The sequence below is a fragment of the Anser cygnoides genome, chromosome Z (genome assembly GCF_040182565.1).
Source record: "Anser cygnoides isolate HZ-2024a breed goose chromosome Z, Taihu_goose_T2T_genome, whole genome shotgun sequence".
Classification (NCBI taxonomy): Eukaryota; Metazoa; Chordata; class Aves; order Anseriformes; family Anatidae; genus Anser; species Anser cygnoides.
In genome coordinates, this window is record NC_089912.1 from 75,732,166 (window position 1) to 75,854,061 (window position 121,896).

Sequence of the window (121,896 nt, forward strand, 5' to 3'; positions counted from 1 at the left end):
AGATTGTAAATGCAGATTTACAGCTGCTTTGCTTTATATAAGTAGAAATGTGTGGCCTTCCCTTTCACCATGTTTGGAGGAACCACTAGGTGTTACAATGACTCTTGAGTAATATCTCAGTTTTGGGGAAGGGAGACTGTTTGTAGAATGTTAGAATTCTTCCATACACTCAGGAGTTTCAAATGGGCAACTCTAGGCATGAGGCACATTTCAGCCCAAGCTAATTGTATTACTAGACAGTAGAAAAATCCCTTTCAATGTGGGCTAACAGGGTGGGTGATCTATCTGTTTGTCATCTAGTAAGCAAAAAGGGAGTCTGTAAATCTTACAGCAGATGGTAGATTTATGCTACAGTCTGTGTTCTTTTCATGGGATTTATTACCATATGTGCTGCTTCTATTTTACCATCCTTCTGTTTTGATTACTGATACAACTCTATTTGAATGCAAGGAGGATTAGGGCTCTGTGTAATGAAGCCAAGTCAGGTTCCAAAAGAGCAATAAGCGGCACACTCATCTTTAATGTAAAGATGGTACTAGATCAAAAAATAAAATGATAGGAAAGAAATTGTCAGTTTGATGGTTAACCATTTTTTATATGCTGTATTCTGTGATTTAAACACTGTAAAGAAGGGGATGAAGGCCACCATTTGCTTTTAAGAACACCAATGCTTAATTAGTATTAATTTACACTATTATTAGCATTTGGCTAAGCATCCATAAGGCAGCTGGGAACTTCTGGAAGCCTCTTTGGGTGGACTGCTAGATAGGTGTCTACTTTCTGTTTCCTCATTCCAAGCTGCAGTACCATTTTTTGTATTCCTCCTCCATCCCCTCATTCCCTTTTTGTCTCTCTCTTGCAATGTTTCAGGTAGCTGACTTGAACAGATGGGAGAGGAGTCACAAAAAGGTAAAAACATTCAAAGATGAAGTCAAACGTACCTTTATAAGGAAGAGAATTAGTATCTCCTACTTAGAAGCCAGAAATATTTTCCCAATAAAAGTAGTCCAGAAGAGATCTGAGAGTCTAGCATCAATTCTAGAAGTTTTACAAGAGGATCTGTTTGACATCCTATGGCTCAGCGTTCTCCTGCATACCTTTATAATGAAGAAAAGGATGGCCAGCATATAGCGTTAAAAAACAGTTATAGTTGTGTTGTCCCCTGCGTTGAGCTATAAGGTGCCATAGGCCAACCTACAAAAATCTTTTTTTTTTTTTTAATTTGGTTTAGTTTCACTGAGAAGAAGAAGAACAGAATAACTATGTGTCAGTCCCTTTGACTGTTCTGTTATCTTAAACCTGATGCCCTTTCAACAAAAGAAAATATTGAATTTATGCTTTTGAGTGAATTTGCATTAGCTGTCTCTCCCACCATACATTATTTTCCATGGCGAAATGTCTCCAGAATACAAATAAAACCAGGTGAACTCAGTATTTTGGATATTTATTTTGAGGACAGTCTGATGATGAGAGAATGATGGGAGTTACTATACATGATTAAAGCATCATTGATAGATAACTGATCAAAAAAAAAAAAGGGAGAGATTTCATTAGATAATTACCTAAAAGGTTATTATCTTTGGTGCAGTCCATGTAGTATGTGCTTTTTATTGATCAAAGTCACAGAAAATTAGAAACACTGATGAAAATACTGCTGTGGGTGAGGATGAAGCAATTAAGTGTAACAACGTGTTTGAATAAAGTCTCTGTCTTGGTCTTGTAGAATTTAAACAATGTTTTTTAAACCAAAAAAGGGTAGATTTAGATTAGACAATAGGAGGAAATTCTTTACACAGAGTGTGGTAAGAGACTGGAACAAGTTGCCCAGAGAAGCTGTGGATATCCCATCCCTGGAAGTGTTCGAGGCCAAATACAGTGGGGCTTTGAGCAACACGATCTAGTGGGAGGTGTCCCTGCCCATGGCAAGGGGTTGGAATCAAAGAATCATAGAATCATTAAGGTTAGAAAAGACCTTCAAGAACATCTGGTCCAGTCATCCCCCTACTACCAATATCACACAGTAAAGCATGTCCCTATGTACCATATCCAACCTTTCCTTAAACACCCCCAGGGACAGTGACGCCACCACCTCCCTGGGCAACCCGTTCCAATGCCTGACTACTCTTTCTGAGAAGAAATTTCTCTTAATTTACAGTGTGAACCTTACCTGGCACAACTTGAGACCATTCCCTCTAGTCCTGTCACTAGTTACCTGTGAGAAGAGGACGACCCCCAGCTCCCCACACCTTCCTTTCAGGGAGTTGTAGAGAGCAATAAGGTCTCCCCTAAGCCTTCTCTTCTCCAGACTAAACAACTTCAGTACCCTCAGCTGCTCGCTATAGGACTTGTGTTCCAGGCCCTTCACCAGCTTCGTAGCCCTTCTCTGGAAACGCTCCAGGGCCTCGATGACCTTCTTGTAGTGAGGGGCCCAAAGATGAATGCAGTACTCAAGGTGTGGCCTCACCAGAGCAGAGCACAAGGGGAAGATCACCTCCCTGGTCCTGCTGGCTACACTATTCCTGATACAAGCCAGGATGCCGTTGGCCTTCTTGGCACCTGGGCACACTGCTGGCTCATGTTCAGGTGAGCATCGACCTACACCTCCAGATCCTTTTTCTCTGCAGAGCTTTCCAGCCACTCTGCCCCAAGCTTGTAGAATTGCAGATCAACACTTACCTCCAGCTTGATGTCATCTGCAAACTTACTGAGGGTGCATTCAATTCCCTTGTCCGAATCCTCAATAAAGATCTTAAAGAGGGTAGGCCCCAATATTGACCCCTGGGGAACACCATTCATGACCAGTCGCCGGCTGGATTTAAATCCATTCATTACCACTCTCTGGGCCCAGCCATCCAGTCAGTTTTTAATCCAGCATAGAGTGTACTTTCCAATCCATGGGCTGCCAGCTTCTCCAGAAGTCTGTGGGAAACCGTGTCAAAGGCTTTGCTGAAGTGTAGGTAGACTATGTCAACAGCTTTTTCCTCGTCCACCATGTGGGTCACCTGGTCATAGAAGGAAAAGAGGTTAGTCAGGCAGGACTTGCCTTTCATGAACCCATGCTGGCTGGGCCTGATCCCCTGGTTGTCTTGCACATGTTGTGTGACTGCATTCAAGATGACATGTTCCATATATTAGATGGTCTTTAAGGTCCCTTCCAACCCAAAACATTCTATGATTCTGTGATTGCTCTCACAAATGCTTAAGGCCATTTATATCATGACATTGCGATATTGTATGCCTTCTGAAACACTGCTTGCTTTTTTTTCAAATCCTGTCAGTCAACCATAAAACACTATCCCTCCCTAAAAGGATATTTCCCCAAAAGAGAAGAAACTGACTCAAAAAAAAAAATCCTAAAAATGACACTTCCTGGCAAAACATTTCTGAACACTCAGTCAGTCAGAAATACTCTTTCATAAATTTAATATCATAATATGTCTTTCAAACCCTTTATCTATATAAACTATTCACAAGAATTGACATCTCTAATTCTATATGAAAATAATGACAACAGCCAGAGCCAAAAATAGTTAGTAGGTCACTCCTCAATCATCTCCCTTCCGATGCTTAAGTTTCCTCTTGTGGATATCATGTTGACCAAATACAATATGTTGACATAATGTACAAATTTCTATGTTACTTTTAGTTTTCTTTTAATAGTGCCAATGTATACAGGTTTTGTCATCCCTTAACTCTTCAGTGTTATGTTCTTCACTGTCAAGAACTTAAATCTTATCTTCTGACATTTTCACTTTCTGTTAAGAACTGAATTACATGTATTCCAGTCAAGAAAATAAAATGTGATGAAAACATTACCTAGTGTCACCTCCCTTTTTGAGAATACAAATTTGGCTGATACTATCAAAGTGCAAATTCAGTGCCTGATTTTCAGACTGTAACAGACTGTTCAGATATATCACAAGTGTCCATCACTTTTGACAATAATGATTGATTCAAAGCTTCTGTTTTATTAGATGAGAATACCAGTAGGTTTTTATTCATTGTTGGTTCCCTGCTTGATATGGGATTTTTACAAGAAGCCATCTATCTCAGTATGGTACGTAGCACAATATTCCCCCCTCCCTCAGCTTCAGTTACTGTGAAATTAGCATAACATTTTGCAATTAATTTTGGTGAGGAAGATGTTTGTATAGTCTCCTTTTGGAAGTTATTACTAGATATTCTTAAAACAGTTCCTAATGACCAAAGCCATGCTGAGGCCTATTGTGGCAGATGCTGTACAAATTACAGTAAGTAATCAAGTAAAGTTTATAATTTTCAGATGGCTGCTGCATTTTTTCTGTCTTTCTATTGAATACTACATTGTATTAAATGTGCAGAGTCTATGTGTGCAGTTCATAGTATGGCTTCTATATATTTAGAAAATGCTATCATAACAAAACAACACAACCTTAACAAAAAAAAAGTAACCTTTCACTACCCATCCCAATAAAAACTTGTAAGGTAAACATTACAATTTACAAATTAAATTAAATTACAAAAAAAATGTAAACATTACTCTGATGTTTGTTATGGCCTAAAGATCAACAACAGTAAGCTTCCTTACTTTACCTAAATTTCAAACAAGCTTATTTATTCTACGTATTACAGATTGGATTAGTTGCCCAGAACTCCTCTGGGTGTCTTTTAAGCTGTGGTTTAGTCTTTCCGATTGCTAATAATTTTTATCACAGTATGCTTTCCGAAAACTACAAACTATTCTATAATTTCCCTTTATCTTGTGCTAAAAGGACATCCTAAAACCATGCCAATTCCTTAATTAAAATGTTACTTGAATCATTAACAAGGCACATTAACTGATACTGTCCCAAATACAGACTTTTTTGTTGAATCCTGACACTTACCTCCTCACAATTAGTTTGAACAATTATTCTTTAGCACATAATAACCAAGCCCATTAATTTTGTTTCAAATCTGAAAAGAAGAAGGCTGTTCCCCAACAGCGCTATTTTTAATGGAACTGAAAATTTCGGTAAATTATAGAAGAAAGGAGGTATACCAAACCTAACTACAAGTTGGGTTTTGGGTCAGTTTAATTCCTCCTGGACTGTTATTCAAGTCAGTCCACTTTGTCTATATCCCACCTCCTTTTCTGTTGTCAGTAAAAAAATTGAGAAACCAGTAGCTAAGTACTTCAACACAGTCCACACTCTTCTCAGGGCTTGTTATACCTAAAGATCAGTGACGGCCTGCAAAATGCTGATGGCTCTTGGGTAAGTCTACAAGCTTTCCCCATTCAATCCCAGGAATGTAATTCAGAAAAATCTTTAGAATAATTAAGAACAAACCTTTTGCAAGAATATAGAGATTTCTACCTTGTTACTTGCTCAGAACATAGTGATCGAAATTAGATTCTTAAAGTCCCAGACACAACCAGTGAATTAATTGCTCTTTACATAGGTCAGCCTTTATGAGCTGTTTGTTTTAATCATTTATTTACATATTTTCCATAGTTAGTGATGAAATTCATGTTAACCAGTAACCGTTTCAGCAAGATGTATCATTTCATTTTACTCTAATGAACAGATTTGAAAAATTACTTGTTCCAGTAATGAAATAAATTTCCCTGCTAAAGACTTAATCTCACTTCATCAATATTTTATTTGTAGCAATCTTGAAGATAAATGTCACCATCATTAATTAAAATGTTTCCCTAAAGTCTCACACCTAGTCATTCTAACCATTATTTCTGTATTTTTACTTCCTAAATTTCTCAAGCTTTTAACTAGTTAACTAAGAATTGCAACCATTTCAAGATAGAGCCTTCTGTTTAGATAGTTGACATATTCTGCACTAACTGCTTTAGCCATCTCGTTTTATTGCACATCTCCTCATAAACGTTATGCTTGTGCATCTGCTGGTACGCTGACACTTGCTCTTTGGGGCTGGAGTCAGGTCATCCCTAACAGAGGGGCATTGACTGTGGAAATCGCTCCCTCTACTGGTTTTTTGAGCCTTTTGCTTTTGCATTTCACAATATCAATTCAGCATTTACCAGACAGGTCTAACCTATGGTTTTATCTTCTCCTATCTGTTTGGTGTCCCACTGTCTAGAAGCACAGTCGGTACTTTTGCTTGACATAAAGCAGTCTCGTATGTACTTGTTGAACGTTCCTGTTGAAATCAGAAAATTGAGAGAGAGAGATTTAATGGAAAAATGCAATGTTTGATAAAAACACAAAAGAAGAAAAACAGTTCCACATGAAGAAATACTGAATGCAAATAAGGATAGACAAAAAACAAAACACAAGAAAACCAATACCTTAACAAGGTAGAGATAAAAGATTGAAAAGGAGACAAAGAACATTTTTTAAACTTAATATTGCAGAAAATTTACAGAGGCTAAGCAGGTACCAACAAGTATATAAACTATGCAGTTAGGAGAAATATGGAACATATTACAAATACAAATAAATACAAAGGTAGATACCTAGACCTGGACTCTGTAACTATCCCAATCATGCACTTTCTAGAAGATACAGTGACAAATGTACTCATCCTCTGTAGCATAGGATTGTTCCTGTGCAGGACCATCAGTTTAAATCAAGGCAATACTGTTCCTGATCACTGACAGTTTAACCTCTTGTGGGTAGTTGAAAATATAATTTTACTGACATTTCTACTTTATATTTAAAATGTCATGTTAAAAAGCTGGCAGAGCATGAATCTGATTTCTCGGGTTGGAAGACGGGAGAATACGGTTGTGGACATGAGTCTGCTAATGATGTCTAGTTGTTCCTTCTCTCAGAGGCAGAAGTAGTATCTTTATCTCATTTGGTCAGTGATGTGACACTTTAATGGCCCACCGCATGTAAGTTGCTCTGGCAGATTCCTGTGTCCATGGACCATAAAGAAACAGCCACAGCAGTGACAGCTGTACACACACTGTCTGACAAGAAGCAAAAAAATGAAGAGCAAGTGTGTTCCCAGGTGGGAGAACTCCAATCCATAGATGTCTCCAACTGTTCTCCCTGGAGTTCTCCAAACACTAACCTAGGTAGGCTCCCACCATCAACCATAGGCAATACTCCAGGTGTGGAATGTCATTCTGTGACCCACACATGCTTCTCCTTGGCACATTACCTGGCTGTGAGAACATGCTAAACACAAACACTTTCTGACATTATTGAGATTCCTTTAGCCATATATTTAGATGTTTTTACAGATGTATAATTTTTTTCTGGTATTGTAAATGAAATTCTGTTTGCAACCTAACACATAAATATTTCACTCCTCCTTTTTATTAATGAGAATTACACTTTTAAAAATTCAGCTTTAAAAGATAGTAAAATTTTACTACATACATTTCTGTAGCCCCACCAATGGGACAGAGATTCTTGAAGTAAACTAAATTTGCTTGCAAAATACTAATAGATCTTACCACTTCAACTTACCTTTGAATGGGTAATAAGAATTAAGTATTTTTGCAGAGGTATAGATGGAATTTACCACTCATTAAAATTAAAAAACAGCTTCTTATAATCTTTCATTATTTCTACTGTCTATAAATTTACAATGATTTTGCACTGCTGCACTTAGCATGAGGAGCCACAGGTTCTCCTGCAAAGTACAACAGTGCTAGCATAGAAATCAGCACAGTATTGTACTATTGTTTCTCATATGTCTTTAATATTAATGACATGGGGGGGGGGGGGGGGGGGGGGGAAGAGATGCATCAAAATAGAAGCCTGAAACGTATAAATTCACAGACCTTAGATTCCTGAAGAAGAGAACAACAGCTGCTGCGGCTAGTATTTCAGATATTCTGAAACTATGATATGGAACAAAGGACAAAGCATTGGCGGAAGACTGCTGCTTAATGTAAAATTTACAATTACATGCCAACTGTATGTTGCATTGTCACTGTTACACTGTGGCATCATTTAAGACTTCCAGTCACAGATCACAGATCCAGTCTCTTTCATGCTAATCCCTGAAGATACACAAAAATCCACTACACCTCCCTTAAGGATTTTCAGCTTGAGGAATGCAAGTGGATCATCTCAGTAGATGTGGGAAGTGGGAGGTGTTGTGTGTACTATCATGTTATAAAGATTGTAACAATTATGTTGATTGTAAAGGTTATGTTGCAAAGATGGTGTGTTTCACAGCCACCAGCCAAGCTTTGATGGATGCATAAAGGCTTCTAAAACCAATATGCTCTCTATAAATATGAAAATATAAATATCACATTTTTATCCTTTTTACTGATTGTACTTCAATTTACAGCTTTATATCTCTGTAAATCACCATCTTATCTTTGATCCCGTAACTCAGTGTACAAAGTACTCTTGACTTTGTAGAGCTTTAACAAGAATGTAGCTGTCCTTTATCCAACTGTAAACTGAATCACAACCTATAAATGTATATATACAATCATATATACTGCTCCTCATACTATTATAAAATCATAGAATATCCTGAGTTGGAAGGGACCCATAAGAATCACCGAGTCCAACTCCTAGCCTCCACATAAGTCTACCAAAAATTCAGACCATATGACTAAGAGCACAGTCCAAACACTTCTTAAACTCTGACAGTCTTGGTGCTGCAACTACATCCCTGGGGAATCTGTTCCAGTGCACAACCACCCTCTCGGTGAAGAACCTTTTCCTGATATCCAACCTGAACCTCCCCTGTTGCAGCTTGAATTATAATTTGTACTATCTATTTCTACCCATATATCCTTATTCCATTCCACTCAAGTTAAACTCTAAGTATCTTTCACCTGAATGACATCTTTACCATGAGTATAGATCAGCTCCACATCTTAACATGGTAATTCCATCCATCCTTCTCATGGAGTTTTCTCTTTATATATGGTGTTTTCCATAAAATGGCTCAGATTCAGTGTTCAATCGTCTAGAATTTCTCTCCAAGCCTTGTTCTTGTTCAGATTAAAATCTGCTCTGAAGTTATGCACTGTATGATTAAAACCTTTGGATATTCATAAACAATGAATTTAACATTCATATCATTCTTGTATCCCTTGTTTTAAACCACATAGGGAAGATAATAAAATGCTACACAAATCAAACATTTATAAACATGTATGAACGTCTTAGCATAATTATGAAAGTAAACACATGAACCTAATTGGACATATGAACAACTATAGCAAACGAGTAATTAAGAACATAATTCTAGATCAGATGCAATGCGTTAAGCATTACACTGTCTTTGGCATCAGAATTTGAAGGCCTTTAAAACTGAAATACTTTTTTTTGGGGGGGAGGGGGGGGAACAGCTACTTTGGGGGGCATCTTGGATACATTTTGATGGACTGTTATGACTCAGTTCAGCTGTGAGTAACAAAGTTTGTAGTGCCATTTGAGGTGCTCTCAGGTATTTAACCTGGTCTGCTGCTGTTGCTCTGGAAGGCCATGTGATACTTACCATTATTATAAATATGTGAGCATTTTAAGTAGCACTGGAGTCATATGTGTGGGTATCTAAACCAAGCTTTGTGCCAAAATCATAAAAAACACTCAGAATACCAGTTTTTGATGGCCAACTAGTCCTTTAAGTGCCTGCAGTTTATATATGTCCACATTATGAACCACACGGTTGTCTAAACATTTAAGCCTAGCGTCTTGCTCAGAAGTCATGCGTCCATAGCCTTGTCCTTAAGTCCACTGCACCTTGAGCATGAGGTGGGGATGTGACTAAACCATATCAAAGGCCATAAAAGTGACTGCTCTGTTAGCATCAGTGCTTTGACCTGAAGAGAGCTGAGCATCATGACTGCATGGGCGTGAGTTCTTACTCACTAGCTCTGGCAGCATCCTACTCAGTACTGGAACAGAAAATCGCCCTTTGGGGATCTCACCCTTCACTGCCTCTGTGAGGCACGCAGCTGCCCTGAATCACCTCACTAAACCAGGGAGTCTCCTTTCAGCGAATCAGTATTTAGTTCTGGTATCTGAAATGGTTGCTTTAGCAGGTACTTTTGTTGGGATAAACCAAAGTTTACATTTAAGGATTACAGATTGGCTTCTACAGCAAAAGCAGCACAGTAACTCTCAATTGAGATAAAGACTGGTAACAGATACATAACTAAAGTGAAAACATTGTTTAATGTAGTGACTTATTATATTACACATTTTAGATGATTATATGACAAGAAGAGAATTTTGGATCTCTGTAAGAACTGGCAGCAGAATTCACAGGCATCATATTTCAGTAATAGTGAAAATATTATGCATAATCAGGCATGAGAGTAGGTGGTTCTTTTGACAACAAAAGAATATTTGAACACAGTATCATGTTAGAAAGATAAAGCTTCAAAGTCCTATATTTTATTACACCTTCAAATTGCATATCCCAAGCACAAAATAGCATACATCAGACCACAATTCTTGATTCAGAAACCATGAAATATAAATAATCAACAACATTTTCAAAAAAGGAAAGACAGAAAATATCTTAGAATGATTTATGTCAATTAAAATTGGTATCTGAATGAGAATATCATCCTCTGAGTGTAAAACAAAGAAGTTTTTCATAACTAAACCTGTTAATTATGGAACATAACTGGAACACGTATGTAAACAAGCTAACTCTGAAGTAATGTGTAGATGAATTTATTGCTCAGTGATTATTTGCAATATACCATGCTTTTTCAGTTGATAAATTCCAGCAATTTAATAGGCTAAAAACAGAGATGAGAAATACATTAATAGAAAAGGAAAAGGAATATAAAACAACCGCAAAATCATTGTAAATCATTATTTATGCAAAAATGTCTTGTTCACAGTATATGTCCATTTAAAAAATCCTATAAAATTAAGACTTTAAACTACTTTCAAGGAGAATGAGATATTTTAACCTAGTCTGACTTCTAAAAAGAAAAACAGATCACATTGTTTTCTTCAGCAGTCAGACAATTTGCTTCTCTCTATTTAATATTCATAAAATATAAGATTAAATATATCATGCATACATAAATCTATATAAAAGAAAAACAATGTTTAAAAGCTGATTTTTTTTGATGATACTATACACTAAAAACGATTTTCAGTTTAACAGAGTGATTCATTTATTTATAATATAACAGCCTTAGAACAACACTGTTACGTGCATATATTAGCAATAATGAGCGAAACGAACTTTCACTGCTTTCTACCGATTCCTACTAAAAAAGTGAAACTGACAATTCTAGAAATGGAGTGAATCCTAGGGTGCTCTTACAAGCTATATAACAAATAAATAATTAAAAAAAAATAATTTAGGCAATGATAAAACAGCATGTGATTGTGGAATCTCATGAAAGCTTAAACTTCACCAATCAAAATTATTGTGCAGAGAGCTGTTCAGCATTTTTGATTAAGAGCAGCACTGGAAAAAAATAATAATAAAATAAAATAAAATAAAATACCCTTTATATCCTTTCTAAACGATATAAAAATATATTTTTACATTTGTTCGGAAATTTTGGTTTTATATTCAAGCACTGATGAGGCTTCTTCCAGGACAGGAAAATCATATCTAAGTACACAGAAACACAGTCCATCACAAGGTAGCAAATTATCAAAGACAAACTTTTCCCAGAAAGTGTAAGATTTTAAATAAATAAATAAATACATAAATAAATAAATAGATAAATAAATAGATAGATAGATAACAGAGAGTGTGTAATAACACTTCCAGAACCTTCCAGATCTTGAATTCCAACCAAGTACTGTAAGCTTGATTTCATACAGCTGTACTTCACCTTCACAGTAGTTAGTGTTTTTCTGTAATACTTCCGTAACACTTCCATGAAAAATTCCATTCATTTCCCTACTGAGACAGCTACAACTTTTTAATTTCCACCTTATATTTCTTAACAACCAATTCATAACTATTTTTTACTTAGTTCTCTGAGTTGTTGTAATCTCTTTTATTTTCTCACTGATTACCTAGCAAGATAAAACTTTCTCAACATTTGTTTTGCTGACCTAAGCAAAGCTAATTTTGTCTTCCAATAAGACTAGCTCTCTCCATTTTGATCTTCCTATTAGTACTTCTTTTATCTACTCTATCTTTAATTTCTTTATTGAAAATGGGTGATTACAACTATCTGTATGATTTCAAATTAAGAATTACCAAAGCACTGATATTCCTCTATACGTACTGGAAATACATCCAAAGTCCAAGTCACAATTTGCCTTTTCAAGGCATTGATATCCTGTGACCAATTATTATACTCTAACATTTCTCCTTCTTATTAATTAGTCCTCCATCAATGGGAAAAACTCTTGTTAGCAGATTCCAAGCACATAATCTTGCATATTACTCACCTGAATCTCATATTTTCCATTTCTTCATATTCTTTGCAAGTTCTAATTCAGCTGTGGCTTAAACAATTTTTATTCTTACTCTACATTTTAAGGAATAATTTTGTTGATCAGCTTTTTTTACTCATTTCTGTTCTTTCCTATTGGTTGTAGGTATCCATATATTTCTAAATCCTTCTTTGGATAACTGTTCATTTAGCTCTAGCATTATTTCTGGAAGCCTTTTCCTTGCTTGGGTATATATTCTTTGTAGCTGAAATAAATTTTAATTCCAGATAACCTCTCCATTCAAATTCCTGGGCATTTCAGACCGGCTGAGCTAATGAAACTGCAGTTTGATATCACTTTCTTTAGCATATCTAAGATCACTCTTCAAGTCAAGCACTTTACTTGAAAATATAGTTTTGTTTATCTTTCCATTTAACTTAAAATGAAACAAGTTAATCAAAAACCCTTATCAAAATTTACAATGACAGGCTTATTGGTAATGTCACTATTTTTTTACCTTGCTACCTAAACTAAATATAAAATAGCACAGAACCCTCTTCAAAGGGTTGTTAATGAATTTCTACATGTCTGCTTAGAGTAAAACTCAGAAGTCAGTCCTTGAAGATCAGTAAAATTCCCTTTCCCATGTGAGTACTACAATCCTTTGGGCACGGGCATGTTCTCTTCCATTGTGTATAGTCACACAGATCTTAAATTCTTTGAAGCTGGGACACCACAGAGCAAAAGACAGAGTGTTTTTATCTTTACCTGGTTAATTAGTATGTTCTCCCAGATTGTAGGAAATGTGGGATGAATGAACAGGCTATGGAGAGTAGTAATCTTAGTTCTATATCCATTTAAGTGCCTTCATTTGCAGGAACTAGATCCCAACAGGTAATAAACAGAACCCAAACTAATAAACTTCAACAGCCTGAACAGTTTTCAGAACATATAATCTTTGTGGCATTTTCTTTTTCCTGCCTCAGGACGACAGGATTCCTAGATCATCAGGATTCTGAAGCACTGAGGAGATTCCTGCATATAACACTGTTAAAGATTCCATTCCAGTGAACAAGTGACTACCAGGAAAGAAAGTGGTATCAAGAGTTGCTTTATTAGATCTAGCCCTGAGTGACTTAGATGCTTTAAAAATGTTTACCCTAGCTCTAACATGGCCTATGACCATACACAGCAATTTTAGACTGATCTGATTGTCCTTTGAAAGGAAGCAAAAATAAAGTTTATGGTTTGTTAAAAGATGGATTTTCTGTATAGTCTAGAGATTTCATATAGGAGTATGATGAGCTTCACAAATCAGATTTGGAAATTTAACTGCAAATATAAACCATTATCTTCAAGGGAAAGGGAAAGAAATGTCATTTTCTTACAATTTACTTTGTAATAGTAAGATTTCTTCAACGGTAAATCAGATTGAAAATCAGGGTGTATTTTTTAAAAGGACTATTAAGAGCAAGATGGTAATCTCCACACAGTGAAATGTTGTGCTTTATGGTTATTGAAATGCCTAGAGTCACCTAAGTTTTTCTAACAATGAATCCTATGGTGAAAGGTGAAACAGGGGTTTTCTCACTGCGGTTCTGCTAATATAATGCTGTTCTGCTAATATAATGATATTCAAATATGCAAGCTGCTTAGGATAAGAAAAAGAAGTTAATGGCAACAATAAATTTCTTCCTGTGCTCAGCATCAAGTCCTGAAAGTTCTGCATAACAGATTCTATTTCTTCACTCATGTTTCCTAATGCTGACTCTCTGGCCATTTCCTAAGATAATTTCCTCCAGCACAATTAATCAAATAATAGATATGCAGGTGTTAGAGACAAACCCAGCTGATGGTGACAGTATAATTACATAGAATCATACAACAGCTTGGGCTGGAAGGGATATAAAAGATCACCCCATTCCAACCCCCTGCCATGGGCAGGGACACCTCCCACCAGACCAGGCTGCCCAAAGCCCCATCCAGCCTGGCCTTGAGCACTTCCAGGAATGGGGCATCCACAGCTTCTCTGGGCAATTTGTCCCAGTGCCTCACCACCCTCACAGTAAATAATTTCTTTTGAATATCTAATCTAAATGAAATAATCTCTTCTAATTTAAAGCCATTACCCCTTGTCTTATCACTATCTTCCCGTAGAAAAAGTCGCTCTCCATCTTTTCTATAATCCCCTTTTAAGTACTGAAAGGCACAAGGAGGTCTCCCCAGATCCTTCTCTTTTCCAGGCTGCACAAGCCTGTAAAAGAAAAGCTCCCTAGCTTTTTCAGACTGGCTTCATAGGAGAGGTGCTCCAGCTCTCTGACCATCCTCATGGTACTCTTGGACCCGCTCTAACAGGTACATGTCTTTCTTGTGCTGGGGGTCCCAGACCAGGACACAGGACCCCAAGTGAAGCCTCACAAGGGTGGAACAGAGGGGGACAATCACCTTCCCAATCACTTTCCTCGACCTGCTGCCCACTCCTCTGGTGATGCAGCCCAGAATGCAGAAGGCTTTCTTAACTGCAAGCACACACTTCTGGCTCATGTCAAGTTTTTTGTCCACCAGAACCCACAAATCCTTCTCTGCAAGACTGCTCTTAATAAGTTCTTCTCCCAGTCTACTCATGTCTGGGATTGTTCTCATAATGTGTCAAAGGGCCAGGTATTACAGAACTGGGTTAATGCCTAGGGTAATCTTTAGTTCGCTGTTGAATATTTGGACAAAATGTAATTTCTTCTATTTTAGATGTATTTTGGTAAAGAAATGAACACTACAGGAGTAAAAGTCTAGTAATCCAATTTCCTAAGTAGCTAATATTTTTTTTTTCCAGTTCAGCATCATTGTTGGCAAGGAGAACATGTCCCTGTTGTGGCTACCACCACTAGAAGCCCGGGCAATGTTCCTACAGCACTTGTGAACCAAACATACTATCCATGTGCCATGAAGGTGAAAGCAGTATGTGCCACCAGACATGCACAAAGGATGGCACCACTGGAGTGCATTCTGCAGTGTTCAATAATTCTCTGCATACAGCCTTCATTATAGCCTTCCTGATATCCCATCCTTGTCTCAACAGTAGGTCAAAAATATTCTGTTTTCTGTTTTATTGTCTCTCAGTTTGGTACTGGTACTGCTACTTGCATTGCCCACTGTAGACCTAAGGGGTCATCCCAACAAAAAAAGCACTTCATACCTATACAAGTTTAAGAGCTAACTTCTGTACCAGGCTGTCATGTATGCTAAAGCCACAACACAAGCAATATCCATTAACATTCTTACTGATCACTTTACCCTCTCTAACCTCACACAGGCCAGCTGCCTTGTCCTCATCCTATGACAGACAAAAACTACCTGTAAGACACTAAATACAGCTAACCACACAGCTGAGCACACTTTCCCTTTGTTCAATAAAGTCAAAGATGCTGAACAAAAATTCTCAAAATATAATCTCATAAGTAGAAGAAAGGTTTTATCTTTCCTCATTTTATTTGCTATTTCTATGACAAAAGCCATACAGTGTCTTTCATTTCTTTCCCCAGTGCCATCTTCAATATTTCTCTGTAAGCATGGGATGCCAATAAATCCCCTTAATCCAACCCTACATCTTCCTTAAGAAGAATCAAATGAGATGACAAACTTTTAAAATAGCAAAAGTTTTCTGATCTGATTTCTTTTAACTCTGAAGATGAAGTTCTAAATCAGCAGCTCTTTTATTTACTCCATTCATTTCCTTATTTCGCTTGTTCTACATGACTTTACTAATTGTCTGCTATACAATGCCTTATACCTATTCATTACTGATAAATACTGCTTTTTCTAAATGGTACTTTTAGTTAAAATTTGAACATATTGTACCATACTGGAAATTACTTCAAAATAAGTCTCTCTATTCTACATAAGATTACTGGGCAATCATGGCAGAGCACAACAGAACTTAATTATTTTTAGCGTGCTACCTGTGAACATCTTTATGTAGACCCTCTTTACTGGGTCTACATAGAACAGGAAAAAGAAGCAATTAGCACATCTCACCAAATGTATTACTCGCTAAAAGGATTTAGTGATTAATCCTAACAATCCGTTTCTCAAAAATATAAACAACAGCATTTCTAACCATGGAGAAAGAAAACAATAAGACAGGTAAATAGTTGAACATAATCCAGGGTAATTTTGGGTGGGGAGGGGGTTGTGTGTTTTGTTGTTGTTTGTTTAACAAACACAAGCAATTATAGTGTTTAACCACAAAACCAACAAGCATCAAGTATTTTAGTTAACTGTAGTTATTGAAAAACATAAGACTTTCTGAATGAATATTTATTGTTATTTGTATCATGCTATTCTTTGAAATCTCTTCACATGAATAGAACTTTAGATATCTGGAACTGAATAAATCTATACACTCTGCCAAGAAACAACAGACTAAATAATACCTCTGTTAGAAAGCAGTCTGTTAGAACAACAGCATAGCAAATAGCAAACATCAGTGGTATCGCAGAATCACAGAATGGCTGAGAATGAAAAGGACCTTTGGATGTCTTCTGGTCCAACACCCTGCTCAAGCAGGACCAACTTAGAGCTGTTTGCTGAGGACCATGTCCAAATGCTTTTGAGTATCTCCAAGGAGGGACACTCCACAATCTCTTTGCCCACCCCTGCTCAAGATAATGGCCTTAGGAATGTGCTTTAACTTTTGATTAGACCTGAATAGGTCTGGCAGTTGGACTCAATAATCTTTGTACGTCCCTAGCAATTGAACTATTCTAATTCTAATTATCTGGGCAACCTCTACCACTGCTTGATAACCCACACAGTGAAGTGCTTCCTGATGTTCAGACAGAGCCGCATGTTTTCCAGTTTCTGCCCATTGACTCTTCTCCTGCCACTGGGCACCACTGAAAAGAGCCTGGCACCCTGCAGAGTTGTTTATACACATTGAGAAGATTCCCCCAAGCCAGAGGGGATGTTCAGCATCTCCGGGTTGCACAGTCCTAGCTCTCTCAGTCTGTCCTCATGGGAGAGATGCTCCAGCTCCTTCATCTTTGTGGCCATTTGTTGGGCTCTCTCCAGTACATCCATGTCTCTCTCGCACTGGGGAGCCCAGAACTGGATGCAGGACTTCTCTAGCTGTGGCCTTACCAGTGCTGAATAGAGAAGAAAGATCACCTCCCTTGCCCAGCCAGTGACACTTCTACTAATGCAGCCCATGACACTATGAACCTTCCTGCTGCAAGGCTGCATTGCTGGCTCACGTTCAGCTTGGTGTCCACCAGGACCGCCAGGTCCCTTCCTGCAGAGCTGCTTTCCGGCTGGGTAGCCCCCAGCCTGTCCTGGTGCCTGGGGTTCCCCCCCCCCCCCCCCCCCCCCCCCCAGGTGCAAGATTCTGCACTTCTTGTTGATTTTCATGAGATTCTTGTCAGCCTGCTTCTCCACCCCTTCAACGTTCCCCTTGATGGCAGCACGACCCTCTGGTTCATCTGCTACTGAACTCGACTTTTGTGTCTGGGTTCTCTCCCATGCTGCCCTACATGATTTACAGCAACTCTGTGTAAAAGTTCATGAATTTACTTTGTTGTTGTTCCGTATTTAGTTTAAAACTTCCTCTTTCCTTTGGTGCCTATTAAAATACGCAGAGGCTGCTGATGAGCTGACAGGCAGCAATACACGACTGCTTGCTGGCGGTTGTGTGTCCTCTGATCGCCCTGGCCCCAGCCCCTGGCTGTGAGCTGGGCCAGGGCTTGTTCCTTGGCCCTGAAGAGCCCCAAGCACGGCGAGCACCGCGCTGCGCACCTGAAGCAGCAGCCTGACGCGTCAGCGAGTACCTGTACTCCCCCCTTTACGGACAGGGACCGCTTCCCCCCAACACACACACACACACACTCAAATCTTCCAATTTTTACTGAAACGTTCCAGCTCACTTCGCCCACCGCCTCGGTCACACCCTGCCGCCGAGGCCGACCCCACCCCGGCTCCCCCTCTGCCAGTCAGGAGCCGAGAGGCCGTGCCACCCTCAGGCCTCGGCGCGGCGGGGGCCGCCCCGGCCGCCGCCCGCCGCCTTCCTCCCCGGCCCCCCGCGGCAGGGACAGGGCAAGGCAGCTGCCGAGGGGAACCGGCCGGCCGCAGGGCGACTTCCACGGCGGGCAGGGCCGCCGGGGAGGGGGCCGATCTCGGCTCTCGCCGAGCGCTTTCCGCTGCCGTTTGTCTCCCGTCTCTTCCCGTTCGCAGGAGCAGCTGCCGCTGCGCAACCCCTTCCCCGCCTCCTCCTCCTCCTCGCAGCCTCCCTCGCACGGCGCGGCCCCGGTAAGCGGCGCGTCGGGGGCGCGGGCCGCGGGGCCGACACCTGCCCGCGGGGCGGCGGGGCGGGGGGCGCTGCGAGCAGCGGGGAGCCCCGGCTTCTCCTCGCAGTGAACTTAGCGGCGCTGCCGCCGCCTGTCAGCACCAGAATCGCCCGGAGGGCGGCCTGGAGGCGGCCGGCGTCCCGCTGCCCTGCGGCCGGTGCCCTGCGGTCCGTGCCCCGCTGCCCTGCGGCAGGGCCTGGGCCGGGCCACGGGTGGCGGCCGGCGGCTTGTGGCCGGGTGCTAGCCTCGCACCGGGACGCCCGCATGGTGTGCGTGTTTGTTTGGTCCTCGGTTTTGTGCAGAGGCTGGTGTTTGTGCGTGCAAAAGCAGAGAGCAGTCGTGAGACAGCCTGTGGGATCGCATGAGAGAAAAAGCGTACGCGCTGATCCCTGGCTTCCCGTTGACCTGTTTTGTCTGTTCCTTGTCAAAGCGATTTAAGCACTCCGCGTTCTCTTGCTGTATTTTCTACACCCATCCATTTTGCCAGCATGCAGTAGGATTTGTTAGCAATTAAGTAACACCTTGCAAGTAACACGTTCTTTCCCATTTTTACATTAACTGCTTTCCAATTTATGTGGGCTACTCTTGCTGCAAGAGGGAGTCTCGTCACCCTGTCTCGTCAACCAGTGGACCATGTTATGGGAGCTGATCCCACAACAATAGCTGAACTGGTAAAACAGTTCACTATCCAGCAGGAGCCGACACAGGAGCAGCCTGGATGACACTAAACCCGCCGTGCTGCTTTGCTTCTCTGGCAGCCTGGAGACAGTTCCTTAAACATTGTTTTCTTTCTCCCTGCATAACAGTTACTTCATTGAGAAATGCTTCTTAAGTGTCCTTTTAGACGTGTCTCCTCAAAACTGAAAAACTTCAGACATTGGAAGTTTGCAGTTAGTTTTCACGTGTGCCTGAATGCCTTCCAGGATTGTTTCCTTGTTTAGCAAAGTGTCCGTTCCTGCCTTCTTGGGAGCAGGAACTTCTGGTTCTGGGCACTTGTTGGCCAGGACAGCTCATCTGGCTTGTCTTCGCCACCCTACCTCAAAGCTGGCATGCATCTACTGTTTTTTACAGTGCTCCCTGTAACTAATGCTCAAGTTTCTGTGCCCTAATTCCTTGCTGCAACCTAATTATTATTGTCATCCTTGTGGCTGTGGCATCCTGAAGGGGTCATAGATGACTTTTGAAGAAAAAAGCATCAAAAAACATGTGTTCTGCTCTACCCATTCTTTTAGTTTTATGTTTTTGAGAGGCAAGTGAAGCTAGTTGCAGGGAAATCCTTGAACAGGATTTCAACAGAAATATATTTTTATGTTTAGTCATTCACTTTGCACATTTGAAAAATGTGGGGGAGGGGCTTCATGTTTTTCAGCAATCTTTTTCGTTATAAATGGTCAGAGCTTAATACATTGTTTCTTAACGCAATCCAAATTGTATAGATATAGATATCAAAGGGGACTTCCTACTTATGAGAAGATGCCAAAAGGGAAAGCATCCTATTCAAGAAATGATAAGTAAACAGGAAGCAGATCAGCTCTGTGCCATTTCTTTGATTGCTGTCTGCCACTTGATCCTTCACCTCATTTTTAGTGTTTTCTTTGCAAATAGTCCCACTAGCTTTCAGTGTTGTTGCTCATAAGTTTTCCAGATGGAGTGAGAGAAAGGAAAAAATGTGATTATTGTTTCTTCTTCCCTTAACATATTGATGAGCATGTATGAATCTGAAAATCTTGGAGATCTTATGCAGAGATTGCATGTGAAATTTACTTGCGATTGGAATAGTTATTTAATCTTACAGTATTTCCTGTCCTTATAAATATAAGAAACAACATTTTAAAAAAGATCTAGTGAGTTTTGTATTATTTTCAACCCTAAAAAAGCGTTCTCTTCTTTTTACCCTCATGGAAATTTTTATCATCTGAATGATCAATTCAGGGCTAGTACTACTTCATTTTGTGTTCTGCAGCCAGATTTGAAAACTGCTGTGCAAGAATAGCTGACCCATTTGAAAGAGTTTACCGAATAGCTGAATAGTAGTGACAGAGATCAAGAAATCATGATCTGTGAGGAGAAAGTAAAAGAATTAAATTTATTTAGCCCAAAGACAAGCTTGAAGAGAAGCTCATATGTGAGTGCTCAAAGTTTTAAAATGTTGCTGCACAGAAGAAAAGGAGACATTTTGTCCTCTGCATTCACAGCAAATAAGAGAAAGAGTAAGATTTAAATTGCACAAAAAATCAGGTTAGATGTAAGGGGAAAGGCTATAATGACAGGAGATAACAAGGTAATGAAATGGTTTGGGAAGGCTGAGAAATCTCCATCAAAAGTCTGTAAGGGAAGGTTAGACAGACATTTCTCAAGAAAGAGGACTGAGTGCCTGACTTGGGAAGGAACCCTCTGCTCTTGGCTTTTCTGGGACTGAGTCACAGGAAGAAAAGTTTGAAGGATGTAAAAGAAGCCACAGAGGAGAGTAGGCTTTTTTACACTCGTATATGTCTGCATGCTATTTTGGAGGAAAACATGAGCTTGCACAAGGCAACTGATCTGAAAGCAGTACAGCCACAACAAACATGGCCCTGTGCCAAGCTGAAAAGGCCTGCTGAGAGTGACACTATCTAGTCTCTGCATGCCTGCCTCTCAAAATGGAATCTCTGGCCTTTATGTCGGCATTTTTGCTGAAAGACGACGCAAAGTGAGAACCATATGCCTTTTCACAGTTCTAAATGCAAACTGCGAGAGATGAAAATTTGCTAAAATACATCCAGAACACTATGGTTAAACTGCATTTGAATAATAAAAACACTTCACAATTCTTTGTGTGTGTGCTTTCATTTGAGTTCCAGTTTAAGTTATATGCAAATCAAAAGAGGAATGAACACTCATGTAGAAAATCAGAAATGTCTCATTTGCTGTTTTCTAACATGGTGCTTGTAGAAAGCTCTGTAATGTGTTAATGTACAATTATAGCATTTCTTCTGCCCTCAGTAAGACCTGCAAAAGGGCACATACATGCAGAATTTTAATAGACCAACAGGAACTTTCATTTTTAAATTCTGCTAGGCCAGAAGAATACCTACGCCTACTGTAATATTGTATTAAAAAGTATTTGCACTTTAAGGATATTTTTTTTCATATAGTTCACTGTCAGCATTTTTGGTCATACAAAATGCAACCTGTGGTATGCAGATTATTGTATCTATAATACATTATACATTCATTTATCTTACTAAAGTGTATTTTTAAATAAAAGCCTTATGCAGAACTAAGAAAATACTTTTAAAATGTTTATCAAAAAAACAAAGGAGCTTTCATTTTGCAGTGTAACAGTGATTGCTTGCTAGATAATGTTCAGGAAAGGGAGATGTTTACATCACTTCAGATATCTTCAACCAGGAAGCATCACTAGCCTCCAATGAAGCAGCTGCTGAACAGATAGCAAAGCAGGGCTTTTTGTTTGTTTGTTTTTTCTAGAACAGTTATGATAAGGAGAACAGGCTATATACAGAGACTTAAATATATACCATTTGAGTACACAGGATATATGGTATACAAGATGGATGTCACTAACTGCAGTATCTTTAGAGGCATATGGGGATACGGCTGTACCTGAAATGCCTATTTGAGCAAGCCTTAGGCAAAAAGTCTGTCTGGCCTTCCTTGTTGGTCTTAGATCTGAGGTTCCCACTGAGCTGTTACAAGAATAAATGAATTTTAGAAGCATGTTATGAAACTGCCAAGAATAAATTAATTACAACAGCTTTACAGGTGTGGGAGTGATACACACTCATAACTGGTAATCACTCCTTCAATAACCTGTGAAGTCTAATGCTGTATTTATCACTGTAAAGTGATGCACACTACCTGTAAAATCTTTCAGAGCCTAAATTTGTCTTTTTTTTTTCTTTTTTTTTAATGTTACTCACTTTCACAGTGTTTCACAGAGCAAGGTTAATAAAAAGTTGAGATTCCGAATCATCAAATTTCTGAATCATCAAATTTTTGTCATGAACAAGACAGGCTTCTAGCATAAATTCTGCCTTTTCTGCAAGTGTCTCTTCCATGATCTTTTGCTTGGCCATCTTAACTTACATTAACTACATATGTTTATTTATCTGGAAAGGAAGAAAAATGGAATCTTGATAAAATTTCATCTTAATTTATTTTGACGTTGCGAGAAAAGGCTTAATGATTGCCCTCGTTTCACTTTCTAAGCTTAGTGTGGATCTGGTTACAAAAAGTTGTGTGTACATTGAGCTAAGAGTCTACTGAATGCACGTGATGTTTTAGCTCTTCCTTGTCAAACCATACCGTCTAGACTGTCTACATAGTTTGAAAAAGTAGGATATCCCATGAGAGAAGAACTCAGATATAAATGAGAAACAATGAATAACCAATGTGTGCGTTCATTTCCTAGTCTTCCATTCAGAAAACAAGGCAGGAGAAGGCAAGACAGAAATGGGGAAGAGCACAGGTTTTTTATGTATAAGCCACATAGCTGTACAGGCATCTGGTGTTGATGACCTCAATGAAAAATATACTAAAATGAAATTGTTGAAAGAACTTCTAAACCAGATGTTTGGACTATAGAAGAATAGAGATTCTTTCAATACTGGTTTGAGTTTTATGCTACTGCCTCCTTGTTAGTAAGGACGGTGCAATTTAGCACTGTGAGTTGGCATACCCATCCAGTTGAGTGTGTATATGTAAAGCTATTTTTAGCTTTTTTCCATGTAGCTAGCACAAGAGGGTGGAACAGAAAGAAGTATGTAGAAAAGAGGGGGACATTTGGAGAAAGCATGGCAAAAGAGAAGGCTTTGGAAAAAGGTTAGAGTAGACCAAAGAAACATTGAAACATAGCAAGGCACAAAGAAAGAAAAATACTCATCTTGCCCTTCTTAATTTAAGTCTTAATTTGAATCTGTTTTACAAGAAGGTTGATTCTGGTCTTTGAAAAGCTCTGTTACAGCTGTAGCACTGATTCTCCCACCTCCCTGTAGCAAGCCTCCTGGGACATACTGAGTAAACAACCTTTGTTTTTATGTCAGCATTCACTTTTGTTATGTGACATCGCATAAATGTGTATGTGTGTGTATTAAATGTGTGGGATAACAATGACTTGTTTCTATGGACATAGGCTGGGAAGTAGTATGGTGTAGAAGAGGCAATATTAAATGGGAAGGCTGAAGTTCTCATCTATTGTGTAAACACTGAGGAAGTTGGTTTATTTTCTAGGCTTTTTTTTTTTTCAGTTTCCCTTGCAGCCTGAAAACAAAAACGGATGTTTCTCTTTGCTAGCTAAAGTGTTTAGATGGTGTGCTGTACATGATCAGAGAATGCTTATAAACAGAGTATTGGTCTCGTCCATCGTGAAGAGATGACTGATAGACTTTGAGGTTGCAAGACGAAACCATATGTAATTTTAACAGGTGACTGAATTGTACATTTTTGTGGTCTTTTCAAATAGACAAACAGAGCTGAAGAATCAGAAGTGGAAATGAATAGCAAAGAGACTGACGTGCTACGTTGCTGGAGATGTAGAAAATACATAGCAAATTCTAACTGCCTTGCAAAATGTCATGGAAAAGAACCATCCGATGTAAGTATAATGTCTGTTGTTGTTGTTGGTTGGTTTTTGTTTTTTTTTTTTCCTTTTTTTTTCCAGTGCCATTGGTTTTAAATAAAGGAGAACTATTAGATTTGCCTTCACTTAATTTTTCCTGTGGATAAATTAAAATATATGTCATTAAAATATAGAGAAGAATGTAAGCAGTAATGCTACTGAAGCCAAGTAAGAAACAATCACCTTTACGTTCTGCAACATGAAGGCTGGTATTCATGATACATTTGTCTACTAGCTCCTGTAATATGTATAGTGTTACCTACCTCAGATACTCTTGCTACTTATTTTAAAAAAATGGGGGATAGTCTTTGCACATAAATCACTCAGATTTGCCTGCCATGAAGGGGGATGCCCTGCCAGGTTAAAATAGGACTTAGTGACTCACACCATTATCATTAAAATAAAGAGAAAAATGATCGTACAGAATAATATTTATTTTAAAGTTAAAAGCTCCATTTTCTTAAAATGTAGTGCCCCTACTTATTATGTAACTCTCTTACAATACAAAAGTAAAGCTTTTACATGGTTTTATAAAATTTCTGAAGCAAAAGTTTATTAGTAATATTATTCCTTTTCGATAAATAATGCAATCAAAGTCAGCAATATTTGGACCTAACAAATACTTAAACACTACCTGAAAACTTAAGTATCTGAAACTGCAGATGTTTCTTGACAAGAATAACTTTATTTAAACTAAAATCTTTTCACTTTTAATGCATTTAATTTTTTTGTTTGAACTTGTACTTAAATAGTATAATTGCTAAGTGCCTTATTACTGGAGTTACTCCCTTTGTAAAATGAAAGCCCACTTTCAAAAATACTTCAGTTCCAATACATCACTGTTCTTACAGAGATCATACATGTCAGTGGATGTCATGCCTGCATGTGAGAAGGTACCTGCTAGAGGGTAGGCAAAGACTGACCTGTTGCATACATACTAGAAACCTCCACTTTTCTGTACAGGCTATGGCGACACATTGTCATTAAAATAACTCACATAATATGCTCTTGTCTTCCTCACATTGCAAAGTACACAAATTATATTTTCAATTTCAGTTCATGTTGCATTTTTTTTCACCTTCTATTTCCTTTTGTAGAAGGGGATATCTTTGGGAAATCAAGTCTAGTGTAGATTTCCTAAACCATCATAGCTCTGCAGACACATTCAGTTGGTTCCAAGGGGTTGTGTGGCACACTATCAAAGTAGTAAGACACACCTGTCAAGCAGAGCTGTACATTCAGTACCAACATGCATATGCTGTTGTAGGTCCAAGGTGACTCAGTTGTCACTGCTCTATGCTGTCCTGTATTTCAGGATCTATGGTTAACATGGGTGGAGCCAGGTACCCATAATAACAGATGTGATCTCAGTGTCCTAACCTATATATACTGTTAGAAAGAAGATGAATTCCTTCCTATTTTTTAACATTTTTTAATGATTAAATTTCTAATAGTGCACTCCCTTTGTTTACAGAGCTTGAGGTTCCGGAATATTTTTCATGCTTAATGCTTTTGTTTGTTTTATGCATGATTTAATTTTTGTTTGTTTGTTTGTTTGTTTTTTACTGGGGAGGATTTTCAATCCTTTCATGGAAGAATGTGGTTGAACGTTCAGTTGCTAGCAGAGGGCCATCTTCCGTGTGCACAGGACTGAAAGCACTCTTTAATTATGTAGATAGCAGATAAAAAATGTAACTTAGTGCTGCTTTCTAAGGCAGTGGGTGGCAAGAATGTACTCAGATGAGAAGAGTAATGTTTTTAGTATATTTTTTTCACTGTTGGATTTTTTACTTGCAATGAAAGATGTAGCTGGACTGTGAGTAAAAGAAGGTTCTTAGAAGAAACCTAAAAGACAAATGTTGAAGTTATGAATGCACTATCAAAAATTTATATCAGAATTATATCTAATTTGGAGTACAGGCAGTCTCCATAGACAGGAGGAAGATGTGGCATGAGTATGATAAATGAATCTATTTGTATATTTTAAGTTCTTCTGTCATTAAGTGGAAAATTTTTGAAAGTTTCTGTCTTCTGTATATAGCCCCCCTTTCAATTTTCATAATAATAAATTTTTTCCTACCGTGAGTTCCATAACATAGGAGTCAGTGTTTGTTTTTTGTTTTTTGATGTTCATCACTTTTTACAACTGAATTTAAGACTCTGACACTCAACAGAGTTTTCTTGGGTTGTAGCCATCCTTATAAATTTACTGACATTCTAAACTATATTAAAAGGTTTTAATTACACTTGTATCACTCCTGTGCTAAAGGGAAGTTAGATATTTTTATTTATTTTAGTATCAGTTACTGAAATGCTATGCTAATCTTAATTAACAACTTTTTCAGATTTATTTTGTCTTCATTTGGTCACACAATTGCAGTTAAAATTGAAAAAATCCTAAAAGTCCCTGGTTTCTCAGATTGTTTTTCTAACAAACATTTTAGAAAATGAATTTAAAACTATTCATGGAATAGTTATCCAGTACTGACCACAGTCTTCATATAAACTAGAACTTAAATTTTTACTGTCTTTACTGGAAAATTGAGCGAGGTGATAGTGCTTGTGAAATCAGTTTCCTAATATACTTGAAGATCAGCCATTGCATATTTTCTGTTCTTGCAAACAAAACAAAAACACCTCCAAACGCCTCCATCTCCACAGTGGAGTCTGTCCAATGTCTTTAGATCCAGAAATAGAGTATTATTGACAGCAGCTACCTGATTTTTGGCTTAAAGAATGCACCAACAGCATTGAGATTTACCATTTATTAATAAAAATATTTACTGAATTTGGGAGACTGATTTCTAGATATGTTCAAACAACAGAAGTTTACATGAATGTTGAATATCAATACAGTATTTCTTTTTTTAATAGACATCACAACCTTCAGCTGCTGCTCAGGAGTCTTGCAATGTATGGCATGTGAACTTAGAAGCCATTCCAGAGTGGGTGAAATGCGTCATTGAGAAGGTAGATTTTTTTTCCTTACATCTTCATCATTCAAGCAAATGTGAAATTAGTAAGGCAAACAAATTTCAAGGGTACCTTTCTGACATAGTCCATATATATTACAGAGACCTTGTAATTGAGAGAATTTTTGTCAGTAGGTTTTATTATTACCATTCATAGAATCTTTATCCCCTTTTGATGTTTTTTAAACGTGTGTTCAAAACCTAGAATTGATAAATTCTGTTCCTCCCCATTTATAGATGAATGTATATACATTTGTCCAAATGACTGTTAAGGGCAACACTGCATATCTTGACAATACTTAAAATTACATGAATTACCTAGGCTTTGGGTTTTGGTTTGTCTTGAGTATTGTATCTTGCAGTATTAATACATACATTGACACTAACAGTAAAGAAAATGCTTCTCTATAAGACTGGAGTGAAGGTTTATTAGAGTTCAGTTGCTAGAATACAATGTGATGTCTTTCTTTTACATGTCATGATATGGGTGGCACTGTATGTAAAGTAGGGCCTGAATGTACAGAGGTTGCAGATGGCAATGAAACAGTTGAAAGCCTCTAGGTAAGGAATAGGGGGCAAACAAATAAAGTGGATGCTGTTGTGGCAGTCTGCTGTTGGCCACTTATCCAAGATGATGACACTGATGAATTATTCTTTAAGGAACTGAGAGATACCTGTAGATCAGCTGCCCTTGTCCTTATGGGTGACTTGCCAGACATGAATGGGGAATACCATACAGCTGATACAAACAGGTCCAGGAGATTCCTAAAATACCTTAATGATAACTTCTTGGTACAGATACTAAAGGAGGTGACTAGAAAAGTTGCTTTCCTGGATTTGTTGATTGTGAACAGGGAGTGTCTCATGGGTGAAGTGGCAGTTGGTGGCAATCTTGACCATAGCAACCACAAAGTAGTCAAGTTTAAAATCTTTGGTAATCGTGCCACCAAAAGTGCCATCAAAGCTTCAACCCTGGATATGGAGAGAGTAGAATTCAGGCTGCTCAGGTAACTCATTATTAAGGTCCCCTGGGAACCTGCTTTTGAAAGCATTGGGCTCCCTCAGTACTGGTCACATGTTAAGTACTACCTTGTAAGAGCACAGGAACAGGCAATTCTGAAATGTCGGAAGTCAGGCAGGCAGGGCAGAAGGTTGCCTTGTCTGAGCAGGGATCTTCTTCTAGAGCTTAGGCAGAAAAAGAAAGTGTGTGGCCACTGGAAGTAAGGTCAGGTGACATGGGAGGACTACAGAGATGCTGTTTACCATTATAGGGAGAAAATTCATGCAGCCAAAGCTTGGAGATGAAGCTGGGCAGTACTATGGGGGACAATAAAAAGGTCTTTTTAAAATATGTTAACAGCAAAAGAAGGACCAGAGATAACATTGATTCATTTCTTGATGGGAACAGTCACCTCATAAATAGGGACTTAGACAAAGCAGAGATGTTTATTTCTGTTTACATGTGTTGATAGTGATAGGACAAGGGGGAATGATTTTAAATTAAGACGGGAGATTTAGGTTAGATATTAGGAGAAAGTTTTTCACTCAGAGGGTGGTGAGGCACTGGAACAGGTTGCCCAGAGAGGTTGTGGATGCCCCATCCCTGGAGGTGTTCAAGGCCAGGCTGGGTGCGGCTCTGGGCAGCCTGGTCTGGTGGTTGGCAAACCTGCCTATGGCAGGGGGGTTGGAGTTAGATGATCTTTAAGGTCCTTTTCAACCCAGACCATTCTATGATTCTATGATTTAGTGCCTTCCTTGCCTCTGTCTTCAACACCAGTGGTGGGCTTTGGGACCCCCAGAGCCCTGAGTTAGAGGACTATGACTGTTCTAACAATAACCTCCCAGCCAGCCCCAAACTTGTGCAGGATTTGGTGCTCCAGCTGGGTGCATATAAGTGTATGGGGCTTCGTGGGACTCCTCCCAAGGTACTCAGAGAGCTGACAGATGTCATTGTGAGACCTCTCTCACAATGGTCTCAGGAGTCTGGAGAGGTCCCAGTCAAATGAAACCTGGCAAACATTCCAATTTTCAAGAAGGATAAGAAAGAAGACCCTGGCCTGTCAGTCTTACTTCAGTGCCTGGTGAAATTGTGGATAAGATTATTCTGGGAGTTACTGAAAATCACCTGAAAGACAGTGCAGTCGTTGGTAACAGTCAGAATGGGTTTATGAGCAGAAAGACCTGCTAAACAAACTTAATTTCCTTTTATTACAAGGTTGACCAAGGGAAGCCAGTTAATGTAATCTTTTAGCATTTCAGCAAACCTTTCTATAATGTCTTTCACAGCATCCTTCTGGACAAAATGTCCAGCATACAGCTAGACAAATTCATAATACGATGGGTGAACAATTGGCTGAGGGTCCCAGTAACATCAGGCTGGTGGCCAATCATTAGACGGGTTCTGCAGGCCTCCATTTTAGAGCCAGTTCTCTTCAGCATTTTCATAAATGACTTGGATGCAGAACTTGAAAGCATACAAAGTAAGTTTTCAGCCAACACTAAATTGGAAAGAGCTGTTGACTCCCTCAAGGGTAGAGAGGCATTGCAGAGAGATTTTGACAAATTAAAGAGTTGGGCAATCATCAATAATATGAAGTTTAACAAGAGCGAGTGCTTGATTCTGCATCTGGGATGGGTCAACACTGGATGTGCATACAGACTGGGGGTCGAGGCGCTGGAGAACAACCTCGTGGGAAGGGATCTGAGCGTTCTGGTTGATGGCAAGTTGAACATGAGTCAGCAGTGAATCCTGGAAGCCAAAAGGGCCAACTGTACCCTGGGGTGCATCAGGCACGGCACTGCTAGCTGGTGGAGGGAAGGGATTGTCCTGCTCCGCTCTACACTGGTGCAGACTCACCTCGAGTACTGCGTGCAGTTTTAGGTGCCAGAATATAAGAAGGACATAAAACTATTAGTTTCCAGAGGAGGGCTACAAAGATGGTGAAGGGTCTGGAGGAAAAGACATCTGAGTAGCAGCCGAGGTCCCTTAATTTCTTCAGCCCAGAGCAGAGCAGGCTGAGGGGAGGCCTCATGGCGGCCTGCAGCTCCCTCACGAGGGGAGCGGAGGGGCAGGCGCTGAGCTCTGCTCTCTGGGGACAGCGACAGGACCCGAGGGAACGGCATGGAGCTGGGACAGGGGAGGGTCAGGCTGGGGGTTAGGGAAAGGTTCTGCACCCAGAGGGTGGTCGGGCACTGGGACAGGCTCCCCAGGGCAGTGGTCACGGCACCAAGTTGCTGGAGTTCCACAAGCATTTAGACAATGCTTTCAGGCACGTGGTCTGATTTTGGCTTGTTCCTGTGTGGAGCCAGGAGCTGGAATCAATGATCCTTATGGGTCCCTTCCAACTCAGGATATTCTATGATTCAATGATGATTTTGGCACGTGGCTAGAAAATAGTTGCTTTCTTGCAGATTCAAACATCTGATGACAACCTAGTGTCCCTGCTTTTGAGTTTTAACTGCCCATTTTAAACTACAAAGCATCTCACAACTTTCCTGTTGAAATTATTGCTTCTGTTGAGTATATACTTTGTTTTAGGGCTGGAAGTTAATGTTGTGGCATGGATGTAGTAAGCAGCAACAGTGGTTAAGGTTTGCCTTACAGATTTCCTCTGATTAGTGTTTGATTTTGAGAAGCAAATGCTCTTTGCATTGCTTTCTAACTAGGCTTCGGTGTCTAAGTTTTACTATATACTGTATACAAAAGAATATGAATATATGTATATGTATATATATGTACCTTAGATTTGCTGTGAAGTGGCCAAAATGGTCAGCCAGTTGGAACTGATCTTTGTGGGTCTGTTTCAACTGTTCTGTTCTGTTCTATTCTGTTCTATTCTATACTGCAAATAACTTCTGATCTAAACAAATCCACTCTGAAAATGACAACACAAAGAAAAAAAATACGACTGTAAAACTAAACATTCAAAAATTAAGAAAATTTTTTTCATCTTCCTTCAGAGTTTTGCTGTATATTTTATTTTGCTAAACATTAATTAAGCCCTTCTGAAAAATAATGATCTCATGGAGACTACAATAGTGTATGACAGAATAGTGTATCGGTTGCAGAAATACTAATCTTTGAGGAGAAAATAGGGGTGATGAGTTATTTTCCTGCTTTACAGAATTGCAGAACCTTGAATGCCTGATCATGAATACACAGTTTTTATAGTAGTTTGTTATATTATTTCAGTACAATTGGAGTTAATGTTGATATTAGTATATCTCTTTTCACCTTTAGCTGTAAATGCCCAGCCTTATGCATTTGAAAGCCTAAAAGGTCAAGTTGGAAACCTGCAAGATAAAAAACCTGTAGACAGTGACTGCTAAGAAAAGGCTTAGCATATTTCTCAAGATTGGAGAAGACCAATGCTCCTCTGGTGGCCGAGGCAGAGAGTACAATACTCTTTGAAAGCCTTCAGTGTCATAATGTTTATTTCATCCTTTTGTGTCCTGGAAGTCTTGTCTCATTCACTTCTGACTTCTCTGGAAAGATGCTGCAGATTTACGGATAAATGTGTGGCATTTTTAAGCAATTTTGGCTTGTCCCCAGATCCTCCTGGGCTTTGAATAATTTTGTGATCATGTGTTATTTTCTCCTGTATGACTCCTGAATCAAAGGCTAAAACATTTTACATAAGCACAAAGTCTATTTGCAGTCTGTAACAGCCCACTGCTTCCCAGCCAGTTCTTTTTTGCCATCTGTCCCTGTTCTTAACCAATCTCATTGGGTTTCATGCACAAATTAGTGTATAGTGAATCTTCAATAATTATAAATACCTAGCTAGCTCTGTTAGTGACCTTTATTGACTTGCATTCTCTTTTCCCCATTACTCATCACTTGGTTTAGCTTCTTTAGCTAACCCTTCCTAGTTTTTCCTCTTTATGCACACCATCATTAAATTTGTGTACCCTCAGCTTCTTTTCAGATCTTGCCGATTTTCCCGCTGCCACCGCCTCCACTAGTAGGCTGTTACTTCTTATCCTGAGTCAGTGCTTCCACACTCCCTTGCCAAGCTCATACTAAATCAATCCCAGACTTCCTTGTACTGCAGCTCATCTCCTGGTCTCTCTGCACATAGGGTGTAGCATTGTCCTTTTTCTTCCCTACAAACTCGTGCTTTCCCATTTTTGCCAGAATCACAGAACGTCTGAGGTTGGAAGGAACCTCAGGGTCCTTCTGGTCCAATCCTCCTGCTGAAGCAGGGTCACCCAGAGCAGGTTGCCCAGGACAATGTCCAGGCAGCTTTTGAAGATCTCCAAGGAAGGAGACTGCAACATCTCTGGGCAACCTGTGCCAGTACTCCATCACCTGCGCAGTAAAGAAGTGCTTCCTGATGTTCAGGAGGAACCTTTTGTGTTCCAGTTTACCAGACTGTTAGCCTTCTTCCCCAACCTTTGTGGATATTTTTTCCTCCCCCTTTGGCAATCTAGGTTACTATTCCATAGTGGCGGAGTGCCTGCAAGACTCACTAAAGACACTAAGTGCTTATTCCTGAATTTTAGTGCCTAGTCCATAACATCTGAGAAACAGAGTGTGGGAGATTTAGAGTAAACCTCTGTGCCAGCTTAGTATTTCTTAGGGAATGGCATAGACACAAATTTGTCAGCCTTATAAACTAAGACTGTGTGTGTTGAAGGAGTTTTCAGGGATTTTAGTGTTTGGGGCATATGTAAACAGATTTCTTTTTCTCTAAGTTAATAACGTGTCCGGATTTAAACAGATTCTCATAAGTGCCGTGAGAGGCACATCTTTAATACTTCGTGAAATTTTGAGTTTTTAACCCACAACACACACGTAAGCTTCTTATAGAAGTGTTTCCAGAACTTTTTGTAGTATTGCATGTGGAATATAACCTTTCATCCACATCAGCATTTTTCTGAAACTGCAAAAGTGGTTTTACTGAAACTTTCCAGAGCATTCACTCAGACAAGCATCAGTCATAGAATCATTTTCCCAAACTACCTTGCAAAGACATTTGCAATTGAAAGCAATGCTAGAAAAGTTGGATAGCTTCTGTATTCATGCCTTAACCCCACATTGGGCACACTAGTGAGTAATGTGTGACTGGAGTTTATAATGTTGTTTTTCCTATGGGCTGTGATCATGAGAACACTAGCATGACTTTAATCGTCAAAAAAGTTTCTGCTGAACAGATTAATATATTTAGTAAAAACACTAATAGTTGTGCAAGTATGTAGGAGCTTGTAGTTGTCTGATATGTATTTTATTTTCAAAGAGTGACTTTAGGATTGATATGAGATTCGTAAAAATGCAGATAATGTAAATAAGTGTGTCCCTAATAATACAGTATTGAAGATTTGTGATGGCATTTGCACACAGATTATGTTGTAATACTACATAAATCAAAATGCCAGTCCCATTTCAAGCCTTTTGTGGGTAAGCAAAGTAAAAGCTATATTCTCTTTGTGAGAAATCTCCTTCCACTGTACTTAGTATGCAAGAAATGTATTAGCACTCAGAAAACTCAGCTGAGAAACAATGCTTGCCAGTTCCAGATTAACATGGTAAATTGATTTCACTATTTTAAAGGATCTAATGTTTTCGCTGGCATTGCAGCATTATTCTATCTGTGGACAAATAATTAAAATACTTTAAAGCCTCTACATTTTGAAATGTGTGTTAGTTCTAGATTTCTTAGATTTAGGATAGTTATCACTTACAAATAATTTTCACTTCATCTAGCAGAGTTTTCACTGGAACATTTTCTATGGTGGATTTTCTTTTTGCTGTGCAGTCTCTTGTGTTTGAAAAACAAAAAACAAACCCTTTTATTAAAGGAGAAAAGTAAATCTGGTAATGATTTCTTAATCATTGATTTATAATGAATGTGTTGGATGTCAGTTTGTTTTCTTTTTTTTTTAATAGGCACAGTGGACAATTGGAAAACTGCATTGTCCGTTTTGTGAGGCCCGTTTAGGGGGCTTTAACTTTGTCTGCAACACAAAGTGTTCCTGTGGACAGTTAGTAAACATACATTTCTGCAAAAGTCGAACTGACTATCAGCCAGCTTTCTCTCTTAAATTGGCAAAATCATCAGGAAAACACTTACCTCTCTGCAAAATTAAGTCTGGTTTTAGCACAGATAACCACCAAGAAGTGGTAACAGCAACTTCGGAAATCAAACCACAAAGGCTTTCATACATGGTCAGAAATAATAATACTGAAAGATTAACAGAAGCACTTTATCTCGAAGCAAGGTCTCCCAGATTGGAGATGAAAAGTAAAAAACTTCCCTTAAAGGCATTAAATCAAAAAGGAAATCTTTCTGCTTCCTGTCTTCTGAATGATGCATGCACTCTAAAACCTTTCCACAGAAGATCACATAGTTGGGATTTAAATGTCAGCAAGAGACTTGCTTTGTCACCTTCATTTGAAACTTCCAGTACAGGAACTATTTACCATATGAAATGGTCGAATGGACAAAATGAAAATCCACCTGTTTACACACAAAGTGGCTTGCAGTTAGAGACCGACAGTAGTGCTTTTCAGGAACAATATAGGTCAAATGCTGACAAACTGCAGAAGAGGATTCGAGATACTTCCTTTACCACATTGGTACATAGAGGCACAGAGAGTGAATGTGATTTTGAAGCTGCTGGACAATCTTCTGGGAGTGCCATTGCTGACAGGTCACCTTTTGTGATGAACATTTCTTCATCTGCAAGTGCTGTAGAAGAGGAACAATACATTGCACTTGTTGGTCTTGTGCAGCCTACAAATACTTCCATCAACCAAAAACTGAGTAAGAGAGAAAGAAACAAGTTGAAAAGCTTAAGGAGAAAACAAAGGAGGCGAGAACAGTGGCTACAGAAGCAAGTAGGTGTTTAAAGTGAATTGTGCTACTTTTTTTTTGTTTCGCCTGCTTTTATAATTTTTAGTTTTTGATGCTGTCTCGTAAGGTATTGCAACTTCTTCCTAGATGTAATTTTTCTATTTCAACCCAATCTTTTTTTTTTTTTTTGCTGTATTAAAATCAGATCTTCGTAGATATACATAACTCATTTCTGTTGACCTTTTTGTTGTGATGTAACAACAAATCTGAAATGGAAGGTAAAATTTAATCAATGTGATTAAAGGAGGCCTAAATATACAAATCTTTTAAATCAGAAACAGTAGCATTTCAGAACTTCTTAGCTATTAAGTAATGAGATTTGGGGTTATCTTTGCATTAAAAAAATATATATTTTTTTAAAGATGTTTGCATTTACTATTTATTGTAAAACAAATTTTTTTCTTTGAGTAAAGAACTGATTGTTGCTGTTTAGTATAGCTTTAGTAGCTAAATACTTTGTCTACTAATCTAGAAAAAAAACTTACATATTTTTATAAAGCTTTTATACAGCTCAATTATACAGCTATGTTTTCCCTCTTCATTCCATTAAAGAAGAACAGAATTAAACAAAATTGAAGACTATAGATGGTCATGCAAATTTGGAAGGGTGAGGGGGGCAGAGACTGGGAGTATATCTTTACATGAATAACAGTTATAGTTTGCTCAGAAATTAATTAGAAAGGTTGATGACATGTATACCTTTAAAAGAAAATTCCTCCTCATACAATTCCTGCTATAAAATACCGTGTGGCTAGAGAGAGCAAACATACTAACTCTCACCAGAGAAGTAATATCTAATCCAGAAATCATTCCCACTTTAGGAAGGTATGTCGTTGTGAAGTGCAGTGACATGCAAAGCTGCAGAAAGCCTTATTTCACAGATACATATTTTTTTATGTGGTTGTTTTGCATTTGGTATCAGTAAAGTTTAATTTGATATTTATGCTTTATTCAGAAATCCCAATCTTGTTTTAACAGACTATGCTTAGCTTAGGTATTAAACCGTTTTTGTTGGTTTTCATTTAATAAATAGGATACCAATGGTTCATGTATGAATCTTGCATTAGTCTGTTGTACATAAATGGTTTTCACCCTTAATATTCCACTGACCTCCTACAGTTCCAGTATGCTCAGACCTTGAGTGGCTGTGGGCTCTTTCCTACATACTGCCAGTAGAACCTTTAGAATATAGTACGGAATAAAGGCAGAGCACTGAATTCAGGATCGAGAGATAGTTACCTAGAGGCTGTGTCTCTTAATTAAATTTAAGAACCAACTTGAGAATGTGCTGCGTCTGGGGACATATCATAAGACTTTTTAGTATACCGGACATTTTTTTATTTTGTTGTCTTTGGGAAGGTTTTTTGTTTAATTTAAAGAGAGGTTTTAATTGGCCTTGTCATATTTGGAGATCTGATTTTGTAAAATACCTCACTGATACTGAGAATAAAGAACCTTTCCAAGACGTGGATGTCTTAATATTGAATGCCTATTTTCTACTAAGTTTAAAGATTATTAGATGTCAGCATCCCTAAAATGGCTTTAAAAATTCCAGGTCTATATTATTTTTCTTGAATGAAATAAGGATGCAAAAGCCTGGCTTATATGAGCATTTGCACAGTCATGTCATATGCAGTCTCTCCAGATGCTACTTTCAAGAGTAAAATGTTGTACAAATTTTCCTAATTTGTGGTAGCTGAAGAAAGAAAAAGTATACTTTCAAATGTTCTTCTTGAACTTTAAAAATGAATACAGTTGTTAAATCTGGTATGTCTAATCAGCAAGCATAAAATTTACACATTCAGAATATGTTTAAGAGGTATGTGAAATAAATAATCAGCTTTAAATAGTAGTTTTGAGGGGTAGTTATTTCAGTTTGGTTTCCCTGAAGGGCATTGATTTCTTTACTTGTGCTGAAAGTCTATGACCTTGGCATGGAATATTAAAAAGAGCGTAAAAACCCATACTTTTCAGACTGTCTGTCAGCATGTGTGGCTAATGCAGTTGCACTTCCCATCACTGTAAATATCTTCCCACAAGAATGTGGACCACAAAATCACATCCCCTCTACAGTCCGACAGTGTCACAGGACGTGATGCTACTTTGCCAAAGACTACTTGCTGCTTTTCCAGTATAGGTATCCTCCCTTCTCTTGCAAGTTCCTTTTGTCTCCATTTTTCTTTGGCTCTCAGAAACCCTTCTTTGAAAATACATACGTATTATTATAGTGCAGCCTAGAATGGGAAGATGAGCTATGGGACTCATTGTAACTATGATTTCCAACATACTTATTATCTGTGTTAAAGTAATCAGACAGTAAAACCTCACCAAAAAAAAAAAAAAAGAAGCTTAAAGGTCTGATTGGATGAAGTGAAAGAGTTTTGATAAATGACACTGGGGAGTGTTTTATTTAAGTGCTCTTTCAAGAGGCAGTTCAACACAGCAAAATCGTGATGTGGAGTAAATCTCTTCTAAGCTCTCTCTGTTAAAGGTACTGTATAACTTATTTTTATCTTTAATTAAAGCCTTTCTGAAGAGCAGTTTGAGAGACCTTTTCAGACTTTGGACTTGCTTTGCAAATGCAAAGCCCAGTTTATTTTGTAGCATGATAACTATCTGTCAAGTTGTTCTTCCGTCTTTAAGTAAACTAAAATATGAATGCTGTGTCGTGGCAGAATGCGCACTGTAGTGAAGCTGAAGTATATAAGCCTCAAATTGTAAATAGGAACAGTTCTTTGAGCTCCTTACCTGCATTTGCCCTTGCACTTACGCTGTCTCTGTGGAGTAGGTGCAGGACTGAGATGAGATACCCTGCTAACAGCAGAGGGACCCAAGCTTCCTCTGACTGCTCTGCAAGAGAAAGCTCTTAAAGCCTGGAGAGGATACCTATGTTTTGTGTGCATGTATGTGTGCATGCTTGTGTTCGTGGGGGATTTTTAGCTGTCTGGTATATTGGTAGAGTATAATAATAAGTACTTAGGTCTAGGAATTGACAGTGTTAATAAGCATTTTTGTAATTGCTGCTATAGCTAAGAAGATTTACATTACAAACTCTCTTTTGTGTACATCTTGTTACATTTGCATTGTTTATTAGGGTCTAAAGCTCATATGAATTTTCTGAAACATGAAAGGCAGAAATATAATTTGTTGTTCCTCCTGTTTTATTTTGTTTCTGTTCACAATCATTTTACATAGAGGAAGTCTATGTAGCTAGCTTCAAAACTGTGGTATCCTCTTGGAAATCATCCTGATTGTTGTGGATTCACCCCAGCAGGCAGTTGAGTACCACACAGCAGCTTTCTCACTCTTCCCAGGTGGAATGGGGGAGAGAATTAGAAAGGTAAAAGTGCAGGAACTCATGCGTTGAGATACAGACAGCTTCGTAGGTAAGCCACACATGCAGACGAAGCAAAACAGGTGTTCAGCCCCTTCGAGGAAAGCAGGGCTCATCACAAGTAACAGTTTATTGGGAAGACAAACACCATCACAAACATCATCAAATGTCCCTCCCTTTCGCCTTCTTTACCCCAGTTGTTATTGCTGATCACAGCACCACATGGTGTAGGACACCCCTCTGGCCATCCTGGGCCAGCTGTCCTGGCTGTGTCCCCTCCCAGCTCCTGGGGCACCCCCAGCCTCCTCGCTGGCAGGGCAGCATGAGGAGCTGAATCGTCCTGAGCTCTGTGCAAGCACGGCTTTGCAACAGCTAAAACATCAGTGTGTTATCACCACTATTTTCATCAAAAATCCAAAACACAGCATTGTGTGAATCTCCGCGAAGATGATAACTCTGTCCCAGCCAAAACCATGACACTGATCCATCCAAAAAACATACTACTGGGCACCCCAACTGCATCATGTGTCTCTTTCCCAAGGTCTCTGCTATCTTACCAGGCTTGTATTTCTTTACACTACATTAAATTACAGTTGTAAATATCACATTTTCTATGGAATAACTGCTTGTTATGGCTGTGATTACACTGTACAAAGATAACAAAAAAAATAAAAAAGATAGCAAAGGTAAAGAAACATATTGGCTGCAGATACCTGGTCAGATAGAGAAACTGCTAAACCAAGTCAAGAAAAGTTCAGGCAGAGCAAGCCTCAGCCCTGAGGCCTTGCAGGTTAAGTACAAAGCTGACGGTCTGTTTCTAGCAGTGACAATACTGTGTTACAGGGCTACGTGGTTTTAAGCATGAGGCGGTATCTTTATTTAGCTAGGAAATTTTAGACCTGAGTAGCTTCTGAGCCAAAGCTTGTCTATCTTTGCTTTTGATTTGGTTGTAACTCTTATCTGGTGATTTTTGTAATTAGGAGTTTAATTCTGTCACAGATTATAAACCAGAGTAACAAGGAGGTACTGACAATGTTGGATTCATGCCAAAATCTGTAACTTCCCTTCTTTAAATTGCAGTTGTGCTCTCTGTGTAAAATTACTCATGGAGCTACTGGACAAACAGAACACATGAAGGTTGTCTCAGTGTATCAGTATGTATTCTATTTTTTTATGATTATCTTGAAGTTAGAATCTATAGAGTAGAATTTAATGTAGGTACACTGTTTTACTGAAGGCCAAAGTAGTCAGCTGTGTTGTATTTTCCTTCCTTTAAGTGAAATACATATGATTAATCTGTTTGTCTATAAGATACTTTCAGAATATACAATTGCTGCAGAGTAACCTCAGCATAGCAGAAATCATAGATTCATAGAATCATTTCGTTTGGAAAAGACCAGTAAGATCACCTAGTCTGACCTTTAACCTAGCACTGCCAAGTCCACAGTTGAGCTGCTTTGTGTTAAATGCTCATTTGGGGGGGGAGGGGGGGGTATCTGCTGCTTATTTTAGTTTTTCTAGAAGCCCACAGACAACTTGGATAATAACAATTCATGAGACTTGCTTTCCCTTGACTAAAAATGACAATGACTCTTTCATGGAAGTAAGTCATAGTGGTGTGCAGCTAGGTGCATGCCATAATTCCAGCGTGGATCTTTATTACACAGAGTGAAAAGCAGACTAAATTGTGCAGTTAAGTAGGATGACTCATGGCAGATAAAAATCAAAGTTCAACAGTGGTATGAACAAGAATATAGGAGTACGTTCATATTTATGAGATTTACTGTGGATTACCAGAAGGACCACATCACGTGCACAGTAAGGAGAGAGTTCAAGATTAGTTTTTATATTGGAAAAGAATGAATTGTTATACAATTTTGTGCCCTAGACCTGTAATCCTTCACTTCTAAAAATTGTTCTGCTAATGACTTGCTGAGTATGCATTTGAGTCAGTTTTGTATTTCTAATTGGTTTTCATGTTACTAAACTCTCTGAATACATATAAATGGAGGCAAATTAAATAGAGGCTTATATTTTTAAGTAGAAATTTTAAGTAGAGAGCACAGCTTGAGTCTAGAAATGCAGAAATATTTTTTTTCAGGAAAGAAGTTCCTCACATCTGGGAATATTAAATGTCCATACAGTTGGGTTTTTGTATGTTTGTTTGTTTGTTTTTTCTTATTATTTGTTTGCTTGTTTTTAAAAGATCTAATCCTTCATGCTATATAGTGGTCAAGGTATCGATGAATTTTTCTCATTCAAAACCCCTCTTCAATTTTATGCTATCAAGCATCCAAGTGGGTTGTTTGCTTGCTTGTTTGTTTTGTTCTTGTTGTTGTTGTTTTTCTCATATCTCCATTTGGAAGAAAATAATGCTATCTGTTTTTTTTTTCTACAGTTTTTCAACTATTTTAGGTAAAACTGTAGGCATGCACCAAGAAGTCACTCTAAGCATCACAAAGATATCACGCAAGTAGAATAGGGCAGAAAAGATTTAATACAACCTCACCATTTCTGAAATTGATAAGCTCTCAGTGATTTTATTAAGAAATAGAAGAATTAAAGTAAAAAATAGTGAAATTAATTGTTATATATAGTACTCAAGAGATGTTTTTTTGGTAACTGCATTTCAGAAATAAATGTAAGGAAAGATGGCATCTACGGTTATAGTTGAAGAAGTTTCTAAATTTAGTTTTTTTTAATTTAGTTTTCTAAATTTTGAATGTTTCACCTTCCCTTTGATCATTAGGAGTTTAGATATATTGTTTCTAAAGACTGGATTACTGGAGAATCAACAATACAACATTTAGATACAGTGGGCATGAAAAGCAGAAACATTCTGATTTAGTAATGATCTCACATTTTTGAAAATACTATTGGACAGAAAGAAACAAATTCATCCTCATTAAGGAAGGCTTCCTCCCCGTAATCTTTAAAAAGAAATCCAGCAGTTTGACAGAGGATTAATCAAATCTTAATCTTTTGTAGCTCAAAATGTTGAAAAATTGTAAGTAAATTTATTTTCATAATTTGTATATCTTATTTTCTTCTACATACAGGGTGAGGAGAGCTTGCAATACTTTTACTAACCAATTTTGTAGGTGTGGAAAATCAAATAAGTATTTGACATTATGAACACTTAGAGAAATAAACCATTTGATTCTTCGCCCAACTTTTGAAAGCCATTTTGGGTTTTGATCGTGATTTAGACTTTTTGCTATGGTGCAGTGCTAATATAGATTCTGAAGCAAATTGCAAATAATTAGCAAATTTTGCATTAAAATATGATCTTAGCTAAGAGAGAGTATGAAGAAGTAACTGGTGAAGAATGATGATTTTCTAATTTAACCTCTTCCATAAATGTAAAATTTCTAATTCATCATTTGGTGAAAGCTGTATAGAAGATGAAAAAATATTTTTTTTAAATAAATAAAAAACAATTCTGTGTACTTTTTTTAAAATGTAAAATTAGAAGTAGATCCGAGTAGATCTAATTTAGAATATGTCAACTTCCATTTGCAGATTAAAATTAGTATATCTCAGGAAGAGCAGAGTTAAAAATACAGTGCGGCTCCGAAATGCGTTTCACTGAAGAAACAAAACTCCAACTGCATACTTACTCCACTATCATTCTTGTCTTGTTAATTTTCATACAAAGCAATCCATTGGTAAAGAAAAAAAAAAAAAAAAAGACACAGAGAGCTATTGAATTCATAAGGATCAGAGCAAAAAACACTCATTAAAATATTAAAAAGGGCATGACTGCAGCCATGGTGGGGGAAGAAAAAATACTGAACAGTGAAAGAAAACATGCAATGTGGAGTATTACATTCACTGGGTTCCCAGATCTGGCAGAAATAAATGATTTTGGAGCATTCTGAATGTTTTCCAGTTGGTAGTAACAGAAGGTTTGTTGTAAAAAATAAATAAATAAAACAAAATAAAAAGGTGTTTAGAAAATAATATTAGACCTGAGATTCTGGAAAAAGGTGAAAACCGTGTGCCAATCGTTCATATAGAAACAAAACTTACATTCTTCATTTTGGCATATTTCCTCAATATGTTTTGTCTACTTAACGTTGGAAAAGTAGGTTTCTGGAATAGGCAATAAAAAATGTAGCATTGCATATTGGCAATTGTATGTAATTCTTATTTTTATTTTTTTTCCTCTTTTAGGAGGGTTCAGTGTTCAGTCTTGCTTATTACAGGAAAAGCAAGGGTGTGTGAAAATATACAGAGACTGTTTGAAGATTAGATACAGGCAGACATGGTAGTTGCTCGTGGCTGTATAATGACACATTAATTAAGCAGTGGTCCCCTTGAGGTGGGTCCAAAATCAAGATCGAAGTAAGAATGTTAATTTTGTTACAATAAAAAGAAATTCTCATCTTGTCGTACTAGCAAAGTGAATATTGGTTCTATGCATTAAAATAAACAGTGAACAGAAACAGGTTTTTCCTGGATGATCAAAGCTCTTGTACAGGGAACTACTAAACTGAAAAGCAGAACACCATTTCTGTAGTCACTGTGATAATATGTTGTTGTTTCCAGCACAACAGACCAATCTGGTTTCTAACAGTAAGCTGTTTTATGAGGATATAAATAATACATTTGAATTAGTACTATATGAATCTTTCTAGACTGAAATCTGTTAATCTATGGAATATATATATGTATTTAGGATGGTATTAACCACTGCGTAGATGTCTGTCTTTTGTTCTAAAAATATCCTATTTCTCTTTAGTTCAAATATAAATGTAGCATTGACTGAAACTATTTTTATACAATTATATGAGCAGAACTGAATTTTAGAGAGGTATGCTGGAAAGTACAATATGTGACCTGTGACTGTGGGGAAAGAATATGATGGGGGTCTCTGGGAGTAATGGTATTGTCACTACCCTATGCATAGCATGTAGTCTCACTTTTCAGTGGAGAGCTGATGTAGCAGGTGATTGCTCAAACAGGCTCCTATGGATAGGTTCACAGTTGTTCTTCACTTTTTCTCCCAAATGACTTGGTTTGCTCAGCCCAGAGCAGAGCAGGCTGAGGGGAGGCCTCATGGCGGCCTGCAGCTCCCTCACGAGGGGAGCGGAGGGGCAGGCGCTGAGCTCTGCTCTCTGGGGACAGCGACAGGACCCGAGGGAACGGCATGGAGCTGGGACAGGGGAGGGTCAGGCTGGGGGTTAGGGAAAGGTTCTGCACCCAGGGGGTGGTCGGGCACTGGGACAGGCTCCCCAGGGCAGTCAGTGGTCACGACACTGAGCCTGCTGAAATTCCAGAAGCATTTGGACAATGCTCTCAGACATCTGGTTTGATTTTGGGGTATACCTGTGTGGAGCCAGAAGTCGGACTCGGTGATCCTTGTGGGTCCTTTCCAAGTCAGGCTATTGTACGAGTCTGTGACTTTACCTCTTCTAAGCCTGTCTTGGGCAATAGCAATGAAATGTATTACTTGGATTTGATCTCTAGCAGCATGTTGTACGAGTTCTCTGTTTATCTTCATCTATACCACTTTTTCGTCACCTTCAGCTACAAAGACACATTTTTCTCTTTCTTGTAATGCAGCTTTTGCTCAGCATTTTGAATCTCTACAAATCCAGTGCTCCAGGTAGATGGAGATTCAGATTATCCATTTATCTGTCCCAAGTTTCTCTACCTAATCTTTTCCCTGGGCTCTTGACAGCATTTTGTCTCTTCTGCCCTTCCACGTGTTACCAAATCAAAAGGTTTGGGATCTTTGCAGTTCTTTTTATGAATTCTCATGTGCATTTTCTCATCATCATATCTTCATTTGCTTATTTTCACCCTAAAACATTTTTTTCCTATTTATCTTCTATCAATCTTTTTCACTTTTCAAATACGGGTGTGCATGTCTTTTGAGAAAAGACTTGCTATATTTTTGTATGCTATATGCTTTTTACAGTCATTTATTGCCAGTTCAACTGTTCCCTCATGAAAATCAGGCAGAGAGTGAGATTCTGAGCACAATAGAAGAAAACATTTGGTAAACTTGGGAATGGGCAGTGTAAGAAATGTTCGTCAGTATTTTCCTAGCCAAATGGAATATGCACTAAACATGCTATGGAGTGGCCCATAACTAGATTTCATGTGACCTTCTGCACTCCTGTGTGCCTCAGATACTAATTTATAGGGACCCTTTTTGTATGGAAAGGAAAGAGACCTGGCCCACAGCAGGCACAACTCAGTTGGCTGGTGTGTAGTGAGAACTTCTCTGACAAACTATGCATCTTGAGTCCAGGAGAGAAACTGTTTAGTCTAAGAGAGTAGGCAAAATACAAGTTTTGTATTTTTCTTCAGTTGTCTCATCATGCTAGTGCTGTGTTGGATAGGACTGTAACTGAAGGTGAGAGAAGCATAACAAAAAGTGGTGGAGCTGAAGTGCAAATGCACGTCTTCTCTGCTTCTATTATGCTATAGGATATTTCTATAGACACATAGAAGTGAAATGTAAATAGAAAATAGAGTCATAGAATCATTACGGTTGGAAGAGACCTTCAAGATCTGATCCAACCATCACCCTACTACCAATGTCACCCACTAAACCACGTCCCTAAGCACCACGTCCACCCTTTCCTTAAACACCCCCAGGGACGGTGACTCCACCACCTCCCTGGGCAACCTGTTCCAATGCCTGACTGCTCTTTCTGAGAAGAAATGTCTCCTCATTTCCAACCTAAACCTCCCCTGGTGCAACTTGAGGCCATTCCCTCAAGGGGAGAGCCAGGATGCCATTGGCCTTCTTGGCCACCTGGGCACACTGCCGGCTCCTGTTCAGGCAGCATCCCCGGATCCCTTTCCTCTGCACAGCTTTCCAGCCACTCTGCCCCAAGCCTATAGTGCTGCATTGGGTTGTTGTAACCAAAGTGCAGGACCCAGCACTTAGCCATGTTGAAACTCATGCCACTGGCCTCTGCCCATTGATCCTTCCAGTCCAGGTCCCTCTGCAGGGCCTTCCTACCCTCCAGCAGATCTACACTTCCCCCCAACTTGGTGTCATCTGCAAACTTACTGCAAAATGGAAACAAATGAAGCCTCTCAACTCATGCTTGTAATTTGAATGTTGAAGAAAGATGCAAAGAATTGGGGAGGTAGAGGAGGGCAGGATATGAGGATGTGGAACACACAAAATGGAGAGCATCTTTTATTCATTTGCCTTTGCATTTCTCTTTTAAAGAAAGAGTTAAGACATATAGTTAAAAAGCAAATTGCAGCAATTTCCAACATGTATCCAAGAACATATTTTGTATTTTCGTATAATCTTAGGAGTTTCATTAAAGAAGTACCTCTAATCCAGTGTAATGCAGTAATGTTGAACATTTTTTATTATTATATGGTGCCTAATTTATTCAGAGAAACATACATGGTGGTTTGTTGAAATATCGTTTCAACAATGTTGAAATATCATTTCAACAAAAATTTTTGCTGATGTTCTAACTTTTTATCAATGCCAGTAGTTCACGTTTCCTGATTTAGACCCTGTTGATGCAAGATGCAGCTTCTCTGGCATGTTCTGCTGGAAACTTGCTAGCAGTTCAAGGTGCCTGGTACTTTATAGGATTGCCCCTTTGACAAGCTTACAAACTGAGCTAGATTTTTGGCACAAGACAAAGCAAAAGGTATGACACTTGTACAATACTGAGTCATATGCCTTTCTGCAGGTCTCCTACTATTGACTTTGTTTAGTCTGTTTTAAGAACACCAGCCTGTCAGAACTGCTAGATTGACATACTGGATTGGTGACTGAACCAGAATTTTTCAGTTTTTTTTCATGCTTTCCTTTTTCCAAGCATGAGCAGCAAGGAAGGTATATGAATCACCATGTCAGTGATATACTATTGCCACATAATTTTATGAATGATTTTCTGGGCAATTTGCACAGTTCTATGTACAAAACAGAAACAAAGAACCACATGCCAGTACCAAAATATTCCAGTATCTAATTATCTTTATTTTAAATGCTAGTGTGATTTGGCAACTTAGTGCTTAGTTGTTGCAGTGGGTGAAAAGGAATCCCCCTATGATTCTGGACACAACTGTCTACTTCTCTTATCTCATCTGATTCCACAGCGTCCCTGTTCGGAGTGGAAAACAAAACAAAAACTGAGTGGTTCTTTGTTGATCTTTCTGCAGTGTCAGCTCACACTGGATTCAGTGGATAGCTACAGCCAACATAAGAGGACAGGTAGAACTGTCTGGTTAGAGGTAAAGAAATGGTAGCCAGTAGGTCAGCTGAGCTATAACATGAAAACATGGCCTTATTAGTTTTGATAGCTACATATAGCCTGACTGGATAAGACAGTACATCATAAACATAGTTACAATCAACTACTTGCTACCAATATTTGTAAAACTGACCTGAAATTACAAGAGTTATATTTTGGTCATTTGATAACAGAAAAAAGTTCATCCATGTTGTACTGGAATTCAGTTAGTGGCATTTTAGTTTTATCTCTAGGAGATTTTTTATCTCATAAAAGAATCTCAAAAAAAAGAAATATATGCTCTGAAAGTACAAATGTGTTCTGGGAATACTAGCGTAACTTCAGCTATTGCACTGCCTCATTAATTATGTTGCATAGTAGCATGCTGTAGTCTTGTATTATATGAAGCAGTAAGAATGTTTTTCCTGCTGTTGTTTTTTTTCTTAGGAATATCACATTTAAAAAAAAAAAAATCATCCACTGCAGTACATATGTTGATAGATTAGTAAAAAGTATACAGCACTTATTTCAATAGTGCATAGTTTTCACAGAATATTGCTCTAGCGATAATGTCAAATTATAATGATGCCAAATATATGGATACCAATAATTACACAATTGAAAGTAAAAAGTTTGCCAGTACATTAAGGCTAATTCTTGTGCTTGATTAATTCTCTCCATAAGGAGGACCTGGCTTAGTTTAGCTTCTTCATACTGCATTATATATTCCTTCCAAAGACTATAAAAATTATTTCATATTCTTTTTTTCAATAGTGGTGTTTTGGAAAAGACGCTAGCTGTCATCACAGATGATTTGTATCCCACAAAATTCATTACTTCTTGAGGTACATAAGCATGCATTTGCTACTTACAAATTGGAAAAAAAGGACTCAGCATTCTGGAAGGATAGAAATGAAGTTAAATGTAGAAATTTACCTGTGTACAGTGTGCAGTCATTCTAAATGTACAGTTACGGAGACTAAGAGTGTAAGAACTGCAAAGAACTGCTATACCATTTACTTTTAACATTGCTAAGTTCATACTAAATCATTTGGTTAGTAAACAACATCCATTTAGTTGTGTAGCATTTCCGTAGAATTGATTTGCATCATTTTCTAACGAAGGCTTTAGGAGGTAGAGTATCCTAACATCTTTATTTGTTTCAGAGAACTTTAGAACTGTTAGATAGTTCTCATTGTAGGTAAAATCAATAATCCCTGCCTCAAGGGCATGCAGTTTACCTTCAGAAATGATTCAGTGGAAGATTCAGCTAGAAGGCTGAAGATCAGCTGAAGTAAAAAATGAAAATTGGAGAAATAAAATGAAATTCTCAGCAAAACATAGCATATCAAGAAGCACATGACCAAATTAATTTAGTTAACAACATTAGAAATAAATTGTTTTTTCTTTATTTATTGTGGCTGAAGTAGGTGCTGTGGTGATTAATGGTTAGATAATTTCTGGAGGTTGCAGTGTTTTATAGTGTTTATAGACCTGTGGGTGAAAAAAGACATCCTATGGTCAAGCTAGAAACACTGACAAACCAGGTGCTGTGAGATACAATACATGGGGTTAGGTATGCTAGGGGCAGTCAGAGCTTCCCCATGTCTTCAGATTTTCATAGAATCTGATGCAAAACTAAGCATGTCACTTTCTCTAGTATGGAGAATTTAGACTGTTCAGGAGCAAGCTGAATTTTGCAAGTGTTCCTCAGTTCCTTTACTGTCATTTCGTGTATCACAGGACAATTAGCATGAATGCAGTGAGGGCTACATACAAGTTGATGCCATGACTTTGCACTGTCAAGAAAGTGCATGTGATGGAAACATCTAAGCTTCTTCATATGTTTCTTCATCATACCTTCCTGTTTCTGGGACTATTGAGCAGAAGTATTTGAGTTAACATTGCACAGAAGCATTTCTGGTATGCTATTTTTATTTCTTCACACTATATGAAAGTGGTTAGACTGCAAGTGGTTAGACTGCTCATATGTCTAATTGGCCCTGAAAGCTTAAGATAACCTTTCATGTGATTCTCGATATGTCCTATGAGACCTGCTAGATACAAATGAATGTGCAAAGAGCCAGTTGTCTTTGCACTGATGACAATTAATCACAATCCAGACAGACATTCCAGAAACAGATGGTTGCCAGTGCAGAATGCAGGATTAGCCCATATAACAACGGCAGCAAACAGTGGCAAGTGATTTTTCATTAGGTGTTTCCAGTGTTAGAATATTACAAAAGGTTAAATTTCATAGAGTAGTTACATGTTTGCTTTGCAAGGCATGTGGGTAATTCTTGTTTCCTTACATGACCATCTTTCCTAATTGCAAAAATTTTACATGTTAAATGTATGTGTATGTATATACATATACATGTATATGCCTGTTACAAACCACAGATCATCTCCAGTATAACAGATCATAGTCTTATAAAGTATTTTTCTAAGTTGAGTTAAAAGCTTGTATTGATTGTGGTATTATGGAGCAGTCTGAATTATTAATTGAGTTTCATTTGGCAGGTAAAATAATTCTTAATTGATTTTGTTATAAAAGGTGATATATGCTTTTACAGAGCTGTTATCCATGTTTTAAAGATATTAATGAATATTTAATGTTAAGTCTGAATAAATCAGTATGCTCGAAAACAGAGCATAATCTGAAACTCAAAATGCCTGCTTGACAAAGGATAGTTGTCTGAAAACTGTCATAAAAATCAGAAGTAGTTAGGAGCTCTGGTTTGGGTAACGGAGTTGAGATTGTGAGGTGAATTGTTCTGATGCAGTTTTTTGGGATAAGTAGATACATACAAAACTTTAATTAACTGAAAAATAATGAACCCTTTTCAAGGTGGTTAAAACAGATTCACAGTTTACAGCAGTTGTCTAGAAAAGCAATTTCTGTTGGTAAAGTACATTTCTCTTGCTGTACTGAAAACTGAGGTTAAAACAGGTCATGCTCAAACCTGGGAGAACAGGGGTAATTATTGTGTTCTCTGAAGACTCTTCCTGGATTTTTGACCAGAATATCTTGATGCCTTCAAAAAATTGTTGCAATTTTAACAGAAATGTTAGGTTATAGTTAATTTAAGGATCATGTTAGCCTTTGGATTTTCAAAAGAATTGCAGCTCTATTACAAGGAATTATATTAAATTGCCATTCAAGCAATTATAATGTGTACAGCTACACATTTTGTGAAACCAATAGTTCAGGGTTATTTTCCATTAAAATGTTCAGGATCTTGATCTCAAATCTCCTTTGATACAACAAGTAAAGCACTAAATTGTGGTATTTGTGCTCTAAAAGGGTAATCATCTGTAAGAAGAAAAATGAAACACTAGCATCTGCTTCGAGTTAGTGTGCGTGCCTTTCACTCTTCTACAAGATTGTCCTTTTGAAATACAAAGCAAGAAAATTGTGTCATTCAGAATGTCAGGTTATGTGCTTTTCTTGTAAACACAGAAAATTAAACATTCATGAGGTAAAAATAAGAATAAAGTCATCTTGTATGCTAAATAAACCTTTTATCAAAGGCAATATCTGAGGTCCTTCTAACCATTCTAACCTGTCTTTTCAGAGTATCATTCTTACCATGGCAGAGGTAGGAAAGAACCATTCTGCACAACTTATTTTTTATACCGCTGGATTTTAGCTTTTGTTTGTATAAGACTTAGGCTCTTAGAAGGTCACCAAGCATTGCAAATTTGCCACAGCTAGAGATGATGTAGACAGAGTGTTTTGGCATTAAGTTCTCAGATGCTTGGTTGACATGCTGTGTTTGTATTCTCAGGAGTAAACCTAATCACTAGATTTGGTGCCAGGAAAAAAATTTTTGCACATGTTGAACTGGTGAATGCAGGTGTATATATAGATCTCTGGACAAGTTCATACTGCCCAGTTATATCTGTCATTGATTTCTTTCCTCTTAGTTTGCTAGGTTGTTGGTTTTGCTTTTGCCTTTCAGTACAAATGTAAAATTTGTCTCAGGATATTGGAATGTGGTTTAGGAAACGTGCATGTGAAGCTGGAAAGCCATGGTCCTGTGCTCTCTGCTTAGAGTTCGTTTCCCCCAGAGAATGCTAGTTTTGTCCTTCCTATAAATCCCTTGGCTCTGGGTCAGAGAACCAACTGGTGCACCACAGTCTGAAGATGCAATCAGGTCTTGGATGTTTCCTCTGTCAGTTCAAAGTCTCTGGACTGATACAAGGACTACAGATTCCACGGCATATCAGTGCAGTGATTTTTACAACATCAAAATGTGAGTAGGTATTGCATAGCTAAGAGTAAGACCTGAGCATATGGGATGCAAAACCTTAAATTATGTAAAGGAAGGTGTATCTTTCTCTCCTTTCCCATATACTACCTTTCTTCCTGCAATTTGCTTTTTGTTTATTTACCTATAAGTTAGTTCTGGCATTAATATATACATTCAGAATGTACTGCTCCTAAACACTTGTCACATGAAGATACCGTAACATTTGAGCTTTTTCGAACTGGTGATATATAACTAATATTTTTGGTATTATAAATTATTGTATCTTGATTTTTCAAATTAAGCCAATTTTGCATATTTGCAATTAACTATCTTAATTGCTGTCTATTTTTTCAGGTTTTTTTTATGTTTGGTTGGCAACTTTATGCAGTCATTATATGTTGATTGTTTCTGTATAAAGTCTTACAGAGTGAGCTTGTGTGTTTTGAGCTGGAAGCATGGGATGTATAAAGTGAGCTGCTATATGGACTTCATTTGTATGGTATTACCTAACAAACTAAAATTCAGTTGCTATATAGTTTTAACTACTATGAATATTTTTTTTGGAAATAATTGAAAATCAATAAAGCATTAGGAGTATATATATATATATATATATATACACTTAAGTATGTATATATATATATACACACACACATACTTACTCTAGGAGTATATATATATATATATACTTAGGAGTTAACAAATACTGCTTTCTACCACTTAGGAAAATTACTTTAGTAGTATATAGTATGTCACTTCTGGCAGCCTTTCCCTGAATGTGAAAGTAGTTTAACTCTGTAGTTTTCTGCTGCAGCTGTGCAAAGGTACTACAAAAGAATTGTTTTCACAGTTTCTTGTAGTTTTTAAAGGTGGATGATTATGTTTATGAGATACTGAATTAAGAACAGCATTTGAGGGTGGCTTAAAGTAATATTTTGCATAAAACTTACATTTATTTCATCTTAGGATTTGTTTGGGCCTCTTACAAGACCTTTTGAAATAATATTTTAAAGTAATTTGTCCATAATATTAAGTGGTCTCTTCCGGTATTTAAAAAATAGCTGATGAAACTTGGGACTATGCGTATAGTAATGTAAGGTTCAGTGTGTGAAAGTGGCATTTATAGTGCTTTCTTATCTTCTCATCTTCTGTATGATTATCCTCCAAAATTATGTAACCGGTGCTATGTTTTTGTTTGATTTTATATATGTATATATAGATAGATACATGTATTTTAATATATTTTTTATGATCTTTAGGCTTTCCTGATCCTGACAGGGTACTGCCATTGGAAGAATAATTAAATACTTACTTGGTAATACCTGCTTAGTACCTTCAGGGCTATGTTGGGTTGACCCTGGTCAACAGCCAAACACCCACCTAACCTCTCTCTCACTCCCCTCTCACCTCTCTGGAGAGAAAATACAAGGAAGTCAAGAAGACTCATGGAACCAAATAATGCCAGTTTAATTAGGGAAATAAAAGCTGCAAATGTAAGCAAAGCAGAAGAGGAATTCACTTACTAATTCTGATCATCAGGCAGATGTCCATCTGCTGCCTGGAAAACAGGGTCTCAGCACTTATAACGGTTGCTGGCAAAAACAAATACCAGAACTATGCATGTCACTACTTTGTCATCCTCTCCCTGAGCTATTGTTACTAAGGGTAATGTCTTGTAATGTGGAATATACCTTTGGTCAGTATGGATCATCTCTTTTGGCTAAGTCTTCTCCCAGGCTCAAGCCCATACCCAACCTAAATGCAGTGGAGGGGAAAGAGAGAGTTCATTTTTTCTCTAATTGGTAGTTTCCTTTGTACTTTTTACCTTTGTACTTTCCTCTGCATTTTCTTCCCAGCAGCAACTCTAATTGAGATCTGAGTCTGTTTCGTTACCATTTCATACCCCATACTTCAGTCATTAAGTGACTTAAGTTGACATTGATGGACTTCAGAGCTAATACTGCAGTCAGGCTTAAGAGGGGCAGAGTTCGCATCACTGAGTTTTTCTTTCAGGTTGTCTCCACCAATTAAATTTTATTATTTTTAAAGGTTTTTCTGCAGAACAAGGGTAAGAACTACTTTTTAGTAACAAAACACTCGGTGCTAGAGGATTTCAGTTTGTCATAGGCAGTCTAAGTATTCATGCTCGTTCTGCCCTTCACAAAGGCTTTGTGTTGGATCTTCTGCTGTAGGGCTTTTAAGAACCCAAACTAAAGTACCAGCCTCCGACTGAATTCACTGTGAAAGCCATAAAATAAAATGTAGGTTACCATGTTTTATTCTTTTAAGATAGCCAGGTCTTTGAACAATATAAAAGTGAGCTTCATTGCTCCAAACATGCCCTGGTTTTGCCTGAGGAACTGACATAAATAATCCATCTAAAAATGATCACAGTTTATCAGCCACAAACTTACATTAAGGAGGCAACCAACCTGTCACAACCAAACTAAATGGCAATGGTTTACTTTGTGTGCTTTGCTGTACTGTGTCTTTTGTCTTTGACTGTTACATTTCCTTATCAGGAAAGATTTCTTCCATTCTACTAAACTAGGTCACAGGATGCTGCCTGCATTAAGGGCATAAGTCAAATTATTCTGTAAAAAAAAATTAGAACATTTATGTATCAAACCTAGGAGGGTTAAGAATGTTTAAAATATTTAAAATATGCTAAACTAAAGAAGGGTTCATTTTATGCATTAACCTCAGCATCAAAGAGTGATTTTTCCCAGCAAAGGAAGCCCTGTCTCATTCAGCTACCAAGACTCTGAACACATCTACTCGTCAAAAATAAAAAAAAAGCAAATATACCTCAGGCAGGAGCCTGGTATTTCTATTTAAGTGAAAGCCTTGCTTCTGAAGCTGAATGCCTCTTTTGGTCACCAGAGAGTTCTCTTTCATTGCTGATTTTTGGGGTCTTATGTGGGGAAGGGTGAGGTGGGTAGTAGGTCCCAGTGTGCTGTGTCACAGCAGTCATATCCAAAACAACTAGGCAACTGTGATATATCCTGGGACACTGCTCAGTGCTCTTATTTAGCTAAAATAAAAAAGTTTGCAAGACCTTGCTTGAGAGTCCTGAATAATGTGGGATGCTCTTATATGAGATCTGTCCTTTGCTGAAGTTTAATAAGATTATTTTGATTGTTTCTCTTTTCTCCCCACTGTTTTACAAGATGCAAGGTAGGTAATAGAGTCACTTCTTCATTTCAGTATAGATAATTAAAAATAAAACCATCTTTAGCTAATGTCAATACTAGTGGGCAGTATTAGATTATCACATTCAAATTTGAAATCTATTGAATTTTTCAAAAAGGATTATGTGTATTCTGATTTCAAACTAAAATACAGTGCTTTGCAAAAAAAAAAAAAAGTTCATCTTGTATAATTTACAGCAATGATTCATAAGTAACCCTTTCTGATGTTCCTTTTTTTTCCTTGAGCATATTTTCAAATGTTCTTCTAATAAAAATATTGTAAGCTCTGTTTTCTATTTCGTTTGTTTATATTTCTACAAATTTCCAAATTCTCTTTTGCCTTCTTAGTGTTAGTCTGGCAAGAACTTTTAGGCTGGCAGCAGTGAATTTTTGAGATGCCTTGCCTACTAATGATGAATTGTTTTGTATATTGTCTACCATAGCCAGATCTGTCTATTTATTTTGTCATATATCTAAGCTGAGTCAAATATGTGAATTGTAGGGCAATGTGTTCACTTCTGTAAATCCAAATATATTGAGACTCTTAGTGAATATATATTTGAGAGGGTTGCTGCATGAAAATTTAAGGTTTTTAGATAAGGTGTACTGGTGCTGAGATAACTTCAAAAGCTTGTGATCCATTTTAGATGAAAGAAGATGGTCATGTTTAATGTGTTTTTCCTGGACTACTTTCTGCAAAATTGTAATCCTTAAACAAGAGTCTTAGCCTGCATCTAATGATCACAAATAATTTTTTATGTTAAAATGCTGCTTTTTCAAAAGATCACTAATTGCTAAGACTTACTGTATGCCTCTGTTTATATCATAATCTTTTAGCTGCAACCTATATATTTATAAATACACATTTTTGTAATAGTTACAAATTTGTGCAAACTGTACTGCTGCAATAAACTCACGGTAATGTCATCTTAACTAATGCAGCAGAACAAAATCCTAGACCTGTCCAGGTGACTTTAATGGACATTGGTTTCACACTATTGGCACCAAAGAGCCAAAAGTATCATGGCTTTAAAATGCAATGTTGTAATTACAGAAGAGCTTGTTTGCTGTTTGGTGGAGTTAAATCATTTTGTCTCCAGTAGTCTCATTCTAAATTGCATTTCAGTTTTGCAATAAAAGATTTTTTTTTTCTGTTCTAATAAATTATTTCCTTCATATCCTCTTGGGCCCTGAAGGATAGGCGATTAGTAAAAAATCCCAATGGACATTGTATGTGCTTCTTAACTATGAAAATGTTCATTTGTAACATGGCTCTGAAGTGGATTCTTCCTATGAGAGATTGTCTGAGTATGATTTTTTTAATATTCCTAAAAAAGTGCTTTTTGACCAGTAGATTCCCAGTAAATTCATTAACAAAAACAAAACAAAACAAACAAACAAAAAGAATAAAAGTGTGAAATGAATGTAAGCAATAGAGTGAATTGTATCCCTTTCTCAGGCAGCGGCTCGTCATTGCCTGTTTTCTGCAGTGATGCAGGTTAAATTCTCATGAAAGAACAGGAGTAATTTTAAATTATTATTGAAACACCTTACAGTATCTTTCTCTGTTTCTTTGGTACACATACTTTTCTGTACTTTCACAGCATTTTCAGCAGTTTCCTATGATCATTTTACCAGCATAGAAAGTCAGAGCAAATTCCCACTGTTGAGTGTCTCTTGCATTTTTAGAGATGCTGACTTCACAAGAAGCCAAGGTATAAGAGCGACTGGCAGTAATTATTTTTTAAGTTGGTGTCAGAGTTCTTGATCAGGACAGTTACATTCACCATTGCACTTGACTTTAGCTCCCATTGAATCATAGAAGCTGTCTAGTTAAAATGGATTTCATGAAATTTCTAGGCCCACTGAAGCTGAATTGGTATTAAAAAGAATAGGGATATTATGCCTGATTACTCAACTTTTCTACTGCTGAGGAAAATCTACAAAATTTGAAAGCAACTTTCTGGAGCAGGTTGTTTTATATGGTGATTAAGTCTGGATACAGTCTTCTATGCTAAATTCCTGTTCACCTACGTAAGAAAAGCTTTTTCTGTATTACGAAGTTCTTGAGAAAAGTTAATGGAGCTACCATGAGCAAATGTCATTGACTATGCCTGCAATTCACAATGGATATAGTGTAGATACACACAACTTATCTGTGGAACAGCAATTATTCTAGCCATGCTAGTACTGTCTTTTGCCCACACTAATTATCCCTGTTGAGAGGAAAAGTTCATTAGCTTGTACACAGCAGTGTGCTAACATGGATTACTGCTTTGGGCTCCTTAATTACCATTTCCATATGGAAGACCAAATTAGGGCACTCTGCAGTGGAAAGAAACTTGACTTTTCTGGGTTTTGTTTGTTTGTTGTGTTTTGTTGTTTGTTTTTTTTGTTGTTGGTGGTGGTTTGTTTGTTTTTTAATGGGCTTTGAGAGGGTGAGGGAAGGAGGAAAGTGTGTTATATTTAGCAATAGCTACCATAAAGGTTTTTGTTTTTTTTTCCCAAAGTTAATTCCATTTTTTTTTAACTTTTTAACTTTGTGTGTGGATGCTAGTTTCATTTGACTAACATATTCTGTAGATTCTAGCTAATTGGTTAACTGAATATCCAAATTATGTACTTTAATTCTCTGTCTGTGACAGCCAAAAGTACAACCATTGTTTTCAAATTCTGTCTATTACTATTTTGTATCAGCTGTATTTTCTTTCATTACACTATCAAAAGAGTAATTTATAGGTGAAAATGAGAACATGGAGCATTTCTGTATAGATTCCTTTAATAAAAACATACACTGCTGTTTTATATGTTGCTAATAATGGAAAGATATATTCCAGATTAGTGTGCAGTATGAGTGTAAACGATACAGGAAGGACAGAAAATGCATCAGATTGAACGAACACACATGGTTGCAGAATCATAACTTAATACTATTCTCACTTTCTCAAAAATAAAGAAACATTTCTTACCACTGTCCTATGCAGCTGATCAGAATGCAAGTTAGTGTTGTTCAGGCAAAAAGACCACCAGAAAAGTAATTTTGTTGAGCATTGCAATAGCAGTGGTCAATGGTGACTTTTCCCCCTTTCATGTCGTTGTGTATCACACACCCCCTGAAGATAGAGACTTGGGAGCATGTCTTGGGCCAAATGGCTTCTTCCATATCCTGTGACTTAGGGAAAAAGAATTATGTTTGGTCAATGGAATTGTGGATGTGGATCTTGTCAAGACTGAAACTGATGTTAAAAGAGATGTATCACAGCTGAGTGTCCAAGATCTCCTAAGCACAGGGAGGTCTCATTCTACCTCCTAAATACTGCTTGTCAGTGCGTCCCTGAAAAGTTGAGCCAAGGCAGGTTTTCATGTTTCTTTATCCATCTGGTTCTTTGAAAGATTTTTTCTGCCATGTCTGTGTCATATTCAGGACCATGTTTCCTTTACGCTAAGCCAAGAGAAATGTTGATTTAAAAAAATAATAAATCCTGTGCAACTATAGTCAAGTGCTTGTTTCCTTTGCTAATAAAATTTCATCAGCCATGCAAGCAGAAAAAAAAATCTACCATTGTTGTTCTTTTAAATTTTTTAATCAAAAGGCCCCGTCTTGTAGCAATGTGTTGTTTAAACAGAAACTTAAGGCATGACAATTAGCAGAGTAGCATATGTATCACAAATAAAACTGCACATAACATCTTTTTACGAGTTACAGAAGTAACATATATTATGCCTAGCCCACTGCAGAGAGGTGAAGAGATCTCTACAAGAGAGGTGGACAGCTGGCAGTGCTTGTTACAAGATCTCCTTGTCATCAGTCTGCTTCTTAAAATTCAGAAAGCTACTATTTGTGGACTAGCTAGACCTTTTGTATAGTTTATGTTTTAAAGAAGTTATGGCAAAGGAAATGGTGCTTGAGAAATGATGGCCACAGGTAAATGATTTGGATTTTTTTTTATCTGTAGGCTCTCATATAGTTATCAACCACTTTGAGGTTTCTAGTAGTACTTTCATTTTGCTACTAATCCTATTTATAGTCAGTTATACACTTTAGCACAGTAACTCTTAAATCCTTCTGTTGATGAGTATGTTGCACCAACATTAATAGTGAAATAGCAGATGTTCAGCTCCATTTTTCTGTTTCATCATTCTGTCACTCCAAAGCAGAGCTTTAAATTCTGAGATTTTTCTCTGGAGGGGGGTTGAGAAGGTGGATCTTCATATTTGGTTTCTGAGAAGCTTTGTGAGAGACATCACTAGAAGAAAAATCTGCAATGTTAAATCACAGCAATGAGAAAAGATTGAAATTGTTAGTGTGTTATTCAGTCCCCTCAAGGCTTTTGAAGGAAGGCTTATAAGAAGAGAAGAGTTGTCACCCTAAAGTATAAAATGTTCTTATCATCATTATAAATAACTTATGGGGAAAATGAAGTAGGATGCAACATGCTGATTACACAACACAGATAATTCACCTTTACATAAAATAAAGTAGGAATGTTGTAATACCTGTACAGGAAGTGTAGCTTGCTCTGTATGGAACTGTGTATTAAATTACTAATTATTACAAAAAAAATGTGCACGCATGTATACAAGATTTTCCACTTATACTGAGAAATTAAAATAGGCAATAATTTCTGCTCTGTTTATCAGACAGAAAAGATTTGGATAGCAGCTGTTTAAATAGAGTATCTGGAAAGAGGATTTATTTAAGTACCAGCATACTGACAACTGACCCCTTTGAAGATATCCATGTTCAGCATTTTCAAACTGGGATATTTAATGGTGAAACAAGCTTTTGCACAGTTTGGATGACTTTGGATACAACTGGATAAAATTCCAAGGAATAAATACAGTGCTTATTGCTGACAGCTGCCATCACAGAGCCATAATTTACATTTTCTGATCAAATACTATAAAAAAACAGTTGAGATTGGTTAATCAAACTGAATATCTCGATCTCAATTTTTCAAAAAAGAAATATATGGAATGTTTGAATTGCATTTTGTTACTGCAGATCAAGCTAGGTTTTTTTTTTTTTTTTTTTAAGAGCAGGATCAAATTTCAGTGTCACTCAGAAGGGTGCTTGAAAAGAAAAAACAAAAGGAACTTTTTTTTTTCAATTGATACATGAAGACATCTAAAACACTTTTATATTTTTGGTGGTTTATTGTCTTCATTTTGTATTGAAATGTCTACTTCAGATGGATTATAAACTTCAAATTTTACGGAGTCGGAATAACTAAAAGATAACTAAATAACTAAAAACTTGGCCTGTTTACAGGTGTGTTTGTTGGTTTTGAGTCCTAGTATCTTAAACCTAAATCACCATGCTTTTCAAAGTATCATTTACAACTGAAAATCTCATGAAGGCAATACAAGGTCTGCAGGAAATCACAGAGATTTGGCCTTGCATATTGGTACTAACAGAGTATCTACCTTAATTTTCCTGATGTTGTTGAAGTAAAAACATATTTTTTATATTTCAGTTGTTTGTTTGCATTTTAAGGAAAAACTCTTTATGATTTTGTCAATTTGTTCCTGAACTATGTGAGAAGTGAATTCAAAGATTCGAGGCTACTAAAGTTAGGATTATTCAGTAGTGATCTTACTGTGCATAAAGGATTAACCAAGAGTGATTAAAGATGATTAAATTTCACCTAAGTTTCTTAAATATAGTCTTATTCAAAATGCTTCACTTGCCTTTATTTTACTTCAGTGTAAGTGAATGTTTTACTTTAAACACTGTTTGCAGATGGAGTCTGTTTATGTAATAAATAATTAAATTCAGTTTAAGAAACTCGGGCAAGACACTTTAAATAGGTGGCCTGATTGTTCTAAGCAAAATGATCGCCAGTTCCTCCATCCAGGTAAGGAAACATTTGAAAACTGGAACAGTCATTTAATTGTCTAAATATAGATAAAGGTTCCTAATTTTAGGATGACATATTTTAAATCAATTCATCTCACTCGGTGAATCTTTCTTTTACTGTAATATGTCAGAAGCTATGCCTTGACTGTGGAAACCAAGGGTACTAGCAGATTCATAAATCTAGGTGCCCTGTTTGTATCTTGATTTTGGGGTGAGAGGTAGATATATCCCAGCCCAATGGAAATGACACCCTGGGCTACCAGCCCAGGTGGAAGCATGTCACATTTCAACAGGTGCCCAGCTGGTTATGGTTGGGGCATACCATAATGCATATCCAGGTAAATGCAGGCAGAGGCACGGATTAATGCATATTGGTTAAATTTCTGTTTCAAGTCAGTGTTGTGATGGTTCTTACCTAAATTACTTCCTATCTGATGAATTATATGCAAGAACTTTCTCACTCCTGTCCCTGGTCTGTGTTGGAAGTCTGTGTTATCATTTAACAATAAAATTAGAGACACTGCAATGAATGACTGAAGGGAAGGTCATGCTTATGTAAAAGAATGAAAAGACTGTAGAATTTGTGTAAAATTTAAAGTAATTCCTTAAAAGAGCTTGTGATGAGAATTAAGTTTATCAAACCCATCTTTCTGTCCAAAACATCAGTAAGCCTTCTATATCCATATCATATTTATTCATATATATATTGTATAATGTATATTATATATTCTATATAATATATCATGTAATATCTATCATTATATAATATATTCATATATATGTGAACATCATATATAACCAAGCCAGAAAATCTGTGTAGCTTTCATTGTGTTGTTATTTTGATAGCTGTTTGCAGATAACTCTGCAGTTGCTGTAGATTATATAAGCAGTAAAATATATAGTCTACATATATAGAGCGAGAGACTATAGGCTCTAGGCAACTACATAGGCCACTTGGAGCTGACAAATCCCATGAACAGTGAAACATTGGTAGGAAACTAAAATCTATCAATTGATGTTGTTTTTTATAAAGCTATGTCCCAGAAGTGGAGATACATTGGAGATAAAAACAACTTGTAAGTGCTGTTCAGAACAGAAGTGGAACGCTGTATCCAGACAGATCTCTTTCCATGTTGTCTTCTCCATGTTCTGCCATATAGTGCTGGAGAAGAGACCTATTTTAATGACGGCAATAGGAGTTGTGCAGAAAAGGGCCTTTTGTACACTATCTATTAACTGGGATTGTGTCATGCTTCACTATAAATTGCTTTAGATTTATGCTGAAGAAGAATTTCAGATTAATTGTTTGATATGCAATGACTATATTTATTCAAAGCTGTCAAAATATAGCAGCACTGCTCCGGACATCCCTTTATAGGCATTTTGTTAAGAGCACGTTCCCCAAAAGGGTAGTACTATATACATTCCCACAAAGCCTAGAATTAAAATGGAAAAATAAATACATACAATTGTCTGTTATTTCAGTGCTGCAAATCTGTTTAAAAAAAAATGTTTTTACAGGAATAACATTAATATATATATCAACAAAAATAATTTATTGATTTTCTAGTTCTTTATACATGTGAATTAACAGGACTCTTTCTTTTTACCATGTTTCAGAACAAACACTACTAGCAGAGGAGAACTTTTCAGATGTAAATAGTGATTGCTTTGATCTAGCAGAAGGCAGTCTTAGTGCTTACAGCCTTTTTACTGTTTCAGGTCTATCATTTAACCTCTCAGCAAAAATGCATCTGTTAACCTCAACAGTAAGTTTAGCACATGTGCTACTGCCAGTTCTATAACTTTTTAATTTTCAAAGTGCAAAGGGATTCTGTAAAAAGTTTTTTTTAAAAAAAATATGTCTGTGTTTTCTCTGCATGGAATTCATACCAGAAGGTCCAGCCCAACTTTTTATCTGTAATTTATTCATTGGATCAAGGCTCTAGGAAATTCACAGAAGCTTTTGCAGACCTCTGGGAATTAATTTTCCCCCTTATTGTTTGAAATACTAGCTGCTATAATGATGAATTATTATTAAAATTTGCTTTATTGTTAGGTGTAGCCTAACTAATAGCTGTGCCTGGATGTTCTCTGCATATTAATTTTTGCTGTGAAGCTTCATTTGCCAATTTATCTGTAATGCCTACATTATTCTCTTTACTTAAATGCCTGAATCGGTAATGTGTGTATTTCATTAGATGCAAAATCAAAGTAAAAATGAAGATAGACTTGCAACATGACACATTTCTTCTCTACTAGTTCAGGGGTGAGTATAAATATTCAAGCATTAAAGTGATTGTCATTCAAGTACTTTGAGTAATATTTATTCCCGTGGCCTATCTCTGAATTCATCTTGGAAATTAAATTATTTTAGTAGAAAAAAATCTTTTTGAATGAAGTAGTTGCCATTATCTTCAAGAGATCTTCATAAAAGCTGTGTATGCAGGTGTTCCTTTAACAATAAATGTGATTCTCGTAGGAGAAATTTCCAAGAGGGTAATAATATCTAGAGCTGCCAATGTAGATGTATATTCCAAAAGCTTAACAGCTCAATTATTCCATAAAAAGAACTGTAGAGATCATCCAAGCTGCTTAATAAAAGATGTGTAAACAATTTCAAATCCATCATAGCAGGCAACTGAAATATATATGATGCTTGGTAAAAAAGGGGAGATGTATACTGTATCTACGCACAGTATCTAGCACAAAGGTTATTCTGTCCTGTGCGGCTTGTTGCAACCTGATGAAAACAGTATGAATCAGTAATACATTAAAATATTCATTACTTTACTAGTTCTGTGAGGTGTTTGTGGGAATAAAAAGTGAAGGCATTGCGTCATTTTCTTCTCCTTTACCTATATTTGTGAGGTGTTTTTTTTTTCACTTTTTCCATAAAATAATCCTCTATCTCCTGATACTAATAAGACTAACTCTCTGCTGAAGTAAAAATATTTCAATGAGACAAACTGATTAACTTTTCATGTATCAAGCCATTTTATAAATTTATTTCTCTTAACATAATCTAGTCATGTCCTCAGATTGTCCTTTTACTTAAAAGAAATCACATTCATGGTCATTTAACTAACATTACATAATGTTTGTCATTAAGAAGCTACTGAGGTTACTATGGTTCTATAACTCTAAATAGATTTCTAACCTGAAGTTTTTTAAAGGGTCTAAATAATGTTCATTAATTACTTTGGTAGAAAGAGTAAGACTTAATGACATGTATAAAAAGGACATGGTTCCTTGAATAATCAGAATAGATAAATACACCCTCTAAAACTTCAAATTTATTCTGGGTCAGCCATGGATTTTTTGTTGTTGTTTTTGTTTGTTTAGTTGGTTGGTTTGGTTTGGTTTGTGTTTTTTTTTTCCTAATAGTTTTAGGTCTATGAAAGTCAGATAGAATTACAGAATCATAGAATCACTCAGGTTGGAAGGGACCTTATTATCTAGTTCCAACCCCTCTGCCATGGGCAGGGATGCCACCCACTAGACCAGGTTGCCCAGGGCCTCATCCAACCAGGTTTTGAACAACTCCAGGGATGGGGCATCCACAACATCTCTGGGCAACCTGTGACAGTGCCTCACCACCCTCTGAGTGAAGAATTTCTTCCTAACCTCTAATCCAAATCTCTCCTCTTTTAGTTTAAAACCAGTCCCACTTGTTCTGTCATTATCTGCTTTAGCAAAAAGTTGCTCTCCATCTTTTTTATAAGAACCCTTTAAGCACAGAAAAGCTGCAATGAGGTTCCCCCAAAGCCCTCTTTTCTTGAGGCTGAACAGTCCCAGCTCTCTCAGCTTTTCTTCATAGGAGAGGTGCTCCAGCCCTCTGATCATCTTTGTGGTCCTCCTCTGGACCTGTTCTAAAATATCAACATCCTTCAAGATACTGCCAGATCACCTTGATATTTTTTGAGGATAACTGCTTCTCCAGAGAAGAAAAATGCAGACTGAACTTACTTAGACTGCAGTAAATGGGCTTGATGTTCCATAGAGTGCTGAATTAATCCATTAATTGCAGTGCTAGCATTATCTCTTAGTTAACTTCTGAATGCAGCTGGGCTGTAGTTCATCCACTGAAAAACAGCCTCTTAGAAGCTTTGCACTCAGTATGTCTTACACTTACTCCATCAATTTATAGGCCATGAGTTTAGCTATTTTGGAAAAAATAGTCCATGTATGAAGCCTGTAAGTGGAGAAGAGTTTAATGACATGTTGATAATTCATTCAAATTGTTACTGTTCTCATTTAAAATTTATGGTTTATTTTAACTTTGAGGTGTTAATTGCATCTATAAGATGTGGTATCTCATTCCTTCTTATGGTAGATTTTAAAAATTCAGGTTGGTTGAATTCCTTTGCCTTCTGTTGTAAGATGTATTTTAGGCTGTTAAATGCATACATTGTGCCCTCTCTGGTTTTCAATGTCAATTTTAAATTGTAGATGCTTAGACTTAGCTATTTTATTCTAGAAGAGGTCTCAGTAACAACCTGTACTAAATTTCAGGAGAGCCTTTAAAATCAACTTGTGTAAGGAATAAGAGAAGACACTCCTTTTGGGTAGGTACAAGCTATTTTCTTCAAATAGTTTTCTATATGCACATTTATCCTGTGGGTATGAAGGTATCCTGATATTCAATAAATAATAGAAGAATTTTCATAAAATCATTGACTGGTTTGAGTTGGAATGGACCTTAAAGATTGTCTGGTTCCAACCCTACTGCCTGTAGGGACTGCCAGTGCCTCACCATCCTCCAAGTAATGAATTTTTTCCTTAATCTAATTTAAATCTCACTCATTTTACGTTAAAGCCATTGCTCCTTCTCTTATCTCTACACTCCTTGATAAGGAGTCCCTCTCCTACTTTCCTGTAGGCCCACTTTAGGTACTGGAAGGCCACTATAAGGTCTCTCCAGAGCCTTCTCTTCTCCAGGCTGAACAAACCCAACTCCTTCATCTTGTCTTCATAGGAGAGGTGCTCCAGCCCCTTGATCATCTTTGTGGCCCTCCTCTGGCTTCATTTTAATAGTTCCACCTCTTTCTTGTGCTTGGAGCCCCAGAGCTGAACACATTACTTAATGCGGGATCTCACAAGAGAAGAGCAGATGGGAAGAATTGCCTCACTTGATCTGCTGGCCATGCTTCTTTTGATGCAGCCCAGGTTACAGTTGGCTTACTGGGCTGCAGGTATACGCTGCTGGCTCAAGATGAGCTCCTCATCAACCAACATGCTCTAGTTTTTCTCTTCAGGGCTGCTCTCAATCCATTTTCTGTCCAACATGTACCTGTGCTTGGGATTGCCTTAGCCCAGATGCAGGACCTTGCATGTGACCTCGTTGAACTTCATGAGGTTCACATAGGCCACCTCTCAAACTTGTGAAGGTCCATCAGGATGGCATCCCTTTCTTCCACCATGTCAACAGCACCACACAGCTTGTTATGATCAGCAAACTTGCTGAGGGTAAAATAACACCAGTCCCAATACCAACTCCTGAGGAACACCACTCATTACTTATCTCCATTTGGACATTGAATCATTGACCACTACACTTCAAGTGTGACCATCCACCCAATTCCTTACCCACCAATCCTTACCTCTCCAACTTAAAGACAAGGATATCATGTGGGACAGTGTCAAATGGTTTGCACAAGTCCAGGTAGATGATGTCAGTAGCTCTTCCCCTATCCACCACCAATGCTGTAAACCCATCATAGAAGGCCACCAGTTTTGTCAAGCACAATCAGCCCTTAGTGAAGCCATGATGGCTGTCAACAATCACTTCCTTATTTCCACATTCCTTAGCATAGTTTTCTGGAGAATCTGCTCCATGGCATCTGCTCCAGGGTGCCAGGCACAGACGTGAGACTGACTGGCCTGTGGATCCCTAGGCCTTCCTTTTTTCCCTTTTTAAAAATGGGGCTTATGTTTACCCTCTTCTAGTTAATGCAAACTTCACTGGACTGCCATGACCTCTCAAATATGATGGACAGTGGCTTAGTAGCTACATCCACCAGTTCCCTCAGGACCCTTGGATGCATGTCATGAGGTCCTATGGACCTGTGCACCTTTAGGTTCCTTAGCTGGTCTCAGACCTGATCTTTTCCTACAGCAGTTCTTCATTTTCCTGGTTCCTGCCTTCTGGGACCTGGTCTATGTGACCATAGCTTTTGTCAGGGAAGACTGATGCAAAAAAAGTCATAGAGTACCTCAGCCATTTCTGTATCCCAGGTAACCAGGTCTCCTCTTTCCTTCTGGCAAGGGCCACAATTTCCCTGGTCTTCCTTTTACCACCAATGTACCTATAGAAGCCTTTCTTGTTGTCCTTGACATCCCTGGTCAAATTTAATTCTAATAGAGCTTCAGCTTTCCTAACCTAATCCCTGTCTGCTTGTACAATTTCTCTGTATCCCTCCCAGGTTATCTGTCCTTGCTTCCACCCTATGTAGATCTTTTTCTGCCTGAGTTTGGCCAGGAGCTCCTTGATCTTCCATGCAGGGTTCCAGGCATTTTTGGCTGACTTCTTCTTTGTTGTGATGCATCACTCCTGAGCTTGGTGGAGGTGATCCTTCAATATTAACTGGCTTTCTTGGGACCCCTCTTCTTGGGCCATGGTACTCTACCAAGCAGATCCCTCAAGAGGACTAAGTCTGCTCTCCTAAAGTCTAGGGTAGCAAGCTTGCTATGCTCCATCCTTTATGCTCTCAGGATCCTGAACAGCACCATTTCATGTTCACTGCAGCCAAGGCTGCCCTTGACCTCCATACCACATCTCTGTAACACCAGTGAGATTATAACCATAGCAAGTTTCCTGGTCAGCATATGAGAAGACTTACTTGGATTTTAGGGTGCACAATAGACCTTCTTTGAACTCAGGAGGAGAGAAGCGAACTCAGAGAATCTCTCAAAGAGCTGTTGCTGTGCAGAGCCCTGTCAGCACCTTTGATCCTTGCTCCTAATTGTGTCATACTGTACACCTGAGCAGAGGAAAACAGTACCAGTGCCAGCTCATGTGTTATGGTTCTTAACTAGCAAATATTACTTGCTTTCCAGGAACAGCTTATCAGGCTGCTCTCCTTACTTAATCTCCCATTTCTTTTCTGTACAGTATCCAGTTTTTCACCTTGTGTTTTAATTTGTGGCTAACAGACTTGGACCTTTTAAAGACCTTTTAAAAACATCATACGATGGGTGAGCAATTGGCTAACGGGCAGGGCCCAAAGGGTTATGGTAAATGGGGCTGCGTCAGGCTGGCGGGCGGTCACCAGTGGGGTCCCTCAAGGCTCCATTTTAGGGCCGGTACTTTTCAATATTTTTATAAACGATCTGGATGTAGGAATAGAAGGTATTTTGAGCAAGTTTGCTGATGACACCAAACTTGGAGGAGTTGTGGACTCGAATGAGGGTGGAAAGGCCTTGCAGAGGGATCTGGATAGGTTGGAGAGCTGGGTGATCACCAACCGCATGAAGTTCAATAAGAGCAAGTGCCGGGTCCTGCACCTGGGACGGGGAAACCCTGGCTGCACATACAGACTGGGCGATGAGACGCTGGAGAGCAGCCTAGAAGAGAGGGATCTGGGGGTCGTGGTAGACAGCAAGTTGAATATGAGCCAGCAGTGTGCCCTGGCGGCCAGGAGGGCCAACCGTGTCCTGGGGTGCATCAAGCACGGCATCGCTAGTAGGTCAAGGGAGGTGATTGTCCCGCTCTACTCTGCGCTGGTGCGGCCTCACCTCGAGTACTGTGTGCAGTTCTGGGCACCACAGTATAAAAAGGACATGAAACTGTTGGAGAGTGTACAGAGGAGGGCTACGAAGATGGTGAAAGGCCTGGAGGGGAAGACGTACGAGGAATGGCTGAGGTCACTGGGCCTGTTCAGCCTGGAGAAGAGGAGGCTGAGGGGAGACCTCATCACAGTCTACAACTTCCTCGTAAGGGGGTGTCGAGAGGCAGGAGACCTTTTCTCCATTAACACCAGTGACAGGACCCGCGGGAACGGGGTTAAGCTGAGGCAGGGGAAATTTAGGCTCGACATCAGGAGGGGGTTCTTCACAGAGAGGGTGGTTGCACACTGGAACAGGCTCCCCAGGGAAGTGGTCACTGCACCGAGCCTGTCTGAATTTAAGAAGAGATTGGACTGTGCACTTAGTCACATGGTCTGAACTTTTGGGTAGACCTGTGCGGTATCAAGAGTTGGACTTGATGATCCTTAAGGGTCCCTTCCAACTCAGGATATTCTATGATTCTATTCTATGATTCTCAGATTCACCAGTGACCTGTGCAAAGGCAGTCACCCAGTCAAGCCCAAACGATGCTATGCAGAACTTCAGGAATTTGTCATAGCTGAGTAGGCTGGCAATAGTACAAAGTCACAATAAACACAATAAAGTACAAAAACTGTTAACGCATATTAGAGAAAGTAATTTCAGCTAACCATACAATCTTTCATGAGTTGCACTGGTGAAGTACTCAGGTAACAAAATACTGGACTGGTTATTATCATGGGCAGGAGTATGATAATCTCAGTGAAAACTTAGACTTACTGACATGGATCTATTTGTAGATGTATAAAGTGTGGATCTGGTAAGCATTAAAAATCTGATATTTTAGTTTCTTAGCCACAGTCTGTGCATAATAATTCAGTGAACTTCAACTGGGTAAGTAATTTAATTTTCCTGTGTTTTTCTTTATGCGATCATTCATGATTAAGAAAAGTTTGTAGTCTACTGTTGTAGTCATCATTAGCTGAAGACAGAAACAATTTGAGATTGATAAAGTTAGTATGTGTACATATATTTGATTAGACAAATCAAATGAAGCATATTTGATTAGGCAGGCTGCTAGAACATGGCAAAAAAAGAAATGGAGAGTCAAAATATCTTTTCAGGTCAGTGTAGTAGTAGCCTTCATGAATAAACATAACCTCAGAAAAACAAATAGAAAGGGAAGGGGAATTTGAGTGTTAAGGAGGATAACTTTTCTGAAAAGAAGGAAGATATGTAATTTATTTTCTCTGGAGCATGGAAGAGGCTAACTGGAGGTTAGAGTACAAATATCTGTTCAGAATATTCTAATTTTCATTTTTATTGCTTATTCATTTATTGTTGTCTCTTTAGAGCCTCATAAAGTAAAAGTACTCAAAAAAGGTGTCTCATCAGTACCTAGCCTTAGAAGCTAGGGTCTGCAAAGCACTTCATCACAGGAGTTGAATAACTCCATTGCCTAAAGCTACCTCTAAATGACACAAAATAAAAATAAATACACTGTTCTCTTTAAACAAAAGTTCTCTGTGGAAGAAAATGTCCTTCAGTTGTTTTTCCCTTGAGCAATTTATCTAACCCAAGTGCAGCAGAGAGGTTCTGAAGGGAGGACATGGCTTCTAGCAGTAGGTAGCTCCAGAGAGCTGCTTAAGTTGCTTTGCTATGCTTTTTAGTTTTTAGATTGCTTTTGGATTTTTTTGAAATGCCGTATAGAGAGAAATTTAGAGTGCAGGTAGTTCAGAGTGAATTACTGATTTGTACAAATATTTAATCCATGGGCATTGGTGCCAGTGCTGTATTATGATTTATATGTTTCAAGGTTTGCCAGAAGCCTGAAAAGAAGTCCTTTTGCATTCATCATATCAGTCAACAAAACCAGAGTGCTTAAAGACATACAAAGCCCAGTGGAACCTATGGCCTGATTTGGACAAACTTCTAGATTAGTTAACAAAGATTTGGGAATTTTTCTACTGCAGTTTAAAATTGTACATGAATTTGTTTTCTGTTTGCTTGTAAAACTCCAGAAGTCACCAACTTAGTCTGCAGAAATCAGGCTAGATAATTTCTGATCAAACCAACAACATATTACTACTGTTATCATCAGTAGTTACCAGTATCACTAACCTGAAAGAAAAAGAAAACGACTAGAAGTTGTTATGCAAGTAAGTAGACCCTGCTTTTCTATTTCTTCCTATCATATAACTACCATATTTATGCCTATTCTGTGATTTTCTTCTCATTCTTTACTTTCCTTACCACTAACTGTCCCAGCTGTTATTTAAAGATGTTAAAGTTTCGTACAGTGCTCCACTTTTCCCCGGTTTCCTCTTCCAAGTCCTGCAGACGTTCCCATAGTGATTATAGAATCATAGAATATCCCGAGCTGGAAGGGACCCACAAGGATCATTGAGTCCAACTCCTGGCTCCACACAGCACCACTCCAAAATCAAACCAGATGTCTGAGAGCATTGTCCAAATGCTTCTGGAATTTCAGCAGGCTCAGTGCTGTGACCACTGACTGCCCTGGGGAGCCTGTCCCAGTGCCCGACCACCCCCTGGGTGCAGAACCTTTCCCTAACCCCCAGCCTGACCCTCCCCTGTCCCAGCTCCATGCCATTCCCTCGGGCCCTGTCGCTGTCCCCAGAGAGCAGAGCTCAGCGCCTGCCCCTCCGCTCCCCTCGTGAGGGAGCTGCAGGCCGCCATGAGGCCTCCCCTCAGCCTGCTCTGCTCTGGGCTGAGCAAACCAAGGGACCCTAGCTGCTTCTTATAGGTCTTGCCCTTTAGACCCTTCACCATCTTTGTTGCCCTCCTTTGGACACTCTTTAATAGTTTTAAAGTGATGGCACTCACTTCAGTCTCTCTACTCAATCTAACTGTCAATTTTTATGAATTTTTCAGGAAGCCAATATAATTCTCTCAACCATCCTGTCAGATTTGGTTACAATTGACTAATGGGTTCCAAAGCTGTTGTGGGACCACCTGACAGATGGATAGACATGGATAGATGGACAGATGGATAGACATGGCATAAGCTGCATTTCTGTAGGAAATAAGGCTCAAACCACTGATGATTTTTTCCAGCAGCAAGCAGGAAGTATTTATGTCTTTGTGATCCACGTCTCTACAAAACAGGATCTATATTCATTCTTTCAAAATTTTCAGACCTGTAGTGTATGGTTCTGACTATATAATATAACTGAAGGCTTAAATTCTATTTTAGGGGCTGTGAATCAATTTTTGTATCATTTATGTACGTCTTGTGAATAGCATGGAACAGACTACCAAGGGGCAGCTTCCAGGATAACAAAGGAGAATATGCATACTGCCCCTTTCATAATGTGAGGTACCCAAATGCGCAGCAAATCACATCTTCCTCCTGGTTTGTCAGGGTGAAAATGTGGCTTTATGTATTCTTGAGCCTCCCACACCACTGCTCAAATTTTGAGGTGCTATTTGAGGTACTGTTAGTGTAAGAACAGAAAGAGATTTTACCCCTCCTAGCCAATCTGTGTAGCATCTAAGAGAACATCTATTCTGATCAGCATATATGCCAATATCTTTTAGTAAGAAATAATTGAAAAAGACGATCATTATCCAGTGGAGCACCATTATATTACGAATGCTGTCTGGAATGGGGTCTCCAGAGTTTTATGGCAAGGATGAAGAATGTTTCTCATTTTAAGCATTCACAAGAACTTTTGGATGTATTTGATGGGCCACACAGTATTAATGTACCTGTAATATTTTCCCAGTCTCTGTTCCACAGGGCTCTCCATCACTCATACACAATTTACTATACCATCTCATGCAGTGTTTAATGCCCAGCTATTTCATAGCGCACATTTGTAAAATTCAAGTCAGCACTTTACACTGCTAGGTGTTTCTCTAGTCCTCCATATTGCACAGCACTATGCTGTGTATTACATCCCGTATACAAATTATTTCTCGTTATTAGCAACGCAACACTACAAAGCACTTGCCTGATAAAGGCATGTCAAGGCTGAACGGCTTACCCCTGGTTCTGCCTTCACACCAATTTCATTTAGATTGCAAAGCAGAGTCCACAGCATGTTTCAAGACCTGGTTGGAAGACTTAGAGAATGCAGCCATATGAGGCATTTATTGTCATATTCTACCCTTATTTCAGGGCAAAGTATTGGTACAATTATTATGCCCTAATAATAAGTCAACTACTAATTAACTTGAAATTATGTTTGCGTTCTGAAAGCATACACAGGTACATTTATGCTTTCATTCTTCTGACTAAAAAGTGAAATATATGGAAAACATTCTTTGATATTTACTTAACTTCAGGGCCCTTCAAAAAAAAAAAATCCACCTTTGATCATTAAACTTTGCTGGCTTAATATTTCTATGAAGTACAGTTTTACGTATTTTTTCTGAGTTTTATTTCAGGGCAGCTATCTTTGCAAGATAATCTTATGAATTACAGAACTGGTATTTTCTTGGTTATCAAGCCCCCTAGTTGTCGACATTTTTGAACTTAGAAAGCATTCTGAATTGGTGAGTTTAACGTGAAGTTTTTGGCAAGGCTTTTTTGTAGTTTGGCATCTTGGTGCACATCTTAGGTGTGCTGTTCTGATCATACTCCCAGATCTTCCTCTGAACTTCTTTTTACTTGTACTACACATACGGAAAGTTTTCTTGGTAATGTCTACATCCACTACTTTGAGGTATTTTACATGCTTATAGTGTAAGGTAAATCTTACAGTAAATGCCATATTACTCATTGGTGCCTGTGATCTCTCTGAATGCAAAACTGAATTAAATACTTTCATGTAGTCCAGCCAAACTACGTTAGACTCCTTCTGTTAGTTAACATTATTCATAGACTTTTCAAGCAAAAGTTGATCCTTTGTTCCCCTGTTGTGTTGGGTTTTTGTTGTGTTTTTTTGGTTGGTTGGTTGGTTTTGATAACATCCTTCTGCCATCTAGCCAGTGAAATATCAGTGATTACAGTCAGGTGATAAAGTCAGTTTTAGCAATTTCCAAGTGACTTGGAAAGATGAAACCTCTTGAGGACTGTCCTGCTTTCTTTCATTTCTTAGTAGTAATAGTATTGCTTTGCTTTCAAGGTTTTGCTGTTCGTTTTTGACTATCTTTTCTTCCTGTCACTGTCCTCAGTGTCTGCATGGCCTTTCTCAATTTTGTCTGTACTATAATTCTTCAAGAGGAACAGTCTGTTTTATGTTTGTAAAGCTCTGAAGCACTGAAACTCTGCTTCTGATTGGAATATTCAGACACTGCTTAATTGCAGAGGAAAAATAATACCCATTTAAGATCTTTTGCATTAGCTTATTGCATAAGGGAATTGCACTGATATCAGCTTTGTAGTACTAAATGATGAAGTGTGCACAGATAGGTCTTTTAAGGAGGGGTGCAAAGCTGTAGAAACGACAGGTCTTTCTCTGATCCACTAATCAAATTACTCCTAACTGGAGTCTAGTTGGCACATTAGAATAATATTGATCTGCCTTCTAATTGCAAATGGCTCTGAGATTGTCCTGTATGTTCATCTTATCCTGATTACAAACCTACCTCAGAACTAACAATTACTCGAGTTCTCAGCCATTTTGCCTCTAGCTCCCTCATTTGCTTAACTGGCTCATGGAAAATGTTTAACTTGCAGCCAGCAAGAGAGGCAGCTCCTCTGTGCACATTAGGTATTTCCTTTACAGTCAGTACCCATCAAAACCAGTCAGCAAATACTTGCCTGAACCCAGTATCTTTTGGTTTTGTGCTAGCTTTTAATTTTGATTTTGTCCTTACATGGCTGAGTTGCCTGTGGTGGGGGCAGAGGAAGTTTTTGTTACAATGTAGTAGGGTTTCACTGTTTCTGCTGAAGTCATGTATCAGACTCTGACTACTTTCCTTGCTTTCTGTGCCGGTGCAGTTTCTTTTTCTTTGTGTTTTTTTGTTGTTGTTGTTGTTGTTGTTGTTGTTGTTTTTTGTCCAAAATGATTTTGAGGCTTCCCTCATTCTACAGTTGCCTAGGTCAACTCCCAGTGACTTTTTACCACACTGTGCTGGTGTGGGTTATCTGTTCCGTAGGTGTAGAGACAGTGCATTAAAGCATTAAAGAGAATTATTGATTTGTTGCAATCCAGTGCTGCTCTAACAGTCTTTCCAGGGCAAGCTTGCCCCAAAAAATTACATGGTTGCTTTCCTGCAGCATGGAGCTACAAGCTCCTAGTCCCAGGCAGACTACACTGACTGTGTGTCAGGACAAGCTAGATGTCTCTGCAGTAAATTTCTGTACACACTGAAGCTTTCTGGACATATCTCAGATCTGGCATGGAGAAAACTGAGCTGGAGTAATAACTGCTGAGGTAAGTGCTACAAGAGCCACATAGGTGTTGACAATCTGGGGTGCACAAGAGCTTATGTTTGGATGCAGTGCTAAACCCAAGCTGTCTGCATGCACCTGAGTCACAGCAGGCCAGAATCTCTAAGCCCTTTTGGCAACTGGAAAGTGTGATACCTGGGCTGAGATAGACTAGTGGGACAAGTGTTGATACAGAAATGGTAAATTCTGGAAAGATATTTCTGCTCTGTGTTTTTAAATGCATTCCATACCTATCATATTAGGGTTTATTCATTATTTGCAGTGTTTAGTATCCCAGGCAGCAGCAGACTAATACTAAGAAGAGACAACAGAAATCCAAGCCAGGATGCTAGAAATGTAATCATCCCTGAAACAGATGTAGGGACTTCCATCTCTACAGTAGGCACAAAGTAACATTATAATTAATGTTTGGTATACCAGCATCAGGCAGTCATTGTCTGCCATAGCCTACAAGTGTCAAAAATGTCCTGCATAACATACATACAAGTCATATATCTTACACAGGTAGTCATGCAAATTGTATGCAAATCAAGCAGCTGCTCTAGCACAAGTAGTATTTATGGGGTAGAAATGCATCATGAGGTATGCTTAATGTCAACATGTAAGGACTCGTGCAGGGCTAGCAAGGAGGTATATACAGAGCAGGTTGAGCAAGAGGCATTAAGTATGGATGCTGGAGCCTGCCAGAAGTCACTGATACTACTAAAGAGCTTAGAAATAAGATGCTTAAATTAGGATCATTAGGCAAGGATTGGGAGTTCAGAACAAGGGGCATAAGGGAAGAGTTTGTCACTCAGCAGTGTCTGACGCCCTCCTCTTTCTTGGTTCTTAACTGGTGGGTCTCTTGGATTTTGGTATATGTTGGGTTCTGATTTTTAGCTATGAAACAGAGCAGGGATAGAGGAACTACAGCAAGGCCAATGTGTCTTGTGTGGCTCTCATAGAGATGAAAAGAATACTTTTTTCTTTACGCCAAGAACACTAGCTGCTTTTCATATAAAATCTTCAGATTGCATGGAAAGTTTTAGTCATCCTACAGGAGCAAGGCAGGAACCTGGTAATATATCCAGATTCCTATGTTCATATGACATGAACACTATACAGGAAGTCCAGCTATATCCTCCTACAAATATATCAGTGCAAGGAAATTTAAAGCATACATGCTGGCAAAATCAAGCACTTTCCAAAAGTGTTAGGATTTCCTAGACTGTCTACTGTAAGGCTAAGGTTCTGCATTATAGTAATAAAGTTGTGGCTTGTTTCAAATTGTGAATCATTATTCATGCTGAAACATGTATTTCACTAATGACCTTTCAAAGGAAGAACAACCCACAGGTTATTTTAGGGGATTGTTATTATCTTCTGCATTTCATAGGAAACTAACCAGTTATTTTGGTAACAAAGTTACAAATAAATTGTAAAGTTTATTTTAAGAAATGTGACCAGAGTACCATTTTAATCAACCTTTTTGGTTTTGTTATTTCTTTCTTTTACTGTCCCATATGATATTTGTTCTCCTTCCCATGCTTGTTGTGGCATTCCTCTCTAACCTGTATGTTTCATCATCTCATTAAAAGTAACCTGTATTAAAAATAAATATCACCAGTGTGCACTGACTTCTTAAAGTGTTATTTAAAAACACCTTCCTACATATTGTTTTATCCAAAATAGTTATGAGCTGTAAAGAGATTTTTTCTTTTTCTTTTTCTTCTTGCAGACTGCAAATGATAACCTGCATACAGAAGATGAGCCTGAACTCAGAGGAGATAAAGAAAGCTATCTCTGTGCCGTATGCCTGGATGTTTATTTCAATCCTTACATGTGCTATCCATGCCACCACATCTTTTGTGAACCTTGTTTAAGGATGCTTGCCAAAGACAATCCAGCCAGCACTCCATGTCCACTATGTCGTACTACAATAGCCAGAGTCTTTTTCCAAGCAGGTATAAAAATTAAAGTTTTTATAATATAGACAATTTTTTCTAGCTTTTCATTCCTGTATTTCTGGTCTGAATAAATATGTAGTTAAAAGTATAGTAAATCCAAGCTGACCAAATACAGTCATAAAATTATTTTCTTGTCCAAAGAAATAATAATGTACAACAAGTATATCCAAAATCCATGGAGATTAAAATTTAGTCTTGTTATCCATTGTGAGGAATTATTTGCTAGGATTCTTTCTAGAACTGTGCCACACAAGCTTTCTTAAGTTGTAAGAAACTATTCTGAGAATGTATTTTAAAACTTTTTGATATTTGAAGTGAGGTTCTGATATTTTGTATTTTTTGGTTTTCTCTTGCTAAATAATTACAAATTCCAAGCATTATAAATATACATTTTCTCAAAATATCTCACCAGAACAGCATTTTTTAAATGGCTAACTTAATTAGCAAAAAAATAAACCTTTTGGATTTGTCACTTTAATTCAGCTATAATTGAAAATAAGGTTGGCAGTACTATAGAATTCTGCTAACTAATCTTATTTTTAAATTCTTTTTTCCTGGCCTCTTCCACCCTCATCTCTAGTGTTCCTGACTTTAAGCAGTAGGAAAACATGGTCAGTAAGTGTTTTTTGATGTCAGAAACTATATAGGAATAGGAGAGAGTGCCATAGCTGGTTTACCTAGAATAGCATGAGTCATTCTTTTATACCTGGAACTATAAAAAGTAAATTCATAAAATTTATGAATTGATATTGATATCCATATGGATAAAATTCCACTACAATAAAATTCCACTGTGTTATGACTAATGACTGGAGCTAGGCCCTTCACAGCACTTAAAACGGTGCATATACTGGTCACAAAATGATGGAAATAACTCAGCCATGCAGAAATGTTTATTTTTGTGTGCTTCAGAGATCATGCAGCTATTCTATTAACTGAGTGAGTGCTGTGATGATGACAGGTTGGGGATGTAGATTAAAGAGAGATTTTCCATTAATCTGCAGAGCTGCCCAGCTTGTATTTCTGGTTGTACACAGACTCCTCCACTGCACAGGCACAATTTAATATAATTTTATGACAGATGAGTTTGAGGAACTGTCTGGACTAAAAAGGAAAAAAGAAAAAAAGTTATTTGGATGGGAAGGAGGCATTTTTTCAGATGAACTAGTTGCCACAGGATGCTTCACTGGGGAGTTGGTGGTGGCCATGGATAAGGACTGACTAAGCCAGCACTGCAGCAGAGAAGAAGATGAGTAAAGAAAATGCCTAGCTGGTGTTCAGAGGTTTCAGGCTGATTTCATTTCATTTGCTTATGTTTGATGCTCCTTTGGAATTGATTTAGAGATAAAGTGTGTTTCACCAATAGATAATTGGTTTTAGTTATTGAGGGGATTTTAAGTAAAGAAAAGCTATTTAACAGAGCTGTTGCAGTAAAATATTACTGGGAGAGTGCAAAGAGGGAAATGGACACTTGCTAAAATGTATTTGGAAAACTTTTAAACATTTTTGAGGTATTTTTGTTTAAGTGAAATATTTCAGGATTATTTATAGTCTTTTGAGTTCTTAATGTACAATGTGTATAAATACCTGATGGGAGGGAGCAAAGCAGAGACCAATAGACTCTTCTCAGTAGTGCCCACCAACAGGACAGAAGGCAACGGACACAAACTTAAACACATAAAATTGCATCTGAATGCAAGAAAACAGTTTTCCACTGTGAGGGTGACCAAGCACTGGAACAGGTTGCTCAGAGACTTTGTGGAAACTCCACCTGAAGAATCAAAACCCAACTGGACACACCTGGGAAACCTGTTATAGCTGACCCTGCTTGAGCAGTTGGGTTGGACTAGTTGATCTCAAGATGTGACTTCCAACCTAACCCATTCTGTCAAAATATTTAAAAGTTATTTAGTCTTATTGAGGAAATGGATTTATGCAGCTGAAGTGTAAATACAGTGTTATACAGAGAGAGTCTAATGTAAGTAGTAAGAACAGTATATGAGATATGTTTAGTATTAACTATATACTAAGAAAAATATTTTGTAATTTCCCAGTGCCTAACACGTCAGGCTGCTTTTAAGTCAACCAAGAAATATTGATGATCATAAAGTCATTGAGATTAGAAAAGACCTTCAAGATCATCTGGTCCAACCATCACCCTACTACCAATATCACCCGCTATGATGATACCATATCCTTAACTATATCCTGAAATTAATCCTTAATTTAATAAATCCTTAAATTAATAAAATCAACACATTAGGGAAGATGGATGATGCTGGACCAATATAAGAAGTAGTGAATATTTTTTTTTACTCAGGAGGTTTATTAATCCTTTTAAAAGTTATGCAAAAGTCACTGTTGTTATAGGTTTGGGTAGCTAAGGAAGCAGAATTGCTAGTATTCTATATTTACTTCTCTAATAGCTACAGCCTGGATGTCTCATTTCCCTCATTAATTTATTCTGTATGCTTTCTGCAATGTTCCTTTTGTATAATTGCATTTTATTTTACAAGGATATCTCAAAAACAAAACATTTAAGAAGATAACTTTTTAGTTTGTACAGTTTTGCAAACTGAACCTAACTACAATAGAAGGATGCACATAACATCTCAAAAATGATGAAGGCAAACAGATCAACTATCCACAAAGGATATGTCAAAACATGATCCACAAGGATACTTATTCTGTCCTATTGCCCATATCAAGTGAGTCTTTTCTATTGGTTACCTTGAGAGTGAACTTCCCATCCTTCTTGAAGACTCTTGAAAGCCCTTCTTCCCTTCTCCCATCTGCCTTTTCTTCAGGAAAGAAAGTTAAAAAAAAAAAAAAAAAAAAAAAAAAACAGGAATTCAATGCCTCAGCAGAGGATTCAGTGTTTAAATTTGAACAATAAAGTTGAAAGAGCTGAGTCAATTTTTAGGCCTGTAGAAGGAAACTAAAACTAAAATACTCTCTGTTGATGCTGTCAGAGGCAAGAGGCTGTTTTCTGAATACAAATAGTACTTAATCAAAATATGTTCAGTAGCATATGAAGTTCTTCTATAAAACTTAAAAAACATGAGTGAAAAATACAAAATTTGTTCCATTTACATTTAGGAGAAAAAATAGCTGTTTCCATCACTGACACAGGGTTATTGGTGTAATAGTGTTCTCACATGAGACAAAAGGATTTGGGGATTTCTGTGCTTTGTATGTCTTTTGTAGACTACTTCCACCTGCATTCTCACATGGTGAAATAAAAAAAAGCACCCAATAGTTTTTTAGAATGAGGCCAGCATATTTTTTTTACTTCAAATCTGCTAACATCTTCCTGTTACACAGAAAAAGATATCGCAACCAAAGAGCATTTGCAATTTTTTTTTTCCTTCTGGAGCCTGTTTATATAAAGTGAATTTTCTCAGATTTGTTTGAGAAAAAGATTTGTCCCTTTCATAAAATCCAGATAATTGAAAACGTATGTAAAATTGCAATGAAACAAGTAAAGTAATAATACATAAGCCTATTCAAAGGTCTGTGAAGGGTCTTTTCTTTCTTTTGAAGTATACAAGAAATTGCAGTAGCAGCTGACATTATTAGTATTTATCTGGAGCTGTGACAATTAGAAAGGAGAAGCAAAACTGGGGGTTTTGAAGTTTCCAATGCTAACTGCTAACTAGGCTACTCTGCCTGTTACCATCAAATCAATTCTTTTCTGTGGTAGGAAAATATAGTTACTTTTAAGCTCTGTTTGCGATTGCTGTATTGCTATGGACAGGTTAATTTTCCCAGTTTTGAGTAGCTGTCCATGCAGATATGTCCCCAAATTATATCCAGAGGAGCTAATGAGTTCTTGCGATTTATAGGTTATTATCAAATCCTGCAATCTATCATTCATCATTCTACGAACACCTTCTTAAAGCCAGTTAATCCACAGTATAAAAAAATACTCCAAAATAATTGTAAGACTTTTCCCCTCTCTATTGAGTGACAGTGTTAAAACAAAAAACAACATGAACTGAGAATTAATTCCACAGTCAGACTGATAGATGTTGTTTCGTTCATAGAGGTCATCATAGGCTTGTAAATTAAATAGCCTGATTTATAATGTACTTCATTTTGTTAGCATTTGACATCATCTTTTCTAAATGCTTTAGTTCTGAGGAATAAAATCAACAGAGCATGTTTAAGACTTGTTCTTGCTATATCTGGAAAAGATTATTTTTATGTGATTTTAAAAATCTTTAAGAGGTGTTCTAATCAGAAAATGTGTTGTATAGTAGATAAGGCACTATATTTTGTATTATAGCCATATGCAAATTATATGTAAACATTCTTTTCCATTAATTATTGTAGAATTGAACAACTCTACCAAGTCTTTTTTCCCTGCGGAATATTTGAAGTTACAAGAAAGTTTTCAAAAATCAAATTCTGCTAAATGGCCTCTACCAAGCTGCAAGAAAGCTTTCAGAGTATTTGAAGGTAAGAAAATCACTTATGTATATTTTTGACAAGAGTAATTTTCAGATTTAATTATCTGTATTTATTGAAATTTTTCCTAAACTTTATTCTGTCTTGAGTACTCGAGAACACTAGTCTCTAGCTAGTCCATGTCATAGGATATCAGAGGTGGATGATTATTGGAGTAAAAGAGAGTAAAATTCTCCTTGTATGATTCATACACAGTGCTCTGAATGTAAACATAAACTGCAAATTGTAAAAAGGCAGTTTATGTGTATACCTTTTTATTTATACTTAAATCTTTAATTTTGTGCACATTATCAGGATAATTCTATGTAGTTTACTGTTTAGAAAAAAATAAAAATAAAAATAAAAAATGTGTCTGAAAAGCTGAAGAAAGAAAATGACCAGATAAAAAGTTCGCAGTTCTGAATCTTGTCAATAAAGACTGCCCCCCCCCCCCAAAAAAAAAAACCAGAATCAGCCTTTTATGGATAAAGTCATATAAAAGTTGGAAAAATATTGTATATATTATTCTGTATTGCTTGCTTTATACATATGAAATGCAGTAAAGGGTTTTTTTTTTTTTAGCTTTCCTTTATTTTCTGTTTATTATAGCAAGAAAGCTTAGTTCTCTTCTTGATAATTTATGACTTAGGTGTTTCTATGGCTATTAACTGATTATTAACTGAAACACATTTAAGTTAGAGCACAGAAATGTGGGATTCACTGTTTACTCAGGTTTCACTGTTTTCAAGCTAATGGCCTTTTTTCACTAAGCCCCCTCCCTCTATGTTTACTTACATAGCAGTTTTCTGTAGTCCTGCATCTTGATAACATGTATTTTTCCTGTTTATAAAAACAATATAGATTGTTTCTACAAGTACATGGAAAAAAAAATAGAACATTTTTTTATATTCCTTTTATAAGTCTACTCAGGCCTTTCCATGGGTCAAATTTGATACATCCTTCAATTATAAAACTGTGTCACACATGGTGGTGATTTGATGCTGAAAATAATAAATATTCCTAGCTATCAAAAATTATCAGACTTGAGAAGTTTGAGGACTGGCAGATCATCTTTGATATTATTTAGAAATTGAAGTTTCTGGCATAAAAAAACAAAAGCCAATGATTGCTTTCTCTAATGGCATTTAAAATAGTTTGGATGTTCATATTGAACTTATTGCTTTATTGTAGTATTCCCTTATATATGTGATGTAGTTGATACATGTGCCATAACATCATATGAATTATGTCTTTCATATTTGTGAAAAGCTACTGTGTTGAGCTTTTTACAAAATAAAAATAATTTAAAATAAAAGGAAAATCTGGAGAGGTCATACAGCTTAAATGTGGTACTATCTGCATATAAGGCATTTTGTTCCAAAGAGGTAATTTAGAGTGCTTGGAATCAGGTGTCTCCAAATGACAGCCTAGAAATCCCACACACTGAACAGGAATACAATTAGATCTAGTTAATAGGAAACCCAAATCACATAACTTTCTGAAACTTTATCTTTGCCTTCTTAAATACAATTGTCACAACCACATCTTTCCTCTGACTTATTTGAATAAAAGCTACTGGAAGGTTTGTGTTAGTTCAAAAAGCAAGTGTCTAATACTTTCTCACTGGATAGCCTTTTTCGTCTTGCATCTAAATTTTACTTGGCACCATCTAAAGCTCCATATTTGGTATTGTTAACTTCGCTTGTGGTCCCTGCCTCAGGAGGCTCCTGGGGACTTTACAGCCTTAGAAGGCTGAGCATACTGGGAGCAAAAGCCTGCTGAGACCATAATAGATGCCATTTTAACTGGAAACCCTAACATCACTGAGAGCAGTAGGGAAAAAGAGATTACTTAGATTAATTTTTGCTTCATTAAGAAAGTGACAGCGTAGTAAGACATGAGAGTTGAAGGCAAAAAATACTACACAGAAAGAACAGAGCTGAAAGGGTAGGTGACATGAGTGGAGTGACTGGAGAGAAAAGAACATGATTACAGTGTTTAGAAAGAGATGAAAATACGTAATTTTCAAATGTGAAGATAACTGCTTCTTTATAACATATTCTTTCATTGTAAAAAAAAAAAAAAAAAACTGACCGTATCAGAAATGCATATCCACTTTTATCTGGTTCATATCCAGCAGGTGTAGCAGTCACTAAGAATCTGATAGCTATTTTCAGATTTCATATGATTCAAGTTTTCCACATGAAAAAAGCATTTCCAGAATATTTTTTTAACATTCTGTGCATAAAAATGGTAGATATTGAACATGCAAACCACTCATTAGAGGTGTGAGACCTGGTAAAATTAGAACTCAGAATTAGATTGGATGCAAGCAGAGAAAGATGGTTGTTGAAAAGCTTAGATTATATAGAAGATTTGTCAGACTTTCTGAATATAGTAGGAATGCTGGATAAAATCAAGCACCTTAATTTCTTTCCAAACTGATTCTCCAAGACAGATTTTCTAATCAATACATTAGTCTTCTCTCTTATGAAAATTGCCACAAGGAGTGTAATATTTTCTTCTAATTAAAAAAAAAAAAATCCAGAGCTTCTGAGTTTTTATAAAGAAAATAAGAAACCACAGCACAGTAGCACTTCTTTGCTTTCAGTTGATGAAAATTAATTCAGAATAGTTTATCCTTTTTTTTTTCTTTTCCCCAGTTAAAATCAGTAGCAGAATGCCCATTTGCTTCATAAATGTTACATTGCCATTGCTTTTCATTGCTCTGTTTGGTCAAGGATACATTAATGATAAAACAGACATGCTATTCAACAATGAAAGCCAATCTTCTTTTACCTTTCAGATACTTAATATATGTGACAGTTAACAAGTTAATTTAAAGTCTGCCTGTAAAATGTCTTTTATTTTTTATGAAAGAAACAAAGATGTTCCATTACTTATTGCTTTGAATATTGGTAACATTAAAAATGCAGTTGCACAATAAAAATAACATCTGAAAATAATAATTTCCTTAAATAGTTTTTAAAATACATGGTGTATTTTGGATAGGATAGTTAGGTAGCAAATATGCCTCACTGGAGTTTGTTTTCTAACACTTAGGGTTTAATAACATCATGAGTTCAGCCTTTGGCAGGCAATGCCAAACCAGAGTTTCACTCTATAAACTAAACTTAGTAAATCTCCAAAAGTAATTTGATTCCAGAAGTGTGAATTAAAAAATAAGCGAGAAAGTTCATTTAAATTGAGGATATGATAATACAATGTAGGGAATTTGCTGTAGCCAAGAGCAGGAATATCAAAATCAGACTGAGACAGTTAGGGCATGGGGCCTAAAAGGGTTATTTCAAAAGCTTTGGCATATAACTGAGATAGAAATACATTAGTGAAACCAGAGAAATAGGATATAATCAAGACAGTGATGTTAATGTTGAAAAATGGTGCAAGCTGCCTGATTAGAGAAAAATGTTTTTGATAAGCCTGAAGATGAACACACATGGTGTTCAGAATGAGAGATGGAAATTACAAAACCACTGAAGTTACAGCCCTTGATGACTATTTCAAGATACAGGTTTTGCCAAGGTAATAGGAAATTCCTTCTAAGTGTTCTTGTGCTAAGATTTTTATTTAAAATATAATCATTAAATTGGAAAGCCAATTTAGAAATATTTTTTGAATGTTTAATCTAGAAAATATTCCCCCAGTGTTGCGTAGAGTGAAATCTGTGCTATATCTTACTAGTCTCATCTGTTCAGTAACATAATAAAAGCTATTGGCTTCTGCATCAAGCAGGGGTTGCAAGACACAACAGTGTCTTCAGCTCCTTCTGATACCAATGGAAATTCCTACTGCCACAGCAGGTCACATCTACCATGTCCTCTTACATAATCATTCTCTAAAGAAAAGGGCACTCAATTTCCTATGTAGTTTACAAAAAATAGAAATATTGTGAAATATTTTAATAATACCTATTTGTAGATTTTTTTTATCTCTATCTTTAAAACTGTGCACTGGAGTACAACACTTTAAAAGCTACTTTCTTGGTTCAAGGTTCTTACTGTGATTTCAGTTAGATGATAAAGGAAGGATGTTAAACAGCTGTAAAAATGTATGTCCATCAAATTATATCAGCTAGGTTTTAAATTCATCATATTTCTTGGTTTGAAGTGAAGAAGAAAAAATTGATACTGTTTTTCAAGTTACTGATTCTGTGATATCTACAGAGAATAGAAACAAAAGAGATGTTATTAAAAATAGAAGGTGCAGCATTTATTTTAGCCAGAAATAATAATGTTGGAGTATAAGTGTCTTAGAATAATCCTTATATTACTATTCAGACTTTCATAAACTATTTGCCTTTGCTGCTGAAGTACAGAAAGGAGAGGACAGGACAGGACAGAACAGGAAATTATATTCTGTTTTTAAGAAATGATCACACATCCATTCTCATTTTGATGGCTTTCAACATGCTGACATTCTAGACTTCAGTAGTCTCTGTAGAGTTATTCTGGTCTGATAGCACAGCTTACACAATCCTTTGTTCCTCTTAACCGTAGAAGCTATTTTTCCCCCAGTCCTACTACTGTGTCCTTCCTTAATGTACTGTTTTCTTTCTGTTAATTTCCTTCTTCCTCATTTCTTGAAGTTGTTTGTTCCTTTGTCATACTACTCAAGACTGCAGCTGTGGGACCATGCAATGCTTCCTGACCAGAAGGCTTGCCTTTTTTAGCCAGGATCCATCAGATTCTTCAGTATAGCTTGTGGAATCACAGAAGGCCAATTTGCATACATGCATTTCTCACCAGAGGAATTTACAATGTACAGTCTTCACAGCAAGTGAATTTTCTGTCTTAACGAGACACATGTTACTGGGAACTGTTGTCTTTGAGCCTCTGCTATGCCTAGAGTAAACCAAGACAGAAAACACAGGATCCAAGCATTGCTGGTTGAGGGTGTCTTAGTGCATTAAAGAGAATCAAACTCTAAGTCATCTATATGTGTCACCAGTTACTTGTTTACCTATACAGAAAAACTAGTTTACCTATACAAAAAACTAGTACTTCCAAGTTTGGCTAGGGTGGTTTAACCAGGATTATGTACTGTTCTCAATTGTCTTTAAAGGACAAATATTAAATATTTATGTAAACTTATTTGATAAATACATGAAATCATTTTATGATGCCTAAATTAAAATTGTAACTGAAGATCCCATTTTCAGCAAATTATAAGATATCTCATAAGAACAGGTGTACTGGAATAGACTAAAGGTCTATCCTCCTATTATTGTTCCTCTGGCTAGGTTAAACAATGAGGAATTGATGAATGGTGATGAAAGAGTATTAGAACAGGGCAAGCATATTGCTATACTTTCCAGGTATATTCTCTCAGCATCCATGGACCTGTGGTTCGATGATCTCTGTGGGCAAATGTGGTATCTTTGAGTTTACTTGACTTTACTGTATTATTCTTCTAAGAATCTGACATTATTTAAACATACTCTGTAAGTTTACACACTTTTTATGTGGCAACCTGGAACAGTAAGTTCCATTGTCTGATTACAAGTCTATAAGATTATAAGTCTAAAGATTTCCTTGACTTTGAATATGCCATATGATAATTTTATTTAATGTTCTCTAGTTCTTTTATTATGAGACAGTGAATAATAGCAGCCCATTCACTTCTGCCATGTCTCTCATGATTTTAATTAACTCTATTGCCTTCCCTCTTAGTCATCTCTTGTTCTGACTGAAGAACCCTAGTCTATTTACATACCTTCTGACTTCTTTATTTCTCTTCTCTCTACCTTTCCATTTTATTACTTTCTTTTGTGATGAAAGGAGAAGAACGCAAACATTGCTGAAGATAACTCAGTATCATGACAACCTTATGCAACTGCTTGCAGTTGGCTTTCATTTATTATCCTGAGTATTTTAATACTGTAAGCAAATTTGAACACCTCCATTTCTAGTTGCAAATAAGCTGGATAGTGCAAACTGTGTGACAGCTGTTCTAGGATCAGACTGTGAATGTTCCTCCAGAGAGAAAACTGAATAATTTATTTCTATCCTTTACTGGTTATCCTTTAACCATCTACTGACGGCTGAGAGAACTTTCCCTCTTACTCTAAACACAGTTTTTTGTTTTGATTTTTTTTCAAACATCTTCAGAAAAAATCTTCCTCATTGTTTGACCTATGTCAGAGAAACAATAATAGGAGGATAGACCTTTAGTCTATTCCAGTACACCTATTCTTATGAGATATCTTATAATTTGCTGAAAATGGGATCTTCAGTTACAATTTTAATTTAGACATCATAAAATGATTTCATGTATTTATCAAATAAGTTTACATAAATATTTAATATTTGTCCTTTAAAGACAATTGAGAACAGTACATAATCCTGGTTAAACTACCCTAGCCAAACTTGGAACTACCAGTTTTTTGCAGTGGTACTCTTTCATCACAGAGCCTGTTTAGAGCATAATTTATTTCATGGGCTTACTTTTCATGCCTTGCATAGGAGTCTGCCAAGACCAGTTAAGTTTATGACTGGCCTCTGTGAACAAGTACAAGCAAAGATGCCTTCTGTCTTCATCACCAACAGGAATTAGCAAGTATCTTTATGTGCATTTTACTGGAAGTGGAGAGTGATCCTGGCCAGCTTTGCCTAGTAGAATGATAAAAAATAGTTACGACTGAACAATGACCAGTAAAATTTATTTTCTTCATAATTAGCTGTGAACTAATTATGTTTTGTAGTGGTTATGTCAAACATGCTTCCCCACTATACTCCCCTAGTTCAGTTAGCACTAAAATGTACGGCATAATAGAGCAGTTTGTAATGACGTAGCTCCTAAAGAGTCTAAGATCTGCTGGTGTAAACACATCTTGAAAGTTATGTTTGCTCACTGTTCAGAGCTTTGATTTTAATACCACACAGAAATCCCATTTACTTTAAGAATAAAGAATTTGTGGCTGACAAAAAGTTGTAGAGAATGGCTTCACAAAATGTTTTGGGTTGGAAGGGACCCTGAAGGATCATGTGGTCCAAATCCATGCCATGGGCAGGGACAACTCACACTAGACCAGGTTGCTCAAAGCCCCATCCAGCCTGACTTTGAACACTTCTAGGGATGGGGCATCCACAGCTTCTCAGGGCAACCTGTTCCATTCAGTTATCAGAGAACAAAGTAGTATGAACATGTACCTTTTTCTGCTACCTAACATGACCTTGATTTCTTTTTCATGCCTCTCTAACAGTGGAACAGACAGTTCCACTCTGTTCAAAAATTTGGACATGAATATGAGTTCAGATTGATCCTAGAGCACTTGTTGAAAGAAACAGAAAGCTGTTAAGATTTCTTGAGGAATTTGGTATTTGCATAGCATAACTATATGAAGTGAAACAAAATATTTTTGGATAGGCAGAGTTTTGTAGATCCCTAAAAGTGAAAACAAAAGTTGAGATTTGAATTTGTTGAAGGTACAAAAGAGGAAACACAAAAATAATCAAGGTGGAGTGAGAATAATAAGAAAAAAAAAAGTGATAATATTTAGATTAGATCAGAGCTGGGATAAGGAGCTTCTCCAAGGAGCAAGAGATGATCAAACAGCAGAGTAAAGTCGGGATATCTCAGAGACTTTTGGTGAGTCTGGGTAGATAAGGTTGTGGAATGGATAAGGATGATAGAGTAGATAAGGATGGTAGATACTTTTTCTGAGTAGATAAGGATAGGTATTTGAAATGGCATCAGAAAAAGTCAGAGATAACTATCATTGCACATTTAGTGAAGGATTAAAGGAAGAATTTTTCAACAGTTCATAAAGAGTTTATCTGTTTTAAATTTAAATAGTTTCTTTCTTGATAATCTTTTAGGTAACTTCTCTTTGTGAAAATTTATTTTTAATCTTCCAGTGAATAAATATGGTGGCTTTTCAGACAGCTAGTTCTTTAAAACCTTGGCCAGCTTTCTAAAAAATGGTTAAGTAATGCCAGTATCAGAAAACTTTCAGTTCCAGAAAACTATGCCAGCTTTCTCAAGATATGGTCTTGTGTTGTGTATTTTTCCTTCTCTGTAAAAATTAGTATTTCTTTTGTTTGCTCAAATGAGAATTAGGAATCTTCTGAATTGACATTGGCTATAAAACTGAATATAAATCTGCTTGAAGACAATGGCATGGCTCCAAGATAGGTCATTCACCAGTTTGTCTGAAGGAATTACGGGAGGCATGCTGCCAGACAGCTAGATTTGCAAACATAAACTAAAGGCTTTGCATAAATATACGCTTTGTCTTAAAGCAGGGTTTGGTGAGGCTCCAGAATGCCTACACTCTATGTTGCCTCTGGCCTTTGCTGTCAGATCAACCCTGTCTTTAAACAAGTAGAGCCAATTCATTATCTTGTTATAAGAAAGTATTTGCATTACTGTTACCTCATTGTCTTCCAATAAAATTGGCTTAAAACATTGAAGCCTTAAGCACTGAAAAGCCTGTGGACAGTGGTATATAACAAAATTTTTCAAAGTTTATATTAAATGATCTTTAGTATTATATCTAATGAGGAAGGAGGGGTGAAACTAGCAGAAGGTGATGTCATTACAGCAACATGATGTAAAAGGTTGAAGAGTTTTATAATAATTTAGCAAGAGTTGATTATATCTGAAATATAGTATTTTATCAGTTGGGGAGATGACAAAAGTGGCCAAAAAAAAAAAAACGGAAAAAAAAAAAACAACAACAAACAAAAAAACCTTGCAATATGATTTTTGGAGCTGTTCAGTGATAAGGAAGTAGGAGCAATGCAAAAAAGTGCCAACAATGAACAGCGTTTGAGACTGTGAAGAGACAGGGGAAGAGAAATGAACAACAGATACAAGGGAATTTATAAGAAAATTTATATTGAGTCAGAATATTCTGAATTTTTTAAAATAAATTTCTCATGTTGTTTATTGATACATATGCTCAGAAAATTAAATGTTACAAATTGCTGTTTGACATTCCCTGTTTTGGGTTGTCTGCACTGTCATGGCAAGAAGAGAGGTTGTCCACAAGTTAAACTCACTGTTAAGATACAGTTTGTCTACACAAAAATGAAAAAAAAAAAAAAAAGGATTAAGAATACCCATCTTAAGGGTAAATATATAAAAATTATGGTGACTATCATATGTATGTTAAAATTACACATATAAGCTTACTTTGAAAATGTGCCCTTTAAAATTAAAGGAAGATGTTGGTTTGGGTCCAGAATATATGTAAACTGTGTATTTAGATCCATAACAATATCTCACAGAGACAGCGTACACCCTCATTTCTTGGTATTGGTTACAAAGACTGCATGGATTGCAGTCAGAAGTACCAGGATGGTGAAAGGAAAGGAAGTTAAAGAAGCCAATGATTCATTTTACAGAGCTCGGTTGCACCTTGAAAAACAAGGACATACATTTCAATTACTGCATATTACTTTTATTGCATTGCCCTTAATTGAATTTTGAAATAAAGTGTTTTTAAAGTAGGAGGGTGGGTTTTGTTGTAAATCATTTTTAAAAGCTGTTGTATGTATGATGTCCTCCTACCTGTTTGATACTTAGTCTGTTATGGTTTAGGGGAAGGAAAAAAAAGCAAGTAAATAAAGCATTTATTGACTTAAAAAAAAAATCTGCTTGCAGACTGGCTATCAAAAATTTTTTCACAACTCACACAGTCAAATGACTGTGGAGTGTGAGATCAATTGCCACTGTTTTAGTATGCATCCCAGCACTTAGACTAGCCAATTAGCTTGTATTTGTGAGTATTGGTAATTACTGAACAATCACAGATGTCTGGACAGAGACAGACTATGTTTTCAAAGATCATTCTGCCCTCCCACAATCTTCTTGCTTCTTGATTCATTTACTTCCAGGGAAATAAACACCCCAAGATAGACAATGCAAGTTATTCTAGCTTTGGTTTTAGGAAGGTGACTGGGCACAGTAGTTGTTGAATATTTTACATAAATTTGGTAAATAGAATAAATTAAAAAATTAACAAAAATCTTAGTTAGGCATAATACTCAATGTGAAAATGTGTTTGCTTTCATTTAATGTGGCTTTATGGATTTTCTTATTAGTTTTTAGAGCTTTTTCTTGTTTTACTTTCCAATAACTTGATTATTTGATTAGATATACCAGCTTGCTTTATGGTTTGTGTTTTAATTGGTAAGAGCTGAATTCTTTATCTATAAAATAGTAAGAGGTAACTGTCTTCATGATTTTTAATTTGGTTCAGAATATTTGTGTTCATTTATGACACAGGCACTATATTTATATATTTCAACTCAAATTAATGGTATGAAGAGTAGCTATGCAAAAAACTTAAATTGTAAATAATATCCACCAAATTCCAATAAGCCTTCTTTTAATGGAAAAAAAATATATATATATATCCTCTCCTATTCCTATCCAGAGTAAGATCTCTTTGTGATGTGTAAATATTTGTAATTTTTGATTGAATGAAACTTACAGTATTTCAAACCAGAAAAATTCTCCAAATCAGATATTTCTTCCTTTCTGTCCAAAAGGCCTGAGAGGTGTTACCCTCAGTGATTAACAATAAATGGTCCAAAGAAATGCTGAATTCAAGCAGGGCTTCTGAGAATTAATATGCAGTATAAAAGCTTAGAGCCTAGGTTTATCTAGAGCCTAATTTATCTAGATTACATATATCTGTATAAAAAGTCAGAGAATAGCTTAAAAAAAAAAAGAATAAATTATCATATTTTGAATTTTGAAAAAAAAATTTGAGAGGTGTAGCAGCATGAAATACTCATAAGAAATGTAATGCTACAAGAACTTCTATAAATTATTTTGTTTATTTTTTCTTCTAAGTGCTAAGTAATGTCTGGTTCATTTGTGTATATTCTTTTTTCAGATCCATGTAGGATTTATAAAGTTTTAAGAGAGTACAAAGGATTCTTAGATAGCAGTGTCAGTAGTTACACTGGTAACTGATCAGCAAGAAGACTATTTGACTGGAGATTGATTCTGTAGGACAACAGTTTATATAAACTTCTTGCTCCAACAGATCATTTTGGGATTTCTGCACAATTTTGTCTGTACATGGTGTTCTTTTTCTTATACTAAATGACTTATGAAAGACACAAGAAAAAAAAAATCTAGTTACAACAGTGGAGAGATAACAGTGGTTCCTAACTACTCAGACTTATAAAAAGGAGTGTTCACTATACAATGAAATCTTATGTCCCTTGTGAAAGGCCACAGCTTTTTCAGACTTTCACAGTAATTGGTTCTTTTCCATACCCTTGGCAGACAAGATTTTGGACATCTTGAAAAGTAGTTACTGTATACTGCCTGCTAAATTGCCTGTATGCTGCTGATTTGTTTGTGTACGGAAGAACTGTGCATCACATGCAAAGTGGGTTCAATAAATCAGCTTTTATGGATGTGCAAATAACTGCTTACACACAATTTATCTGTCTAGGACTGTCACAGATTTCAGCATTTAAACCAAAAGCTCTATAAAAGCCCTACGGCGAGTAAGACAGACATCATAGTGAATAAAAAATGGTTTCAGATAAGGATTATGTCCAGCTTAAGTACAGCTTATTTCCAGGTTTTTTAAAGCCCAGATGCTAGCAGAAAGCAGGACCTGGTTTTTCAGGATGGAACAGGATTAATTCAGGATGTTTAGGCCATTATAAAATTTCAGTCACACATAGGCATAAGGTGCGGCAGCCAGTGAGAGCCCACAGGTGAAATTAGAAGGGCAAGAGCAGTGAAGTATTAAAAGAGAGCAAAGGAAAAGTGAGAGGAAGGTAGGAGTAAGATGGGGATGAGTTTGGGGAAGATGATTTGACTTAGCAGTGAAAAAGGCCTTGAAGCAGGATGGTAGAAATTTTAGTGTAGGAAATCAAAAGTTCCAGTGTGCATCCTGGGGCACAAGGAGTTTGGAATTCAAGGGCTTTCTGTAGAAAAGAATGATATTTTGACCTCTGAGACAACAGGTGTGCAGAGCTGAAATATCGCAGGCAGGAAGGTATGGAAGTTCAAGCTTTTCATGCAGGAAAAGCTAAAACTCTGGATCTGAGAAGTATGATGATTGTGGTGAGTGACCTTGGTTTGGAGAAGGAACTAAATGTTGTGTTGAGTTTGACTGACTTAGAGCCTGAGAGATGAGATTGGGAGTCAGTGGGACACACTTGCGGGCATTTACACAGGATGACTGCCATCTTCTCATAAACCTCTCTAGCAATACATGCTCTTTTCTTTATTGGAAATACAGAACTTATCGCTAATTTTAAGTAGTAAGTCTTACAATTTAGCTATTATACTAGCTATAACCAGAATATGAAACCGCATCATATGCATATGGGAGAAGGCTGGTATGAATGTAAGAAGTTTGGGATACCTCATCTGTGAAAGCAGATAAAAATACTGTATCCTTAAAAAAAAAAAAAAAAGTACAGGGCTAACACTGAGAAATTTCATGTGGGAAACGGTGAAGCAGAAGCAGATGCTTCATGAAATAAAGTCCTCTTTCAGGCAGAGCACACAGAAAGGAAAACAAACCAAGACAGAAGATGAAAAATATGCTATAGAAGAATATATCAAACTGCACTGGATGGTTGGAATCCCACAGCAGTTTGTTCAGGACATTCATCGGTGAATTTGAAAATGAATACAGAGTGAATTGATAAAGTTTACTTGTGATACAAAATTGTGTAGTTCACCGATGAAGTAAATAGGAACTTGACGTCTAAGAGTTCTCTCTATCAGTGACTTCGAAGAGGCAGCAGAATGCCCTGTCTTCAGGTCTGCAGATGACAGTAAATTGACGGACCATTTGACAGATTCAAAGGCAGGGCTGCCATTCAGAGAGACTTAGATGGGCTGAAGGAATGAGCTGAAAGGAACCTTGCGAAATTCAACAACAAATGCACTGTCCTTCACCTGCGAGGGAGAAGGCCCTGGCAGTGAGACAGGCTGGGTACTCACTGAGGAGCTGCACTCTGGAAAGGGCCCGGTCGTCGTGTCGGAGAGCAAGCTGAGCACCAGCTGGCAGTGTGCCCTGGCAGCAAAGAAGCCCAACAGTACTCTGAGCTGTATAAACAGGAGCATAGCCAATAGATGAGGGAAGTTGTTATCCCCCGCTATTCAGCAGGCCACACCTACAATACTGCAATTTTGGTGCCCCCAGTTGGGCACAAAACCTTCTTTGGAAGGAAGTTGATAAATTAGAGCAGGCTTAGCAGAGGGACACCAAGTTGTTCAGGGGGCTGGAGCAACCTGGTCTGCAAGGAGAGGCTGCAGGAACTGGGGTTGTTTAGTTTGGAAAAGGGAGGGCTTTCAGGGGTATGTCAAGGCAACACTGCCATACCTTTAAGAAGGCCACCATGAGGACAGAGCCACCTCTTCAGAGTGGTGCCTGACGGATGAGGACATGAGAGGTTCAGACTGCAATTAAGACAAATGTTTTCACTAGGAGGACATTAGAGTGGTGGAGCAGCTGCCCGCAGAGGCTATGCAGTCTCTTGAGCTGTAAATAAAGTATTGCCTTTTGAGAGATCTGGTTAATGTTGTGGTTAGTTTTCTGAAAATATTCAATGCATAGCCATAGTCAGAAAGCAAATAGGAATTATTACATTCATAACCAAATGGAAAACAGCGTGTTGTTACCTAGATTTGTGGTGATCCCACATCTCTAATTTTGGATATAATTTTGAATTCCATTATCTTGACGGATAATGCAGAGTGAGGCATAATACAGAAAGAATGCACTGAATTTTGAAAGCTTTTTCCACGCAGAGGAAGTCTTAAACTTTTTCATTTGGAAAAGATATTACAGAAAATGTTCAAGAGGTCTCTAAAATTATGAATGGCATAAAGATGTTTTAGGAGAGATTGTTCACTGTCTCAGAAGTGTTCTTACATTTGCAATTAAATCAGCCATAATAGATAGGGCAAAACAGTTGTCACTGAGGACCATACGTCTACATTTGCATTTTAGGGAAGAGAGGAATTGCTTACTTCTGATCCCATGGAATGAATGCCCATTAGTGGTTGGAGCACATTACCAGTGCATATCAGAGCTCCTGGAGCTCATCTTCTGGTTTAGTTTCACCCAAAGTGAAATCAATTTATTTGCACTGAGATTACTCTGCTAAGGGACAAAAAGTGCAGTAAGTGGGGTCAATGTGAGATCTGATTGAAAAGTACTCATATGCTTTCAGGCATTTCAGGAAAGAAAGTCCTGTCAATGATATTTTAATGCATTGTTCTGAGCACAACTTCCAAAGTACTGGGGCCCTCAGCTGCTGGTTTCTGCAAGGATGCACAGGGGAAGGTGTCAATCCATTCTTGCCTTTTTTCTTAGCCTATCAGATCTGTCTGTTTGCTGCTGGTCATATTAGAAGTAGGAGACTGGGTTAAAATGACTTTGGTATTTGATACATTTGTTCTCAGGTAATTTAATCTTACATGAGCACTTACAAGATAAAAGGTTAATGTAACTTGCAGGTTATAAATGCACACTTTCAAAGTAAATTTTTCCTTCTCACATCTTACCTTCTTCAGTCATAGCAAATTGAGTTCTGCCAAATTATAAAACCAGGAGGATATTTTAAACTGTTTGCAGTCTTATTTTGAGCTAGTATCTCAACAAGAGGCTGTAAAAACTTCGTCAGTGACACATGCAACAGATGTGCCTGTTCATGCTCTGGTGAAAATCCTTTTTGATATGCACGCTTTCATTATAAAAGTGTGATGTGCACACAACGTTGTTTTTGTTATCCAGCAACAGGTTTCCACTAGCAGTCTGTCAAACTCTGGACACTGTGCATGCATATGCATGTAATTTGACTGGACATTCTTGTTCAGGATATAGCAACACAGGCATGCACAAAAAATTAAGGAAGGTATATGTTTTAATAAATATATGCCTATGTAGAAATGATTTAGGGAATGTAATTGCCAAATAAGGTAGAGTTTGCTTTTTAAAAAAGAAGAAAATATGTTAGGAGTGTTTTGGATCTCTATCAGCTCTTCTGCTTCCTTATTCAACCCCATACTACATGTTGCTTTACAGTTTATAAGGAACTTTACAGCTCTCAGTTTTTATCTGCAGATGGCTAGAATGAGATGCAGAGGCAGCATATTTCAACTCTAGCTGGAGAGAGAGACATCTGAAGGTAATTTTCATGTCACAACTTACTGAAGACAGTAGTCACAGTATGGATCATCATGTCTGCAGTAAACTTTGTGCATGATCATATAGGGTTTCTAAATTTGACCTGCTTCAGTACTGTAGCTTTTTTTGTAATATAATTCAGGATAAAGAAAGTTCTTGTCCTTTGTTAGCCTCTGTTAAGTTCAAGAATTCAGTTTTCAGAAGAGTTGTACTATTTACATTTTCACCTGAAGTTTAATCAATTAACAGATGGTAAATAGATTTAAAATCTATCCATATAACCAGCTGTCAACGTTCAATAGCTTTACTCACACTTATGGAAACCACAGAGATTACACATCTTGTACACTAAGCAGCTACTGACTGTATACATATCTTTAATAGAGCACCAGCAGTTTTTCTGTGGCTTTCTATAGCAATAGCAATTAGAGAATAGTTAGTTTCCTATACTGAAACTGCTGTTCTTGAATGTAGAATAATTACATTACAAAGTCTAATCCATGATAAACGCAGTGCATATTTGCTTAAGGTGAATTGCACAGACATACAAATCAAGGATAATGTTTGTTTAAATCCTCTAGAAGGTGAGGAATATCTCGTCAAAACTAATGCAGCTACATGTTTACATAATTCCCCTGATTAGGAGATGTTCCCAAACTGTTGATCCAAAAACAGCCTCCAGCATTTTGTGTTATCTTTACAGTAAGTATAAAAATAAATAAAAAGAAATCACGGGTAGCAGTCTTGACTAAGACCCTCCAGAGAGGATAGTATACACTAAAATTGATGTGTAAAAGGGAAAGCGAATGATACAGCACTAGTGTTAAAATCTAATGTCATTTGCAAATTAAATTTTAAAAAAATAGAACAACACAAATCCACATTTGTATTTTACAATAATGTTCAACGAGTGTTAGAAAAGAAGTTAAGGAAAACTGAAATCAAGACAGTTTTTTTAATGAGTATTTTTCAAGTGAATTACATCTTGATAGATAATTAAAGAAGACTCACATTTTTCAGAATTCAATTACTGAATTACTAATATTATTTTTAATTAATCAAAGATATTATTTCAAATTAACATAATTTGAAATTAACATAATCTACATCATAACGTTAAAAAACAAGGAATTTTATAACATTGTTCTGGTTTAACCTGGTAGACAACTAAGTACCACACAGCCATCCACTTACTCCCCCCAGCCAACAGCCCCAGTTTTATTCTTCATCATGATGCCATATGGTATAGGACATCCTTTTGGCCAGGTCCTTGTGCACCCCCAGCCTCCTCCCTGGCAAGGTAGTATGAGAAACAGAAAAGTCCTTAACTTTTCAGCACTGCTTCGCAACCACTGGAGCATTGGTGTATCAGCATTATTCTCATCCTAAATCCAAAACAGCACCATACCAGCCACTAGGAAGAAAATTAACTCAATTCCATCTGAACCCAGGACAATACCCACCCCTTATTCCATACCATCTATGTAATGCCCTCATGCCCAGGTCTCATGTTTTGTAATACGTCCCAATTAATCACCACCACCCTCCTGTCCTTTGATATATACTCACAGATATCATTCCCTTAGTCTGGGAATATGGGCTATCCCTCTAAAATGTCTCCTGAGTACACTTAGTCCATGACTTTGGGATCTGTCTGTCATAACAGTCCTTCAGGGCAGGAGGGGTGGTGTTTGGTGATGGATTGTTGCATGCTGAGGCCAGCTCTGGTTTCATTGCCGCTGCACTTAAGCAGTCCTAGCGCCACTGCACTTTGCTTGGTTCCATCAACATTCATTTTTCACTAATCTGGGTGACTCTTACAGTAATACCATTGATGTGATGATACTAACCATAGCAGTGATGACATAGAGCATTATGTAGCAATTAATATTACAGAATCACAGAATCACAGAATTCAAATCATTGGCTATTCTCACCCAATGTCAAATCCCCATGAGGTATTATACATTGGAGTTCCCCATCCTTCCACATTACCCACCAAGTGCGCCAAGGTCCTTGAGCAAAAGCAATCCCACAGATGGTGTTACCTTTGTCCAAGGCAGGAATAACCCAAGTGGTCTTCCCCAGCATGTTCTTGATGTGCACGACAGGGAATTTATTCCCTTCTACAAGGTGATCACTAAGAGTTTTGATTGGGCAGGGCCAGCTCTATTGCCAGATACCCTATTGTTCACTAACCAACATCTGTTTAGAGGAGAAGAGTTTGGGCAGCTCAACAAAGACCTGTCATAATGATTGAGAGCAACCTGAAAACAGAACAAGTCAAGCAGGAGCTGCCTTGCCTCCTTGTCCTTCACAGGCGGGCCAGTTCTTCAGCCTTCACAACTCATATCCCAGACTCTTTTCTGTGCCACAGGCTGATGTCTCACACAGATTGTTAAAGGCTTCTTTAAACTCATGAGCAGCTTATCTTGGGGTATGCACGTAATACATTTAAATAGTATTTCTCTTACTACATAGGGAAGTCAGGAGGAATGGAAAGAAATGACCATTTGACAGGGCCCTGCAATGAAGATGTTCTTGGAGTATCACGGAGGCTGTGAAATACTGGGAGGTCTCTAACTCAGCTGCTTAGATTTCATCACACATCTCCAAAGTGACAGAGAGAAATTGAGAGTTTTCATGGAGACATGCAACAAAGATGATCAAACATGGAAAAGTCCTTTGGAGAAAAGTTGCAGTGATTGACATTGTAGACGAAGTAATGAAACTTGCAAAATGGATGGGCCACCATGTCTTGCCTTTTTTTTTTTTTTTTTTCTTTTTAATATATTTTTAGTAAAGTTCAAAAAAGTTCAAAGATATTAGGAAAAAAGCTTTAAATGATGAAATACATTTTCTGCTCAACTAGCATTTTCTGCTCATCCAGCCCTTGATTCTTCAGAGCTTTGACATTAAGAGCTTTACTGAATTCAAACTATGATTGCAGCTTTGCATATTTGAAAGTGTGGTACAAGTAACCTTTTTAAAACCTTTTTAAAAACCAAGAGTAACTACACAGAAATCCTTTTTGAGCACACAGCAAGCCTTTTGTTTTGGGGATAAAAATCAACTTCAAAATAGATTTTTTCAGATTAGATCAGGTTGTTGTGTAAGTGTTGAACAGAGGTTTCTTTACACCTTTCTGTGTCACTTGTTACTTGTTACAAAGAGAAGCTGGATGGAGTGTACCACTGGTCTGGTGTGGTATACCAGTCCCTGTGTTTTTTCATTGTGGATGTCCTCTCTGCTTTAGTTCTGCCAGTACAGTTATCATAATTGTTTACAAAAATAGTGTAGGTTACAAAGAAAGTTATACATGACTTAGCAGTTTAATCTAACTCAAAAACATGAAATCAAATGACTTACTTACTTAAAATTTTATTATTAGGAATTTGGTTTCCTAGTGGCATGCTGGATGCTGATCTTTTGTGGATTCCTTAGCATAGGTTGGTCTCACAACAGAAAAGTTTAAAATTGGAAGTGTGTGTGTCTAGATTTATTAAGTATAGTGAGTTTTGTGTTTTCACACGGGGATTTTAATTGTACTTGAAAAGCTGTGTTTGTATCTGCGTCTATACATTTACTATGGGCACAAACAGAAATGTAAAAACTCAGTTTCTTGTACACATCATAGAGAGACATAGTATTAAAGCAAGCAGGATTTCTTTGAAGAGTGTTTTGAAAATTAATTCGAATACTAGAAATTGGAATTCAAATATATTTGCATTGTTGAACTGTGTGGGTACATATGTGGATGTAGCTAGGTTCCTGAAGAATTCTCAGAAGTAGACTTAAGGAATCCAGAGATAAATTACTCAAGTTGAATTACAGTGTTTGGAGCCTTTCACTTCTAGATCACTGAATCATATCCAGTGAAAGAAGGCACCAAAAGAGAGGCGTTCATAGATCTGGATGAGATAAGCCTATAGAGCTACCTTACAATAGTAGGGAGCACCAAATCCAGACAAACATATTATTTGTCAGACATGGAAGACAAGAGTTAGCTTTTAAATCTTTCAAAATCAAGTCCACGGGGAACATCTTGTCCAGCAAAGTGAGAAAACGTAGCAGTGAGGTGTGAGATTTCCTGCTTCCATTTGATTTGTAAATAATTGGGAGGAGTTGCAAATACTCCCAGTCAGGAGTATTTTTGTTCTACTGAATCTAGTTGCTTTTATGATGATGTTTATCTCATGATGTATTTTTCAGCAGGTTTTCGAAGACGCTCAGATACTGTAACAAGGAGGCATTTCCCACATGCTGCTCACAGGATGGACTACATGGACTTTGAAGATGATAGCCGTGGATGGCGGTTTGATATGGACATGGTGATAATCTACATTTATTCAGTCAACTGGGTAATAGGATTTATTGTGTTCTGTTTTCTTTGTTATTTCTTTTTCCCTTTCTAGTCTGTAAAAATCACACTTAAGGAAAACAACAATTGTGAACACAATAATATGAATAGAAAAAAAAACTGAAGAAGGTAAAATGTTTGTTTGATGTTGCATTTTATCATTCAGAACTGTAATAGACTGCATCAAGCATGCTGTGAGGCTATTTGATACTTCTGCTGCGTGTGACAAAGTAGTCAAGTTTGGTTCTAGAAATAATGTGAAATCCAGATCATTCTTCATTCAGTGGGAGCTTTGCCTTGATTTTGGTGGGAACAGCATTTTACTGCTAATGTATAAAATAATTACTCCGTAGAATTATTCAGTACTTTTTGTTCTTAGAAGAGTTCTGTGTACTATAACAGAATATGATCCATAGAGTCATTTTGGGGGTTGACTCTATATTGACACACTTTGTAACCATAAGTAAGTCTTCTCACTCACTGGTGCTTCAATTCATTGTATATATATAAAAAAAAAAATGCCTTTTATAGTCAGATCTGTTGGGGATAAGCACTGCAGTGCTGCACCATGTATTATATAGATATTTACTGGAGCAATTTCACTGGCATAATCCAAATTCTAGAAAGTTTTGACAATTGATGGAACTGTCAGCTTTCTGCTGTGGGGATGTGATGTATTCAGTGCCTGAAATTTTGAGCCTATTAACCAAAAAGAGAAATGATACTGCACCACATGCTGACAATTCATCTTTTCAGCAAATGGCAATCGGAAGAAATTGACTAACAAACCCTACTACTGCACATTAAAGGGACCTTTTTTGCGCAGATTCCCAGAGTAGCACTGTACCTTTTGTATCCATTCAGATGAGTGCATATGGATCAAGCAAGACAATTAATGAGGGCAAGCAGCAGGTCTGCTAACTGTGATGCCCTGTAAATAATGGTGAAATAATGGAAATGGAGCATTCTCCAGTTGTAATTCAATCTAGCTGTGACTGAATCATTATTAAATGACTGTAACAATTTCAGGATACTCTTTAAGTGTGGGCTCATCAGTACTATGTGTCTCCAAGGAGACCATGTAAGAGGACACAGTATTTATTTGCACCTTTCATGTAAAAGAATTATAAAGCACTTTATAGCTATTCCATGTAGAGATTGCTGTTTTTCAGTACCAAGCTACAGCGAGTTCAGCAGTCATTCTGTACTTGCTGCTTTACACAATATTTTCAAATGGAAGTGAAAGAGCATCTATTAAATTACAGGGAGGATATTATAAACTATTGTGGGAATCAAGTGCCCAAGAATGCTACGAGGTAGTTAAAGGGCTTACTTTTCAGGAAGGTACAAGGAAGTTCTTATTTCTAAGGGCATGATCTACAAAGCACACTGTAGTTTGATCTTAAAAAGCATGTATATTGTTGCTCTGGTATCAGGAGTTGTGTGGGAGACCTGTGTTTTTTTTAAGTAGGTGGTGTACTCCCCTGTTCTAGCAGAGAACAAGGAAAAATGTGTTATGGAAGGTGCCATCTGCCAAATGTGATGGAATGGAATGAAATCAGTTTTAACAGTGTGCTTAACATTAAGCATGTGCTTATGCATCTTTGCTGGAGCAGGGCCGTCGTGCTCGGTCTCTTATAGTTTATACAGTGATCAGGACCAGAAACTTTAACAGCTACTACTGTTTAGTTTTCTTACAGGCTGCATAAAATAATTTCTTCATATCTTTGAGAATATATGTGTAGAATTAAAAATTACAAGTCTAACTACACTATATGCAAGCTTAAGGAGATGCAATAGTTGAAATTAACCATCACCATGTAGACAAGGTCGTCACAGAAATACATTTTCTACAATTGCAGTACCCTTAGTTTGATCTTAACCTAAGGTTTGATCTCTACCTAAAAATGATTGGCTTTATTACTGGTGGCATTAGGCATACCATTTTAAAAGCTTTAAGGTTGTAGTAAAGCACTCAGTAAATTTCCCCCTTTGTATTGATATAAACAAGCCTTTAAAAAGCTAGGTTTTCCTTGGTCGTAGGCTCCTGTTTTGCTATATGCAAATGTGTAGGTCTGTATGCTGAAATGTTATCAGTAATTTTTAAAAATATTCTCATCTATCCCAGGACAGGGATTCTACCTACATTTTTGGTTTGTCTCTAATCTTACGAACTTCATGCGCCTATCTCAGCAAAGAGAGGGACTGATTTACCTGCTAAGCCAAAATTCTACCTTTTGATCTCAGAATATATTAGAATAAAGAGATGTGTAATGAAACATTAACTTAACTGACGTAATCTGAAATTGCAGTAATATTTTAAATTAAAATAATTTAACCTGGATATCTGCTAAAGAAATATCCTTAAGTAAATATTTTGAAATATATTGAGACATAAGAAACATAATATTGATACTAATTAACAATATAAAAAGGAGTTACTTATATAATTTTTAATACATGCTACCATGGATTTATTCTGAAAAAGGCAATAAGATGAGTCAAAAATCCAAGGTAATATTGGCCCCTTTTGTACGAGCAAGAGTTGATGACTGAGGAGTGGTTGCATGTTCCTAAATTTAATAGGAGTGACAGTTTTGTATGACATTTCTAACTGTGTAGCAGTACCTTTCTTTAAGACCTAATCAGTGAACTCTTTCTTGGGCTATACTGTTTTACTTCATGTTGTTTGTTATTAATTCCAAGGGATAATTACTTTTAAAGGGTTAATGCACATAGTTAAGACTGTTGCAACTTTGAGACATCCTCCATAGGACAGAAAAAAATAAATAAAATAAAATAAAATAAAATAAAATAAAATAAAATAAAATAAAATAAAATAAAATAAAATAAAATAAAATAAAATAAAATAAAATAAAATAAAATAAAATAAAATAAAATAACTAGACTGCATAGAAAGGAGGTACATTTTTTGTCTTTTACTGCTCTTTTGAGCTACATACCTTTTGTAAAAATACAATAATAATTCAGAGGTTCAAACCTGATTTTCATTGAAGTCTGCCTGTAAAATGTTGTTGATATCTGTGGGAGCAAGAGCAGGTCTTCTATAAGCAATTTTCTGGTCAAGTAGATGCTGCTCTGCAATCTCGTCTTTCTTATCTACAATGGTATTAAAATGTTTGCAATAAAATTTGTGTTGTTTGTAATATTTTGCAGCCATGTACTAGCTTTTGCTTGGTGGAATTAAATTTTAATATTTTTTTCAGTCAATGTCTGGTTTGCTGTCCTGTCTGTTCTATTTGGGGTGCAGCTGGGGTCTTTTGAACTTTTATTATGATGATTACCTCTTTTCATGCTAGCAGCCTTTTTTTTTTCACTACTTTCCAGAGAATGGTCAGGTTTTGTCAGAAGTTATCTTGGGGCAAGGTGTGGGTCTTTACACATTCTGGTAATGCAGAGTATTCATTGCTGGTGCTTAGCCCAGACTGATTAACTGTTGAGAGCAGCATAAATCCAGGACAAGACTGATAAATCTGCCTATGACTGGCAAAGGCACTGTGTACATGCTCAGAAGTGTGTGTTTCTTGCCTAGCAGTGGGTATATTTGTAGCTCTGCCAGAGGCCCGGTCATCCACAGCTTTTTTTAAAAATCTCTGCACGATATCTGCACAGGAAGTAGTACTTGTGAAGCACAACAGATCCTTTCACAGCCATGTACCTTCTCACAAAAGCTGAGATCTAAGGAAAGCCTTTGCCAGTACACTGCATATACACCTGAAATATTTATGTATGTCAGTAACAGTATTACCACAGTGTAGTGGTTTTACTCGGGTGGGTGGCCAAGTTCCACCACAACCACTATCTCACTCCCCCTCCTCAAAGGGAAAGGGGGACAAAAATACGATGCAAAGGGCTCAAGGGTTGAGATAAGGACGTGGAGATCACTCAACAATTGTCATGACAGGCAAAACAGACTCAGCATAGGGAGACAGTAAGATTTATTGCCTGTTACTAACAAGCTAGAGAAGTGAGAAACAAAGGAAAGAAACCAAAAGCACCTTACCCCCATCCACCCTCTTCCACCTCCTCCCCCCGAGCAGCACAGGGGAATGGGAGAACGGGGGTTATGGTCAGTCTGTAGAGCTTCTTCTCCACTGCTCCTTCTAGGTCACTCTCATTCCCTGTGCTGTGGGGTCCCTCCCACAAGATGGAGTCCTTGATGAACTGACCTGGCGTGGGCTTCCCACAGGCAGCAGCTCTTCAAGAACTGCTCCCACATGGCTCCGTACCACAGGGTCCATCCCTCAGGAGGAAACTGCTCCAACCTGGATCCCCCACGGGCAGCAGCTCTGGCCAGGTAACCTGCTCCTGCGTGGTCTCCTCTCCACGGGCTACAGGTCCGACCTGGAATCTTCTCCTGCAGGGGTCCTCCACAGACCGCAGCCTCCGTCAGTGCAGGTCCACCTGCTCCACCATGTTCTCCTCCACAGGCTGCAGCATGGAACCCTGCTCCACCGTGGTACTCCATGGGCTGCAGGGGGACAGCCTGCTTCACCATGGTCCTCACCACAGGCTGCAGGGGACATCTGCTCCAGCACCTGGAGCACCTTTCCCCCTCCTTCTTCACTGACGTTGGTGCCTGCAAGGCTGTTTCTCACTCCTCTCACTCTCCCAGCTGCTGTGAGGAGCAGCATTTGTTTGTTTGTTTGTTTTCCCTGTCTTAAATATGCGCTCACAGAGCGCAGACAACATCACTTATTGGCTTTGCTCTGGTCAGCAGTGGGGCCCTTACCTAACATGGGGCAGCTTCTAGATTCTTCTCTCAGAAGCCATCCCTATGGTCCCCTGCTACCAAAACCTTGCCACGTAAACCCACTACACCACTGTTATTGATTCTGGGATCAAAAAGGATGATGAAGAAGCAGAGTTTAGTTTTATTTTGTCATTTTTAGAGAAAAGTAGAGCTGGTAACATGAATCTCTGGGAGAAAGAGTAACTATTGTAGCTATCATGACAAGTAATGGTCTCATTGCATAGCACTGCTTTTGTGAATTTGTATTCAGCATCTTTTGCCATTGACAACTCCAACTACTGCATAACTTAGAAATTAGTATGTGAAATTAGTACGTTAATCCCTGTGAGAGGGAAAGGTTAGAGGGGGAAAGGAGAGAAGACTGAAATTACACGTTTGCTATTTTCCTGGTGCTACAGTGTGTGCAAAAAAACAGAACGCACATTAGCATTGCTTTGGAAACGGAAAGATATTCCTGCAAGGATGTACCAGTTATGTTAGATGACAGGACTGTTTTCACTAATGCACAGTGGATAGGATGAACGTAAGATAGAAAGAGCCTAAATGCAGCACTCTCGCCTTCAGAGTGAGAAGGCTTTTGTTTCCTAAGTAAAATTCTATGACCACGACATGGAGATGCTCCTGTTTCACTTCTGCCTTCATGACAGCAGCATCACCATGCACTGGCAGGGGTAGCAGATGTAGCAGGAGACATTTCTTGGTTTAAACAGCAGATCCTACTTACATGGTTATGTCTCGTATCCTTCAAGGAAGACACAGCAGGCTGAATAGAAATATCCTGTGGTTTGGCTTTGATCAAGAAGAGAAGATTGCCCACAAAGGTTTCAGAGGTCCTTATGGGGAATTCCAGTTCTGTACATGGGGAGATGCAGACTGCAGGAAAAGGTGAAGCTAGGACAGCGAGAGTATTCTGCTGGTGTTCAGCCCCATAGCCCAGCATATACTGAGAGAAAGGAGGCAAGATATGCTGTGGATTGGTCTGGGCTAGATTTGGATCATTATAACAAGCTCTCCTTGGACACGCCCTTAGCAAAAAGTAATAAGACAGACAGTATTGATAGACAATGAGGTGGACTGAAAACTGGCTGAACAGCCAGGCTTATGGGGTTGTGGTCACTGGCACAAAGTTTACCTAGAGGTGAGTAACTATCAGTGTACCCCAGGTGTCAATACTGGGTCCTATCCTTTTCAGCTTCTCCAGTGATGATCAGGATAATGAGCCAGCACATGTCCTCAGCAATTTTGATGATGACACAAAACTGGGAGGCTGATGTATCAAAGGGTCATTCTGCTGTCTGGAATGACGGACAGACTAGAAAAATGGACTAACAGGAACCTCTTGAAGCTTACCTAAGGGAAGTGCAAAGTCCTGCACCTGGTAAGAAACAACCCCTGGCTCCAGTACATTCTGAGGACTGAGCAGGTGGAAAGCAGCTCTGCAGAAAATGACCTGGGTGTCCTCCTAGTGAACACCACATTGAACATAAGCCAGCAGTGCACCCTTGCAGCAAGAAGGCTCATGGTATTAAGGGCTGCATTAAGAGAGGTGTTGCCAGCCACTCAAGGAAGGTGATCCTTCTCCTCAGCTCAGCTCTGGTGAGGCCACACCTAGAGGACTCTGACCAGTTCTGGGCTTCCCAGTGCAAGAGAAGCAGGGACATACTGGTTAGAGACCAACAACAGGCCATGACGATGGTGAAAGTAGTGGAGAATCTCAGACATGAATAATTCTGTGAAGTTATTACATAAGGTTGAGGACCAGTACTACGTCCTTCAAAAATGGACAGATCAATGAAACAGTTCTGGGTAGAATATATGATGCTGGAAGAATTTGGCCCACGTTTAGGTCCATTTCTGTTGTTTTCTGTACCCTTAATTCTCTGGCTGTAATAACTCATGGTATTCTTTTTTTTTTTTCTCTCGCTCATATCTTGAGTCAATATGATCAATCTCTGTTTGTGTACCAGTTCAAACTTTCAGGGATCATCTTTCTTCACATAATTACTGAAATCTGTAGCTACTGCAGTTCTCTAAGAGTAAAGTTCAGACGAGTAATAAGGAAAGACTCAAAAGAAATCGTCATATTATTCCACTACAATTCATCTTACTGTCGGAAATAGATATTCAAAATTTATAATTTAAACTGACCTTTTTGTTATTATTTGTTAAAGTCTAAAATCTAACTTTTTACAGGTAAAGGTGTTATATACAAATTTCCAATTCTGGGTGATTTAATTTGGCATTCTCAACATAAGGCCTTCTTTTAAAAGAAATCTGAAGCAGAAAAATTAAAGATCACCTTTGTAAGCCTGATAAACCTTAAATACACCTATTTATTATAACCTTCAGTATTGATATAGATTCCAACAGAATCGATGGGAGTTGGTATAGCAATGATAGCTGCTACCCAGTGCAATGGGAGTTGGTATAGCAGTGATAGTTGCTACTCAGTGCTGCCCAGTATTAGTGATGGCTTAAGACTGCAGCTTGGTTTTAGGATGAGAAAACTGAAGTAATTATATTCTGACTCTTTACTAGATACCATTTTAACTTAAGAATAGTCATATTTCATTATCCATCAAACATTTTCTTCAGATGAAATTTTTCTACATTTCTGGTAAGGCATTAAAATACAATTAGGCAATCACTTAAAATATATTGCACATGTAATCTTTTATCCTCAGTCAAGATGATAAAGCAGAAAGAGTAAATGCCATCAATAAAAAGATCATAGTAAGTCATTTGATATTGATACAAGTATTAAAAATTAATTATATAAAATTCTTTTTACTCTGTCATAAAAAAATGAATATTAAAATGTTAATGGTGAAATCTACTCCACTGTTTCTGAGATGGAGAATGGAATTTAAACTGAGCAGAAGGGAAATCTGCATGTAGCCACACTACATTAGTATAAAGTAAAGGATATTAGATATTGACGTAAAAATCTACCTAATGATCCTGCTCAATGAATAAGTGAAAAATAATACTTTAAAGAATCCTGTGTAATCTTAGTCTGCCTAAAATAATCCCTGTTTGGGGGATGCTAACTCCTTGAATAATTAGGTTGCTGTTCAAGAAATAGTGTTTAGACTTGCAATCCAAGTGCGAAAATAATAAACTCACAAAAGCCTGTCCTTAATTCTTGGTGATTATAAATCCTTTGGGATGTACATGATTCCAGAATACATTACCAGTCATAGTATGGCATCTGATGGTGCCTGAAAGACAACACGTTCCAATTAGAAACATATGAGGTAAGAAAGTGTTTGCCTTGCAGATGGCTCTAGCTAGCTAATGTATGCATTTCATCTGTCAGAAGTTAAACTAGTTCTAAAATAATTTGAATTAGACTTCAGGGGAGGAAGAATATGTTAATTTTCTTTTATATCTTATCAAGTAGAAAATTTTTGCAAGAAGTTAATGTTACAGGCAATTTATAGCCCTATCTGGTTCCATCTTAAAGAGGTGTACCCCACTTTTTATTATTCTAAAGACTTGTGAGTTAAATGAACATAGAAGTTAATAATTATTTGTAATGTCTTAAAGAGCACAGATATTACACATGAACACAATTCATTTTTTCATTAAAAACAATAGCATGACCTAAAAAATTGTCTGATAAATCTGCATTATACTCACCTAGGAGTTAATACTCACAGACCCATTCTTGTTTGTCCTCTGAGAAATAACTTAAATTCTGAACTACAAAAGCTATCATGATGCAATTAAATTACGAAACTGTACTGGTACAGTTACTTAATTCTGTTTAAGACAGAAATATAGTATAATGGTAACAATAGCATAAATTGCTATACCCTCCACTTTCCTTACCTATTATTCTGATATTCAATGCCTATTATTTCAATGTCCTGATTTTTAGAGTGATTTACAGCCTGAGTTCTTATTATTTTGAATCTCTAAAAACGAGTTCTTCAGAATTTCCTATGAGGATTTTAGTAGTAATATTGCTCAACGTGCAAAGCACTTGGAGCTTCTTAAGTGAAATGCGCTTTTATAAGCACAAGATGATATCAAATTCAAATTACCATATTTGGGGAACAGTAACTAGTTATGATTATCATAACTTAAGTCAAAGTACAGCCAATTACATGTGTTATGCAGTTATTAACTACCTTCTTTTATAGATTAAAAAAGAAAAAAAAAACTGTTGTAGCATATCCTGCTAATATTAAAAGTTTTTCAGGATTTTTTGATGATGGTAAGGAGGAGATTTCTGGAAGATTTCCACTAACAGCATTCCTCCACATATTGCTTAGCCAAGTACCCTCAGTCGAAAGAGGAGAAAATGTCTAAACCTTCAAATGGAGTAGACAGTATGTTACACTGAGCAACAAAATATAAATTACAGTGCGATTTATCATTTTGTTTGATTGATTGATTATTTTTTTCACTCACTAGAAAGATTAGTTCATTTCATATCTAGGCTTTTTATCAAATACAGCAAAGCAATCCAGTGTCAAGAAACCTTTCCATTATCATTATCATCAGTGATCAGCAATGTGATCATAGCAGCCATACAATTCTTTTTTTGTACAAAAGAATGCTTGTAAATACTGTTGAGCTGTCTCTTTGAAAAACATAATAAGCATAACACTGCATTATTTTAGAAAGACAGTGCAATTGAGATATGAATTGAATACAAAAAATTGTTTTAAATGTATTGAAATGACTCACTTTTTTAGAGATTAGCAGTGGGTAGATTTCAAAAGCAGGGTAGCATTATTTCAAACATAATGAAGGGAATTGTTGCTTTTGTTTTGTTTTGTTTTTTAAATCTTCAGATGCGACAACGATTCCTGTATGTTTCTTCCTGAAAGATAAAGCACAGTAACAGAAGTCAGAGTGCACCTAAAATCAAGAAGCTGAGTAAGAAAATGTCAAGTCCTAGAAAATAAATCTTCCAAATGAAAGGATAAAGTCCTGATTCGGTAATAAAAGTTGTCAACAGCCCTTGTATTTAACCTGCTGCTATGGACAAATCCTATCTCTTGCTAATCTTTTTTTTCTACCACTGCACCAGCCGTACTGCACCTGATACTTGTGCTCCACTCCGCTTTCAGCACAGGAATCCTCACAGGGATGACAGCCAGCATAGCTGGCTCCATGCAGAACCCCTTGGCATTAGGAAATCACACAGATGGCAGGGAGCATCATCACATGACCATGCAAACTGACCATGCACTTCCAGAACAGACTTGAGGTAACTGCTACAAAAAGTGTGAATTCAGTGGCTGCAGCTATCCAAATGTTCCTCCTTTATTCCCCAGAAGGAACTGTAACGCAGAATGAATTAGACTTTGATCCTCTGAAGGTCCTTGGTACTCCCCTAACAGCAATATCTACTATATGTACTTATCACTGATCACAGTATTCTTTTTTCTACAGTTTATTGGCCAGAGTACTTAGAGGAAAAGGATTTAAACACATACTTCTGGAACCAAAGCTTCCCTTGTCCAGACCAAATGCCCTAACCACTAAGTGATTATGGAGGCACATGAGGTTGTAGCAACACTTTATTGTCAAATGAAAGAAAGATATTAATATCTGTATTTAAATACATTATCAAGTCCAGTAGATGGAATTTCTATGTTCCTCTTTCACAGAAATTCAATGTTTAAGATACGTGCTTTAGCTGGGAGTATGTGCAAGAAGGGGAAAAGCGGCAAATACTAAGTTTATGTATGTATGACTGTATGACTGTAGTGTATCACATCCTTCTGGATCTAATCTCTCTTCTAGATAGAGGGAATCTCAGCCCTCCTTTGAATTTCAGTACCCTTGGCAAATACCTAACTTGAAGATCTGAGTATGGCAATACCCTGAGCCCGCTTAATCCTGGTCTTTCATGAATCCAGCTCCTAGAAAACAAATGTTGTTTGTAGTTATGAAAAATACCCCATTTCAGTATTGGAAAGGCAGCAAGAGCTTTTTGAGGCTACTTTGAGTATGTTCTGTAAGTTAAATGTAACTAAAACCACTGTCCAAGAACTCTTAGTATTATTTAATATTTATGAGATTATTGTATTTTTGTATGTGCTGGTTTATGGAGAGAAGGTATGGCTATAGATATTTTATCATACTAAAATCCTAACATATCAGAGTAAATACCTGATTAAAACTGTGGAAATACTTCTCTTTCACATTATTAGTCACAAAGAAAAATACTTGATGAAATGGTTTCCATTCCTATGTCAATTTATGCCAGTGGTCTCAGCATCCTCCTGCAATCATTACTATAACCTAGATAAGCATTGTTATAATTATATTAGCTATGTTTATGTTGGAAACCATCAGATTTCTCATTTATTTTTATATTGATGAACAAATTTCCAACTTAATACCATAAACAAATTTTAAAAATTTATTACAAGCTACTTCTTTCAAGTAGTGGATTTCAAAATCAATTGAAATTTACCGTAATAATAAATCAGTGGGAATATGAAAAAAATAGTTTAATAAAATGACCAATAGTTAATTATTAAATAACTGAACATTTGTTTCTCAAGTTCAAAAAAAAAAAATCTCTGAAAAACAAGAAAATATATTTCTCTTTTCAGATATTTGGTGAATGCAAAAAAATGTTCAGGGTTTATTTCAAATAAATGTCTGTAACAACAAAACCTTTCAACATTAATGGGAAAAAAAATAACACTAACATATTTGTGCTAAAAAAAAAAAAAATAAAGAAATCAGTGTTTGACATTACCAGTTTTAGAAGATGCAAATTTTTATGTACTATATTGGCCTTGAGGCTGTTTATGTTGGAAACGTAGAATTATAGAATGGTTTGGGTTGGAAGGGACTGTAAAGATCTCCTCCATATCCTGGGTGGCCAGGTCTACCATTTCCATCTGGAGAGGGACCATTTTCCCTAGTGTTTCTTTTATCATATTCAGTCAGAATCAGAGTGGTTGCAGTTCTTGCTGAGAGCCATAGGGAACATATGCAAAGCCTCCTCTCTCACCATTCTGAGTTGTCACAGGTGTTCCTTCATTTTCTGGGAAATATGACAAATCCTTCCTTCTATAGCAGGCACTGCAGTTTCTGATGTTCTTTTAACTGTGTTTTCATCAAAAGCCTGTGGCAAATTCAAAAAAAAAATGTTGTAATAACGTAATATAGATATATGCATTATAAAAGAATAGAATAAAATAATTATATTAACTACAAATCACTTAATGAACTTAAATGTTGATCCAATTCTGTGGTGACTATTGTATATATAATAAAAACTTTAGAACCCAGGTTTTTATTATAACCTAGAAATTTGATAAATAACCCAACCTTCATAATTTCCTATAATTTTATCTTTTGCTTAATGAGAACTCAACACTGCAGTAGTTCAGATAACAACAGATGAGCCAGACACCAGTCTCTAACTACTTGAAACTATGTCAGAATCTAAGAAATAGTATTTGCAAACTTCATACAGTGAAAAGCAGATAACATCTTTCCAGATTACAAAGGCTATGAATATGGAGTGACTGGTTCAAGTTTTCATAGGATGAACGATTCTTCATTTCCAGATCTCTGCTTTCAAACTCATGCAGATGAGTTCAGCCTAAAAGTTAGTCTTACTACTTTGTTTCCTAGAGATTTCTTATATGCCAGTTACATATACAGCTGTTATATGACGTGGACCCCCAAATCTCCAGCTTGAAGGAAGAACAGTAAACCTACATCTGCTGTCTTTTCCTCCAGAAATACCACTAACACTGTGCAGTAAATGCAGTATAGTTCTACATAAAATCGGTTCTAACATGTGGGGTGTACATGAGCATGCAGTGCCAAGGAGCTTTTCAAGTGTTAAATACTCCTGTTGATCCACAGACTGAGAACATGCTGGATATTGTACAAAAGGAGCGTGGTAATAAATTATTCTAATAGAAGAAAATTATCAATGAATTTGAATGGTATGACAAGAGGAGAGAGAAAGCATCCTCAAAAAGAGAAACATTTTTTGAATCTTCTGCATGAGGAAAAAGACTTTAAATATGATGTGGTGATAATGAAGGAACCAGTATGGGATTCAAAGGGAGAATAACCTGACTTGACCTGTATTCACAGATCAGGGAGCCCATTAGAGAGCCGCAGCCCACTGTTCTTACAAGCCATTTTAAGTAACCTAGGGGCTGTATTAGCTTTGGACAAACTGCAAATAGGATGACTATTTCCTGTGCCCAACATGTCTACTGCCACAGGATCAATAAGGAAAGGTAAGAAAGACATCAATTAGGCCACTTATATTACCTATCAGAAGGTGCTTATGCTAGGAGTAGGTCCAGCAGAAAGAGGGCTGCATCTTTTTCGCTGTCTTTTCAAAGAGAGGAAAAATGGGAATAAAGCATTTCACACAGATGTAAGGAGATAAAGAAGCCCGGCCAGTGAACCTAAGGGAGGATAGTGAAAGAAAGACTTAGAAGGAAAATGAAGGACTTCTGTTTCTCTTCTGACATTTAAGACATCTACTTTTCATTAGAAATCAGATAATTGTTGCATTATCTTGAGCTCTCTATTGTGAAATAGTAATAGTGTTTCTAGGTTTTGTTCTGTGGCTTTGACCCGATTTCCTAAATATCTTCTCACAACAAAGCCATCTACTCCCAACAGAATTTCTGAAACCTTTTAGGACATAGGGTTATAAATTACTTTGGCAAAATTCCAAATAAAAGATTTTAACTGATGTGAATGGTTTGACATGGACTTTTTTGTACTTTTCAGCACCATCCACAGGAGCAGGTGAACCTTTTTCTGTCTAATGTAATTTAGATCTATAAAAGTGGTTCCAACTTTATTCACTTTCCACACCATCCTTTGGATCAGAAATATAGCTGCTTAGCCCAGAATGTCAGGTAGACTCTCCTAGCCTATTCTGGAAGAGATTAAAACATATTTGATACTGCATCTACTATAAAGTTATTTCTCTGTCCCTCAGTACAACTGGTTTGAAAAAACACATTCAGAATTTCCTGTCTGTGAAGCAATACAAATTCTAAATAAGAGTCACAATTGCAGGTCTGCAAGGTGAGTTGAGTGATACAAACAGAATACATCACTTTATTCGCAGTCTTTTAGGTGTAGGGAAAAATAAACACAATGCAAGATAGCCAGCATTAGAATGTGACATAAACTGTTCATTTAAGTGCAAAAAACTGTCAAAGACAAAGAATAATGCCTCACTTCTTGAGCATTTTGTATGTCCTTGGCTAAAGGAGAACTGCTTTCTAGACTGTTAAAAGGATTTTACTGTCTTAACCTGCCTGTAAATAAATTCAATTTTTTAGCTTTTTCTTCTGTATTTCAAAATGGGAAGAGAAGTGCAGTTTATTGTTATGAAAATAAGAATATATTTCACTGTGTACAGGCCATGAATAGATGGCAAAAGTCTCTTAAGGAGAATAATTTTAAGTTAGTATTATAATCATCTAAAGAATTCTTAAAATCAGAACCCTTCCCTTCTCATAATTAAATGGTCTTCTGAAAGAAACAGCTTTGTTCAAGCATCACTGGGGAAGAACTTAAGACAAAAAAACCTGAAGGACCATATTTATATTTGTGGCTGTAAAGAAGAAAATCTTGGGTGGGGGTTTTCAAACCTGACCAAGTAAATCGGGACTTAAAATCTACATATTCCTCTCTAAACTCAAGTATACCAAAACTAAATGGTGTCATCTTCCAATATGATCTTAGCTCCCTTTAAAGCCTACTTTTCAGTGTTGACATTATTATAAATTCCAACTTTTGTAAAAAGATGTTAGTATTGATGCTTATGAGATGCAAAGAAAGAAAAGGAGATAGTGACACTGTCAAAATATATCAGTAGATCTGCACCCTGCAAAAGCAATTTTGTCACAGACTCTTTGTGAAGGTAAAGAGGGGAATGGATCAGAAAAAGCTTTTGTCCCCTAAAAGCCTTATATGGTAAATCCAAGGCATAGGTATGTTAAACCCACTTCCTCACAGGGGGACTGGAATTTCTAAACAACTTGACCTCTTAAAAAATATTTTTTACTTCCTCCTTTTTCACGTCCCTTCAGAAACCCATCTCCACACACCTGCAGGTGTGATCCCCCCAGAAAAATTAACAGGGAATAATGTTAATGAGCTTGTGTCTGAATATAGTAGAACATATCTGAACAGGTGTATCTGAACCAGTTTTTATCTGAATATCTGTACCTAAACTTATTACCATATTCATAAAGCCACAACTCTGTGGACTTACAGGGTCAAGTACTCAGAAGCTGCCACAGATCTTTCCTTCCTTTTCTCAGCTTTACTCTAGTAAAGTTCCCATAGACTAACTTCTGGTATTTGGTATATTTTATAGCTTTATTTTTATCATTCACGTTCCCAATAATCAGATTGAAAGATGATAATAGCAGACAATTCTCTAAGAGAAATCAGAATCACTCTCATATATGTTAGTTCTATAAATGTACACACTTAAATGACTATTTCAAAATGATTTTGAATTGTAAGATTGCAAAAGCATTTTTATTAAAACTATCCTTTTCCTCCTGATTTATTATAAATATTTTATTCATTGGAAAAGTAAGCCAAAATTGCTTGAAGCTACCTTCTTAAATAACTTCCAGATTGAACATGTACATTTTGCATGCAAATAGGACTGAAGAATTGTGGCTACAAATAGCTATGCTTAATCTGAATATGCAAAAATAGTATTTGCATATGTGAACTCTACTAGAAGATGAGTAAGATAGTTTAAAAAACAGACTTGATATCTGTGTTTTCTAATTTTCTACAGGATGGCAGGAATATTTATCAAACTAAAAACACATAGGAATATCAGGAAATTAACAAATTTGAAAACTGGTGACATAAAGGGGGAAAGAATAGAATTATAATCCAGTATACTCTCACAATTCAGCAATTAAGCCACCTGTATTTTATGGAAATAAAGCTTCATGAGCATGAATATTTTTCAGAAACTATAAATAAAAAAAATATATATGGTCTTTGATTTTTTACTGAGCCTCCTATAAGTCTGTGCCCCTGTTCTGCATCTGGACCAAGTTCAAATTCTATTCCTGCTACATAAGGAAATCTGGAAGTTAAGAAGACAAATGCTGGAGAGTAAAAAGGAATAAATCAAATTAATGAACCATTCAGAACAATAAATGCAGTAAGAAGCAGACTCAGAGCAAATAAGACATTGTTCAACACACTCTTAAAATAACAAAATTTGTAAGATCATACTTGCAACAAATATCCTACAATGAAGGGAAGGGAAGGGAAGGGAAGGGAAGGGAAGGGAAGGGAAGGGAAGGGAAGGGAAGGGAAGGGAAGGGAAGGGAAGGGAAGGGAAGGGAAGGGAAGGGAAGGGAAGGGAAGGGAAGGGAAGGGAAGGGAAGGGAAGGGAAGGGAAGGGAAGGGAAGGGAAGGGAAGGGAAGGGAAGGGAAGGGAAGGGAAGGGAAGGGAAGGGAAGGGAAGGGAAGGGAAGGGAAGGGAAGGGAAGGGAAGGGAAAGGGAAGGGAAGGGAAGGGAAGGGAAGGGAAGGGAAGGGAAGGGAAGGGAAGGGAAGGGGGAAGGGAAGGGAAGGGAAGGGAAGGGAAGGGAAGGGAAGGGAAGGGAAGGGAAGGGAAGGGAAGGGAAGGGAAGGGACCTGGAAAAATCACCTAATCCAACTGCCTGACCACTTCAGGGCCAACCAAAAGTTACGGCATGTTATTGAGGGCATTATCCAAATGCCTCTTGAACACTGACAGGCAAAGGGCATCAAGTACCCCTCTATGAAGCCTGTTCCAGTGTTGGACCACCTTCACTGTAAAGTAGTTTTTCCTAATATTTTTGTATATAGATAGAACAGACCGGATGATCACTCTAGAGGTTTTCCATCAAGAACATGGGAATCTATAAAACTCATTTTCAAGAACTTCCAGCTGTTGTCTTCCTGGAATTCTGACTGCTAGCAGTGGATCTACAACAGGGAGGATAGTAAAATTATTGTGCATAGTAAAAAGCCCTGCTGGGTATACTCAGTTTGAACAACGGGTGCAGAAGTCATTGCAGAAAATAAATTTCCTGTAGGATTATTCTTTCATGAAAGTTTGGCTATATGATACATTTTCCCTACGAAAGACTTGATTCCAGCTGTGGTTTGAGGTTATGCTAAGAAAGAATATGTCTAAAAAGACCTGTTTGAATAACAGTGATGAAGGAGTTGATACTGCAAAGACGTATACACATACTGTACCATATATACATGTGAGGTGAACAGTCCTAGAAAACTAAGCAAGAATACTGATTTAATGATGTCTATAGTGTTTAGATTTTATTTTTTTTTAACACAGCATACAGGAATGTATGGAGAAGCCAAATCTTTATCTTAATCCTTTCTGTCATAAAATAACAGTACAGCCATCTTGAAACTAAAGCCATCAAGGTACCAGGTTAAAAGTAAACAAATAAACAAACAGCATATTAGCTAGGAAGAACAGGTAAATGGAGATAGCAGTGCCACCAAAATTGATTGTCTATGAAGATTTAAAGAAGATTTCATTTTGTAAATAATTCGGTAGCTTTTTGATTTAAAGCGTATTTGGCAAAACCAATTGCTCTGCAGATTTAGTAAGATTAAGGTTTTACACATGGGAACAGAAATGTGTTCTCAAATTGCTTCTTATTTGATTGGGGAGTGGAAATAATCACAAAAATATGTTGCTTTTTAGACTACAACCAGGATTTCACCCAAGTTGTTTTGTCATATTACAGTACTGCTGTACTTAACTAAGTATCATTCTTCACTCTTACCATATTTGTTCTACAAACACAATATGCTTGATTCCTGACTTGGATACCATATACTTTAAAAGACAAAACAAAACAAAACAAAAAAACACAACTCACAGCCAGGGAGAATGCAGAAAAGTAGATCTTTTAAGTGATGGGAATCACCACTACAGTCTATACTATAAATATAAAACTTTCAGAATATGTGTTCATATACACACTAGCATGTATGTTACATAAGCTGAAGCAGCTAACTTATGTGTTTCGTTCACAACTAACGTGTTAATACGTATTGATATCGATAAGCATTAGACTCATTTTTACTTTTTTTTTAAATAAATTTACATTCCTAATTACTTCAGAGGTTTCTTTTGTGGTTGTTTTTTATTTGTTTGTTTGTTTTTGCTTTCTCTAATATGACTGTTTCAGAATGCTTTAAACTTCTTTTTTCTCACAAACTCCTAACTTCTGGATTTGTTCTTATTCAGATATCTTGGAAGAGCTATTCCATACTAATAATCCCATACTAAATAATTAAGACACATTTCCAAGGTTAAATTTTAATATATTCCAAAGATTTTCAATTATTAGAAAAGTTTAAATGATGACCAGTTAACTAACATCACTATCAATGACCTAATTAAAATTGTCTTGTGAACTCCAGAGTCTGCTCAGTGGTAGAGAATATGGCAGATAAAATACTACAGCACAGCAAAGAATGATTTATAGGAATCCACTTGTGGTTGTCTTTAAATGCTTTCACTGTTACATAGCAGAGAAAATAGCTTATTTAAATTTAATACGTTGTCAGAAATATTTTTATTCACAGTGGGAATGCACTATGCAATTCAACAGTGATAACTACATACAGAATTTAAGTGTGAAGCTCTGGGGACTGGCGTATTACAGTAATAATATTACTAATAAAAATCTGTAATAATGAAGGAAATTCTTAATTATGGACAATGATCTTTCAATTAGAAAGTCCCAGCATCCATAAACCAGAATGTTATTGACTGCTGCATTCTTTCACTCTGTCATTGCTTTTAACTATTGAATTAGTAGCTATGTCAAGGATAATTTCAATTAATTCATATTAATCCATGTGCTACTCATATAATTCACATACCAAATAATTCATATACTTTTACCCACTAATTCCCTCAGGAATTCAGAAGGTAACAGACAGAGGTGTGTCAAGGGTACTTTTTCTTACTAAGAGTTTTCCTATATTCTCAGATATAGTGATATTTTAGGGTGAAACTGGATAAATTAAAAGATTTCTAAATGCACTTTTAGGTGAGCTTAAAAGTATGGTAAGATGATGTATTGTAATAGTAATCAACTCATGGATACACTAGAGTAACCTTCCATTAAAAATTAAACTGAAACAATTAAAAATAATAGGCCACATTCCTCTCTGGTCTAAGTCTACTGAAGTCAATAGAGTTACATCAGAAAGAAATATGGATCTCCAGTTAAAAATAAATCTAAACTATATTTCTAAAAGCAGGAAAGTCCCCTGGCTGCAATGTAAATACATTACAGATAATTGTATCTAGAATAATGCAGAATATAGAACACAGAGCACAATCTGGGGGGCTTCCCACCCTCTAAATCCACATTCAGAACAGAGAATCATAGAATCAAAAAATCAAAGAATAGTTTGTTGGAAGGGACCTTAAAGATCATCTAGTGCTGACACACACACACACCTTGCTATGGCCATTGAGACACCTCCCACCAGACCAGGTTGCCCAAAGTCCCATCCAGCCTGGCCTTGAACACCTCCAGGGATGGGGCATCCAGAGCTTCTCTGGGCAACCTGTGCCAGTGCTTCACCATCCTCTGAGTAAAGAATTTCTACCTAATATCTAATCTATATCTACCCTCTTTTAGTTTAAAGCCATTATGCCTTGTCCTATGATTACGCTTTACACTCCCTGACAAAGAGTCCCTCCCCAGCTTTCCTGTAGGCCCCCTTTAGGTACTGAAAGGCCGCTGTAAGATCTCCCTGGAGCTTTCTCTTCTCCAGACTGAACAACCTCAACTCCCTCAGCCTGTCTTCATAGGAGAGGTGTTTCAGCCCTTTGATCTTCCTCATGACCCTCCTCTGAACTTGTTTTAATATTTCCACACCGTTCCTGTGCTGGGGGCCCCAGAGCTGAATACAGTTCTCCAGGTGAGGTGTCATGAGAGCAGAGCAGAGCAGAGGGGGAGAATCACCTCCCTTGCCCTGCTGGCCATGCTGCTTTTGATGCAGCCCAGGATACGGTTGGCTTTCTGAGCTGCAAGCACACATTGCCAGTTGAGCTTCACATCAACCAACACCCCCAGGTCCTTCTCCTCAGGGCTGCTTTCAATCTGTTCTCTGCTCAGCCTGTATTTTTGCCTTAGGATTGCCCTGACCCAGATGCAGGACCTTGCAATTTTCCTTGTTGAACCTCATGAGGTTCGCACAGGCCCGCCTCTCAAGCCTGCCCCGGTCCCTCTGGATGATATCCCTTCCCTCCAGTGTGTCAACCACACCACACAGCTTGGTGTCATTGGCAAAGTTACTAATGGTGCACTCAATCCCACTGTCCATGTTGCCAATAAAAATGTTAACAGGGTCTGTCCCAATACTGACCTCTGATGAACACCACTCTTCACTGGTCTCCACTTAGATATTGAGCTGTTGATCACAACTCTTTGAGTGAGACCATCCAGCTAATTTCTTACCTTCTAAGTGGTCCATCTGTCAAACCCATGTCCCTCCAATTTAGAAACATGGATATCATTTGTTAGTTGCTCTTCCCCTATCCAACAATGCTGTAGCCCTGTCATAGAAGACCACTAGATTTGTCAGGCATGATCTGCCCTTAGTGAAGCTATGTTGGCTGTCACCAGTCACCTCATTTATTTTAATGTGCCTTAGCACAGTTTCAAGGATGATCTGCTCCATGATTTTGGCAGGCACTGAGGTGAAACAGACTGGCCTGTAGATCCCCAGGTCTTCCTTTCTTCCCCTTTTAAAAATGGGAGTTATGTTTCCCCTCTTCCAGTCAGTGGGAACATCACCAAACTGCCACAACTTCTCAAATATGATGGCTTAGCAACTCATCTGCCAGTTCCCACAGGACCTGTGGATGCATCTCATCAAGTCCCAAGGACTTGTGCAACTTTAGGTTACCTAGTTGGTCTCAAACCTGACCCTCTCCTACACTGGTCTGTTCATCATCTTTCCAGTCCCTGCCTTTTGCCTTCTGGGTCTTGAAACCCTGAGGTAGACATTGAGGAAATATTTACTTCACCTTAAGATAAAAAGTTTATATTTAATGCTCAGTCAAATAATTAAGGTAAAAAGTCTCTCTCAGCATAGTATGACTTTATTTTCTTTATTGAACATGAAATAATATGAAGAGGGCAGAAATAAAAATTCTCAGCACCACACAAAAAACATTAAATAGTATAACAGAATCACAGAGTCACACAGAGTCACAGAATGGACGAGCTTGGAAGGGACCTCTGAAGATCATCTAGTCCAACCCCCTTGCTGAGAAGGATCACCTAGGGCGTGTTGTGCAGAAAGGCATACAGGAATGTTCTGAATATCTCCAGGGAAGGAGACTCCACAGCCTCCCTGGGCAACCTGTGCCAGTGCTCTGTCACCCTCACAGCACAGAAGTGCCCTCTCATACTCAGCCAGAACCTCCTGTGCTTCAGTTTGTGCACGTTGCCTCTCATCCTGTCGCTGGGCACAACTGAAAAGAGACTGGCTCCATCCTCTCAACACCCTCCACTCAGATATTTATACACATTAATGAGGTCTCCCCTCAGTCTTCTCTTTTCCAGGCTAAATAGGCCCAGCTCTCTCAGACTGTCCTTGTACGACAGGTGCTCCAGTCCTCTCATCATCTTCGTACCCCTCCTCTGGACTCACTCCAGTAGCTCCATGTCCCTCTTGTGCCGGGGAGCCCAGAACTGGACACAGCACTCCAGGTGTGGCCTCACCAGGGCTGAGTAGAGGGGGAGGATCACCTCCCTTGACCTGCTGGCACCACTCTTCCAAATGCAGCCCAGGATCCCTTTGGCCTCCTTGGCCTCAAGGGCACATCGCTGGCTCATGGTCAGCCTGCTGCCCACCAGGACTCCCAGGTCTCTCTGCAGAGCTGCTCTCCAGCAGGTCAGCCCCCAAGCTTGTACTGGCGCTTGGGGTTATTCCTCCCCAGGTGCAAGACTCTGCACTCGCCCTTGTTGAACTTCATAAGGTTCCACTTGGTCCAGCCCTTCAGCCTTTCGATGTCCCTCTGAATGGCAGCACAGCCCTCTGGGGTATCAGCCACTCCTCTGAGCCTACAACAGTAGGCCTAAGAAATGCCAGCCACACTATTTTCATATGTCTGT

General features: G+C 37.5%; 1 protein-coding gene and 2 long non-coding RNA genes across 5 annotated transcripts; 2 read left to right on the plus strand and 1 right to left on the minus strand.

The window, feature by feature from the left end:
* Window positions 1–18,047: 18,047 nt before the first annotated feature.
* RNF180 (ring finger protein 180) lies at window positions 18,048–102,864 on the plus strand. 3 transcript variants are annotated; one of them, XR_007169200.2, is made up of 7 exons: window positions 18,048–18,584; window positions 24,084–24,215; window positions 27,114–27,209; window positions 34,101–35,051; window positions 39,482–39,555; window positions 75,782–76,007; window positions 80,346–80,471. XR_007169200.2 is itself a non-coding variant. In XM_048079513.2 (7 exons), the coding sequence occupies exons 2-7, from the start codon at window positions 24,114–24,116 to the stop codon at window positions 100,014–100,016; spliced, it is 1,701 nt and encodes a 566-aa protein (XP_047935470.1). In that variant the 5' UTR covers window positions 18,057–18,584; window positions 24,084–24,113; the 3' UTR covers window positions 100,017–102,864. The 3 variants fall into 3 exon arrangements, 2 of the variants coding, with proteins under 2 accessions (XP_047935470.1, XP_047935469.1); XM_048079513.2 differs by lacking the exon at window positions 39,482–39,555 and adding an exon at window positions 99,817–102,864 and having other exon boundaries at window positions 18,057–18,584; XM_048079512.2 differs by lacking the exon at window positions 39,482–39,555 and adding an exon at window positions 99,814–102,864 and having other exon boundaries at window positions 18,058–18,584.
* Window positions 102,865–103,718: 854 nt separating this feature from the next.
* LOC136788936 (uncharacterized) lies at window positions 103,719–115,959 on the plus strand. The gene is made up of 3 exons (XR_010827565.1): window positions 103,719–106,113; window positions 109,541–109,687; window positions 109,780–115,959. It is a non-coding gene; the product is annotated as an uncharacterized lncRNA (long non-coding RNA).
* Window positions 107,823–111,839, minus strand: LOC125184789 (uncharacterized). Its single transcript, XR_007169202.2, has 3 exons — window positions 111,724–111,839; window positions 109,434–109,569; window positions 107,823–107,956 (listed from the first exon to the last, which is right to left on the minus strand). It is a non-coding gene; the product is annotated as an uncharacterized lncRNA (long non-coding RNA).
* Window positions 115,960–121,896: the final 5,937 nt, after the last annotated feature.

Coding starts and splice junctions, on each gene's coding strand:
- RNF180 (XM_048079512.2), top strand. CDS start 24,114: ATGAATAGCAAAGAGACTGACGTGCTACGTTGCTGGAGATGTAGAAAA. Junction 24,216..27,113: donor ATGGAAAAGAACCATCCGAT/GTAAGTATAATG, acceptor TTTTTTTAATAG/ACATCACAACCTTCAGCTGC. Junction 80,472..99,813: donor AGCTTTCAGAGTATTTGAAG/GTAAGAAAATCA, acceptor TGTATTTTTCAG/CAGGTTTTCGAAGACGCTCA.